The following is a 144,179-nucleotide window of genomic DNA, read 5'->3' as shown; positions in this document are numbered from 1 at the left end:
AATTTATTTGTAATTAATTAATAATTAGTTCCTAATTAATATAAATTACCTGACTGAAAATTATTTATGAAAATTGTGTGATTAATTTTAGGTGCGGGTTGTGGGATTTAAAGGGGTAAACGGTGGGAAGTAATTTATATTTAATTAATTAATGATTAGTTGTTAATTAATATTAACTAATTAACTGAAAAAAAATATGGATTTGTGTAATTAATATTAGGGGGCCAATTCTGAATCGGTAAAATCCAGTCTGAATCGCCGTATGGAGCTCTTTTTCCATACGATTCGTACGCAGAACTGTACCCGTACGTACGATGTAGTTCGATGTGCACTCAATGCAGTTCTCCGTACGAATTGTACAAAAGACCATACGATTCAAGAAATCGTACGGATCGCACTCTGAACACGCTGCACGCGATGTTCGTACAAATCGCAGCAGCCTTTTACGACCCAGCAAGCACGATTCGTGTAGACACCACTCCGTATGTCTCTTTTTTTACGGGAGCCGAAAACGTCCAGAAAAGCTGATTTCGCCTCGTAATGCATACAGAACGGACCCCCAGGGTACGGTGGGTACACCCCATGATTGCAGGGGTATGGTGCTTCGGTGTACGGTGCGTACACCCCTGGATTTCAGGGGTACGGTGCCTATATCCCCGTGCGTACAACCCATGAATGTCGGTGTACGGTGCCTAGGGGTACGGTCCGTACCCCCCAAGGACGTAGGTGTATGGTGCGTACACCCCGTGCGTACACCCCTTGTATTCAGGGGTACGGTGCGTATGTTATTGTGTGGCTCTCCGTACGAATTGGCTATACGCGACGTTTACCGTATGAATCCCGTACACATTCCCCGGTCCGGATCGTACTTGGCCGGTCGTACGGCATGTTTACGAATCATACGGTTCACTGTATGGGTGTATGTCATACGGATTTTCCCTTGTCTTTCGTACGGTTCGCAAGGATTCGGACGGAGTTTTGACCTACGGATCGTACTAAGCGATTCGAATGGATTACTACGATTCATAAGGAAACCGCTACGAATACGAATCTTCGTACGGATTCGTTTCCCGAATCGGAATCGGCCCCTAGGTGTGGGTTGTGGGGGTTTTTTGGGTAAAGGGTGGGAAGTAATTTATGTTTAATTAATTACAAATGAGTTGTTCATTATTATTAATTAATTCATTTATAGTTAATTAGGGTATTTGTTTATATTTTTTGTGTGGATTTTGCTGTTATACTGGTACACTGTGGGGAGTAAATTAATTATACTTATGTTATAAATAGTTCTTAAATACTATTAGTTTTTTAATTGAAAATAGGTTTTAATTGTGTAATTAATTTTTTATACAGTTTAATTTTAGCTGTGGGTTGTAGGGATTATAGGGGAAAAGAGTTGGAAGTAAATTAGTTTTTATGAGTTTTAATTTGTTTTTTAATTAGTAATATTTTTTAATTGTAATTCATCATGTTAAATAAATAATTTTTAAAAATGTAGATGTGTGTTGTGAATTGTGTGGTGTTTTAGGGTAAAGAATTACATTTCTGTAATAATATATTATTGTTTTTGATTTTAATTAAAAATATTTGTTTGGAAAATATATTTATTTAATATACTATTTGTAGGTATTTATTTAACATTATAATATGTTTAAAACATAATTTAATACAAAATATATTTGTATTTTAATATATTTTTGTTGTTAAAATTGTGTTTGTTTTTAATTTTGATGACTTTCAATGGCACTTGTTGCTTTTAGGTGCTATAATGACTTAAAACTTTAAAATTGAAAATATCTGATTCTACTCATTGGTGTTTTGTGGTTCTGGTATCATTTTATTAATTCAAATTTACCAGTTTTACTACATTACTTTGGGATTTGTCTTGTGATGTGTTTTCACTTTAATACTGTTAGTGTGCTGCATACATTCATTACACTTTGTCTCTAGGTTAAGCCTGACTGATTTTGTGTCAAGCTACTAGATGGTCAAGGACAGATTTATTTAGTGGCATTTGTGATTCACCCTGACCAAGAATATGATTGTAGCTTAAATTACATATACATTGGTAGTAGTGTTTCCCTAAAAAGGAAACAGAACTGCACAGCGAATAGCTCAAAAAGTGTCAAAATAGACGTAATACAGTGTAAATCAATATTGGTTATCCATTGTAATTTGTTCTGGGGTGCTTGCTTCGCTCCAATGCACCTACTACCAGAAGATGCTGTTCAGACAGAAGTAACCTAATGTGTGTAAAAACTATAGAAAATAGAGCACTGATGAGCAAACCCTTCAGCAATTAAAGTCACCCAAAGTACCATATCGGTAATATCTCTCCAGATAGCAAATACCAGAAATGTGCACTTGACCAATAATACTAATCAAAGAAATCAGCCAAATTTCTAATTCACATAAAATATACAGAGTCCACACTGATCAAATTCTTCAATTTGACGATATTTATTCTTCTTGTTGTTACATCCAGCACAACAAACTGCCACTATGCCATGAGTGATTTCTTTGATTAGTATTACTGGTCAAGTGACACATTTCTAGTATTTGCTATCTGGAGTAATTTTACCTATCTGGCACTATGTGTGACTTCAATTGCTGTATGGTGTGCTCATCAGTGCTCTAATTTCTATGATTGTAGCTTAAGTGGGACTCCCACCTCCCTCGATCAATAACCCAACTTATTTCATGTAGAGTGAGCATATGGATGCCCTTTGACTTCTGATCATAAGAGGCCTGCAACAGAATAGGATCCATGGCACAGGCCCCCTTCAGACTACAAATTCACAATGTCAATGCCATGGGCACAAGCTGAAGGCACAAAAAACAATTACCACACAAATAACGAAATATGTCTACCTTTAAGCACTCATTCTAAATTAATGTTTTTGTTACTTTCACTTTCTTTGCCAAATTTGAGGTATTTCACGTTATGTGAAATGTGTGAAATTCCGGGAATTGTTATTGCAAAATGTTTTACATTCGTTTGCCACAGGGACTGTTTCGAAAAGATTTCATCTCACAGGAGCCTAGTTTGAACACAAAAGGTAGGGCACGAGACATTTCCTTGTGGCAAGTCCCTTGCCCATATCTTGAGTATCTTCGGATACCACGGTTTGCCCTTAAGTTCGATTTTCACATAATAAACTCAAAAGTGTAATTTCATGAAATGTAGGCATAATTTCACATAATTTTCCTGAAATTTCACAAAATGTATTAGAAAAAATTACACAATTTAGCAAATATAATAACCAATAAGAAACTGAAGACCAATTTTACTCTTAAGATTATAACACCCATGTTGATAATGTAGGTTAGAGGTGGATAGCATATTTAATGACAGATTTCTTGCCTATGTAATTTCAGAGAACCCAGGCATTTGCTTCAATGGTGACAGCTGGAATCACCGAAGCCACTGCAGATGTTAAGTGAGTGATTACGTCACTTGCCAGTGTACTTCACACCTAGGCCACATATACCCAGCCTTCATTTATCTACCGGCTGTGAAGCACTAAGACAAAAGTAGGCAAACCTTGCTTGGCCCCTGCAACTCGATAGGCAGATGAACCATTCCTCCGTCTCTAATGGTAATTCTGCAATCTGTGCCAAATATCCCCTTGGAGGATTCAGCTCGTCACAGGCATTCTAAGGATAACTGATGATTGCACTCAGGATGTTGTTGCAATTACAGGTCCTTTCAGATCCGTTGAACCTGTGGTAGCGCTTAATAGGCTGCTCACCGGGACTCAGATTTTTCAAAGGAAATCTCTTTGGGCCAATCTTATATGTAATTTAAGCTACAACCTTCTAGGACTTCTTTACCTTCAGAAATTCAAAGGAGGATTTGTGATGTCTTATTCCACCCACTGAAGCTGCTCTTTTCTCCTCTTTTGCAGCAGCCTTGCTATAGGGTCCAGGACCTCTTCTCTTGTCCAGCAACGGAGGTCATCTTACTTGGCTTATTCCTCACAGCAGCACCTCAAAGTCCTCCACAACAGAAACTCTTCTTACCTAGTCCTACTCAGGTCTTCAGCCACTAGCAGGGTACCTGTGCCCAGCAAGATCTTGTAGTGCCCATTCCAAGGGGAGTCCCACAGGAGCAGTCCACAAAATTTCAAAGGTCACCTTCCTTCTAGGCCTCAGAAAGTGCTCTCTCTACTGGCCCTAAAAGGAGTCAGGGATCCAGTGTAACTAGCAGTGAAGAGAGTCCAGTTTCAATCTCATGGCATGTGTATCACCTCAATGTGCTTGTACAACTGTCTTCAGAGTTCTCATCTCAGCACTTTGGGGTTGCAAATGCATTTTGTCACAGAATTTCCTTTTTGCGTGACCACCCCCACTTTTCACCAGATTTAATTGCTAGTGTATAAATCTGAACACTGGTGCACTGCCGTCCAACTCCCAATGTACTGAACCCTAAGACGTGTATAATTGGCTAACACTTGATTCCCTAGTATATAGTACCTCATGTGCCCAAGGTCTTTAAGTTACATTTCCCTAGTGGACTGCAGCACTTATTGTGCCACCACTAAAGTGAAAATGTAAAACGTGACTCTAGGCCTGCCACAGCAGCATAGCATGTCAGATTTTAAACTGACATTTTGGCCTGATAAAATCACAATTTTTAAAACCTTCCTTTTTCATACTCATGTCCCCCCTGAGGTAGGCCCTAAATGCCCCAGGGCAGGGTGCTGGGTATTTAAAACATGGGACATATGTACTTAAATATACATGTGCTAACAGTGAAAAGTCCCTACAGTCAATTTTTACTGTGTCAAGGCTGACTCTTCCGTAGAAAAGCATTAGGTTACAATGTAACACCTTATACTGCATGAATTTAGTTTGGGAAGAGCTAGAGCTCCGGTTCAAGGACTCAAATTAATAGGAATTTAAAATCCAATTTGAAAGTCAAGTTGGATTTTGAAATAATCTTTTAACAATATCCCTTTTAGGAAGTTGACATTTTCCTGCTTAAAGTCTCTAGTAGCCTTTACAGAGTTAATCCCCAACTATCACTTGGCAGCTGCTGGGAGATGTGAATGGGTCCCAGTGAAGAGCACAAAAGGGTCTCAGATGGAAAGTGATGTGACCTCCTCCTGACAGAATGGTCTGGGGGATGTACCCATTAATTCCACAAAGTTCAAAGGGACATCTGTTGTCAGGCAGATGTAACTCAAACTAAGAACTGCCCCTGCATTTGTCTAAGTAGCCAGAGTGGAATCAATCCCAGTGTGGGAAAAACCTGTTTTGCATTGAAGTTTTTTTCCCTAGACACGCCTCAGGGGTGTGCTCAGAGCTCTGGCAAAGAGGGAAACGACTCTGCTATGTTGGATTTGTGCACTGTGGGATTTCTTAGAGCCAAAACCACAGGTAATGATGTCAAAGTGGGTAGGGATGCCCTTGGGCGCTTTCACTCTTTTTGTGAGGGAGTCAATCCCCACCCACAAGCTAGTGCCAGGCATAAAAGTGGCACCCCTGGATACCTTCTTCAGAACACCTCTGGACTTGTGGAGTACAGAAGAAGGACTGAACCTGCTGAACCCTGGACTCCAGAAAGAGGACTGCAACTACTGTAACCTGTGGAGAGAGACTCCAAGTCTGGATCTGCTCCTACTTGCACCCGGGTCTGAAAAGTTTACTCCAGGGCTAATCAGTTACCTTTCGGTTCATCTAAAGAGCACAAAAGCTGAAAGAAGCACATCTACCTGATGAGCACAGCTGACCAGTTCCAACTGGACTTGGTCTCTGCTGGTGGCTTCCCTCTAGTACATCCTGACCCCCAAAGCGGTGTATGTAGGGCATAGGGCTCTTGGATAAGTGTCAGAGTGACCTCCTGTCTAACATTCAAAGCTGATACTTAGAAACTTTTCCAGGGAAGTTTGCAAAAAGAACCAGAGGCTACCTGACGGCCAGAGAACCGCCTGTCAGATTCAAACATTTTGGTTTGCCCCTCTGAAAGAAGTTTGAATTTCAAAAATAGCTCTACGTCCGTAGCTAGAAATCTTCACTGGGAGAAGATGCCTAAAGTATCCAGCCAGCAAAGGACCGTCCCTGGGCACAAATTTTGAATTTCTCTCACTCAGAGCTTTTCTGTCAAAGGTCAATGACTTCATCGAGATATCTGGCCTCGTGGAATATACCTCTGCCACAGCCTGCTGCCTTGGCCCACTGAGGAACTTTGACTTCCAAAACAGTTTTTAGGTCAAGAGGTAAAGCTTTCTCCTGAACCAAACCTGGTCCCTGTATCTGACTCACCCTCTATCGCAATCAGAATTTTGCCTTTGAACTGCTCTAGTGCAACCAGAAACCAACAGTTGGTGTTTCGTGCTGTTTGGCACTAAAAACATGTAAACCTTTGAAAAATAAAATCATGTCTTCAACTCCCTACATCTGATTTTTTATCATTTTGGTGTCTATTTGCTAACTGAATTTTACTCTACTTCTATAAATTGTATTTGTGTTTTTACTGGGTTTTCTGCTTTTAAAAAAAAACTGTTTGGGTACTGATAAATGCTTTACACATTTTTCCTAAGTTAAGCATACCTACTCTGTGCTATAGCTACCAAGGGTGGAGATCTGGTTTAAATGATTGAGACCTAAATGAATTTTGCCAGGAATAGTACCATTATTACTTGAAAAGGACTACCATCCACTTTAAATAATAATCCACTTTCTCACATAACTAATAATTGAGGTGACATTTTTTTTATTACTGGGCCGCTCAACAATCTTAGGGTCCCACATCACCTGTCCATCCCATTATAACACTCAGAGGATCCAGCCCACTGCCTGTAATACCACTGTATTGCACTGGTTTTATGCCCCCTCCCCCTTTGAACTAAGCTCCACCCACCTAGGCCTGGGTTCTTACCTCTCAAACTTTGAAGAAATATCCCATAATGACTGGAACAAGAGGTATGATTGTTTTCTCTTTGTCCTCCATGGGAACTCCCTCCCAACCAATTTACAGGAAAGTGCTGCTGTCCCTGTGTGGAGAGTTCTATGCCACTCCCTGCCTCTAATAGGAGATGCCTATTGTGTTTAGGAGTCCTTCATCTGCTAGCTAGGGCAGCAGCAGAAATAGCTTTCCAAACAGAGCACCTCAAAACATGATTATCAGTACAATCAGATAGACAATTCCAGACAATGTCAGAAGTTCTATTTGGGAGAGTCTCCAGTTGTTCGTACTTGTAGTAATTAAATAGCAAATGTTGCGGATCAACAGATGTTCAACAATAAGATCGTGTTCAAATACCGATCACAGGGACATCTGAATGACTTCATCTACAGCCACAGGATTGACAGTAAATGCATCGGCGGATAGCAGTCATGCTAACTGCTCGATGTCTTTCAATTGACTCTACTAATTACTCTGATTATCGGACTTGAAATTCATTAAGTATGTTTGCCTTAAAAAAGCCCCAAACCTGTACACCAACTAGGGTACGAAGCGGATGTTGGGTAGTTCATTTGTAACATCGGTTAAGAAACAACTTATTCAAAGAAAAACATGTGTTCAAATAAATCTCATTACTACAAGTGCCAATAACTGGAAACTCACCATAATAGATCTTCTGACATTGTCTGAAACTGTCTATCTTATCTTACTACTCTAATATTTCCTACGTTGATAAAGGGGGTCTTGCCCATTCATTGGTTAAGACAGTTCCTATAAATAATGCCATTAAAGAGGGACGTAGCCCCTATTCTTTATCCCTCCCAGCAAATCTAAAAGCATGATTATCATTAAGGTTGGCTTGATGCCAGATTATTAGATATGTTAAAGAGCCCTACATGTTTGGGTTCCAAACTCACTAATTTGGGTATAAGGCAGTCATGTAACCTCTGTTCAACATGTTAATCAAGAGATAAAAGTAAAAGATAATATTCACATAGAAGTGCCTATTTAACATGCAAATCTACAGATAAGTAAATCCAAATGTGTAAATTTACTCTGGCACTTTGCACTTTATTACTTTTGATGATTTACCATTTTAGAGGGTAAAGTTAGTACAAAGTTGAGACTTATATGTTCATTTCCCCTGAAATGGGAGATGGAGCCTAACTGATGATTTTAAAGTTACTGCTAGTAACTTTTCACACATAGCAGGTCTCTACGACTAGGGTGGAGATTTAACTATGGTAATGTACAGGGAAAAGTTAAAAAAATAACTTTTAAACAAATAGTAATAATAATTGAATGATACATCTTTATGTAAATTAATTATACACATTTATATTAAATATGGAACAAAATTAAAAATTAAATGATACTATTAACTTGATATATATATATATTCACTTAAAAAACCATAGGTTTCAGCCACGTTATAGTTAGGAATTAGCATTTAAAAAGCCTTAGAAATTCACTGAAAAAACAATAGGTTTCAGGGGCCTTATAGTTAGTTGGACATTTCACTTGTACAAAACCATTGGAATTCCCCGGTTATAGTTAGTTCAGCTAAATGTAACTCGCGCGCCCGCAATCCACTGCTGATGACGTCACATATTACATCACTTATGACATTGTCAGTGATATAACTCATGACATCACTGATGACATCTCAAATGACATCACTGATGACATCACTGATGACATCATCCAGTGAATGTGTATCTTTTTGAAAAATAAATATTTTTTATATATGTATATCTATAGGTCGATGGAAGAATAAATGGGTAAATAAGTGTCTAAATTGATTTTTTTTGTAAAATTGATTGTATAACTGACTTATTAAGTGTATCTTAGTGAATACATGTATTAGCGAGTAATGTTTAAATATTTAGATATCTGTATCAGTGTCTCACTTTGTGTATAAGTGGCTGCATGGGTTGGTGAGTAGCTATATGAGTGTGTATATGGGTTATTAGTTGGTTTTTAGAATATCAGTATGAGTGTCTGTATGGTTCGGTGTGGGATATTACTTAGAATATAGATGCATGAATGAGTGACTCACTGTTTGTATGTTTCTTGAATACAGCATGTGTGCAGGACTGTAAAGGTAGATGAGTGTGTGTATGGGTGTGTTAGTGAGTGAATGACTGTCTCATTAGTGTCTTTATGAGTAAGTACATATGTTTTAAACTAGTATATGTGAATATTGATGTATATAAGTGAGTATATATGAGAGTGAGAGATTGTAAGACTTGCTGTATAAATAAGTATGTGTTTCTGTAAGTGATTGTTTAAGAGAGTAAGTATGTGTACGTTTCTGTAGAAGTAAGTGTAGTGGTGTGTGTATAGCGGTATATGCAAGTAAATGCATGTTTAAAAGTTAATTTGCATGTGTGAGTATGTGTGTAACTATATATGAGTGTAGGTGTGTAACAGGATGTATAGGTGTATGTGTACATATGATGAGTGAGTACATGTATGAGTGACTATATAGAACTGTTGGTGAATGAGTGGATGTGTATGTAGATTTTGGAATTACTGAATATTTTGTTCTAACTAGTATTGGTATCTCCATTGTTTTCAAAACTGTAGTTTCTTTTTTCAATGTGTGTATCAAAGGTTATATTAGGGTGAGAGGAGGTCTGCCACTCTCTCACACGGATGATATCATCAGTGATGTCATGAGTGATGTCATTTGAGATGTCATCAGTGATGTCATGAGTGATGTCACTGACCATGTCATGAGTGATGTAATATGTGACGTCATCAGCAGTGGATTCCGAGCGCGCGAGTTATAGTTAGCTAAACTAACTATAACAGGGGAATTTCAATGGTTTTGTACAAGTGAAATGTCCAACTAACTATAACGCCCCTGAAACCTATGTTTTTTTCAGTGAATTTCTAAGGTTTTTTTAATGCAAATTCCTAACTATAACGGGGCTGAAACCTATGGTTTTTTCAGTCAATTTATAAGGTTTTTTAAATGCTAATTCCTAACTATAACGTGTGTGAAACCTATGGTTTTTTCAGTGAATTTGCAAGGTTTTTTAAATGCTAATTCCTAACTTTAACGTGCCTGAAACCTATGTTTTTTTCAGTGAATTTCATAGGTTATATAAATGTCAAAGTTTATATCTATTAATTGTTATATTTATTTTGTTGATACTAATTGACTACATTTTTAATAATAATTATTTTTAGCTATTTTATGTTTTAAATTACATTACATATTTTTAATGTAAAATAATAAAAAAAAATATAAAAATGATTTTTTTGTTATTTTTTATTTTGTTTTAATATATTAAAATATATTTCTATAAATTTTTTGTGGTAAACTTAAGGTACACGTACTGTCCCCACATTATCCTTCACACCTGTAATTGTACTGTACGCCTACCAGCCCATACCTTGCAAATACGTTTTGATGTTACGCGTCACATCGGCGCTTTCGCGTGACGTTACGTGCGTTTCTACGGGATACGCTATGCATACCCCGCTATTTTTTTTAATGCTTAAAAAGATATATTCATGTATTTAATGTAAATTTTAAGGCAAGACATTATCTGAGGTTATCATAAAAATAGTATTCATTTAGTTTTAATGAGTGTATATTACTTTTAAAAGCAATTACGCAAAGCGCAGGGTACGTCGTGCGTACTCGCATCGTAAGCTCACCCTACGTGACTTCAAAACAAGATATTTGATTAGTTCATAATACTTCCTATTCTAACTGTTGAAGGACCCCACCCATTTTAATCATTCTTCTTTCACCTTCAATGAAGAACCATCTGTTTTGAGAAGTTCCTGTGTTTTCCAAAACATCTTAAATATGGCTGCACAGCAGAATGAAAGTTTATCTGAACACTCTTCAGAAGAATTTATGCAGGAAGACCCAGCCCCCAAGAGGAAGGAGGCATTAATCTGGAAATGTTTTTCCTTTCCAGAAGGAGAAAAGAAAGTGAATGCTGCCAAGGTCACCTGTAAGATGTGTGGGACCATTCTTTCTAGAGGTGATCCGAATAAAAAATATGAATTTCGAACCGCCAGCATGGTGAGACATGTGAAGACTGTTATGCGAGAGCTGCATGCAACAGGCTGTGGTAAAACCCTCCACCAGCTGTAGCCAGCTCTTCAACAGCACCATCGAGTCCATATCCGGACATCCGTCCCAATTTTGGAGACCTTATCATTCTTTGCAAATTTTGTAAAGAGACATTATGGTATGGCGAACAGTCCATTGATTTGATTTGCAGGCGCAAACAAGAGCACCGTTGCTCCCACCGTTAGTTTTTTTTGTTTATTTGTTCCAGTCACACACTGTTTTCTTAGCGCACTTCCATTGTTTTGATTTAAAAAAACAAAAAAAAAACTTCAAAAAATCTAAATGAATGGATAAGCACATACTGCTGAATGGGTCACTACAATAGTGCAACAGCAGTGACAGACTGTATGGTGAAAGTGTAAGGATACAGAGTGGAGAATTGAAGATGTGAAAGACAAGTGTGCACGTGGATAGAAGACTGTATGCACACAGCATACGGCTTTGAAGCAGTCCTTATCCTAAGGCCTACTTTACTACATCAGTACTTGGGTACTACTGTAAGGAGAGTATCTGAGTGAATCTGTAAGTGCTTGAGTTTTAGCGCACTGAATGATTAGTACATACCACTGAATGGGTCACTATAACAGTACAAGGGTAGTAACAGAGTGTTTTCCGGAAGTGTAAGGATACAGACTGGGGAATTGAAGGTATAAAAAACAAGGGTGCAGGTAGATGCAAGACTGCATGCATAAGGGTTTCAAGCAGTCTATACCCTAAGGCCTACTTCGCTGCATGAGTACTTGGGTACTGACTGAATGATTACAGTTCTGCAAGGAGAGTGCCTGACTGAATTTGTATTTACAACTGCTTCAGTTTTAGCACAGTGAATGGATTAGTACAAACTGCTTAAAGGTCACTACAACAGTGGAACAGCAGTGACAGAGTGCTTTGTAGAAGTGTAAGGATACAGACTGGGGAATTGAATGTATAAAAGACAAGTGTGCAGGAAGATACAAGACTGCATGCATACTGTATATGGGTTTGAAGCAGTCCATGTCTTAAGGTCTACTTCACTGCATAAGTACTGGCTACTGACTGAATCAATAGAATACTGTAAAGAGAGTGTCTGAGTGAATCTATAAGTGCTTGAGTTTTAGTACAGTGAATGGATTAGTACATAGTGCTCAATGCTTTATTATTATTAAACAATAAAATTATTCTTCAGACATCTCATATTTTAACACAGCTTCTAAAAGGAGTTCATCTGGTACTTCTTCGAGATCATACTGCTGGTTTGCCATTTCAAGTTTATAGCTTCCAGTAACTCTACGTGATCCAGTGCTTCCAAAAAATCTGACCTGGTCAGACCCGGTCGCTCCTCCCGCCGCGTGGCCCACCCCGAGTGTGCCCGGCCTCCTCCTGCTGCCGCCGCCGCTGCCTATAAGAATTCTGCCCCTGTTTGGTTTGGCCCCCTGATCTTGACTGTCCATTTGTGCCTGCTTCGTTTTACTGTATTTGTTATTGTATTGTCGTCGTTTTCTCGCTTTTTTACTTAGTTATTGTACCGTTGCCACTGCTGTTTGTTTCCCTGCCCCTCCGCCTCTGTGCCGCTGCCCCACCCCGCTCCCTGCCGCTGTTCCCCCGTGGCAAAACCCCCGCTCCCTACAGTATCTCCGCTCCGCTCCCCCCCACTCGCCACCCCGCTCCCGCCTCCGAGCTGCTCCTCCCTCGCTCCGCCCCCCCACTCTCCATTTATGGCAGAGTGCATGCGTACGCGCAGCATTGACGTGCAGCGGGTGCGCCAAAGGCAAGCCCGTCTGTGCCTGTCCGTGCCTGGACCGCGCCCAGCGCCAGAACCCCTGGCCCCCGCAGTTGCCAGCCCACCCGCCGGACTTACGACGCCACCACCCTCAACGCACTCAACACCGGCCGGATCCCCGGCTGCCACCGAGCCACCCCAGGACGCACCCATGGACCCTTCACCTGCCAATCCTGCAAGTTCTCCTGCATCCGGACCTGCACTGCACCCGCCAAGCCGAGCACCAGCAGCAACCACCTGAAGTGCATCCTGCTCAACACCCGCTCCGTCCACAGACACACCGTCGAACTCTGGAACCTCCTCGACTCCACATCTCCAGATGTCGCCTTCCTCACAGAAACATGGATGAACGCCTCCTCAGCGCCCGACATCGCCATCGCCATCCCGGACGGATACAAGATCACCCGGAGGGATCGCGTCAACCAGACAGGAGGAGGCATCGCCATCGTCCACAAGAACACCATCCGCATCACGACCAACTCCAACGACACCCTCACCACCGCCGAACACCTGCACTTCCAGATACACACCGACCCCAAGACCACCCTCAGAGGCACCCTCATCTACAGACCCCCGGGACCACGCACACGATTCAGCGAAGACATCGCTGACTTCATCAGCCCGCACGCCCTCCCCTCCGCTGACTACATCCTCCTAGGGGACCTCAACTTCCACCTAGAGAACAACAACGACAGCAATACCACCACCCTGCTGGACAACCTCGCCAACCTCGGACTCAAGCAACTGGTGACCACCCCCACCCACTACGCCAGCCACACTCTTGACCCTGTCTTCTCCTCCAGCAAGGACATCTCCTTCAGCCACGCCACCGGACTCCACTGGACAGACCACAGCTGCGTCCACTTCAGCTTCCATAGGACCACGATCCACCACCACTCGCAACAGATCCCCCGCAGAAGCTGGAACAAGATCACCACTGACCAGCTCTCCACATCCCTGAGCCAGAACCCTCCCGCCAGCTCAGCGAACCCCTACCAAGCCGCCAACAACCTCACAAGGTGTATCACCAACTGCGCAGATGACCTCGCTCCACTGAAGACCCCCCCATCAGACCCGGCAGCAAGAAAGCATCCTGGTTCACCGTCGAACTCAAAAGCTACAAGAAGAACTGTCGGGCCCTCGAGAAAGCTTGGAGCAGAGACCCGACTACAGACAACATGACCACCCTCAAGCACGCCACCCGAAAACACCACCAGCTGATCAACACCACCAAGAAAACCGCATTCAAGGAACGACTAGACAACAACGCCCACAACAGCAAGGAACTCTTCAACATCGTCAAAGAGCTCTCGAACCCTAGCGCCGGAAACAACGACATCACCCCCTCACAAGACCTCTGCAACTCGCTTGCCTCGTTCTTCCACAGCAAGATCGCAGATATACTCAACAGTTTCAGATCACAGACAATGCACCCTACCACCGTACCAACGCCCCCACCACCACCCTCCGCGCCTGGACCCCGGTCAACACCAAAGACACCATCCGCACGATAAACTCCATCCACTCCGGACCACCTACCGACCCCTGCCCTCAACACGTCTTCAACAAGGCCGACTCTGTCATCGCACCCCATCTCCGGGACATCATCAACACCTCCTTCGACACCGCCATCTTCCCAGAGAGCTGGAAGCACGCCGAACTCAGCGCCCTCCTGAAGAAACCTTCAGCGGACCCCACCGACCTCAAAAACTACCGCCCCATCTCGCTCCTTCCTTTTCCTGCCAAAGTCATCGAGAAGACCGTCAACAGACAGATGGCCGCCTTCCTTGAGACTAATGGATCCCTCGACCACTCGCAGTCCGGATTCCGGGCCAACCATAGCACCGAGACCGCCCTCATCGCAGCCACTGATGACGTCCGAGCCCTGCTCGACAACGGAGAAACAGCGGCCCTCATCCACCTGGACCTCTCCGCAGCGTTTGACACTGTCTGCCACCGCACCCTAGTGCAGCGCCTCAACAACATCGGAATCCAGGAGAAGGCACTGGAGGGGATCATCTCCTTCCTCGCCGGAAGAACACAAAGAGTCTGCCTCCCCCCGTTCAGATCCAAGGCCACCGAAGTCATCTGCGGCGTACCACAAGGATCATCGCTCAGCCCCACTCTCTTCAACATCTACATGAGCCCCCTCGCGGCCATCGCACGCCAACACAACCTCAACATCATCTCCTACGCCGACGACACCCAGCTGCTCCTCTCCCTCACCAACGACCCCGCCACCGCCAGAACCAACCTACACGAAGGGATGAAAGACGTAGCAGAGTGGATGATGAACAGCCGCCTCCTCGTCATGCTTCAAAATCCTATGCATGCTCCGTAAGATCTTCCGGTGGATCCCCACCGAAACCAGGAAGACGGTCACCCAGGCCCTCGTCACCAGCCATCTGGACTACGGTAACTCCCTCTACGCCGGAACCACAGCCAAACTTCAGAAAAGGCTCCAGCACATTCAGAACGCCTCAGCACGACTCATCCTGGACATCCCCCGACACAGCCACATCTCTGGACACCTGAGAGACCTGCACTGGCTCCCCGTCAGCAAGAGAATCAAGTTCCGACTCCTCAGCCACGCACACAAAGCTCTCCACAACCAAGGCCCCAGATACCTCAACGACCGCCTGACCTTCTACACTCTCACCCGCCAGCTACGATCGACCAGCCACGCCCTCGCCGCCATTCCCCGCATCCAAAGAGCCCCATGGGAGGAAGATCCTTCTCCTACCTGGCTGCCAAGACGTGGAACTCCCTCCCCATCCACCTCCACCTGACCCAAGACCACCTCTCCTTCAGGAAGCAACTCAAGACCTGGCTGTTCGAGCAGTAGCGGACCCCCCTCCCCCCAGCGCCTTGAGACCCTCCGGCTATACAAATGCTTTGATTGATTGATTGAAAATCAGCATCATTGCTTTCATTTTCAAAATCACAGGTGATATCTGCAGTACTGATGTCCTCCAATTCAGTCTCGCTGCCTGTTATAGGTAGATGTTGTACTTCAATTAAACTGTTGCTCATTTTCAATGTGTCTTTGGTAATGTTCTCCTCTTTATCCATAACAAATCTGTTATGTTCTAGGTCCTTGCACGAAAACATAAACACTTCACTTTAACAGTTTTCTTAGTACATAATACAAAAGTAGGTTTATCAACTATTTTGGCCCAAAAAATATGTAAATACCATTGTCTAATAACATTCCAACAGTAGAGTTTAAGTACTTCATAAAGTTATATAAAAATAATTGCTTATAAACATATCCTGCTCTTAAGTCTTCGTAAAATTCGAAACCAGTCACTTCTTATGACTATGAAAAATGACTCAGGCTCTTATACTAAATGCAGTACTAAAAAATGTAGAACATGTCTATTCACCTTACCCCTTCCAAACTAGTAAATGTGTTTTAGTAAAGTGCAAAAGATACTGTTGCTTGTCTAGAATAACACTGTGAATCTGTGTATTATTTAGGTAGCATTCTCACACTAGTTTTTGAATACTTCATGTGTTTTCACACACATCAATCCTCAAACACCTATCTAATACTTACCTTTTAACATAATTAGAAATTAGTCATTGCTTATATAAGTCGAAAATACTCACAGCAACAGCTATAGAACGCCCCTTCAACACAAAGTATTGTGTATAATGAGGACATATTTACATAGAGAAAAAAAGCTACACACAGTAACTTATCCTATCCTTCTAAATATGAATTAGGATTTCAAAACACACTCTGTGACGTATTTCATGTTGAGCAATTTGGTCTCTTTTAATCCTGAAAGTCCCAGGTCTCTACTAGCCAAGCATGTCTTTCTATTCAATACCATACAGGTGCGTTGCAGAGACCTGTTCTCAAGCCATGTCCCATGTTATACACTATGACATCTTAGCCTACCACTATCTCACTGTAAGTAATACCTTGCTTAATCTTCCCAACGCCCAAGGCGCCAGCACACCTTTCCGACGGTAGCTTTATGATTTACAAATGCTAGTATTTTTTTAATTAAGAAGCATAGTAATAACAAATATTAATCTGTTTTTTTTCTTCTATTGTAAACAATATTTTTTTATGTCTTCTATTTAGATGTTTTTAACCCCTTCGGGGCTGATGACGAGCTGGGCTAGTCATGGCGCACACCGGTCGTGCGCTGATGACAAGGCCAGCTCGTCATCAGCCCCACCCTCGGGGGAAGCGCTGACGCTCCCCCCGAGGGTCTCCGATCTTGCTCGTTTTGCTGGGGTTTGCAGCGGAAGAGTTTCCACTGCCACCCCCGCCCCCCCCCATGGGAATCCCTGATGACGTCAGCGCGCACAGCACGCGCTGACATCATCAGGGATTCCCAGCGCTCGGGAAGCCATTTGCTTCCTGCGCGCTTGGAAAGAAGGTGGGTTTCTCGTGTCTGGGGGGGGTTTGGGGCCGCAAAGATGCATCAGGGGAGAGGAAAGAGATTTTCCTCTCCCCTGATGTCTCTTTGCAGGGCATTTCTGCCTCACGATCGCGCACAGCGTCGCGATCGTGCGGCGGAAATGCCCCCACTAGCACCAGGGATTTAAATTTAGTTTATAGGAAGCGACCCCTTGGGCAAGGGTCGCTTCCAGGCGGGCTATGATTATGTTTTACGTTTTCTGCCCCCCCTGGGGGCAAATCGGCCCGTTTTTTTGGCTGTTTAGCCCCCAGGGGGGCAGAAATTTTCCACTAGCACCAGGGTTGTTTTTTGGTGACAATATGGCGGCCATGTTTATTGTTTATGTTTTTCTGTCCCCCCTGGGGGCAAATCGGCCCGTTTTTTTTTGCCGTTTTGCCCCCAAGGGGTGACAGAAAATGCCCACTAGCACCAGGGATTTTGTTTTTAGCTTTTAGGAAGCGACCCCTTGGGCAAGGGTCGCTTCCAGGTGGCCTCACAATTAACTTTTTGTTTTTCTGTCCCCCTGGGGGCAAATCGGCTTGTTTTTCGGCCGTTTTGCCCCCAGGGGGGGCAGAAATTTCCCACTAGCACCAGGGATTTTTGTTGGGGCAATGTGTTTGTTTTGGGAAGCGACCCCTTGGGTAAGGGTCGCTTCCAGGTGGCCATGATTGTGTTTTTGTTTTTCTGTCCACCCTGGGGGCAAATCGGCCCGTTTTTTTTGCCGTTTTGCCCCCAGGGGGTGGGGCAGAAAATGCCTACTAGCACCAGGGAATTTAAATTGAGTTTTTAGGAAGCGACCCCTTGGGCAAGGGTCGCTTCCTGGTGGCAAGTAATTATGTTTTTTAATTTCTTCCCGCCCCACTAGGCCCTAGGATTTGAGTTTTGTTCCAATGTTGGTTTTAATTTTGGTTGTTTTTTACTGTCCGCCTCTCTTGGTGCCGGTTGGTCTTTTTTTGTCCTTACTGCCTTGGCTGGCGGTGTGTGTGGAGTGGTGCTTGGCTGGCGGTGTGTGTGGAGTGGCGCTTGGCTGGTGGTGTGTGTGGAGTGGTACTTGGCTGTCTGTGCACGGAGTTGTGCTTGGCTGGCGGTGTGTGTGGAGTGGCGCTTGGCTTGCAGTGTGCGTGGTGTGCTGTATGGCTGGCGGTGTGTGTGGAGTGGCGCTTGGCTGGATGGTGTGCGTGCAGTGGTACTTGGCTGTCTGTGCACAGAGTGCTGCTTTGCTGGCGGTGTGTGTGGAGTGGTGCTTGCTGGATGGTGTGCGTGGAGTGGTACTTGGTTGTCTGTGCACGGAGTGGTGTTTGGCTGGTGGTGTGTGTGGAGTGGTGTTTGGCTGGCGGTGTGTGTGGAGTGGTACTTGGCTGGATGGTGTGCGTGGAGCGGTGCTTGGCTGGCGGTGAGTGGCGCTTGGCTTGCGGTGTGCGTGGAGTGGTGATTGGCTGGCGGTTTGTGTGAAGTGGTACTTGGCTGTCGGTGTGCGCTGAGTGGCGCTTGGCTTGCGGTGTGCGTGGAGTGGTGCTTGGCTGGCGGTGTGTGTGGAGTGGTACTTGGCTGTCGGTGTGCGCTGAGTGGTGTTTGGCTGGTGGTGTGCGTGGAGGGGTACTTGGCTATCTATGCACGGAGTGGTGCTTGGCTGGCGGTGTGTGTGGAGTGGCGCTTGGCTGGTGGTGTGTGTGGAGTGGTACTTGGCTGTCTGTGCACGGAGTGGTGCTTGGCTGGTGGTGTTTGTGGAGTGGCGCTTGGCTGGTGGTGTGCCTGGAGTGCTACTTTGCTGTCTGTGCACGGAGTGGTGCTTGGCTGGTGGTGTGTGTGGAGTGGCGCTTGGCTGGTGGTGTGCGTGGAGTGGTACTTTGCTGTCTGTGCACGGAGTGCTGCTTGGCTGGCGGTGTGTGTGGAGTGGCGCTTGGCTGGTGGTGTGCGTGGAGTGGTACTTTGCTGTCTGTGCACGGAGTGGTGCTTGGCTGGCAGTGAACGTGGAGTGGGTCTTGGCTGGTGGTGTGCGTGGAGTGGTACTTGGCTGTCTGTGCACGGAGTGGTGCTTGGCTGGCGGTGTGTGTGGAGTGGCGCTTGGCTGGATGGTGTGCGTGGAGTGGTACTTGGCTGTCGGTGTGCGCTGAGTGGTGTTTGGCTGGCGGTGTACATGGTCTGGTGCTTGGATGGTGGTGTGGGTGGACTTGCGCTCGGCTGGCGGTGTGTGAGTAGTTACTTTCTGTTGGTCACTACACACACTGCTTGTTGAGTGACACTCTACGCAGTCCATCATTTTCTGTAGTTGCTGTGTCAGATATGTGGGCATGTGAAAGTGATGGGCCCTTGAATGGCGCTGGCGGCTGGCGGTGTGAATGTTTTGTATGTGTCACACGTGCAAAACTGCCCCTGTGTGATGGGGGTACTGGTAGGAGCAACAGACTGACTGGCACCAAAGGGGTCAGGCAGTAAAAAAAATTCAAAAAATTAACCAGTGTCTTGATGTTAAACCTCATCTAATCCCAATTGGTCTAAGCCCTATTTGATGGCACATCTGGCCGAATTTAAATTTGGGGGGCAAATTTGTGTGTTGTTCTTTTAATTGTTATATTGTTTGTGAAATGTGGTAGTAATTTTTTTTTCTTCTCTATTTTTATCTTGTTCCAGGCTTTTGCTGTTTGGATTGTTGTAGGTTGCGGGTCTGTTTGCAGCTTGTGTAGTTGCTTGTACTTGGTAAGTGAATGTATTTTGTACTACTTTCCCTTGATGTTTGTCTTTTTGAAAAAGATTGTACTTATAGCAGTTTGTGTGGCTCTGTGTTTTTTTTTTTCAGCATTAGTGTTTGATGTGCACTTTGTTTTCTAATCTGTCATTTATTTTTTTCTTTCTAGTGGGATATCATTTCTTTTTGCTGTGTCTCAGCAGAGTAGGTGCTGGTGAGTGTAGCTATATTTGGTAAGAGTGAAATTGTTTTGAATCGTATTTATCTTTTTGTGAAAGCCTTACCATGTTTACTTCTTACTTTGCACAGTGTAGGTTGTTGTTCACTTGTGTGTGCAGTCTTCTTGCTTTGTAAGGATAATGGCTAGTTGCAGGATTACTGCTCAGCAGGTTCTTGGTTTGCTTTTTGAGTCTTCCTCTGACCATGGTTCAGAGACTGAGTCCGATTCGGACTCAGAGGTAGGGGCAGAAGATTCAGGCAGTCAGTTTTCTCTTCGCATCGAATCATCATCAACGGATGATGAATCTTCTTCTAGTGCTGATGAAGAGCCTATGGTAGAGGAGGACATTGAGGTGCCGGTAGTGGGCCAAGAGGCATCTGTGCTGCTGCCTAGGGCCGCAAGGTTTCCTTTCTTTTTACGTCGGCAAGAGGCATGTGGGCTGGAGCCTGCGCCCAAAAGGCTTCACATTGCTGTGGTGCGCCAAGAGGCATCTGGTGCTTTTCGTCTTCCTGCTGGTGTAGTGCAGCAAGAGGCAAGAGGAGCGCGTTGCGTTGCGTGTTGACCGCTTTTAAAACTGCATTTTGTGCATTTTGTGTTGTAAATTAGTGCTGCGCCTAGATTGTTGGGCTTTTTAAAATCTCCTCTTACCTGCACTGTAATCTGTGTCCCCCACTGCCGCTTGGCGGGCTTGGTTCCTGGGGTGGACGCCATAGTTGAGAGGGGCAGGGCAGCTTCACCACGCCAGCGCTTGACTGCGCATGTGTGAGCGAGGGGACGCCTACTAAATGCGAGTCCCTTCCGTAGCGGGATGGCGGAGCGGGCGCGTCTTCGCGTGGCCGGAGTCGTGCCAGAGTCCTGCCCGTCTGCGCCCGTCCGCGACAGGACGTGGCTGAACTCTGGCCCTCCTCCTGGCCGTACTCCTGGCCATCATGCGGTGTTACACCAGAGACAGTCTGGTCGCCATCAACCGGTCCTGGGCGACCTGTACTGCACCTCGGGTGGACCCCCTATGTGGGCCGTTCTCGTGTGGCTGCGGATGTTTTACCTTGTCTGCCCCCGTAAGTAGGAACTGCAAGGAGACCACCCGTGCGCCTGCCAGCCTACAACCGTATGTTAGCTTATGGAATCTTAATGTCAGGTCGCTCGTTAGGCACCATCTAGACATTCGCGATCTGCTAGATGAGGAGTTGCCTGACCTATTCTGTGTGACGGAGACCTGGCTGCAGGATGCCGATACGGCCGTTGTTAATCTGGCCTTCCCGCCGGAATACTCGGTATTCACTTTAAACCGAGCTTCTAGAGGCGGAGGAATAGCTCTCGCTGTTAAATCTCGCTATTCTTGTATGTGGCAGGGTAAAAAAATCCCGGGTTGAGAAAGTGCAATGTTCAAGGTAGCTATTACACCTAACTTCACCCTGTCGGGGCTATTGATTTATCGGCCACCGGGGAGTGAAGTAGCCTTTAGAGCGGCGCTACCTGACGCCATTAGTGAACTGGCTACGGGGTGCTCCAATTTCTCCATCATTGGAGATTTAAACTTGCACTTTGACAACTTAACTAGTCCCTCGGTGTCCAGTTTTGTGGCAGATCTTGAGGCGCTCCAGCTGACTCAGCTGGTGGCACAGCCCACCCACTCAGGGGGTCATACCCTTGATCCGTTTTTTACTAATCTTACGGAAGCCTGCATTACCAGCTACACACCTCTGGCATGGACTGATCATTACCTGATACAGATCCAGTGCCCTTCTCTGGCTATTCAACCTAAGCCAGTGGTGTGTTCGATTCCAAGACGACGCTGGAACAAACTTAAGCTGGATGACTTTTTCCACCTCCTATCGGCTGACCCATTTGTCATCACGGGGTCGCCTGATCAGGTTTATGACAGGTTCTGTAATTGGGTATCTAGGGCGTTGGACACTCTTATTCCCTTGGTCAGCTGCAAAGCTGGGACCGGTAAAGCCAGCCCCTGGTATGACGACTCACTGCGTGCTCTGAAGGTCTCCTGTAGGCGCGCAGAGCGGGCATGGCGTAAAGCCTACAACAGCACGAAGAAAGTTCTCTACCAGTCTACTGTCAAAGTGTATCATCGGGCGGTATGTAGAACTCGTGCCGCATTTTATGCTGCACAATTCAGGACTAGTTCGAACCCATCTAAGGCTATTTTTAAGGTACTACAAGACCTTACTGCCAAAAAGGTAACAACAACGCACCAGAGCTCTGTCGAGCACTGTGAAAAATTGGCAGAGTTCTTTTTGGAAAAGGTGAATGCTATCTATCGGGCCTTTCCTTTGGCCACTCCCTCGGCTAATCCATCTGTTAAGCCTTTACCATCTGAGGGACTGCATTCCTTTCCTATTTTAACATCTGATAGCCTAGACACATTGGCCCGTAAAGTGAAGTCTGGCTCCCCAGAGGATCCACTCTGCCCAGATGTGTTCAAGGACCTAGCGGTACATGATATCTCGCCGCTATGTTCTTAGATCAATTTGTCATTAACATCGGGCGAGGTCCCACCGAAGTGGAAGCGAGCCATGGTTCGGCCTATCCTTAAGAAACCCAGCCTGGACGGTAGCAAGCCGGAGAGCTACCGGCCGATTTCACTCCTGCCGTGGCCGGCTAAGGTCATGGAGGCACACGTAAACGCTGTCCTCTCGGCACATCTCCGCCATGCAGATATCCTCGACGCGACGCAGAATGGGTTTAGGGCTGGTCATAGCACGGAGACGGCTCTGCTTTATATGGTGGAGCACCTTCGCTCCGTGCTTGACGCGGGACAAACGGCAGCGCTTGTGCTATTAGATCTGAGCGCTGCCTTTGACACCGTCTCGCACCCGATCCTTCTGCTGCGCCTAGAGGAGGCTGGTGTGACCGGCATCGCTCTCCAGTGGTTCCGGTCGTTTTTAGCCAACCGGGCCTTTAGCGTGACCGTCCCACCTTACCAGTCCAAACTCCATCCGTTGAACCTGGGGGTTCCCCAAGGCTCCTCGCTGAGTCCTACGTTGTTCAATCTATACGTAAGGCCGCTAGCTGAGGTTGTCAGGCAATGGGGTATGACGATGGTGTCATATGCCGATGACACCCAGCTAGCGGTTACGATCAGCGGGGATGCCGAAGTCGATGCCCCCAGGTTTCAACAAGGACTGCGGGCGGTCGCCAGCTGGATGACGTCCAACTGTCTCCAGCTGAACGCTAGCAAGACCGAGGTCATGGTTTTTGGCAGGCAGCCGGAGCTTTGGGGAGAGAGATGGTGGCCGGGGGATTTGGGTCCTGCTCCTATCCCAGTCGCCGAGCTTAAGAACCTCGGGGTCTGGCTGGACCCTTCCCTTACGTTTGTGTGTCATACCAAACGCACGGCGGCCTGCTGCTTTGGCATCCTGCGCGGGCTCCGTCCAGTGCTGAAATTCTTCGATGCCCCTACCAGGCAACTCATGATCCAAGCCACAGTTATCTCGAGGCTGGATTACGCGAGTTCCTTACTGGTTGGTCTGAACCAGGCGGAGATTGGGCGCTTACAACGGATTCAGAATGCCGCTGCAAGAGCGGGGGTAGGCCTCCCAAGATTCTGTCCTACCTCCAATACCCTGCGGTCACTGCATTGGCTACCGGTGGCCCAGCGGATCCAGTTTAAGGTCCTCTGTGTCGCCTACAAAATTCTGAAGGGGTCCCCAGCAACGATCCTTATGGCCCTTCTCGCCCATTACATCCCAGCTCGACTCTTAAGATCTGCAGACTTAGAACTAGCTGTCGTTCCGCGCTTTAAGCGGAGTCGAGCTGGAGGACGCTCGTTTCGAGTGCGTGCGGCGGTTCTGTGGAACTCCCTGCCCCCGGCGATTCGCGCTATGAGGGATTTGCTTTCCTTTCGCCGCGCGGTGAAAACCTTTTTATTCCCTTAGTTTGTCTACACTGTTTTGCTTATTGTTTAGTTGTGTTGTGCAGCTGCCTTGTCGGGCGCCAGGACGCTCCTTCGCTGGAGCATCTGTGCGCCAAATAAAAACGCATAACATAACATCTGGGGCTGTTAGGCTTCCTATTGGTGTAGAGCGGCAAGAGGCATCTGGGCCTGCTTGGTTTCCCGGTGGTGTAGTGCAGCAAGAAGCATCTCAGGCTGCTGGGCTTCCCGTTGGTGTAGTGCAGGATGAGCCCTCTGGGGATGCTATGTCTTCTGTTGGTGTTGTGCAGCCAGAAGTATTTTTGGCTGTTAGGCTTCCCGTTGGTGAACAGCAGCAAGAGGCTTCTGGGCTGCAGGCTGGGGTGGCTGCTCCCCCCGTTGAAAGGGATGGCCTATGGGTTCCCCCTGGCATGGTGCAGCCAGCATTGCCAGAGTTCACTGGTGTTCCTGGGTGTAGAGTGAATACTGAGAATTTTCTGCCAATACATTTTTTTCAGTTGTTTTTTGATGATGTGTTTTTGCAAGAGATTGTTGATCAAAGTAATTTGTATGCAGAACAATTTTTGAGGGCCAACAGTGCCAGCCTTAAGCCCTATTCTAGAGCAATCCGGTGGACTCCCACAAATGTTGAAGAGATGAAGAAGTTTTTGGGATTAACTTTTTTGATGGGCTTGCTAAGGAAGCCATCAATGTCTTCATATTGGTCCTCTAGTCCCTTGATGGCAACAGCTATATTTCCAGCAGTCGTGATCGGTATATGCTTCTTCTTCGGATGATGCATTTTGTTGATAATGGTTTAGCGTTGTCACGCGATCACCCTGATCGTGACCGTTTGTTTAAAATTCAGCCTGTCCTTGATCACTTTGTTGATCGTTTTTCTGAGATCTTTGCCCCTGGTAAAGAAATTGCAGTGGATGAGTCTTTGCTGTTGTTCAAGGGCCGCTTGGTTTTTAGGCAATACATTCCTAGTAAGAGGGCACGCTATGGAATCAAACTGTATATGCTGTGTGACAGTGAGACTGGATATGTCTACAATTTCAGGGTGTACACTGGTAAGGAGTCCAGCATTAACCCTCCTGGTTGTCCTTCTACTTTTGGAGTGACTGAGAAAATTGTGTGGGAACTAGGTAGAGGATTATTTAACAAAGGCCATCATTTATATGTAGATAACTTCTACACTGGTGTGCAGTTGTTCAAGGAGTTGGCTAAAGTGGGCACTGTTGCTTGTGGCACAATGCGCAGTAACCGTAAAGGTTTCCCAAAGGAACTTGTTTGCAAAAGGCTTGTGCGGGGACAGTCTAGTGCATTGCGATGTGGGGAGCTTCTAGCTGTGAAGTTTTCAGACAAGAGAGATGTGTACATGCTGACTACTATCCACGATGAAAGTACAGAACCTGTGCCTGTTTGGGGTCAGGGTGCTGAAGTGCGCAAACCTGTGTGCATTTTAGCTTACAATAAGTTCATGGGTGGTGTTGACAGAGTAGTTCAGAGGTTGGAACCTTATGCTGCTCTTCAAAAGGCTTACGTTTGGTACAAGAAGTTGGCTATCCATCTGTTCCACTTGGCATCCTTTAATGCTTTTGTTGTGTACCAGAAGTCTTGTCCTGAGACGAAGATGCCTTTTGTTAAGTTTCAGGAGTCTATAATAGGCAGCCTTGTACTTGTGGAGCAGGCAAGTGTTCCTAGATTTAGAGTGGTGGAGGAAGTGGCTAGATTGAAAGATCGCCACTTTCCTGAATCTATTCCTTCCACTACCGCAAGAGACTTTCCGACTAGAAGATGCAGAGTCTGTTGGCGAAGAGGCATGTGGAAGGAGTCTCGTATATACTGTCCTGACTGTCCTTCTAAGCATGGATTGTGCCTGTCAGCTTGTTTTAAATCGTACCACACGCAAAAGAAGTTTTGGGAGTTTTAATGAGCTGTAAAGTGAATTGTCTGGTCTGCATTCTGTAAAAATGTTTAGTTTGTTTCAAGGATTGGCATTAGTGCAAAGTGTTTAGTTTAAGAATGTGTGTTAGCTGATTTGTAGGTATTTCCATTTGTTTAGTGTTATTTTGAAAAAAAGAATTCTAAATGTGTTTGTGGTGTGTGCCGGCTGGTGCTTGGCTGGCGGTGTGTGTGGAGTTGCGCTTGGCTGGTCGTGTGCGTGGTAGGGTACTTGGCTGTCTATGCACGGAGTGGTGCTTGGCTGGCAGTGTGTGTGGAGTGGTGCTTGGCTTGTGGTGTGTGTGGAGTGGTACTTGGCTGTCTGTGCATGGAGTGGTGCTTGGCTGGCGGTGTGTGTGGAGTGGCGCTTGGCTGGTGGTGTTTGTGGAGTGGTACTTGGCTGTCTGTGCACGGAGTGGTGCTTGGCTGGTGGTGTGTGTGGAGTGGCGCTTGGCTGGTGGTGTTCGTGGTGTGGTACTTGGCTGTCTGTGCATGGAGTGGTGTTTGGCTGGTGGTGTGTGTGGAGTGGTGTTTGGCTGGCGGTGTGTGTGGAGTGGTACTTGGCTGGATGGTGTGCGTGGAGCGGTGCTTGGCTGTATGTGCACGGAGTGGTGCTTGGCTGGCGGTGTGTGTGGAGTGGCGCTTGGCTGGTGGTGTGTGTGGAGTGGTACTTGGCTGTCTGCACGGAGTTGTGCTTGGCTGGTGGTGTGTGTGGAGTGGTACTTGGCTGTCTGTGCACGGAGTTGTGTTTGGCTGTCGGTGTGCGCTGAGTGGTGTTTGGCTGGCGGTGTGCAAGGTCTGGTGCTTGGATGGTGGTGTGGGTGGACTGGCGCTCGGCTGGCGGTGTGTGAGTAGTTACTTTCTGTTGGTCACTACACACACTGCTAGTTGAGTGACACTCCACGCAGTCCATCATTTGTGTAGTTGCAGTGTCAGAAATGTGGGCGTGTGAAAGTGATGGGCCCTTGAATGGCGCTGTTTGCTGGTGTGAGTTTTGAAATGTGATGGGTCCGCGGCTGGCCGTGTGAATGTTTTGAATGTGTCACACGTACGAAAGGTGTATGAATGGCCTGTAAAGAGGTTGGTGCCTTGACGTTTCTTTACAGCTCACGAGCTGTGAGTCAGTGGTTCAGTTAATCATACTTTCAATTATACGCAGTGTATTTCATTTTTTGTGAAATTACTTGCGAATACAATTGTATGTACTGAATCATCACTCACCCTCGTGCCAAATCCAACCAGTATGTGTGTGTGCTTGCGGATTAGATGGCTGTGCAGTAATATTTGTTTTTTTTCTCTTTCTGCAGTAGGGTGTACCTTGTCCCTTATTGTGATTGTTGTAATGTGTTGCTTTTCCTTCCAGATGGTGTCAGTGGTCTGGTTTGTATCTGGTATGAAAGGTGCGTGAATGGCCTGTAAAACGGTTGGTGCCTTGTCGTGGCTTTACGGCTCACGAGTTGCGAGTCACTGGTTCGGTTTTTATGCATTTATTTATTAACAGAGCATTTCATTTTTTTGAAATATCCTGTTAATAAAATTTTATGTACTGAACCATCACTCGCCCTCATGCCAAATCCAACCTGTATGTGTGTGTCTTTGAGGAATAGATAGCCGTGCTTGATTCTTTGTCTTTTGAGTAACTCAGTTATAGTGTATATTATAGCTACAAATAACTTTCTAAATTTAGATATTATTGTTAATTCATGGTAGTATATGGTCATGTCTTTCTGGTGAATTCTATTGTTGTTTTTTGTCCACAATCTCTTGCAAACTTGAAATTGTCTGTCACAATTTTCATGCGATATTGTCCCCTGAATCACACGTTCTCCAACTGAAAACTTAATTCATTCAAAACAATTTGGTTTTGCAAGGGGGTTCCCATGAGTTTTTGGCCCGGGGCTTGGCAGGCATCTTTGGAAACTACCAAACCCAAACAGTTCTGAAAACTAGACACCCGGGGGAGTCCAGGGAGGTATGGCATGCGTGGGTCCCCCAATGTTTTCCTACCCAGAAACCCCAGCAAAACTTAAATTTAGGTTAAAAAACCCACTTTTCCATACATTTTTGGGTGGGATCTCCCTGCCGGCACAAATGTCCTACCACCCAGCGTTCCCCTTGTTCTCCCGAGTAAAATGATACCTCACTTGTGTGGGTGGGCCAAAGGCCTGTGACTAAGGTAGGGGGGCTTAATTTGTCAAACTTAAATAGGACTTTTTAAAAAATTCATTTTTAGCCTGTTCTGCTTTGGGGCACCCACACAAGTGAGGTATCATTTTACCCGGGTGAACAAGGGGAACGCTGGGTGGTAGGACATTTTTGCCGGCACGGAGATCCCACGCAAAAAAGTTTGGAAAATCATATTTTTACCTAATTTTAAGGTTTGCAAGGAATTCTGGGTAGGAAAACATTGGGGGACCCACGCATGCCATACCTCCCTGGACTCCCCCAGGTGTCTAGTTTTCAGAACTGTTCGGGTTTGGTAGTTTCCAAAGATACCCACCGAGCCCTGGGCCAAAAACTCAGGTGCCCCCCCAAAAAAAATCAGGGTTATGTAGCTATAGGGTATTTTAAATTCACCACCGTACGATTTGGACCTTTTCCTGTTGCAGCCACTATGCCTACCCACGCAAGTGAGGTACCATTTTTATCGGGAGACCTGGGGGAATGCTGGGTGGGAGGAAATTTGTGTGAGCCCAGTGATGCCACGCTTTCCCACACAAAAATGTGTGAAAAATCTGATTTTTTTGAGCTATAATCGAGATTTGCAAGGGATTCTTGGTAAAGGAACGTTGGAGGATCCACGCAAGCCATACCTCCTTGGAAGCCCCCGGGTGTCTACTTTTCAGAAATGTGTGGGTTTGGTAGGTTTCCCTAGATGGCCGTCTAGCACGAGGCCAAAAACCCAGGTAACCCCTCTTGCAAAAGCTGGTGAATTTGACAATGGTGACAATGTCACAATGTGGTAAACTTCTAACCTCTGTGCTCAGTAAACTGTTCCATGAACTCTTACTATGGTAACAGGCAGAAAGCCGTTTGGTGGTAGAGTTGAAAGTTTCTAGCTGTACAAAAAACGTTATATTTACCCTGGATCCTCTACAAGACAGAAAGGAAAGCAAAGTAAAACAAAACACTGTGTTCCAGATTTACAACCCCCTTGCGCCACTTTCACGTCCAAGGCCCCCCTTACTAAATGCTTTAATAATAGAGTTTAAATAAAGCACATTAGAAATCATACCAAAGTTAAAAAGTATAGAAAGAGGCACGTTTACATACACACATGATGCACTATAACAGTGCAAATGAGAACACCTGTCAACTGAAAAACGTGACTTAAAAGTGGGAGGAGTAAGGGACTGTTTGTCGTAGCACTTCTATTCTACTTTATCTGAAAGCAAAAAAAGCCCAAACATTAAAAAAATGATGGGGCAACACTTATATAATGTAAATTTAAGAAATGACTGCTTATGATAAAATAAAAGAAATGTGATCCAATGCGTGATAAAAATGAATGAAAAATAAAAATTTGCATTTCACCCATATGATGAATATAAAAGAATCAATAAAAATATTTTGAAAACTTGTGCATATTTTTAAATACCTTTACAGTCAAGAAACTCGTAAGCAGACTACACACTTTAAGTTAAAAACACCCTACCAGAACTAGTTTTTGAAACGCATTGTAAAATAAAGTGCATCTGAAAATGGGCTACATACATTGTGAGTGTATCGTAACGTCACATAGAAAAAAAAAGCCAATCAAAATTACCATGAGGAAGGTACACGTAACCACAAATGTTTTTCAAAATCTGCGCAAGGAAAGGGATTGGTCGCTAATACATCTTCTTACAATGCTTCACAACCAATCAAAAAGAGGCGTTGAAAGTATCTTTTTTTTAACATACAGGCAAATCAGATAACCTTGCAAGTACACACAGCGAGAGGCAATTATTAAAGATGACTTGCTTTCGCAAGACCCCGAAAGACTTCTTCCAGAATAACTACGCACTTCACTGCCAGACCCCATTTAATGATTATCCAGGCTCTCAAGCCTAAACGCGTCACAAATCATCTCTCATCATTTTCTCTTCTTTTTTAGTGTATTGTGTGAGGCAGACTGCGTGTCCCTATGCCTAGAGCCCTTGAAGGTCCTGGAGACTGCCACGCCCCAGGGCCAGCTCCTGCAAAGTCCCGGAGCCGTGCGGCCCCCCCTCCCAACATTTAAAACCCCGGGGGGTGGCGGTAAATTAATCGAGGCTGAATATATTAGTACAGCCCACTCCGCTTATGCTACCAGGAAAATACAACAACACTACATGGCCCAGATTTCCATTGTAGTGATTTCTTAGTTCCAGGTCTAGTTGTCAGATCGGCACACACACTCCAACATGGCTGGAATACACCCACACCACACCTATCCAGCACATACATCACTACACACGTGACCCTACCTTTAAAAAAGACGGGCGCATGTGCTGTACGCCATTTTAGAGTTGCTCCCATCGTAAGCGCTGTGATGGACAGTCCTGGCGGTTCACACGCTTCATGTAGGCCCAAACTACCGAACAAAGGGTCCCACTACCACATGCATGGCCTCTCTGGCCACTGAGTTAGTGGTACCCGAAGCACTGAGCGAGTGAAGAACCTGCGATGATGATGACGGGAGCACGAGTATGTCGTTAGCCAAAGAGATATCAAGACTCTGCACCATATGTGAGACTTCTTAGTGGCAGAGCGGAACTGCATGATGTAGAAGGTGTCCTATCCACAAAAAGGTGAGCATTGAGGCCTGGGTACGCATCAGAGGGAGTCGAAGGGCTTTAGCAGACTGGATACAAAAAAGCGACGCAGCGTTTAAAAAAACGCAGTCCTATATAGTATATCAAATTATATGTATATATATTTTTTTCAATAGCAGGAACGTTTTTATATTCGCTCAAACGTCCGGAATATACACTATACAAATAGTTCTTATAAATGTGAGAAGGAACGTGTGTGAAAGGGCGATGTTATCCATCTCCACATTAAGATAGTAACAATTACCAATCATAACATCTTTCTTTTACTATCTTTTAGATGTAGAGCTTCAGGGTGCATTATGTCCCAGCACGTGGTGAAAAACACACTGGGGACAGAAAGTTGAGCTGCGAATATTCTTTGCAGTCACTCTGTCACTTCCTCTCTCCTTTGATAAAAAAAATTACACGCAATGTTAACTTCCTTTTTATCTTACAGGTTGTGTTTCACAAATTGGCGTCCCCCCAACACTTCTACAACTCAATGTTCAAGGATTCTGCGATGATGCGTGGCCATCATAACAACTTCTGAGAAAGCTGCTTCGACACGTAGTGCACCCTCTTTGAATCACGCAATGGCACAAGGTGAGCAAAGATGCTTGTTTCTGAAACAACGACAAATCATCAGTCAAAGGAGAAAGTGGGACTATACTATTACAAACTCTTTATACTATCTTTCAGATCACTAAATTGGAGGGTGCACTATGTACTACCACGTGCTTGCACACAACGGAGGCAAAAGGTGAGCTACGAGTATTTTCTCCAGTATTAACTGTTCCATCTATAACTTTCTCTCTCCCACGTTTTAATGTCATTTTTTCTCTCTTTCTCTTTCTCACTTTCTCTCACATTGTTCCTCTTTCTCTTTTAAAGTTATGGTCACTGCTGTCCACTCTCCCGTGCACAACCTTACCTAAGTACAATTAGTGAACTCTGTTGGCCACAGTGAAGCCTGCTTCAACACGTAGTGCACCCTCATTGAATCACGCCAATGGCACTAGGTGAGCAAAGAAGCTTGTTTCTGAAACAATAACAAGTTATCTGTGAAACGAGAGAGTGGGTAGTGTCCAGCACATTCACTACGTAGAAATATACAATTACCTCCGAGCAGTGAGAATAGATAGGTTACAACAGTCTGACGAACAGATCTACAAGCTTCTTCCCCCACTTTTGTGTCACTTTTAAGATGGGAAAAGTAGCGCAAGGAGCTTGTAAATCTGCCTCTGACTTCCCAGGAAAAACACTCACCTCAAGACTCTGCGAGTCAATGAGATGCAACAGTCTAGGTACGCAGGGGCAGGTCTACAAGAAAGTGCCGCAGCGTGGCACCGTAAGCTCTTTGGCTGCACCACGCTACGGCACTTTCAGAGCATAGGAATGCAACATATTTACAAGAATATGTCGCATTCCTGTGCTCTCCCCTCCGCTGGTGCACAAACAGTTGCCATGCGCCGGCGCAGGCACCCTTGCACCATGGTGCAAGGATGCCTGCACCAAGGGGAAATTGTTTTTGTGCAGGAAGAGGCACCTTCCTGCACAAAAACAATCACTAAAGGTTTTTGTCCTCTTTCAATGCGTGCGTAGAATGCAGAATGCATAAAAAGAGGAAAAAAAATGAGGACAAATGAAAACATTTGTTATCGTTGCGCCTTGCTACGCCACCTCTAGGGTGACATAGCATTCAGACGAATCTCCAGATTTACGATTTCTCATAAATCTGGACAATGTGTCTTGTTCAAAGGGTGTTGCGTGGGAACACCCACAGCAACAACCATGAAACGCCCCTTCACCGCAAAGTGCTGCGTGTGAAGACGCCATATTTACAAGGAGAGGAAAAGTCACACAGGGAGGCTTTTCCTCTCGTAAATATAGAGGAGTCTCCTGCGCCACCAGTACGTCCCAAAAAAGTGACGTACTGGTGGCGCAGGGAGCTTGTAAATCTGCCCTACAATATCAAGAACTCACCGCAATGCAGTGGCAGTGTATGTAATATACTACTTTGGAAGAAAAACAGCGCACACACACACCTCCTTAAAGTGCAAGTTAAAAAAATACATTATCCTGAGTATACAAATAAATAAAGCGAAAATATACGTGTGCAGTTGCATGTACTATGCTATTACAAAGTCTATATTCTATCTTTCAGAACACTAAACTGAAGGGTGCACTATGAACCAGCACGTGCTTAGACACACAACAGAGGCAAAAGGTGAGTATTTTCTCCAGTATTAAAAGCTCCATTTAAAACTTTCTCTCTCCCTTGTTTTAATGTCGTTTTTTCTCTCTTTCTATTTCTCTCTCACATCATTTCTCTTCCTCTTTAAAGTTATGGATGCTGCTGTCTACTGTGACGTGTAGAACCAAGCTAAGTTGAAGTTGTGAATTCTGCTGGCCACAGTGTTTACACAAGGTAAGCAGAGCGGCCTCGATATACAATACCTCCGATCAAATGCATTACAAATAAAAGAGCTTATTTACAAGCCCCTTGTGCCACTTTTGTGTCACTTTCAACATGAAAAATGTAACACAAAAGTGGCGCAAGACTCTTGTAAATAAGCCCTAAAGAATATTGTCCTGCATAATGACTTGATCTCTCACCTCTTTCTGTCTCATCTCTGAATCATTTCAAAGACCTGTAATTTAAATCTGACGCAATAGGCACTTCCATATAGACACTGCATCAACGCGGGCCTATAACACAAGTGAAATGTACCAGGCACACTGCACACGTAAAATCCTAGTGTTACCATGACTTGAAATGTTTGACCTCATTTAGTCACATCGATCTAATTTTACACCCTAATTTTCTTTTTTGTTTTGCAGATTACCTACCATACGTCTATTGGAGTCCACATCGCATTTTGTTTATTATATTGTTTTATTAAAGTTATGTTTCTAGTTCTTTATTGTATTGTTATCTTTAAGTTACTTTTCCAGTTATTTATTGTTGTTTTAATAAAAGTTAATTAAAAAAATATATACGTCTTTTTTTGGGGGTTTAGCGGTCCCCAATAGAAATGATATTTAGAATTTGAAGTATAATTCTGAGACTAACTCTTTACCAGATCTGCACCAGAGTCTATAGCTACAACTAACGGTTCCAATCCAAAACTTTAAAAGTACAACACCATTAACAACATAGTGTGGTGAACTTCTAACCTCTGTGCTCACATAAGTGTTCCATGAACTGTTACTATGGCAACAAGCAGAAAGCCGTTTGTGGGTAGTGTTGAAAGGTACTGGCTGTGCAAAAACCATTATATTTACCGTGGACCCCCTACAAGACAGAAAGGAAAGCAAAGTAAAACAATACACTATACAAAATTTACAACCCCCTTGCGCCACTTTTGCATCCAAGGCCCCCACCCCCTACACAATTAAAAGTGTGTGGGCCTCAATGACGCCCCTCAAGCCCAGGGAACAACCACCCCCCAGAGATTTCTGTATTGTGTGAGGGGGCTGTGTGGCCCTCTGCCTGGTGCCCTTGAGAGCCCTGGAGACCGCCAATCCCAGAGCCGGTTCCTACAGTATCCCAGGGTGCCTACCCCTGGTACACTGCTGTTTGCTTTGAGCGGGCGGAGGTCTCTTGGCTCCCGCCCTCCATAACAAACTTAGTTTGAATTTTGAAAGACAGAGCAGTGAAATCTGTTCTCACTTTCAAAATCCAAACAAGATTGCATTTCGACATGCAAGTTAGCATCTACCCATGTGTAAAAACAATGCCGTCTCACAAAGAACGTGGAAAGCCGGCCGGACCGTGGGGGCATAGTGGCTCCCCTCAGGGTCCCCAACATTTCTTTGTAAGACCCGGGGGATACGATCCTCAGGAATATTAGAAAGTCCTGAAAGGAGCTATTTTTTACCAGAAAAAGTAAAAGTTGAGCACCCAGCTCTGTGCGCCCCCCCTGTTGTGCACGACCTGGGTGCACAACTCATAATCTGTATAGTGCGCAACTCCAGCACCTTTGGTGCACAACTTCTACGCATTTGGGAGCCGGCATTACTTTTACACAGCAGGAACTACTAACATGCACCTCCCCATGTAGAAAAGCAATCTGATTTAGATTTTGAAAGAGAAAACATATTTCCTTGCCATGGGAGGGCGAGATGGGCACCCCGGAACACTGCAAAATCCGGCCCTCCCACAATACATAAAGCCCCGGGCAGTGGTGGTTCCTGGGGCTTTGAAGAGCGTACCATTTTACTGCTCCGTTCCACTCCTTCTCTGAAAGTTTGGGGGTGATTCGTGAAGCGGGGGCCGAGAAAAAAGGGGGGTCCCAAAACATGTTTTCCCCATAGGACATTTAGCCAGGGGTACAGCCCGAACGGCTGAACGGAATTACACCAAATTTGGCAAAAAGGTAGAGTTCGGTTCCCAGATCACGCTTTTTGTTAAATAGTGTAAATCCGTTCAGTAGTTCCTGAGAAAATCATAAGTAAAATCATAAATATATCTATAGGAGCTTACGGTAAGCTTACTGTAAGCTTACTGTACCCTGTACCTTCCCGAGCATGAGCTGAATGCTAATCGGCTGTCAACAATCCAAACCAGGAAGTGTTGGCAGCCATCTTGTGCCTCGGTAGAACCGAGGCACAAGAAAGCAGAGAAACAAACGTGGAAAACGCAAAAAGGGGGCAGGGTAGAAACACCCTGACCCTCTAGGCCTGCTCAGGGGGTCCCACAAGGATCCCCAAGGCCCCCCCAAAAATGATTTTATTTCTTTTAAATCGTGGGTTTCGCGTATGGTACGCGAACTCCGCGGAAAAAAAACAACAACCCGGGTCTGCTTTTTTATAAATTAGCCCCCGGGGGGACCAAATCCCAGGGGCAAAATGAATTAAAAAGTGTGGGGGGGTCCCAATCCCACCCACAATGCCCCGGGAGCTGCCACCCCCGGGGCAAAGTAATTGTGATTGTGGGGGTCATAGAGTCCCCCCGCAGCCCCGGGGACCGCCACCCCCGGGGCTTTGTTATTAGTGAGGGGAACCTCTAAGGCCCCCAGAGCCCCGGGGATCACCACCCCCCGGGGCTTTTTTCTAAGTTTGCGGGGGGCTTATGGCCCCCCTGCAGCCCGGGGGACTGCCACCCCCGGGGCTTTAATATCGAGCCCCGGGGGCCGCCAACCCATGGGGCTTTCTTCCTAGAAATGCGGGGGGGGGCTCATGGCCCCCCACAGCCCTGGGGACCGCCACCCCCCGGGGCTTCATTTTTTTAAAAAACAAACCTGTGTCGGGGGCTCAGGCCCCCCACACGCCCCAGGGACCGCCACCTCCCCGGGGCACTAATATGCAAAGCCCCGGGGACCACCACCCCCCGGGGCTTCATAGATGTTGGGAGGGGGGCCGCGAGGCCCCCCTCCTGGAGCCCTTGATGGCCCTGGGGACCGCCACCCCCCAGGGCCGGCTCCTGCAGTGTCCCGGGGTGCCCACCCCCGGGACACTGCTGTTTGCTGTGGTAGAATTTGATAACACAAATTACCCAAACCACAATTACTACAAAAATATTTTAGGAGGGAAGAAATCAATTTATTATAACCACCCTCGACATCTTACTCAATGTCAATTTTTTTTTAAATCTTATTCAAAATATCACAAACTTTATGACAGAAAACGAACAATACATTAAATATTTACACACCTATATATACTTTGTACCCACATCAACAATAACAAATATTTACACAATGAATAGAATTTCTGCATCAAACATTACAAAAAAGAAAATGAATACATCACAAAAAACATTTTAACAAAATTACAAACAAAAAGTGAGAAAAGGGGGAATTATAAGCAAATAAATGGCTCATGAATAATTCATTACTGGACCAGCCGGTCCTAGTATCATAGAGATGACAATATATTCCACCCTAGAAAGTGCGACGCGTTTCGAAACCAGGTACACTATCACTGGTCTCTCATCAGGGCTGTTTTATTCTTTGTATCTGTAAGATGCAAAGAAAGTATTTTACTCATCAATATTCAAAAAAGGAAAACTCCTTATTGGTCAGTGGGCTGAGAGGATGAATAACTACATACCAAACTTGTTTGTGGGGAGGACGGGGCTTTAAAATGTCATAGATTTCATGCAAGCTGTTCCTTGACGTGGCCAGGCAGGAAATTCTAAAAAGATTTTTTACAAAACAATTTTAAGTGGATTGGTCAAACAAACGGGCTAATGATCTAATTATTGCAGTGTCGCCTACTGATAAATAAGTCATACCTTACTAATGTCCGGCTGCCGCCAAACGGCGTATTCCTGTATGTTGCACCACCATGTGGGTGCACCCCTGGAACAATAATGACAATCATTTTAGACAATGAGCGTGCACTTACAAATTTACGTGTACTTCCGAAAGCCAAGAAAGGGAGGGGGCAAAAAGCGTTGCGCCTACCTTTCCGTTGTTGTTTGTACTCTCTTAATTGGAAATTATGTTTGGAAGTCGCAGTCCTGTTGAAAAAGACAATGAGTGTAAGCCCTCATCGCTACGATAAAAGCATTCGAATATTTCATAGACAAAAAGTCATTGAATTTACCTGTTCCCCAGGGACAGCACGCCGCTATCACTATCGGTGTTTTCTCAACTACGGTGGCCGCGCGTAGACTTTCTGTATTTAGGGACCGCCAACAACCGGGGCATGATGGGACTTGTAGTGCCCCATTATAAATCAATTTTTTATGTAAACGCATAAAACATCAAAGTGTGTATGTTTCCAGATGCTACTGTGCTTACAAAACGAAAACATTGTTTTAGGGCGTGCTGCGTTTGAAAATCAAAACTTTTCAAACTTTAATGGCAAATCGTCTGTTGACACTGTTGCCTTACTTGGACCGTGTTATTAAAATATTGAGTGCCAGTTCGATTTGTATTTCTTCTATGGTCACTTAATCAACTACCATCGTGTTGTAAATGTGGGTTGTGAAAGTCGAACCTTTATTAGCGATACATGTGTGGGCTCTATTGATGACCAACACTTATTCTTTAGAATTATATGTTTATACCTGCCAGATATGTGCCACGTATATTCTATGTCGCTATTATATTAGTGAAAAAAGGATGTAAGGACACCGTTGCAGCCAGGGATGTCTAACAGATGCCAGTTGCTTTACTGTCTAGCATAAACAGTTATATATTAGCTATTTCAGACATACTGTTCAAGGCAGTTTGAGTGCTATTGTACTTCAAAATAAGGTAAGCCTCCTTTTGCAATAAGGCTCGCTCAGTGTCATATCTCTTTGTCGTTGGCTTTACAGTGTGTAACACAAACCATTTAAAGTCGTGTTCATTGTGACCTTTATCGCAAAAATGCTCAACCATAGGAGCAGTCATTATTTTCTTCTTGATCCTTGATCGATGCTGACTGATCCTTTGGTTGACCTGTTGGCTGGTCTTGCCAATGTACATCAACGGGAACGGACAGAGTATGGCATAAACAACATTTTTTGTTTTGCAATTGGAAAACTCTGTGTGTCTCCACTTGATTTGATGGTAGACAAACTCATTGCCTTCTATTGTGGATGGACAAGCAACACAATTGCTGCACTTGTGATGGCCTTCAACAGGCTTTAGGTTCCATTGTGCCAAAATGTCAGTGCCAGTTTTCTAGATCTAGACCCCCTTTTTTAGGCAGAGGGAGGTTCAGACCATGGGGAGGGGGGTGGAGATGGAGGGGATACAACCAACAAGGGGGACAGTACCCTCAACAAGGAATATACCAACCAACAGAACAGTATCCAAACCCAGAGACAGACACCTTCAGTACACGGAAGAAGACATACAGACGATAGATCAAGGAGGAAGTGAGCTGATCCCAATCTACAATTTGTCCAATTATACCCCTACGAGCGATGAACTGGCTATTTTGGATAAGGGACTCACGTTTGTACCATCTAAATTACAAAATCCTCTAGATACCAAGACAGAGGTATTAGGTTTTCTCAGAAAATTTAGACTTAAAGCCTACTTTTTAGAACGAGAAACTTTTGAACAAAAAAAATTAGTGGATTAAAGAACAAATCCAAATTCTTACCAGATAGTGTGTTACTTCCACCAGAAATCTTAATCTTTGAAAAACAGGTGTTGCATGAACTGGATGATTTGCAGAACAAAAAAGCTTACTACAATAACAACTGTAGTAAACTTGAGCTGGCAGCATTAAAAAATCTTTCCTCTATTTCAGAAGTAACTGTAAGACCGGCTGACAAAGGCGGAGGTATTGTGTTATGGGAAACTTCTAAGTACGATCAAGAAGTTTTAAATCAGTTATCCAACCAACTACACTATAGACCTTTGGAGACTAATCCATCTCTTAGACTTAGACAACAGATCTTAGAAATCACCCAAGAAGCGATGGAAGGGGGTTGGCTATGCAAAAATGAATTCGAGTTTCTTAACGACGAATCCAATGATAAAACCCCTCATATTTACATATTGCCTAAAGTGCATAAATCATTGACTAACCCTCCCGGAAGACCTATTGTGGCAGCATGCGGGTCTTTGTTGGAGCCATTAGCCAAGTATGTGGATGTATTTCTTCTTCCTTTAGTTAGGAACATTCCTGCTTATGTAAGAGACACTATGGATCTGATATCGAAGGTGGAGGGCTTGAGTTTCAATCCCAATGAACAACTTATGGCCACCTTCGATATCGAATCACTTTATACAAATATCCCACAGGATGAAGCCCTGGAGGTGATGAGGTTGGTGTTGGATTTGAGAGAACGCCCGTACCAAGTGCCGACAGAATTCATAACTAGGCTGGCCAGATTATGTTTGAAAAACAATTTCTTCAGCTTTAAAGAAAATCTATATTTGCAAATCTCAGGAGTGGCTATGGGATGTTGTTTCTCGCCTGAAATAGCCAACCTAGTCATGGCCCAATTTGAGGAGAGGTGGATATATAGCGACACCAACCCATTTAAACATCATGTGGAGTTTTGGTGTCGCTATATAGACGATATCTTTCTTATTTGGAAAGGGGACCAAATCGAACTATCTGAATTTAAAAACTGGTTAAATTCACGAACTCTGGAATTCAACTTTACCGTGTCCTATAACAAAGAAAAAATTAACTTTCTTGATGTGTATGTCCAACACGATGAGGGTCAGTTGGCTGTGAGTCTGTATACCAAACCTACAGATAAAAATACCTTATTACATTTTACCAGTAGCCATCCGCGGTCCTTGAAAGAAAACCTTCCCTATGGACAGTTCCTCCGTGTGAGGAGGAACTGTAGCTCTAAAGAGGATTATTTCCTCGATGCTGAAAAATTGAAAAATAAATTGATATGGAGAGGTTATCCTAAAAGATTAGGGAAGATAGCTTTAAAAAGGGCTTGGTACACTCCACGAGAAACACTGCTGGTACCGAAAACACATGAGGATGAAAAAAAGACACTGCTCACGTGTGTACTAACATATGACCCAAGAGCTAATAAGGTGAAAAAACTGATCATGAACAACTGGAAATTAATTGAAAACTTGGGTATTCCCAAACCGTTATTTGCTTTTAAAAAAGGTAAAAATATTCGGAATCAATTGGCGAAATCGACCCCTCGTACAACAATACCCTTGAGAGATACCCGTAATCTGCTAAAGCTGCCACCAGTTGTTGGACATTTCCGTTGTCACAATTGTTTGGCATGCGACTCTACGAGGGATTCTAAGGTGATAATGATTAATGGAAAAACCCATCACCAAAGATCCTTCTCCAGTTGCAATACTAAAGATACTGTATATTGCATTAAATGTCCGTGTGACAAATTTTACATAGGGCAAACAATACAAGCAGTTAAGAAAAGAATACTACAACATAAATCCAGAGTGAGATGCAACACCACTGGGGCTCCGTTGGTGTTGCATTATCAGAAAAACAATCACACTGAAGCAGACATGGAATGGTCAGTATTATGTACAGTAATCAACACAAACAGAAGGGAGACAGAAAAGAAACGTAACCGTTTAGAAGCCAGACTTATTGAAAAATACCAGACAGCAAGAACAGGTCTAAATGATAGGGATGAAGTTTGGTCATTACTACAATAACTTGGATGTGGGTTAATGATATCTATAGGCTTGGCTGATATTCTTGGAATGTGTACATTGATATATGTATATTATGATTGAATGAAAAGTGGTTCTTGCATATAATTAACTTGTTGTAATCATGTTGCTTTTGTATGAATTAGATTGTGAGAAGTGATGGCATCACATGGGATATAAGGTACTTTATGTGTGTAAATATTGGGCTTTCAACTTTTAGATGTATTTTAAAGGACTGTAGTTGATGCAGTTATTAATCCCCTGAATTTGATCTCCGATTATCACTGACTCGTGAAAGTGCTGCCTCTTTCGTTATGTTGACTGGTGGAACTCTCGTGAGACTGGGACTTAGAACTACTGGAGAGTCCATTATCGCGGAATCATACGTAATCACGCGAGGCTAGCTCTATGTAGGACGCTAGACGGGGCGGTTTAAAGGAATAGTCCGTCATTACTGTTTACACGCAGGAAACGCGATCGGCGTCCTGAACGTAGTGACAGAGCTCAGTTTACCAACTAACTGGATTGGGATTCGTTACCGTCGTGGATTATTATAAAAACCAAAAGAAGACTCCATGAGGTATGGATACATAGTTCCCGCGGCCGGGCTGTTCATTATTTTAACGGTAGATATTTGTAAAGTTACTCGAAAACAGACCTTTGACGCAGTGGTATTTGTATTGTAGGCTCACTTTTCCGTGGGGGTGTTAGCCCACTGTGAAGGACTTCAAGTTAAAAGGTAAGCCAGGACGCTTAATAGAACGGAGATGGTTGACTTAGATTGACTTTGATACTTAGAATTGGTATACATGTTTTTGCTTCGTAGCCCTGACAATTGAAAGTGCTTATGTAAGAAGGTGGATTCTGTATCTTTGGCTACAGTAAATTCGGACCTGGTATGTAATGTTTATATCATCATTAGCTTAGGTTACTTAGGTCCTGAATATTCGTTGTTTTAGTAATTGGTTGTATATAGAGGTTTTGTATGTTTCACACGTGGCCTTGGTGAAGGGTCTACTGTCTTGCTTTGATTCTTATCTATCAGTACACACGAAATAGGGTGTTCTTTAAATCTATTCATTGCCATACACTTCAGGAAGGGACATCCGATAGCGTAAATAGAGTCACATTGTAAATAGAGTCACAAGGGGTTATGTGCATGGGGGGTGATATGTTATCCCAGTGAACTTTTTATGAATACAAATTGAGTTTGTTTGTTTTAGAGTTCTAGTATGTTTGCCCTCGTAGTCCTGATGAGGCCTGGAGTAAACAGAGGCTGAAACGCGTCGACACACACAATTGGAAGACTCCAAAACAAGAAATCTGTTTGAACATTGTTAATGAAATAATTATTTAAGAGAGTGCCATTCCAAGAGAGGTCAAAAGTGGTATAACCTCATACACTCCTTTTTGTCATTGCTTTTGTGTTTGTTTTGGTGATCTAAAGTGAAGGAATGTTATGTGAAAGAATTATACATTGACATCCTTGTTCAAATAAGTGGGGCATTAGAACCGTGAGTTTGGTTCCTAAAAAAGTGTATATATATGTAAGTCAAAAGTATATGTGTTTTGTGTGTATATATAAATTGTGTACAGTTTTTGTTCAAAGTGAGAGACCAATAATTAAGGTCGAGTGTGGTTTAATTAAAAGAAAAAGTTGAACTATACATTGGATTTTTATTGCTCTGTGCGTTTGGCTATCCTTTTGGAGATTCTCTATAGTTAAATTATTTCAATTAAATTGTGTTGAGAAGGACTATCCCAAGACTGGACAATTGATGGTATCCAGTCTTTCAATCAGAAAGACAAAATATTGTTCCGTAGGCTTTACTTTGTTGTTTTTTCTTGTTATATACCCAAAAGCCTATGGGTTATATGGGTGACCCCTGCATTTTGTTCATGTTCAAAATGTCACTTTTAGGCTTGGGGATGGTAATATCAGCTCTAATCAATTGTTCGCCAATACTTCGATTTTTTCTATAGGCGAAGATAGGCTTAGGAAATGGACAATTTAAACCCTCCAATAGATGCCAGTTCTTTAAAACAGCTTGGCGTAGCTTGTGGGTGTCAGGACAGAATGTTTAAACGCACACCAATTTATTCAACGGTGGGCGCTTCTTAACTTGTAACAAACATTCTCTAGGCGTGTATCTAGCACGCTTGAATGAGTGCTTGAGGTGCTTCTTTGGATAGCCCCTCTCTTGCATATCCTGACAAAAAGATCTCGCATGTCTCTCATAGTCTGACACATCCGAGCAATTGCGCCTAATTCTGAGCAATTGCCCATAGGGCAAATTGGCCTTCAAATTGCGCCGATGTGCACTCCTGTGATGCAGGATGGTGTTCCTATCAGTTTCTTTTTTGTGAAGTGATGTTACCAAGCGTCCCTCCTCACATCTCAGTTCTACATCCAAAAAAGTCATGCGACTAGTGCTGTTTTCTATTGAAAATTGGATATAACTGTGCCTTGCATTAAGCCATCCGTGAAACTACATTAACTCCGCCTGGCTCCCCTGCCACAGGAGCCAGACGTCGTCAATGTAGCGATACAACTGTATGATTCGATCTCTGAACGGATTATTAGCTTCTATGAACTTCTCTTCATATTGTGCCATGAAGAGAACCGCCATTTCTGGGGCATAAGGACACCCCATGGCGGTCCCCTTCACTTGCATGTAGTACTCACCATTGAAGGTGAAACAGTTCCTCCTTAATGCTATTTCAGCCAATTCTAAAATAAAGGCAGTGGGTACCCGATGTGGTCTTTCCCTTTGGTCAAGATATATCTCCATCACTTGTAAGGCCTCCTCCTGAGGGATTTGGGTGTATAGTGATGTGACATCCATACTCACCATGATTTGAGACTGTGTATCAAAGGTAGTTCCTTCAACCTTTAGGAGAATATCGGTCGTGTCGCCTAAATACGATTTAACCTGGCTCAAGAATGGTTTTAAGAAAAAATCCACATATTGTGCAATCGGCTCTAAACATGAGTCGCAGCCCGAAACTATCGGGCGGCCAGGGGGCTCTTGTAGGCTCTTATGGATCTTCGGAAGAAGATACAGGACCGGAGTCCAGGGGACATTACCCAAGAACCCATTTTCCTTGCCGTAGTCTAAAACTTTGGCAATTTGTCCTTGAATGTCTCTAGTGGGATCTTCCGATAACGCGCGGTACCGCGCGTTATCGGAAGATCCCACTAAAGACATTCAAGGACAAATTGCCAAAGTTTTAGACTATGGCAAGGAACATGGGTTCTTGGGTAATAAGGAGCATGATTACCTTCTTAAAAAATGTCCCTGGACTCCGGTCCTGTATCTTCTTCCGTTCAGCGTGCGGCCGTAGGGCGTCGTCAACGCGAGGCTGTCAGCTGCTGGCTTTGTGTGGACGGAAGACGCGTTCCCTTTCCCCGGCATTGCTGAGGGGGACCAGCTCTATTACAAGCATGCAGGGTGAGTCAAGATTACAAACTGGCAGGCGTGCGGCCCTAGCGGGGGGTGTTTCCATTATGGCAACGGGAGTTCTTGGTTGTGGAGTGGACAGAGGAGCCAGTACATGCTCCGGGCGTTTGCATAGGCCCAGTCCAGTGGCGGTTTTCTCTGTGCCACAGCCATCTGGAAGTTCACAATTGCAGGGGACCGAGGAACAGGAGTCTTCTGTTTTACCTTCAGGTGTGCAGGAGTTGCTGCAAGAGTGCTAGTGGATTATTCCAGTGGCAGCGAGGAGGAACTGGCTGCCCAGAACCAACAGGCTGCATTTGTTAGGGGGCAACAGAATACTTTGCCGGCAATTTTTCTTAACAGAAAGGCAAAAGCCACTTGGAGCACGGCTGGCTTGGGGCAATTTTCTATTGTACACAATACAAAGGAGGCTATTCTATACAGGCAACCGCGCGTTATCGGAAGATCCCACTAAAGACATTCAAGGACAAATTGCCAAAGTTTTAGACTATGGCAAGGAACATGGGTTCTTGGGTAATAAGGAGCATGATTACCTTCTTAAAAAATGTCCCTGGACTCCGGTCCTGTATCTTCTTCCGTTCAGCGTGCGGCCGTAGGGCGTCGTCAACGCGAGGCTGTCAGCTGCTGGCTTTGTGTGGTCGGAAGACGCGTTCCCTTTCCCCGGCATTGCTGAGGGGGACCAGCTCTATTACAAGCATGCAGGGTGAGTCAAGATTACAAACTGGCAGGCGTGCGGCCCTAGCGGGGGGTGTTTCCATTATGGCAACGGGAGTTCTTGGTTGTGGAGTGGACAGAGGAGCCAGTACATGCTCCGGGCATTTGCATAGGCCCAGTCCAGTGGCGGTTTTCTCTGTGCCACAGCCATCTGGAAGTTCACAATTGCAGGGGACCGAGGAACAGGAGTCTTCTGTTTTACCTTCAGGTGTGCAGGAGTTGCTGCCAGAGTGCTAGTGGATTATTCCAGTGGCAGCGAGGAGGAACTGGCTGCCCAGAACCAACAGGCTGCATTTGTTAGGGGGCAACAGAATACTTTGCCGGCAATTTTTCTTAACAGAAAGGCAAAAGCCACTTGGAGCACGGCTGGCTTGGGGCAATTTTCTATTGTACACAATACAAAGGGGCAATTTTCTATTGTACACAATACAAAGGAGGCTATTCTATACAGGCAACCATGTGACCAGGACATGTGGGGCACTCAGGACATGGGACACGCAGAGCGGGTTAGGAAGGGTTTTCAACAAGGCAGGAATCAAGAGGATTATATGGATTTTATGTATGACAATGCTTTGGAGCATGCACGTTTTAACAGGGAATACATTTTTCCTGTGGCACGTAAGGCGCCTATGGGTTTTGGACCGGAGGAGACTGTCTTTGGGGAAAGTTTAGAAGGTCAATGGGTATGGGTGGAACATGCCCCAGCGGCAGTCAAGAATCGACCCAAAGGGAACACTGGGGCCACTGGTAGTGGTGTGTCTCTGGTGGGGAGGCAAGAGGGGTCGTCTTGGGACAGTCACCTTAGGAACAAGGAGAAGGATGGCATGAATGGAGTGTCTTGCAGAGCAGCTGTGCAACCAGAGGCGGACGCTGAGCAAAGTGGTTTCACTGTTGAATTTTCAGCAGATTCTTCACAGGCGGGCAGGCCTTTAGAGCGAGGGTCTGCTTTCAATTGGAAGACATACAATGGGGGCGTGGGGGATGAAGCACGACCAGGAAGAAGTCAACAGGTTATTTATCCACAGAATACGTGGACGAGGGAGGATGGGGTTGAGTTGGACTTGATGGAAGGGGAACATGAAGAGGATGTTTGGGAGAATATGGAGGTTGTGACACATAAGACAAGGGATAAGGGGAGGGGGAGTGGGACAACAAACTCTGCTCAATCATTTCAGGTTTAACAGGAAGATGCGGCACCATTGGTGCAACAGGAGAATCTCGAGCGGATATCTCAAGCGGATTTGCGAAGGAGAGAAGAACAACTACCAAAGGGTAAGCCGCACTGGTGGGGGGCGTGGGATGTGGGTATGCAGGGGGGGAAAGGAAAGAACAAGGGGACACTGAGCAGGCCCGACCGGCGCAGAAGCAGGTGGCTCGTCGACCAACAGGTGAGCTGGTTCAAGGGGTTGATCAAAATAAAACACAAGAAGTTACTCAAGAAGGGGCAAGTTTTCCAAAGAGATTACCATATATGGGATTAGCAATGCCTTTAGGCTCACATTTGTCCATTAAAACTAAACAGAAGATATGGCAACATGAATATGTCGATGTTTTTCGCTTTCTGCACCGTGATTTGCAAGAGAAAGAAGGTTCGAAAGAAGAAGACTGGAGCTAGCGAGACGCCCCAGAGTGCCTCGCAGTATAGATAATTGGACATCCGCCTTTTTGATCTTTGCTTGCATTTACTGCGAGAAATACCCAGAGAGGGCGGTATCCATATTTAAATATATGGATATGGTGAGGAAAGCTCACATGCATTTTGGAGGTTTTTCATGGTTAAACTACGATGAAGAGTTTAGGGCAAGGATGGGTATCTCTGGGGATAGACCATGGGGGACATAGAGGCTGAACTATGGCTTCAGTGGATATCATCTTCTCACCCTCTTGCAACTACACATACAGCTAGTGGGCTGCCAGTAACGTACCGGCCCTTTCTGGAGCGGGCCACCCAGGGAGGGGCGGGAACGATGACAAGAGGGCAAGCAAGTGGATCTGGCTCATGCTGGAATTACAATCGGGGTTACTGCAACAGACCATACTGCCGCTTTAAACATGAATGTTCACAGTGTGGAGGTAGGCACATGCTCTCCCAGTGTTTTCCAGCAGTGCCAGGTGCACTGGGACAGATGTTTCAAGAGCCACGACAATCAGCTCGGAGGAGGGGGGCGTCACTCCATCCTTTACCAAAAAGCTTTTACCCCAATTAAATGGGAATTGTTTATCCCTTGGCTTAATAGTTACCCAGACAGGTCGGCAGCGGCTAAACTTTATTGGGGTTTCAAAGATGGTTTCAGAATAAGCTACCAAGGCCCTAGAGTCAAAAGGTGGGCAGACAATCTGCGGTCTGCAAAAGAGTTACCGGAAGAGGTAAGGGAAAAACTGGAGGAAGAGGTAAGGTTAGGCAGGGTGGCTGGCCCCTTTAGTCAGATGCCTTTTGCTAATTTGATAGTTTAACCGTTAGGAGTCATTCCCAAGAAAAGACCAGGGGAATATCGAACGATACAGCACCTCTCCTGGCCGGCAGGCGTGTCCATTAATGATTTCATTGCGGAGGAAGATACTGCAGTTTCATATACCACAGTCGACAAGGCACTGAAAATGATCAGAGGGTTGGGAGAGAAGGCAGAGCTTTCAAAATGTGACATTCAATCTGCATTCAGATTGATTCTGATACATCCAGTAGACTTTGAGTTAATGGGAATGCAATTTGAGGGATATTTCTATTTTGACAAGGTGCTCCCAATGGGCTGTGCAGTCTCCTGTGCTCTTTTTGAATTGTTTAGCTCATTTTTGCAGTGGGTTTTCCAACAGTTCTGTAGTACAGGCCAGATTTGTCATTACTTGGATGATTTTTTATTCATGGGGAAAGCAAGGACAGGGCATTGTGAGTTGGCATTGGAAACTTTCCGGAGCATGACCAAAGATTTTGGGGTGCCTTTGACACCAGACAAAACAGAAGGACCTGATACACAGATTACGTTCTTGGGCATTGAAATTGATACAGTAGTGATGATGGCTAGGCTTCCGCAGAACAAGTTGGTAGAGATTAGAGCATGCATCCAAGCTGCATTACAGGTGGACAAGTTACAGTTAAGACAAGTGCAGAGGTTACTTAAACTTTACGTGCAGAGTAGTCAGAGCAGGCAGGACTTTCTGCAGACAACTAGGTATGGCCATGTCAGGTGCCACATTGCCCCACCACAGGATTAGACTGACTAAAAGCATGAAGGAGGATTTGAAAATATGGCTGCTGTTCCTAGAGGATTTTAATGGGGTTTCCTTGTATTTCATCGAGGAAGGGATGAAGTGGCAGGTTCAGCTTTATTCCGACGCATCCGGTGCACATGGATTTGGAATTTTCTGGGACGGACGTTGGTGCGCGGAGGAGTGGCCAGAATTATGGAAGACGCAAGGACGTAGTATTGCGTTCCTTGAGCTGTTTCCCCTTTTAGTAGCGCTGCATGTATGGGGAACTGAACTTAGTAATAGGACGATATTGTTCCATGTAGATAATATGGCGGTGGTCAACCCCTTTTCTCCTTTAAGAAAGGCCGTAGTCTGAAGGATGCCCTGGTACACACACGGTCAAAACAAAAAACCACAGTGACCCCAAGGTCAGTCACTGACATCTGGGGCCTACCAAAAGTGGTTGGCCATTACCCATGCTCTAATTGCAGCGTCTGCCACCTCACAGTACACTCAAAAACGTTAGAACTCGAGCCTGGCAAAACCTGGACACAAAAAGATCATACCAATTGTAACACCGAAAACGTAATCTATCTTATCACATGTCCCTGCAAGCTGCGTTATGTTGGCATGACGAGCAGAAGGGTAAAACAGAGAATCTGTGAACATCGATCAAACCTCAGATGTAAAAAAGCCACAACTAAAATGAGCAGACACTTCCTCGAACTCAACCATACCACAAATGACATGCAATGGACAATCATTGAACATTTGAGTGGTGGCTATAACATCAATAACCGCCTTTTTGAAAAAGAACAGCGATGGGTGTATAGACTTGGGACCCATCTGCTTGGACTAAATGACGATATTCCATGGAATTCTGTGACAAAATGAATACAAATGAACTTGTGTCAGACAGTCAGACAAATGCTGAACAATATAGCATACTTAGCCCCCATCGCTCTGTCCTTCTAATTTGCTATATGAGACCCATTATTACGAGGTGCCATTTACTATCAGCACTTAAATAAGCACACTATCCTGCCCCGAAAGACGACTAGTCCAACACCAGTTCCAGGCACACCACGATACTCTTTTGCTGCCAATATTATCAGCTTCCATATAGTATTGCATTTCCTATGACCGCATCGATGCCAAAGCCGAGGGTCACCATAACAACTGACAACGTTCACGAATCGGCATCAGCCGAGGGTCACCATAACAACTGACACCATTCACTCATCGACATACTTCCTGATCATGTGACCAATACGTCAGATGACGATGGTTCTCTCTGATTGGCCCACACGGGGGCAGCGATAGACTGCGGCCACGCCCACCCGGAAGCCGGTCTTTCTGAGACTTTCCATTTTAATGCTCTCCCGGCCCCACGCCCACATCTTCGGGGTCCGTTCGAGGGTAGATGCAGGTACAAAGCGGGTGCCGAGCGTCGAGGGCGGGAGTAGAGACCACAATCCTGTTCACGATTTATTTACCGAGCTAAGTATTTCTCTAACGCTATACGATTGACTGTACTGTTATTTCCTCTGTTTCAAAAAACCGCAGGGTGTGCCAATTACATTCCCACCCCCCTCCTGAGACCCATGGTGTGAATTCCTAACACCAGAAAAGTGAGATATGTGTATATATATTTTTACCCTGTCAGCACGATCGTGCCTGTATTTTAATTTGATAGTTGCAAGGTTGAATACCTTCCTTTTAATCAACCATACCTTTATATAGCACGAATAGTACACAGCACTACCCATTGTGTATTATCTTTAAGCCCAGGGACTACGGTGGTGATAACTATACCGGTATTCTCATCACTATTGTCTCTCGAGCCACGCTTTGGAGCACTAGCGATGTACAGTGTTCAGCATCATCACTGAATTTATGTTTTGTCCTTTCTGTATGTCTTTGTCATTTTCATTTACAGGTGCAGAAACCCTTAAGTCGGAAGCATCCTAAACCAGGAGTAATTAGGAAGACAGTCCTCTCTTCCTAATTTTTGCGCACTTTTTTCACTTTTTTGTTAATTTTCACTTTCACGCCCCTAGGTAAGGGTGGGCCTTAGCGCGTCCATTCCACCAGGGTTTAGTTCACATAAGTCCTGATGAATGCCAGGTAAAATTACACCGTTTCGTGGCTGAAACATGTCGACTGATACTTAGGAAACTCCCACTCAAATAATTGTGGACATAATTTCCAAACACATAATTTTAAACCCTTCCTTAGTGATCATCCTAATAAAGTTATTTTGATACACTACGGACTGCTTTTAACCACTCACCACTCACTAGTTACTTTTCCTTTGCACAACACTGCCTGAACTCACCAACCCTCTCCGCAGTAGATCTGGCGTTGTAGCACACCAAAGAGACATTCGGTCTCTTTGGTGGGGCCCGATGATGAAGCATGTCATCACTAGGTGGTGAGTGAGGGCTTTCTAATAATTTCTAAAAATGTCTTAATTGAAGCCGTTTCCTTGCTCCTTTTTGTGGTCTTGCTTAATCCAAAGCATTGGACACTCTTCTATTGTTTATTTGCTATTACCGGGGAATAAGAGTGTCACTCTACGCTCCCTACCTCTCCTTTTGTTTAGCTATACTTAGCAGCGCAGAGCTGTGAGAGCTGTTTTTACCCAGGCTTGCCCTGACTGGCCCTTTGTATATAAAAGTTTTTGTACCCACTGTCTCACTACCGTGGGCTCACCATGTCGAACTTAGGACTAACTTACTCTGAGTCCGAGATAGCAGATCTCCTGTCTGACACGAATCTATTTGCTGATCCTGTAGTCTCTCAAGCCATAGCTCATACTTCCGAGTGGGAGGAATTGACGGAAATCAAATGAGAGAGAATACGCACCATCCTTCATGGAACCATACTAAAACAGTACCTCATCAAAAACACAGCACCTAAAGGGCTATTAGTCGCCAATGCCCCTAGGAGTTTCCTGAATGATGCCATCTTCAGGAAGGAATGGGCCATGATCGCGTGGCATTGTACCCGTGACTGGCTCGTCCTCATAATAAAAACAGCCCTAAGACTTTCAGAGACCCTTTTGGTCGAAATCCAAGAGACAGAGGCTCGCTTCAAAGCCACGATAACCGGTTTTAAAAAAAAGCTGGATGAAATCAACAAAGACCTTAATGAATACAAAGAAAATTTAACCCAAGCTAAAGTCACCAAGTTCCAAAAAGACCTAACCAAATCTGAGTTTGAGAAAGTCTACCCTTATTCAGCGGCCTCCTACACACCGCCTACACGGAACCCAAGCAGCAATGATCAATCTAATGATGATTCATCCAACAGCAGTGGTTCCAGTACCGGATCCTATAAAAAAGGAAGAAGACGAGGCAATAGAGGTAACTGCAATAACAGAGGGCGATCTGCCCATAACAACCAATCACAGGGGTGGCCGGTTCCACCTCAATCGATGGGAATGGGACAACAATTCCCCTTCCCTCAACCACCTTATCCATTTATGGGATGGAACCTGGGCTTTATGCCACAACCAAATTTCAACCCCCAATATCGCCAGCCTTTTTTAGACTTGGGCAGGAGAGGAAGAGGGAGGAGAAGAGGGCCAAACCAAGTGTCTTGGGAAGACAACGACGCGGTGAGCAACCACACCCGCAACAAGGATCAACAACCGGGAACGAGCAACATGTGAGCTTGATAACCAACCTCTCTGACAAAGTTCTATCTCCGGTCGAAACAAAGATTCTAGAAAGGGGACTAGGCTTTGTCCCGACGTCTCGCCCGGACAAGTTTATGCTCCACTGCGAGCTCGCTGCTTTCTTTAGGAAGCTTAAACTCAAAGCTTTCTTTGAGGGCAAAGAAGACCCTAATGAAGCCTCTCGTAATGGGGACACAAGCCTTAGATTGAACTCTACGTTTAACCCTCCTCCGCACACAGTGCCGGCTGCTATCATTGCCTTTGAACAGGCAGTATCTCTGGACCTCGAGACCTGCTAAATTCCAACAACTTATCACAATTTCAGTACTGCAGAATACCATGCATTACAAGCTCTGCAAAACAATCAGAGCATCACGATCAAGCCAGCTGACAAAGGTGGCGGCCTTGTCATACAAAATACTGTTGACTATGACAAGGCCTGTCAAATACTCTTGGATGACAAGAAGAATTACCAACCTCTGACACTAGATCCCACAGAGAACCTGAGAACACGAATTTCGAATCTGGTTATGAAAGCAGAAGAAGACAGGCAAATTTCAAAAAATGAAGCGGCTTTCTTCAGTACTAATGAATGTATAACACCATACTTTTACACACTGCCTAAGACCCACAAAAATCGGATGCCCCCCCCTGGACGTCCGATCGTGTCCGGGATTGGCTCCTTACTGGAGCCTTTATCGCGCTTCTGTGATTTTTACTTAAAGCCGATAGTCCAGAACACTCCAACCTATCTCAAGGATACCAAAAGCCTCCCTCAGTTACTTCAGGACCTCAGCTTCCCTGAAAACACAGTAACACTGGTCACACTAGACATCGAGAGCCTTTATATGAGCATCCCCCAGGATGACACCATCAAGGTCCTGGGGTCGGCTCTAGACTCTATAGATTGGAATTACCAGGCTTCGAAAAAATTCATTTTGGACTGCGCAACATTAGCTCTCAAAGAGAATTTTTTCTCTTATAAAGGTAACCTTTTCCTCCAATGTACTGGGACCTCAATGGGCAGTACATTTGCCCCAAGTGTGGCAGGCCTTTACGTAGCAGATTTTGAGGAGAAACACATCCTACAACCAGATAGCCCTTTCTCGACATCCATTCAAGTTTGGAAACGCTATATTGACGACGACCTGATCATTTGGACCGGCGGCGATGAACAGCTACAGGCCTTCTTTACCTGGGTCAATACCCTAGACCACAACTTAAGATTTACCCATGCCAGCAGCAAAACTGAGGCAACCTTTTTGGATGTAACAATCCAAGTCAGAGGCACAAGGCTCCTCACCAAGACATATCATAAACCTACGGCTAAAAACAACCTCCTAGAGGACATCAGTTTTCACCCTCGCCCTCTAAAAGAAAACCTTCCTTATGGCCAGTACTTACGGCTAAGACGGAACTGCTCTGAATTACAGGATTTTAAAACCCAATCTGCAGATCTAACATCAAAGCTAAAGACGAGAGGTTATCCACAAGCAATCCTGGATAAAGGTTATAAAAGAGCCCGGAATCAGCCGAGGGAAGTGCTCCTTGAGGACAGGATCAGTATCACAAGAGACATTCCACTGACATGTGTAACCACACATAGTACTCTTTCCAACATAGTGAAAAAATCAATCAACAAGAACTGGAGAATTTTGTCCAGTATAAATAAAACTTGGGAGAAACCCCTTTTCTCCTTTAAGAAAGGACGTAGTCTGAAGGATGCCCTGGTACACACACGGCCAAAACAAAAAACCACAGTGACCCCAAGGTCAGACACTGACATCTGGGGCCTACCAAAAGTGGTTGGCCATTACCCATGCTCTAATTGCAGCGTCTGTCACCTCACAGTACACTCAAAAATGTTAGAACTCGAGCCTGGCAAAACCTGGACACAAAAAGATCATACCAATTGTAACACCGAAAACGTGATCTATCTTATCACATGTCCCTGCAAGCTGCGGTATGTTGGCATGACGAGCAGAAGGGTAAAACAGAGAATCTGTGAACATCGATCAAACATCAGATGTAAAAAATCCACAACTAAAATGAGCAGACACTTCCTCGAACTCAACCATACCACAAACGACATGCAATGGACAATTATTGAACATTTGAGTGGTGGCTATAACATCAATAACCGCCTTTTTGAAAAAGAACAGCGATGGGTGTATAGACTTGGGACCCATCTGCTTGGACTAAATGACGATATTCCATGGAATTCTGTGACAAAATGAATACAAATGAACTTGTGTCAGACAGTCAGACAAATGCTGAACAATATAGCATACTTAGCCCCCATAGCTCTGTCCTTCTAATTTGCTATATGAGACCCATTATTACGAGGTCCCATTTACTATCAGCACTTAAATAAGCACACTATCCTGCCCCGAAAGACGACTAGTCCAACACCAGTTCCAGGCACACCACGATACTCTTTTGCTGCCAATATTATCGGCTTCCATATAGTATTGCATTTCCTATGACCGCATCGATGCCATAGCCGAGGGTCACCATAACAACTGACAACGTTCACGAATCGGCATCAGCCGAGGGTTACCATAACAACTGACACCATTCACTCATCGACATACTTCCTGATCATGTGACCAATACGTCAGATGACGATGGTTCTCTCTGATTGGACCACACGGGGGCAGCGATAGACTGCGGCCACGCCCACCCGGAAGCCGGTCTTTCCGAAACTTTCCATTTTAATGCTCTCCCGGCCCCGCGCCCACATCTTCGGGGTCCGGTCGAGGGTAGATGCAGGTACAAAGCGGGTGTCGAGCGTCGAGGGCGTGAGTAGAGACCACAATCTTGTTCACGATTTATTTACCGAGCTAAGTATTTCTCTAACGCTATACGATTGACTGTACTGTTATTTCCTCTGTTTCGAAAAACCGCAGGGTGTGCCAATTATGTTCCCACCCCCTCCTGAGACCCATGGTGCGAATTCATAACACCAGAAAAGTGAGATATGTGTATATATATTTTTACCCTGTCAGCACGATCGTGCCTGCATTTTAATTTGATAGTTGCAAGGTTGAATACCTTCCTTTTAATCAACCATACCTTTATATAGCACGAATAGTACACAGCACTACCCATTGTGTATTATCTTTAAGCCCAGGGACTACGGTGGTGATAACTATACCGGTATTCTCATCACTATTGTCTCTCGAGCCACGCTATGGAGCACTAGCGATGTACAGTGTTCAGCATCATCACTGAATGTATGTTTTGTCCTTTCTGTATGTCTTTGTCATTTTCATTTACAGGTGCAGAAACCCTTAAGTCGGAAGCCTCCTAAACCAGGAGTAATTAGGAAGACAGTCCTCTCTTCCTAATTTTTGCGCACTTTTTTGTTAATTTTCACTTTCACGCCCCTAGGTAAGGGTGGGCCTTAGCGCGTCCATTCCACCAGGGTTTAGTTCACATAAGTCCTGATGAATGCCAGGTAAAATTACACCGTTTCGTGGCTGAAACATGTCGACTGATACTTAGGAAACTCCCACTCAAATAATTGTGGACATAATTTCCAAACACATAATTTTAAACCCTTCCTTAGTGATCATCCTAATAAAGTTATTTTGATACACTACGGACTGCTTTTAACCACTCACCACTCACTAGTTACTTTTCCTTTGCACAACACTGCCTGAACTCACCAACCCTCTCCGCAGTAGATCTGGCGTTGTAGCACACCAAAGAGACATTCGGTCTCTTTGGTGGGGCCCGATGATGAAGCATGTCATCACTAGGTGGTGAGTGAGGGCTTTCTAATAATTTCTAAAAATGTCTTAATTGAAGCCGTTTCCTTGCTCCTTTTTGTGGTCTTGCTTAATCCAAAGCATTGGACACTCTTCTATTGTTTATTTGCTATTACCGGGGAATAAGAGTGTCACTCTACGCTCCCTACCTCTCCTTTTGTTTAGCTATACTTAGCAGCGCAGAGCTGTGAGAGCTGTTTTTACCCAGGCTTGCCCTGACTGGCCCTTTGTATATAAAAGTTTTTGTACCCACTGTCTCACTACCGTGGGCTCACCATGTCGAACTTAGGACTAACGTACTCTGAGTCCGAGATAGCAGATCTCCTGTCTGACACAAATCTATTTGCTGATCCTGTAGTCTCTCAAGCCATAGCTCATACTTCCGAGTGGGAGAAATTGACGGAAATCAAATGAGAGAGAATACGCACATCCTTCATGGAACCATACTAAAACAGTACCTCATCAAAAACACAGCACCTAAAGGGCTATTAGTCGCCAATGCCCCTAGGATTTTCCTGAATGATGCCATCTTCAGGAAGGAATGGGCCATGATCGCGTGGCATTGTACCCGTGACTGGCTCGTCCTCATAATAAAAACAGCCCTAAGACTTTCAGAGACCCTTTTGGTCAAAATCCAAGCGACAGAGGCTCGCTTCAAAACCACGATAACCGGTTTTAAAAAAAAGCTGGATGAAATCAACAAAGACCTTAATGAATACAAAGAAAATTTAACCCAAGCTAAAGTCGCCAAGTTCCAAAAAGACCTAACCAAATTTGAGTTTGAGAAAGTCTACCCTTATTCAGCGGCCTCTTACACACCGCCTACACGGAACCCAAGCAGCAATGATCAATCTAATGATGATTCATCCAACAGCAGTGGTTCCAGTACCGGATCCTATAAAAAAGGAAGAAGACGAGGCAATAGAGGTAACTGCAATAACAGAGGGCGATCTGCCCATAACAACCAATCACAGGGGTGGCCGGTTCCACCTCAAATGATGGGAATGGGACAACAATTCCCCTTCCCTCAACCACCTTATCCATTTATGGGATGGAACCTGGGCTTTATGCCACAACCAAATTTCAACCCCCAATATCGCCAGCCTTTTTTAGACTTGGGCAGGAGAGGAAGAGGGAGGAGAAGAGGGCCAAACAAAGTGTCTTGGGAAGACAACGACGCGGTGAGCAAACACACCCGCAACAAGGATCAACAACCGGGAACGAGCAACATGTGAGCTTGATAACCAACCTCTCTGACAAAGTTCTATCTCCGGTCGAAACAAAGATTCTAGAAAGGGGACTAGGCTTTGTCCCGACGTCTCGCCCGGACAAGTTTATGCTCCACTGCGAGCTCGCTGCTTTCTTTAGGAAGCTTAAACTCAAAGCTTTCTTTGAGGGCAAAGAAGACCCTAATGAAGCCTCTCGTAATGGGGACACAAGCCTTAGATTGAACTCTACGTTTAACCCCCCTCCGCACACAGTGCCGGCTGCTATCATTGCCTTTGAACAGGCAGTATCTCTGGACCTCGAGACCTGCTAAATTCCAACAACTTAGAACAATTTCAGTACTGCAGAATACCATCCATTACAAGCTCTGCAAAACAATCAGAGCATCACGATCAAGCCAGCTGACAAAGGTGGCGGCCTTGTCATACAAAATACTGTTGACTATGACAAGGCCTGTCAAATACTCTTGGATGACAAGAAGAATTACCAACCTCTGACACTAGATCCCACAGAGAACCTGAGAACACGAATTTCGAATCTGGTTATGAAAGCAGAAGAAGACAGGCAAATTTCAAAAAATGAAGCGGCTTTCTTCAGCACTAATGAATGTATAACACCATACTTTTACACACTGCCTAAGACCCACAAAAATCGGATGCCCCCCCCTGGACGTCCGATCGTGTCCGGGATTGGCTCCTTACTGGAGCCTTTATCGCGCTTCTGTGATTTTTACTTAAAGCCGATAGTCCAGAACACTCCAACCTATCTCAAGGATACCAAAAGCCTCCTTCAGTTACTTCAGGACCTCAGCTTCCCTGAAAACACAGTAACACTGGTCACACTAGACATCGAGAGCCTTTATATGAGCATCCCCCAGGATGACACCATCAAGGTCCTGGGGTCGGCTCTAGACTCTATAGATTGGAATTACCAGGCTTCGAAAAAATTCATTTTGGACTGCGCAACATTAGCTCTCAAAGAGAATTTTTTCTCTTATAAAGGTAACCTTTTCCTCCAATGTACTGGGACCTCAATGGGCAGTACATTTGCCCCAAGTGTGGCAGGCCTTTACGTAGCAGATTTTGAGGAGAAACACATCCTACAACCAGATAGCCCTTTCTCGACATCCATTCAAGTTTGGAAACGCTATATTGACGACGACCTGATCATTTGGACCGGCGGCGATGAACAGCTACAGGCCTTCTTTACCTGGGTCAATACCCTAGACCACAACTTAAGATTTACCCATGCCAGCAGCAAAACTGAGGCAACCTTTCTGGATGTAACAATCCAAGTCAGAGGCACAAGGCTCCTCACCAAGACATATCATAAACCTACGGCTAAAAACACCCTCCTAGAGGACATCAGTTTTCACCCTCGCCCTCTAAAAGAAAACCTTCTTTATGGCCAGTACTTACGGCTAAGACGGAACTGCTCTGAATTACAGGATTTTAAAACCCAATCTGCAGATCTAACATCAAAGCTAAAGACGAGAGGTTATCCACAAGCAATCCTGGATAAAGGTTATAAAAGAGCCCGGAATCAGCCAAGGGAAGTGCTCCTTGAGGACAGGATCAGTATCACAAGAGACATTCCACTGACATGTGTAACCACACATAGTACTCTTTCCAACATAGTGAAAAAATCAATCAACAAGAACTGGAGAATTTTGTCCAGTATAAATAAAACTTGGGAGAAACCCCTTTTCTCCTTTAAGAAAGGACGTAGTCTGAAGGATGCCCTGGTACACACACGGCCAAAACAAAAAACCACAGTGACCCCAAGGTCAGACACTGACATCTGGGGCCTACCAAAAGTGGTTGGCCATTACCCATGCTCTAATTGCAGCGTCTGTCACCTCACAGTACACTCAAAAACGTTAGAACTCGAGCCTGGCAAAACCTGGACACAAAAAGATCATACCAATTGTAACACCGAAAACGTGATCTATCTTATCACATGTCCCTGCAAGCTGCGGTATGTTGGCATGACGAGCAGAAGGGTAAAACAGAGAATCTGTGAACATCGATCAAACATCAGATGTAAAAAATCCACAACTAAAATGAGCAGACACTTCCTCGAACTCAACCATACCACAAATGACATGCAATGGACAATTATTGAACATTTCAGTGGTGGCTATAACATCAATAACCGCCTTTTTGAAAAAGAACAGCGATGGGTGTATAGACTTGGGACCCATCTGCTTGGACTAAATGACGATATTCCATGGAATTCTGTGACAAAATGAATACAAATGAACTTGTGTCAGACAGTCAGACAAATGCTGAACAATATAGCATACTTAGCCCCCATCGCTCTGTCCTTCTAATTTGCTATATGAGACCCATTATTACGAGGTCCCATTTACTATCAGCACTTAAATAAGCACACTATCCTGCCCCGAAAGACGACTAGTCCAACACCAGTTCCAGGCACACCACGATACTCTTTTGCTGCCAATATTATCGGCTTCCATATAGTACTGCATTTCCTATGACCGCATCGATGCCATAGCCGAGGGTCACCATAACAACTGACAACGTTCACGAATCGGCATCAGCCGAGGGTCACCATAACAACTGACACCATTCACTCATCGACATACTTACTGATCATGTGACCAATACGTCAGATGACGATGGTTCTCTCTGATTGGCCCACACGGGGGCAGCGATAGACTGCGGCCACGCCCACCGGGAAGCCGGTCTTTCCGAAACTTTCCATTTTAACGCTCTCCCGGCCCCGCGCCCACATCTTCGGGGTCCGGTCGAGGGTAGATGCAGGTACAAAGCGGGTGTCGAGCGTCGAGGGCGTGAGTAGAGACCACAATCCTGTTCACGATTTATTTACCGAGCTAAGTATTTCTCTAACGCTATACGATTGACTGTACTGTTATTTCCTCTGTTTCGAAAAACAGCAGGGTGTGCCAATTACGTTCCCACCCCCTCCTGAGACCCATGGTGCGAATTCATAACACCAGAAAAGTGAGATATGTGTATATATATTTTTACCCTGTCAGCACGATCGTGCCTGCATTTTAATTTGATAGTTGCAAGGTTGAATACCTTCCTTTTAATCAACCATACCTTTATATAGCACGAATAGTACACAGCACTACCCATTGTGTATTATCTTTAAGCCCAGGGACTACGGTGGTGATAACTATACCGGTATTCTCATCACTATTGTCTCTCGAACCACGCTTTGGAGCACTAGCGATGTACAGTGTTCAGCATCATCACTGAATGTATGTTTTGTCCTTTCTGTATGTCTTTGTCATTTTCATTTACAGGTGCAGAAACCCTTAAGTCGGAAGCCTCCTAAACCAGGAGTAATTAGGAAGACAGTCCTTTCTTCCTAATTTTTGCGCACTTTTTCACTTTTTTGTTAGTTTTCACTTTCACGCCCCTAGGTAAGGGTGGGCCTTAGCGTGTCCATTCCACCAGGGTTTAGTTCACATAAGTCCTAATGAATGCCAGGTAAAATTACACCGTTTCATGGCTGAAACATGACGACTGATACTTAGGAAACTCCCACTCAAATAATTGTGGACATAATTTCCAAACACATAATTTTAAACCCTTCCTTAGTGATCATCCTAATAAAGTTATTTTGATACACTACGGACTGCTTTTAACCACTCACCACTCACTAGTTACTTTTCCTTTGCACAACACTGCCTGAACACACCAACCCGCTCCGCAGTATATCTGGCGTTGTAGCACACCAAAGAGACATTCGGTCTCTTTGGTGGGACCCGATGATGAAGCATGTCATCACTAGGTGGTGAGTGAGGGCTTTCTAATAATTTCTAAAAACATCTTAATTTAAGCCGTTTCCTTGCTCCTTTTAGTGGTCTTGCTTAATCCAAAGCATTGGACACTCTTCTACTGTTTATTTGCTATTACCGGGGAATAAGAGTGTCACTCTACGCTCCTACCTCTCCTTTTGTTTAGCTACCCAACCTAGTGAATAGGCAGAAAGCAAAAGACCTGAGAGTGCTGAGTTTATTGAGAGCTTTTATGCTATTGACTCTCAGGTTGAATATAATTTTCAAGGCAAAGCACATCCCAGGCGTAAATAACACAATCGCTGATGCGCTTTCTCGTTCCCAGTGGGAAAGATTTCGGTTCCTGGCCCCTGGAGCAGCAGCCATCAAACCACCTATTCCTCACAGCGTCTGGGCCCTAGGGGATTGAGGATCGTGCAGCTTGTGGAACATTCTATAGCGCCGACCACTCAGCGGAGCTACATGCTGGCATGGCATGAGTTTATAAGTTATGCCAAAACTTTCAGCAATGTAAATAGCGATGAGTTGTGCATTACGTTAATTTTAGATTTTGTCCTTACCTTGATCAACAAAGGGCTTTCTCATACGACGATTGCGGGAAAGTTAGCGGGGGTTATTTTTATGGGCAGTTGTACTGGGGTTTTGATCCAATAAACAATGTCCTAGTAAGAAAAATTTTAAAAGGTTTGCAGAGGGAGACTTCCAAGGTGCCTCACACAAGGGCTCCCATAACTTTTGATTTGCTGCAGCAACTGCTGTTGAAATTCCTGGCTCCTGTTATAATTTTCATGAAGTTCGACTTTTCAGGCTGTGCATGATATGGCTTTTTTTCAGAGCGTTTAGGGTTTCTGAATTATTAGGTTAAGGACTGACAAGGGTTTAGATAGCACAGAGGTATTGGAGGGATTTTAAGTCTGCAAAAGAATTTTTAGATGGGCCGATTTTTGTTCATAAGTCAGGGGATAAGCTATCGAGCTATCAGCTCTTGGCGGTCCTGAGGAGAGCCTTGTTATTATTGGGAAAGGATCCAACCAAATTTGCAACTCATTCCTTTAGGATCGGGGCAGCGTCAGAGGCAGCACGTTTGGGGCTGGGTTGGGGAGCGATCAAAAGGATAGGTAGGTGGCCTTCAGATTGCTGTGTGCGATATGTAAGGAAATAAAAAAAATATATATATAAGATATTATTGTTATCGTTTGGGTCTTAATTACGTTTTTTTTCTTTCATTTAGGTGATATTCGGGATATATGTCCTACCAAAAAACAAATATGGATCATAGGTCACTCTTTTGTCAAGTGGGCTGCGGTTTTTGCCGATCATCAGATATATGGATGAAATTTGGGCATTCCCAGCGCTGGACACAAACTTTACTGGTGCGGTAAAGGGGGATGAGATGGGACTATTTATTTCCATTGCTAACAAAAAATTAGGTATGACAGAGGTGGCCCTGATATATTAATACTCCATTTAGGAGAAAATGATTTAGTAGCGTTATCAGGTTTAGCTTTAATAAAGAAATTGCAGTTAGATTTAGCAGTGCTCACCAACAACTGGTTAGGGACCAGGTTGGTATGGACAGAATTTGTTTTCAGGAATCAATGGCGGAATGCAAGGAATCACGCTGCAATGGAAAGGGCACCGTTCTCCCATCTTGGAAAGGGAGTATATTAGTCCCCCTTTTCAAGAGGGGAGACCGCGATGCTCCACATAACTACCGACAAATTGCACTTTTAGATGCCGTAGGTAAAGTCTTCGCCAAATGCCTCTTGAAGCAGATTAATGATTGGGTGGACTTGGGTGAAATTTTACCCTTTGAACAGACTGGGTTTAGGTGAAGGCATGGAACCATGGATAATCTAATGGCATTGCAAGTTATAACTGAAAAATATGTTACGGTCCGAGGAGGGAAAGTGTATGCAGCCTTCATAGACTTCTCCACAGCATTTGATAAAGTAGATCGTCCTTTGCTGTGGAGGAAACTATTGGACCTTGGCATGCCGGCCACCCTTCTGGAGTTAGTTCGAGCTCTCCATACTGACACTTGGTGTAGAGTCTTGATGGGAGGGGAAAGAGGTCTATCCCAAGTTATTACTATGACAAATGGCTTAAAACAAGGTTGTTTATTGGCCCTTTTATTATTTTCCTTATATATATCTGACCTCCCCTAAGCCCTGTCTTTAATTGAAAGGTATCGCCCCATTATTGGGGGGAAAATTGATTGTCTGTTTGCTATATGCCGACTATATATTAATACTGGATTTAACACCGAGGGGATTAAATAATCATCTGCAGGTATTACATGAATATGCAGAGGCCCATCACTTAAATATAAATGTGCCTAAAAGTAAAGTAATGTGCATGTTGGGAAGGAAAAAGTTGAAGTATGGGAGTTATGCCTGGTCTGTTGTTGAACAAAGCGATAGGTGGACAAAAATTGGAAGTGTTAAAATCATATGTCTTCCTAGGAAAAACAATATGTGGAAATTCAAGTGACAAGGCTCATATAGGAAACAATATTCGGAAAGCAATGGCACAAGGTAAAAGCTTAATCTCCCTTTATAGATCCACAGGCAGAAGACACTTTGCATTCTTACTAGAGGTTTTCCGTGCTAAAATCCTAGCTTCCTTATTGTACAGTATCGAACTACTCGACTTAGGAAAATGTTTTTTTTAAAATATAACAGAAGGTAAAATGTTGCTGTATCTAACCTCAGTTAACTCTGCCTGTTCTATGGCCGCTCTTAGGTTGAAATTTGGTCTGCGCAGTAGTTGGGTTCAGGGCTTTGCAGGGATAGTGCGATGGTTTACAAGCCTTGTAAAGGGTGAACCTGGTACATTAAGATCTCTTATTCAGAAAGAATTATTAGGAACCCTAAATGAGCAATCATTAATTGTAAAAAAAATTTGAACTGCGGTTGACCTGCTTCAATTGGACGAATCTGTACTTTTTACTTTATCTTCATATCAGCTAAAGGCCATTTTGAAACAGGCCACCTGGAAATTAAGTTTCACTATGGACAGGGAAGCCCGTATTTCAAAGAAAGGCATTTATCCGGCTATTGACTCCTGTCTGATAAGTAAAGTACAATGTTATATTACTTGGAACCTCCCCCATGGAGTACGCCGTTTTAGGCTTTTATTGAGGCTGGGTCTTCTTCCACTGAATACTGTATTGTCCAAATGGTATGGTTCCTCCCCAGTCTGTAATTTATGTAATAATTCAATCCAGGATGTTACTCATGTGCTCTTTGTTTGTCCTGCTCTTTTTTACATCAGCGTAAGTGGATGAGACTAATCTGCCTACAACTATGCATTTTGTCTGCCACCGCATTTATAGACGCCATTTATAATCCACCAAATGAAATGTTTTGCCACCGAATTTTTAACTTTTTTTTAAAGCTTTTTAGATATATATTAAAATTTCACATGGATGTTACGATTTTTATCAGTGATTTTACCTGATGTTTTACAAGACGTTGTGTATTTGTATCCCATACCCTATTGTACGAAAATGTATGTTTTTATCTTTTGTCCTTCTTTTTATGTGGATCTCATTTGAGTTCCAAAACCATAAATACATTGAACTTGAACTTGAAAGGGCACGGAAAAAGCTGAACAGAGCAATGAAGATTTTTTGTGTAGGTATGGGTATTCAGACCATAGCACATGACCACATCACTGGCAGGGAAGGCATATTGTTTAGAGAAGATGGAGTACATCTCACTCAATTGGGAATGGCTTATTATATTCTAGAGATAAGAGACATGTTGTCTAAAGAGTTGAATGTGGACTTGTGGGTTTCTTCCAGGGTTGGTGAGTGCAAATAAAAAATTTAAAAAAACAAAGAAAGAGACCAAGGCGTGATAATCTCTGGGTGGGGTCAGGAAAAATGTGGACTTTTTCCTGAGTGGCGGAATAGGGGGAGGTCAATGTCTAGAGCGGACTTGATCATCCTTCATGAGAGAGGGTGGGGGAGGATCAGGATGGGGAAAACGAAAAGAAAAAGAAGGATAATGGAAATATGGTGAAAAATGGGGTGATTTCATGAAATGAAGCTTATGGATGGTTTTTGGTCAATACAGTTACAACGAAATAAAGTTTGAAAGGAAATATAAGGTTTTGGTATAAAGTTCTAAATTTTACGGTTTTGAAGAAAATATAAAACATGTGATAGTATGTTATGATATTAGAAAATTGCCTGATCTTATTAATAAAGTGGCCTTTTACGCTGTCAGTGATGTTGTTTGTTGTGGTCTGATTTATTTCGGGCGATGGGGTCCTCGGGGGGAGCGGAGCGATAAGCGGTCTCCCCCGGGGATTTTTGTCCGAATGGATCGGGCCACGGGTGTGATTGGGTAGCATGCAGGGAACAGCGCGAGCTAGGTAGGTGCGCAGTTAGAATAGGTGGGAGCACCATATTAGCTAGTAGCTTTAGGAGGGTGGGTGCGTTTGCCAGGCCCACCCACCCACCCTAAAACTTTTTTGGGGAAAACAATAATAAAAAAAAAAAAGAGAGACGAGATTTTACGTCCACGTCAGTATGCCACTATAGGACAGGCAATTTCCCCTAATATATAGTTCTTCAGGCGGAATAGGGGGAGGTCAATGTCTAGAGCGGACTTGATCGTCCTTCATGAGAGAGGGTGGGGGAGGATCAGGATGGGGAAAACGAAAAGAAAAGAAGGGAAATGGAAATATGATGAAATATGGGGTGATTTCATGAAATGAAGCTTATGGATGGTTTTTGGTCAATACAGTTACAACAAAATATAGTTTGAAAGGAAATATAAGGATATGGTATAAAGTTCTAAATGTTACGGTTTTGAAGAAAATATAAAACATGTGATAGTATGTTATGATATTAGAAAATTACCTGATCTTATTAATAAAGTGGCCTTTTACGCTGTCAGTGATGTTGTTTGTTGTGGTCTGATTTATTTTGGGCGATGAAAATTGTAAGCATAAAGTCAATTTGAAATAAATTAAAACGGATGTAACAGAAGCTGGGGTTTTGCATTTTACCAACTGAAAAGGAAGAAGGGACGTTCACATCAACAGAACACACAGCATCACCCACAACCATAGAATCTCAGATTTAAAAGTAAGTCAATTTGAGCCCATGCAGTCCTGGTAAATGCCATATATATATTTATAAAGAAGCAACAGCAAAAGTTCGGTTCAGCTTCAATTTCCAGGATGACTTAAGCGACATCGGAATTACGGAGGGTGAAACTGGGTATTTTATCCACACGTAGCAATATGCCTATTATGTGAATTACACTTGGGCATTCATCTATGTGAAAACAATATGTGAGGTGTGCCTCTGCGTGAAAGCTCAAGTGAGACACCTGTTTAAAGAAGTATGCGGCCATCTATGTGAGAAAAGTACCTGGGTTATACCCTTAGGCACAAAATATATTGGGCAGTTGTCTGCCTGAAGTCGGTCCTCAGGGCCTGCCATGGGCTATAGTTACCCCACGACATACCTGCACACTGTAATCAGTGGCGTAACGTAAAATTATGGCCCCTCCTCTGCAGAATGTGAAGATGAGACTCTTATAAATCACAGATATTCATTGGCCTTGTTTGGAATGGCCCCTCTGAAGGCTCTGGAGGCCCCTGAAGAATTTGGGTCCCTTTGCATAGCAGGGACTGCAGGGGCCTGTGTTATGCCCTTGGCTGTAATGAGTACTTATCTCTGTGACGTTCTCCACACAAACCACTCGCCCAGGTGCAAACATTTCACCAAAAAACGACAAGAAAGATAATGCAAAAAAGTGAAATAAATGAAATTCAATAAATGCGATTTACGCAAGTTGATGCTGATATAAAATGCCTTCATCCCATTCCTATTGTGCATGCATGCAGAAAGAATATAGACGTCAATTTAATAGAAGTTTGCAATAGCAGAGTTGACACCGTGCACCCTAAGACCTACAATTACATCACAGGGTTGACTCATTTTCCCATTCTTCTTTCTGTAGCAACCTCTTTTATTTGCCATGTGTAGTGGAAGGGTCAAGAGTGGAAATGACAGAAAGTTAGCAAGGCTCCTGATACCAAGGATAGGTGGGGCAATGATAAGGGTAGGAAAGGTTAAGTCAGTGATGTCATCTGCCCCTTGTAGCCCCTTGTAGCTCCTCAAGCTGACCTCCATGACGGACAAGAGAATTTTAGGGACAGGAGTAGCTGAGAAAGTGTTTAGCTGTAGAGGTGGGACGTGGCTGATAAAGATGGTAAATGTTCAGTCATTTCGCAGCTCAGAGGGATGTAGTAGGCGGGAATGATTGTGAAAAAAACACTGCCTGACACCCACTTAATAGGAAAGACTGGCACATGGTATGTATTTCTTCATACACGTGTGAATGATTAAAAACCAAAGTTCACATACTGAACAAGGCATCACTTTTTTTTTTTAACGGCAGTTGAAATGGAGTCACTGTTTGAATATCATGAGTGCATGCACGTGCTCCGGCCTCAGCCCTCAAGAGGGCAGGTGCAGCATACCCCGCGCGACAACACTGAAAGCATTGCCTTCGTCCATGGACTATTCAGAATGGCTTCCTGGCTGCTCAACTTAGGCCTTGTTTTGTGTCAATGAGGATATAAAGAAACAAGAGGCCTCCATGTAATGTGGGTTTTCCAGGGTCTCCTGTTTCGAACTAATGTACTGTTGTGAAACGCAGCCAGTAAAACTATCTGGCTGGTCCATTTAATGAGCGTCCCTGCTATCTTATGTCAGCAACAGAATCAGGCCTCCACAGCTTGTTCAAGGATGATAACAGGGCGATGTACAGGGGTAAGTAACAAATGGGATCGCTTAAAGCGTCCGAGAGTGGCACCTGTCTAAGTGTAGGGTTGCACTAAATGACTCCCACATCGTTGTTTCATGGGCAGCTCCCCCTCTGCAGCCCCTCGACTAATGCAGCCCAACAATGGGCGAGTTGTTTCTTAATGGTCACGAACCAAGAAAGAAGACCTTATCCGGCTGCCCAGGTATGTGATTATCATCGCTTAAGGCAACAACAGGCCCCATTTTACAACTCTGTTTGCACAAATGATCCCCGTGTGTTCGGGGTTTCTTGAAAATTGGATCCCGGATTATCCAATTTGTTCCATGTTCGAGTTGTCAGATGCGATTTTTAAGATGTATTTGCAGACGAGAAAACATGGCCTTTCTGTACAATTTCGACGAGTTAGTGTGTGAAAGCGACGAGGTAACGTACTAATTTGGAAAGTGCTTTCATTTTCATAAGCGCGCAGGCAGCGGTAAATGGACGATAAACAGTCGCTAATTCGATAAAAAACGTTTGCTGGTTATTCACCTAATTGATACTTCTTGTGGCGCAGGTCCAGCGGTCATTTTTGAATCAAGCTACTTACATTGTTCGCACGAAATTGTTGCTGAGAAAAAGAAAATCGTATTTTCTTAGTCATTTGTCATGTATCCCTATTTCTAGAACAGACAGGGCTGTGTAAAATGGAATGCTAGGCTTCTTTGTTTAATTTTTCATAGCAGTACAGCACATTTTCAACCTTACATTGCTGTACAACGACATTATATGTGGGACATACCCAGTGCTTTCAGTGGAAAATTAAAAGTGCCGGTACTCACTAATTTAGAGTGACTGAACGTCCCGGATTTGCCAGGACAGTCCCGATTTTTCGGGAAATGTCACGGTGTCCGACACTTATTGCAAAAATGATCAAATATCCCGGTTTTGAGAGAGAGTCGGGTGAGCACGAACATTTACACTTTGCGGTGAAGGCTCACCTTCACACCGGCACTCTCGAGATCCCAGGGACAGAGAACAGTTTGCAAGTTTCTCTTACTGTGCTGCCTGACTTAATTCAGGCAACACAGCAGGGTTTAATGAAGGGTGAATTAACCCCCTGCAAAGCACATTACCAGAGGCCAGAACCACAACGCTCCCCTTGCAACACACCCCAGTTTGGCACTTTCATCACTGCACAACATATTGACAGAGCAGGGTCTGTCTAGAGACACTGCCCGGTTAATCACTGTGTAACGAGTGCCCACTAAAACCCCTGCAGTTTGGGAACAATGAAATAGGTGCTTCTAATCTTCAGCAGCAACTCTGCGAAAGGGCGGCTACTTCACGGCTCATTTACTTGCAAGCTGCTCGGAAGCCCTGCCCTGCCCTGGAGGAGATGCCTAGCCTGAGCCTGCCGTCGATGAGGGTACCGGTACTCTCCCTGTGCTACAGAGAAGTGCCGGTACTGAGGACCCAAAATTTCGGAAGTGCCGGTACTCCGTACCGGTGAGTACCGGCCCATTTAAAGCACTGGACATACCGCTTTAAAAAGTGGCATCTGGAAAATTCTATGTGAAGTCCTTTGATGGGGTACTCTGAGCACCTCCTGTGTTAGAAGCACTACCCTGCTCTGACAATGTTCAAAGGAGACCAGATTGTAGCGTCTGTAGCGTCCTCCCCAGCCCAGGAGCATGCATGAACAGCCGCACACAGAGTTCGTAACTGACGTCTTTATTCACCAACATACAACATTCAACTGACCTTCCCATTATCTCTTAACCCTTAATAACCACTCCTTAACAACCAAACAAAATGGTTACTTAGTTCTTTCATTAAGTCCACCCAGAACCACAGGGTCCTGTCGTTCATAGTCTTAAGACACCACGTCTCCCTCTTGTTTTTGATGGTAAGTGATGATTTCATTTCTCTTCTTCATCACCGCTTTCAGCTTTCTGCATCCTACCTGGTTGTCGCTGCCTTTAGTGTTTTTGCTTTATATCAATGATGGCTCTGTGTTAGGCTGTGGTGCAATATTTCTTCTTTCAGCTTTACTTGTTGGTTTCTAACGGGTTTTTGACGATACTCCTCTGCAGGGCCTTTGACTTCTTCGAGGACCGTAGATGATTTGGAGTAGGCACCGATTCCACACACGCGAACCTCTTAACTGCTTCTCATCTAAGAGGCGCACATGGCACACCTGAGCAGTTTGCTATAGCGTTGCAAACTCTCAGGGAAAGCAATATTGTTTGTTTCAGGACAGAGATCCTGCATTCATCACCGGTTGTAGTGTCCTCCACAACCCGGAGCATGCAAAATGAACAAACCACACATAAAGCTCATAATTGAAATTTTTATTTACCAGTGTACAACATACAACTGACCTTCACATAACCTCCTAACCATTAATACACACACCTTAACACCTTCCCAGAATTGTTACGTAATTCTTAGTCCACCCAGAACTGTAATGTCCAGGCGCTCATAGTCTTACGACACCACACAGATCATGCCAGCAGTGAGACAGAGAGACAGCTGTCTCCACTAATCATCACTAAAGGGTCATTTTTGGGCAAGTGGAGATTCCAGGCTGATCAGTGGTTCATGGAGTTTGCCGAGCTGTTAATGAAAGTGTGCTCATGGGTACCCATAAAAGGGCAGGGGGCATCCACATTGAAAGGTTCAGGCCAAGTGCCCCAAAAGGGCAGGGGGCATCCACATTGGAAGGTTCAGGCCAAGTGAGGCTGCAAAGTAGGTCAAAAGGTAAAAGTAAAGACTTATCAGTCTTGACAGACGAATCAAAGAGGTTGGAATGAAGACATGACAGGGAAGATGCATAGGCCTAACAACATGTACATATTGTTCTGTAGAGCTCCCAGAAGGGCAAGAATACATAAAAAGTATTGTGTTTGGTTCTGGGTGCCACCTGAAGTCACAATCAGCACTCACTCAAAGTAGGTCAGATTTTCTCATTGTGAACACCACAACAATGCTAGCAGGTCTTACCCCACAGTACTACATTACTGTGAGAAAGTCATCCTTTTTGCCCTAATCACCGCCATTTGGTGACTGATACTGGTGGTTACTGACTCTGATTGTGCCCTTGGCTCTGCTAACCAGGGCTATTGCTCTGTTTAAACGGTATATGGTAATCAAATGTAATTATAATTGGTTATGACAACCTACCTGTAAGTCTCTTGTATATGGTAGGGCGTGTAGCTTTAGAGGCCCCGTCGATTTAATGCACCTAAATGTACACTGCTGTCATTTTATTGCCAGCCCTGCTTTGTACACTGCTGTTAAATTAAAACTGAGTTGAAATTCAACATTGGAATTAAAAGAACTTCCAAAGGTTAAAACTACCTTTGTATTCAATGTCTGTCACCCTAAGGTCTGCCCTATGTGCCTCAAGGGTAAGGTGACCTGAAATTAAAAACAGGGACACTATAAAATATGGTTTATTTGCCCTGGCGAGGGAAAAAACAGCAATCTCGTGTTTCCCCATCATAGTATGTTTAGGCTAACATGGGAAGGCTTTATTAAACTGAAATAAAGTCTAACATTGGACACGAGTGAGCTAGAATACTAATTCAAAGTATCAAAATTATAGTTAGAAGAAATCCAACAACTTGCCAAGGTTAGATTTATTATAATTATTGCCGGAAAGCAGTTTTAGAATTTACTCTCCTGGAGTTATCAAAACAGCTCTGTAGCAGCTGATTCTGATTGTCCAGCCTTTGAGAGGCTGAGCCAAGCTGCTCCTGATTAGGTGAAGCGCCCTAGGCTGAAACAAAGGAACAGTCTGGCGGTAGGAGATCTGCTGCTGCAAATGCAAGGACAGGAAGGGGTAAGGGTGGCCAAACTGGTCTTCAAAGGGAGAAAGATAGATAACACAAGACCCGGATCCACCTAACTTCCTGCACCCTCAGCCAGAGTGGAACCTCTATTATTGAATTAGGAGAGTGGCTGAAAAGGGAGTGTGGGGAAAAGTTAGCCACATCTCTAAAAAGTGCATTCTGGGACAAAAATATGCCACACTTCTAAGAAAGTGGTCGTCACAGAGGGTGGGAACATGTATGCCATTGGTTGGGGGTGCCCCCTTCTTAGTAACGCAGATACTACAATACATATGGGAGAGCTGCACAACACCTCAGATCCCTGCTTGAAGACATCAGAAGAAGAAAGATTGCCCTTCTGAACCCTGGTCTGCAAAAAGAAAGGAATGGCATCCACAAGGAGTGCACCTGCTGCACACACTAGGCTTCACAAAAAAGGGCTTTGTATTCCTTTCAAGATTAAGGAGTGGACTCTCTGATCAGCAAGAGAGTCAATAGAGCTGAAAGGAGTCACTTGCATCAGATCCATCAAGGACAAGCCCAGCTGACCAGCTCAGGTGGACTGTACAGGATTTGGTCAGGTACATTGTGGGAATTGCGGCCGAATGTACGATTAGTATTAGCATGCGCAAACGGGTTTGCTACCCATTTGCACATGCTAATTCTGATAGGGCCATGTTCAAACACTATTTTGCGACTTGCAAATAATTGTCGACTCACAAAATAGTGTTTTGCGACTCGCTATTAGGAAGGGGCGTTTCCTTCCTAATAGCGAGTCACAAGCCATGTACCAATGTTTTGCAATGGCGGTTGCAAAACACTCGCAAACTACCACCCTCTTCAAGAGAGTGGTAATGCATGTCGCAAATGGGAAGGGGTCTCCAGGGGACGCCTTCCCCTTTGTGACTGGCTCTGAAATATTTGGTTCAGATATGCTGGTCCTGCATCATGGAGGCCTTTGTAGGTGTGTGTGAGGAGCTTGAACGTGACTCTTTTGTTGACTGGAAGCCAGTGGAGATTTTGCAGGTGTTCGGTGATGTAGCTGTGTCGGGGGATGTAGAGGACTAGTCTGGTTGTGGCGTTTTGAATGTTCAGTAGTTTCCTGAGGAGTTTGTGGGTGAAAGTGGTGTACAGTGTGTTGCGATAGTCGATTCTGCTGCTGATGAGTGTGTGGGTGACCGCCTTTCTGGATTTGGTAGGGATCCATCTGAAGGTCTTTCAAAAGCAGGCAGGGAGTGTGGAAGCTCGATGAGAAGACAGAGTTGATCTGGTGGCTCATTGTGAGCAAGGAGCCCAGTATGATGCTGAGGTTTATGCATGGCACCCTGGTTTGGGGGGGCTGTTGCTAGTGTGGCAGGCCACCTGGAGTTATCCCAAGTGGAGAGGGTGGGTCCCAGGACAAGTACTGTGGTCTTGTCTAAGTTATGTTTAAGGCAGATGTCTTGCATCCAGGTGGCAAAAGCCTTCAGACCATCATGGAAGTTGTCTCTGGCAGCTGTGGGTTCATTTGTGAGGGAGAGGATCAGCTGGGTTTCGTCACTGTAGGAGATGATGTTGAGTCCAATGGTTCCCTGATGATGGCTGTGAGTGCGGCCATGTAGATGTTGAAGAGGGTGGGGTTCAGAAATAAGCCATGGGGCACTCCACATTTGATCTCTGAGTTCTGAAATGAACGGTGGTAGTCTGACTCACTGTGTTCATCCAATGAGGAAGGAACGGTCCAGTCTAGGGCATTGTCATGGACGCCAGCGTCGTGGGTCCTCATGCTTAGGGTGTGGTGAGAGATGGTGTTGAAGGTGGCCGAGAGGTCCAGGAGTATGAGGGCTGCTATTTCACCCCGGTTGAGGAGGGAGTGACTGTCTTCAGTGGCGAGGAGGAGGACAGTCTCAGTGCTCGGGTTGCTTCGGAATCCAGACTGGGAGATGTCCAGGACGTTGTTGTGAACGTATCTAGGACCCTATTTAAATATTCCCGATTTATGCCCTTATGTGGTTATAACAAATCATATCCTTATAATGGCATAAGAATCATATCCCTATTTAGTCATAGCCAATGCAGTCCAAATACAGCAAGGCTACTCCCATAGACTCCTGGAAAGTACAACACGTTCTTTAAACAAACCAAGCCTCCAGCAGCCCGGTAATTCCCCCTGCTTTTGTTTTGATTTGTCCAAGAACTCCTGGAGTCCTGAAAGAACTGTAAGTTCTTAGTGACGTCTTATGTCCAACCTTACGTCAAACTCGGCACCTTCCAGGTATAAATATACCAGCAGCTGCCCTAACAAACACACGGTGGTTTGGAGCAGATCCGCTATCTACTTACCCGAAGCCCAGCTGTAACGAGAGCCGAAGGAAGCCGACCCTTCCATTGACGCACTGAGAGAGACGCTGTCTTTTCTCCTGCCGTTAAATCCAGCTCCAGTGTTTCCAGTCACCCTTGCGGGTTTCTGGGAGATCGAGTCCTGAGAACGAGATACAAGACCTCCTTCATTCTATAACCAAGGTATGGAGCTGATTAGATCCTTAGAGAATTCTTGATTCAGATTCTTGGCAAAAACTAACTTAACTTAAAACTGCAGCTCACTTACTCCTTCCCACGTACTAGACTTAGGTTAGGTACACCGGGGTAGGCGTATCTTAGAAGCACCAGTTGAGTACGTTTAGTCAATGATTTTATGTATGTATATATTTTATCTATTTTAAACACGGTATGGCTTAGAAACTGTACCATGCTTTTACAGTATTATTTCATAATACTCCTTTTACTGTACGCACTTTACTTTATGACAAGTATTGCAATTGTGGCAACTCACTTCTCTTGCATGAGAAAGAAGACTGTTCAATAAATAACCACTTTTATTGAAAACGCCCGTCTCTCTATTTCTCTGCGCTTCTGGTGAAACTAAGCATGTACGATTGACTGAGTAAAATAGTTATCTATTGTTTCCGCGACTTTGCAGATATACTCCTTATTCTGGAGGGAGCAAAGTTGTCATGTTTATGCGGTTGTCAGAAACTAATCCCTTCTTGTCTATTCAGGAAAGTTAACACCTTCTTGTTTACTCGAGAACGTTTCTAGTGACTTCTGAGCTAGCTGGCATTCATAATTAAGTCTAACATATTCAATAGAGACCTAGTCGATCTCAGTCCTACGTCTAAACTATCGTTTATGTTATTCCAATGCGCAGAGCCTATTGGGAGTATAGGAACTACACTACAACGTGGTTGGATTCAATGAATTTGGAGAGTTGGGCGTTGATGGCCTACCCAAAGACCTTGGCTGGGAAGGGTAGGAGGGAGATGGGTCCGAAGTTCTTGAGGTCTGTCGGGCATCTTCAGCAGGGGGTTGATCTTGGTGTGTTTCCAGTCACCGGGGAAGTTGGCAGTCTCGATGGAGCAATTGATGGTGCGGCATAGCTCGGGCGATGGAGGTCGCGGCTCTGCAGAAGATGTTGTGCAGGGAGGAATCTGAGGGGGCTCCAGAGTGAATGCTCTTCATGGTTTTGAGAATGTCGTCCATGGTGAGCGGGGCCCAGTTGAGCCAAATCTGGTGGAGGGTGGAGTCATCGGGTGTCGAGGTGGTGGGTGTGGTGGGAGTCAAAACTGTCATAGATCTGTTTGATCTTGTGAGAGAGGCTTTATCCCTTGACCTTCATTCCACTGTGGAGCTATGAATATGTGTGTGCAATTTTGACAATTGTCCTTTGTGGTGGTTTGGTCCACGCATTTACTAGCCAGGGGAGTTACATTATCATGTGATCATGTACACTTATACTCTTCATCTTTCATTCGAATATTTGCCTGCCTCACGATCAAGGTAGACTTAGTAGTGGCAAACAGCATGTGATGAGAGTTTTATTATGTCAACTTAACTTTATTGACAGACAGCCTAGAATTCGACTCACGCATTTTGCGTGAGTCCCCAGAAGTCTATCATGAATGAGAGGGTGGCGTGTGCTTGACAATGCACCTGAAGCACGCTACATGGGGGGATGTCTGAGCTTAATTCTCTCACGTTCAGTAACCTAATGATATTTATATTTACCAAGCATTAAGGAACCTTTGACATAATTGTGGTAACTTTTTTGGGCAGCCAAGCACGAGTCAAATTTAATAAGTTTATAGCTTGGCTCGAGGCGTCCGATTATTTCACAGTTAACGTGCAATGTACTATATTTATTTCTGTGTGACAATGTATTACATGTCTTATTTTCTTTATTTTATCACCAATGTGCAACGTTCAAACATGTCCGCCACCATTTGATGAGAGTCCTATTTTGATTGCTTCTATTGTTTTGAACACTATTTATGCTGTGCAATACTGGCTTTTCTTTTCACATGAGCAAGCCTTGAATGAAGTGAAACGCGTTGTGGATTAAACAACTGACACTCTGATGGTTTTGTGTCTGTTTCTTTCCTGAGAGCACGCTTACTTTGGGATTGCAGTAACAATTGATTTGCCGGGTGCTCTACCGGCATGCGCGTCACCTTCCACGGGTCTCGTGGAGTGCAGTAGGAGCTTTTGTTGGATTGATTGAATTGAGGACTCCGTTATAGAGACTGGCATGATCATAGTGCAACGCGAGGGAGCGATACGGCTGGGGACCAACGACAGCACGTATGAGTAGGTAAGTGGGGACCCGATCTCTTCCGTCCCCGGGGTGTAGGGGTGGGGGCGCTTGGCGGCGGTTGGGCGCTGACACTCCCATACCCAGGGGCAGCAGGGTGGTTGGAGGCACCGCATCCTATTTCATGTGCCCTAGAGGTCACAGCCAGGTTATGGACATGGGGAAGCTGGCGTGTACATGAACGTTTGTGCAATCTTTTACACACAGCATTAAAATTCCCCACACGCGTGCATGAAGTGTAAGGCAGAAGGAACCTAGTATTACTAGGGGGAGAAAACAGACACAATCAGAAGTACTTGTCCAGTTGTGGGACACCCATGGATGAAGATGAGGAATGCAGGGCGGCAGCAAAAATGATCTTTGCAAGGAAAAGGATTGCTTCCAACAGTAACAATGAGAATCAAGTATTAACAAGGTCTGAGGATGATGAGCTTAAGAGATATGAAAAGCTCAAAAAATCTGAAATTTACCAACAGTATCTTGTGCACACATATATAGTAATACATGAAATATGTACAATATTTTAGATTTCACAAATGAAAGAAAGAATATTTGAAGCGTTGTTGATCTTGTAGCTTTAATACTCGAAACTAGACAGCGCCAGCAGACAGGTCGTCTGAGTATACATAAACTCGGACTCTTCAGGGCTGGAGAAGAGAAATTAATAAACAAAACTGACAGTTTAAGCCAGTAGTCTATACATACATCATCCCTAGGGATGTAAAACCATATAATACATCATTTACCAATGCTTAATGCTGTATAGTATGTGAGGTGAACGGAAATTTCCTTGAAGGCTTGAGGATGTGAAGTGATCATGCAAGACTTCTAAGAGCATGCATTCATGAAACGTTTATTTGTATCTATACATCATATTCATTACCGGATTGTGTCCATTGTAATATCCACCATATACAAAACATATCCAATAGTTGGACTTAAGGTATATCATCAATTGTCGAAAGGTTCTAACAATCCGGTAGTCCCATTGTATGGACGCCTCATAACATCAGCATTGTCACATTAAGTAGTGATTCAACGTGAAAAAGTGCCACCACAGTGCTCATGAAGACATGAAAAGAATGAAAGAACAGCTAAAACATCATAATAGGAAACACCACAACGTGGATAATTCCTATGTGAATGTGACTTTTATCTAAAGTATGGAGTTCTCTACAGAGTTATTGCATGCTATCACATACCTTCTACTTGTATGTAGCAAGAGGATCAATCCCTATTAAAAATAAGAATGGGGAGATGCTATAATTCGGTGTTACAACCTATAGAGTGCCATTGGTGAACCGAAAAACTCAGTAACGATATATCTGTTCACTTACCCCTTAACCGGTGATAATTCCAACCAGGTCAGGGTGTCGATAGATTGTTGCTCGCAGGTGTCAATCACAATGACCGTCCGCTCTATTCCATCCAATACGCCACCGCCAAGATAGAATGTGATGGTGAATATAAGATATGAAAAAATATAACTCCAATTAGATGTAACCAAATGGATCTCCCATTTTGAGAGAGTAATGCACTTATAATCTATTGCCATGAGTGCTTAAAATCGCCAACACATTCCTGTTTTGCCAGCCAGCCGTCCGCTATAAATATAATGCTCCACTAGTAATCCTGAATACAGTACTACGAATCCTATCTCTCAAATTTATCTATACCAGAGCCCCCGTATACTGTTATCTCGCGCCGGCCCAAGCGCCGCACATGACTATGAGTTACCACCTGATACAAGTGGCTACTGTGTAAAGGGCCTGAGTATTGTTAATGCGCTCACCTGTTGCCGTGTGCTCATCGATAATAACGCCGTATTAGTCAAACAGGACAGACTAAAGAATTATTTCAAGTCACTAAATAAATGAAAAGATATGTGTTACAAACGGATATCGAGCCTCATACGTGGTTTCCCTTGTAAAACTAGTATCACTGATACCCCATACCCAGCACTTACAATCTAGTGTCCAAAATTTGGTCTTGCGTATGGAAATCCCAGAAATGGGGCTGTATCAAGTCGGCCTGTAAAACCAATCACAAACAATATTCAATATGGGCATCTATCTACCAAATTTAGTCCATTAAAAAAAAAACAACTCCAATGAGTACCTGTCCGGCTGCCTGTTTTGGTCCGCGGCGTGCTCTGCAATGGCGAAGATGTCTATTGCGACGAATATCCAAATGCGCATGCGTTAAGTAGAAACACGGCGCACGCGTTTCTGTAAATACTAGAACACACACAAGACTTCCTGCATGGCTATACGGAAGTGAGTATATTACGTCCCCAGACAGTATGTGAGCGATAGGTTGGAAACAATCGATATGGCACTCAATACATTTACCGATTATCTATTGAGATCAGTAGATCAAGAAATTCAAAGTAAAACAAGGGCAGAAAGCATAGGGAAACATTATATGAAAGAATTTTTTTTTAAATATATATGTGAGAGAACGGCAATGTAGAGTGGGGAAAGGAGACGCGGTAGATTCAACCAACCACAATTTGCTGTCCGGATCGTTCTCTCCCTATATCTTTTTCTTGCAAAATGAAACAAATTGTCTGCCAAAGAAGAGCTGAGGGAATAGTATCCCAAGGGTAAAGTACTTGGTATTACGATCTCCTATTATCAAATGAGAAGTGGTGCTACCATCGTGTTTAGGTACTTCCCTTATTCTGTATACCACGATTGTGGTCCACCGTGAATTGTGACTTATACCACTTTTTTTAAACAAAAAGGTTAACACATACTGTTTTGTAAACACATGCGACACATTTTGGCATTAGCTCTGGTATAGATAAATTTGAGAGATAGGATTCGTAGTACTGTATTCAGGAGTACAAGTGGAGCATTATATTTATAGCGGACGGCTGGCTGGCCAACAGGAATGTGTGAGCGATTTTAAGCACTCATGGCGATAGATTATAAGTGCATTACTCTCTCAAAATGGGAGATCCATTTGGTTATATTTAATTAGAGTTATATTTTTTCATATCTTATATTCACCATCGCGTTCTATCCTGGCGGTGGCGTATTGGATGGAATAGAGCGGACGTTCATTGTGATTGACACATGCGAGCAACAATCTATCGACACCCTGACCGGGTTGGAATTATCACCGCTTAAGGGGTAAGTGAACAGATATATTGTTACCGAGTTTTTCGGTTCACCAATGGCACTCTATAGGTTGTAACACCGAATTATAGCATCTCCCCGTTCTTATTTTTAATGGGGATTGATCCTCTTGCTACATACAAGTAGAAGGTAAGTGATAGCATGCAATAACTCTGTAGAGAACTCCATACTTTAGATAAAAGTCTCATTCACATAGGAATTGTCCACTTTGTGGTGTTTCCTATTATGAGGTTTTAGCTGTTCTTTCATTCTTTTTGTGTCTTCATGAGCACTGTGGTGGCACTTTTTCACGTTGAATCACTACTTAATGTGACAATGCTGATGTTATGAGGCGTCCATACAATGGGACTACCGGATTGTTAGAACCTTTCGACAATTGATGATATACCTTAAGTCCAACTATTGGATATGTTTTGTATATGGTGGATATTACAATGGACACAATCCGGTAATGAATATGATGTATAGATACAAATAAACGTTTCATGAATGCATGCTCTTAGAAGTCTTGCATGATAACTTCACATCCTCAAGCCTTCGAGGAAATTTCCGTTCACCTCACATACTATACAGCATTAAGCTTTGGATAAATGAAGTATTATATTGTTTTACATCCCTAGGGATGATGTATGCATAGACTACTGGCTTAAACAGTCAGTTTTGTTTATTAATTTCTCTTCTCCAGCCCTGAAGAGTCCGAGTTTATGTATACGAAACACGTGTCGGCTGACCCTGTCTAGTTTCGAGTATTAAAGCTACAAGATCAACGACGCTTCAAATATTCTTTCTTTCATTTGTGAAATCTAAAATATTGTACATATTTCATGTATTACTATATATGTGTGCACAAGATACTGTTGGTAAATGACACAGTTGTTGTTTCACACAACAACTCCCGAGGGATTTTTAGGGTCATCCCTCCTCTTGTAGCACCATTTCATCACGCCACCTTTTCTGATAATTTAACAGGAATAGAGCTGTGCGCAATATCTCCCTCACACGTCGAACCCTGTTCCTTTGGTAGCATCAAAAAATCTGAAATAACCAAGTGGTGGGAGGCAACCTCCCTGCAACATTACAAAGACCAAAATATGGTACCAAGAGGACTTTGAATATTTACTACACCGAAAAACGAAAAACCAAATCCAAAGATGTTGGAAGAATGGTCCAATAATTCTGCGGTGAGCTCTAGAAGAATGCTTGAAATTCTTGTGAAGTTTGCCTGGCTAGACAGGGATGAAATCATGAAGGAGATCAAAGAAATTTATGGATAATGATAATTTGGAGAAGGCACTTGGAACCATTAAAGATAGACTCATTAAACATGAAGAGGACTTCAAAGCCCGTAAGGAGAGAAAGCTCAATCGAGATTATGGTGACTGCGATAGTTGGTGGATTTTGACCTTCAGTCATAAATATGATCACCTATACAAACAGGATAATTTTGGACCAGAAACAACAAGCACGATGAACGAAAGATCAACTATGGAGGCATCAAGCACTGAAGACAGTGAATCGGATGTATCCGTACAAAATCAGACACCAGCAGGAACCAGCAAAAAGCAACTTACTTTTTTACATGAATATCGGACTCTAAGGAGGGGACGACTAACTACGAGGGAAACACCAATACCGAAGACAAGAGGACAAAGGGGACAAGGACGGGGCCAAGGAAGAGGTTACGGAGAAACCGAAGAACAAGGCTCAGACAACGGTGGCAAAAGAGGCAGGGGACGTGGCACCATGGGAACCAACAGGTGCACGCGCCAAAAGAACATACTGATGCTTGACCTAATGGTGAATAGAAAAATCATTAATTTATCACAAAGGAACCTGACCATGACAGAAAAAAGAACTCTCTGCCTAGGCTTATCGTTTTGTCTGTCCTATCCCTCAGAATATGCTGGTGTACACATTGATGTATTTAAATATGTACGGAAATTGAAACTCCAAAAATTGCACAAACTTAAGGGTATGTGTGAAATAAGGGGAGTGAGAGAGATCAGTGGTACTGGGACCTATGATTTTGACATAGGAGATACCGAGTGACTCAGTGATATAGTTGAACTAGAGCAATGTGGAGAGGAGGAGGGTATCATCTCTTCCACGCAGCTACTTACTGAGTTAGATATTACCACTGACCCGCCAGCGGACACCGATTTTAGACCTAAATCTGTGTTCATACCCAATCTCCCCCATGATAGTATAGACACCTTTCATGAGGTAGTGAACAAATCCCTCAATAAATCCAGACATAACCGCAAAAAGTATAAAAACAAGGGGGGTTAGAATCTTTCATACAAACAGAATCAGGCCCTCAATCGCTGATGGAAGAAGACAGGATTGTCATCCGCCCAGCAGACAAAGGAGAAAACTTTGTTGTTTTAGATCAGGAACAATACCTGACAGAAGCTGAGAGACAACTTAAGGATGAAATGTTCTATGAACCTGTGAGGTTTGATAGGTACATTACCAGTATCACCACCATTTGGGATTCCTTATGTGAATGGAAGGACAAAGGTATTCTCACCTGGGGGGAATATGGATATCTGAAACGGGATTATCCAGTTCTCCCAGTGCTTTATCTGCTCCCCAAAGTACACAAAAACCCCACTAGACTACCAGGTAGACCAATCGTGTCATCACAAGGGAGTGTGGCTGAGCACGTTCAAAATATATTGACCACTTTCTGAGAGGGTTTGTTCAAAATTTGGACAGCTATGTCAAGGATTCCAAAGATTGTCTCATGAAAATCGAGAACATGGCATGGGATGCAATCTGTCTGTTCATCACTTTGAATGTTCAGAGTCTGTATAAAATTATTAATCACCGACATGGCTTAGCAGCATGCAAACGCTATCTCAATACCAGGTATATGAGGTTTCGTCAACATACCCACATGCTACTTGATATGACGGAATACTGCCTTACAAATAACATCTTTCTGTTTAATGGTGCTTTATTCCACCAGGTCAATGGGATGGCCATGGGATCGTGCTTTGCTCCCAGCTTCGCGAACCTTTTCATGGGAAGCTGAGAGGAGAGGATTAGATCAGATCCTGTACTTCAATCCAATTTTGAACATGTGTCGATGTGGCTTCGCTACATCGATGACCTGTTCATTATTTGGAAAGGTTTCTGAGAGTGATGCAATGAATTTCATTGCAAAGCTTAATAACAATCAACTGAACATTGTGCTTAGTGGGAACATGAGCAGGACTGAGATTGAGTATCTTGACGTCAAATTTCCGGTCAAGGGCAACAAGGTTCTCACCACCTTACACCGCAAATCCACTGATGGAAACAGTGTACTTCATGCTCTCAGCAGCCATCCGGAGAGTCTCAAGTGGGGTATTCCATTTGGAGAGCTGCTGAGGGCAAAAAGGAACTGTAACACAGAAGAGGCTTATAAACTCGAAAGTGAGTTCATTGTAGAGAGATTCAGGGAGAGGGGTTACCCTAATTGGGTGCTCAGAAATGCCCTCAAAAGAGCAGGAGAAATAGATAGGGCATAGACTATCTCAGACAAACCTCTGTCAGGCGATGAGCAGGATGACAAGACCAGGATGATTTTCACTTTTTTTTCCGATGCACAAGCCATTAAAAGAATTATCACCAAGAACTGGGAAATTCTCAAGAATGACACAGTTATTGGTGATAGGATTCCTGAGATACCCAGCATCACATACCACAGGGGGAGAAACATAAGGGACATGCTGGTATGGAGTGATATTACCACCTATCCTCCTACCAGCATGGAGGGCCTGAAGGGTTTTTACCCTTGTGGTCACTGTAAGGCCTGTGCACAAAGTAAATGTCATAAACAAGTGAAACATAACGGAGTCACCAAGAATATCATCCAATTTTTGACCTGCAGTTCTGTATTTGTTGTGTATGCCATAGTTTGCCCTTGCAAACTGTGGCATATAGGTAGAACCACATGCATCGCCAAGAAGAGGATTTTGGAGCACAGTCGTGCGATTTCCAATTTTTATCCAAAATACCCGTGGCCCGGCACTTTAGGGAGAACCATTTCTCCAACACTAAGTAGCTCAGCTACATCATTTTAGAACAGGTACAAAAAAATCCCAGAGGGGGAAATAGGGTCCTGAAATTACGCCAGAGAAAGTCCAGGCTCATTATTGACTTTCAGACCAAGACACCCAAAGGTCTGAATCAGGAAGAAGAATTATCTGTACACCGTAAGGAATAATATTAAACATTGTTACTTCTGTATCTGCCCTGTTGTTGTAGTTCTTTCTCTGTAATCCATGCAATGTTTTGTGCCCATGATGTTAGAAATGTATCATGTCGATATGGCATTATATAGGGTCGAGTGATCCTGTGTTTTGAATCTTTATTTTTTTTTCTTTATTTTACAGGAGGAAAGGAAGGGGCCCAAGTCACCGGCACTCGCCCCACACGGGGTTCCTACCCTTTTTCTCTTTCCGTTTTTTTCAAGAGCACTGCGACAAAATTTGTATGACAGCACGGCTAGTTTTAGTGTTGACACAGTAACTTTTTCTATAAAGGACTATATAGCAGGACTTTATTTTTGTTCCTCAGTGGGTTGCGTGATAGTGCACTCTTGATACCTGTTCACAATTGGTTTGCTTTGCAAGTCTCTCCCCCCTTTATCCTCCCTCTCTCCTCTTTCACTTGTGTCGCCAATTATTGTTCATGGTACAACATATGTTCTTTCTGGCACAGGGGCTGCAGGGCTCCGGGGGCTGCAGGGCTCCAGGGCTGCAGGGCTCCCGGGCTGCAGGGCTCCGGGGCTCCAGGGCTCCAGGGGCTGCAGGGCTCAGGGGCTGCAGGGCTCCGGGGCTCCAGGGCTCCGGGGGCTGCAGGGCTCCGGGGGCTGCAGGGCTCCGGGGGCTGCAGGGCTCTGGGGCTGCAGGGCTCAGGGGGCTCTGAAACCCCACGCTGGGCATCAAGCACGGGGAGGACCACCTGAGCTCTCGGGCCCGGGCCCCCGGGGGAGGACTGCTCAGGACCCATGGAGCCCGCCCCGGGTACTTTGCCACGCCGCGGGCTGGATGAGGGAGCCCCGGACGCCTGGGAGGTGTTGCCCGGGCATCGTCCATCTGGTCCCCGGCAGGGAACCACCAGCCCCGGAAGGGTGTCCGGGCATACCCTTGCCCCTAGTAATCCGGAGGAAGGCTACCCCCCTTTCTGGGAACCCGTTCATGCCGAGTGACAGAGGGGACTCAGGGTGCCAACGTGCCTGACCTCCTGGAGCCCTGTCTGGGATCCGGGAGGCGAATGGCACCTCATCGGGACTTCCAGGGAAGACTGGCCATCTGGTTGCCCCATTGGAAAGCATTGCGTGCGACCAGATGCCTGAGGGTAAAGGTGCGACCAGATGGCCAGGACCGAAAGAACTCCCAGCTGCCCATCCGAGCCTTCACAGGAGGGCTCCCTCCCCGCCTGCCCTTGTAGGGCTCCGGGGCTGCAGGGCTCCGGGGCCGCAGGGCTCGGGGGCTGCAGGGCTGCAGGGCTTCAGGGCTCCGGGGCTGCAGGGCTCAGGGGCTGCAGGGCTCCAGGGCTGCAGGGCTCCGGGGCTGCAGGGTTCTGGGGCTGCAGGGCTCCGGGGCTGCAGGGCTCTGGGGCTCCAGGGTTTGAGGGCTGCAGGCCTCCGGGGCTGCAGGGCTCGGGCGCTGCAGGGCTCCGGGCTGCAGGGCTATGGGGCTGCAGGGCTCAGGGGGGCTCCGAAACCCCACGCTGTGCCTCAGGCATGAGGAGGCCCGCAAGCGCTCCTGGGGCCCAGCTGCCCAGTGGAGGACTGCCTAGGAGCCTTGCAGGCCTCCGGGACTCTGCACCAGGGACCCTTGTCCTGGGCAGATAGACTCTTGGCAGCCCGTAGGACGGGGGCTCCCAAACCCAGGCCCAAGGGGTTGGTCACTGCTTTTCAATCCAACCAGGCCGGGGAGATCAGGGAGTCTGCCCAGGCAAAGGGACCCCTGTCCCGGGCACACAGACCCTCAGGATGCCCCCCCGTTTCCCCCAATTTTTTCCAAAATGCTGCGTAGTGTGCGTAGTGGCGCTACGCAAACTACACCCAGCCCTAATTTTAAAGCCCTGGGGTGGCGGTTCCCAGGGCTGGGGGGGCCTCGGAGCCCCCTCAATTAATATTTTAAAGACCCGAAGAGTGGCGCTCCCCGGGGCTGAAGGGACCTCAGAGTCCCCCTCAATTAATATATTAAAGCCCCGGGTAGTGGAGGTCCCCGGGGCTGGGGAGACCTAAGAGCCCCCCCACACATATACATTTACATTTACTGCTGGGGGGCCACGAGCCCCGCCGCACATATATTTTTTAAAAAAGCCCCGGGGGTAGCAGTCCCCGGGACTGAGGGGCCCCTCTGGGCCCCCATTATAATAAACTACATTGCCCCCGGGACTTGCCCCCCGGGGGATAATTAGCACTAAAACGGGCTTCAGGTTTCCTTTTTTTTCACGCTGTACGTGTATCCAACGCGCATCCCGCGATTTTTTAAAAAAAATTAAAAAATGTTTTAGGCCTTGGGGGTCCTTGTGGGACCCCCTGAGCAGGCCTAGGGGGTCAGGGTGTTACTACCCTGCCCCCTTTGCATCTTTTGCACACTTGTTTTTCAGTTTTCTTGTGCCTTGGTTCTACCGAGACACAAGATGGCTGCCAATACTTCCTGGTTTGGAGTGTTGACAGACAGTTGACAGACAATTAGTATGCAGCTCGTGCTCATTAGAGTACGCGTATAATCCTCGGAAAGAACTTCGCCCATAGACATATCTATGATTTTACTTTTGATTTTCTCAGGAACTACTGCACGGATTTACACCAAAAAGCGTCATCTGCGAACCAAACTCTACCTTTTTGCCAAATTTGGTGTCATTGTGTTCAGCAGTTCGGGCTGTAGCCCATCTTAAAGGTCCCTATGGAAAATTGGATGGGGAAAACAAGTTTTGGAAACCCCCTTTTTTCTCGGCTCCCGCTTCACCAATCACCCCCGGAGTAAAGCAGGCCATCTTCTTGGAGAATTTCGCGAAGATTCGTCCACCGGCGCCAAAGTTATTCCAAATAGAATGTTGCAGATTTCCTATGGAAACTAGGTCCTAACTATAACTACCTACTTGCGATGGCCAGTAGGTAATATATATATTTATGTTTATATATATATATATATATATATATATATATATATATATTCACTGAAAAAACCATAGCTTTCAGCCATGTTATAGTTAGGAATTAGCATTTAAAAAACCTTAGAAATTCTCTGAAAAAAACATAGGTTTCACACATGCTATAGTTAGTTGGACATTTCACTCATGAGGAAAAAGGCCTCTCTCAGTGAGGATTGCAGCAAGGTTTGCATTCGGCTCTCCATCTCTTAATGTCAGCCTTCACGCGTTTCGGATTTCCCATCTTTGATTACAAGCCACACATTGAGCAACAACAGCCAACATTGTGTAGAGTACCTGCATTTTATTGAGTAAGTCCTGCCCCAGTGGGCGTGTAGTCCCACCCTTGTGGGCGTAGGCTGCAAGGCATTCTGGTATTCGCAGTCTCTACATAACAATAAAATTCCCTGTGGGTATTACTGTGTTCCCGGTATCTTTGTGAAATTAAAAAGTCCCCAGTGGGTTGCTGAAAGCTGGAAATGGTGCTTTTGCTGCCAATATTAAGTCATTCATTTTCAAGCATTTCCGTTCCTGAATTAGCGGCAAGTCTCATGGCACCGAGGATCCACAGTTCAGCGGCAGTTCGTCCTCGCAGCTGGGTATAGCCGCTCAAATCCAACAACAAAAGCTTACCCTCTGTGAGGACACCCACTCGGAAAAGACCTCTTCCAGTGAGGACTGCAGCAAGGTTTGCATTCTGCTCTCCATCTCTTAATGTCAGGCTTTACACATTTCAGATTTCCCATCCTTGATCACAAGCCACACAGAGCAACAACAGCCATCATTGTGTAGAACACCTGCATTTTATTGAGTAAGTCCTGCCCCAGTGGGCGTGTTGTCCCGCCCTTGTGGGCGTAGGCTGCAAGGCATTCTGGTATTCGCAATCTCTACATAACGATAAAATCCCTAGTGGGTTTTACTGTGTTCCCCGTATCTTTGTGAAGTTAAAAAGTAAAAAGTCCCCAGTGGATTGATGAAAGCTGGAAATGCTGCTTTTGCTGCTAATATTAAGTCACTCATTTTTTAGCATTTCCGTTCCTGAATCAGCATCAAGTCTCATGACACCGAGGATCCGCAGTTCAGCGGCGGTTCGTCCTCGCGGCTGTGTATAGCCATTCAAATCCAACAACAAAATGTTACTCTCTGTGAGGACGCCCACTCGGACAACACCTCTTCCAGTGAGGACTGGAGCAAGGTTTGCATTCTGCTCTCCATCTCTTAATGACAGGCTCTACGCAGTTCAGATTTCCCATCCTTGATCACAAGCCACACATTGAGCAACAACAGCCACCATTGTGTAGAGCACCTGCATTTTATTGAGTAAATCCTGCCCCAGTGCGCGTGTAGTCCCGCCTTGTGGGCGTAGGCTGCAAGGCATTCTGGTATTCGCAGTCTCTACATAACAATAAAATCCCCAGTGGGTATTACTGTGTTCCCCCTATCCTTGTGAAATTAAAAAGTCCCCAGTGGGTTGATGAAAGTTGGAAATGCTGCTTTTGCTGCCAATATTACGTCACTCATTTTTGAGCATTTCCGTTCCTGAATCAGCGCCAAGTCTCAAGGCACCGAGGATCCGCAGTTTAGTGGCGGTACATCCGAGCGGCTGGGTATAGCCACTCAAATCCAACAACAAAAGCTTACCCTCTGTGAGGACACCCACTCGGAAAAGACCTCTTCCAGAGAGGACTGGTGCCTTTTGCTTAAATGGTGTAAATCCGTTCAGTATTTCCTGAGAAAATGACTTTTAAAAGCACATATATATCTATGGCAGCGCAGGATCCGCGCATCCTGAGTGCACCCTAAACGCACTGTCCAGATCGCGCGCTGAATGCTAATTGGCCGTCAAGTGCTTGTCAACATTCGAAACCAGGAAGTGTTGGCAGCCATTTTGTGCCTCGGTAGATGCGAGGCTGAAGAAGTTAGTGGAATAAGTGTGCAAAATGTATAAAGGAGGCAGGGTAGAAATACCCTGACCCTCTAGACCTGCTTAGGGGGTTCCACAAAGGCCCCCCAATTTTTTATTTAAAAAAAAATGACTAAGTACGCGCAGGGTGCGCGGATCCTGCCGTAAAAAATGAATAAATAAAATGTAGCTTCTTTGAAAATTAGCCCCTGTGGGACCATATCCCGGGGGAAATTATTAAAATGTATGGGGGGCCCAGAGGGGCCCCCCAGCCCCGGGTACCTCCACCCCTGGGGCTACAAAATAAATGTTTGGGGGGGGGCCGAAAGGTCCCCCCAGCAAAATACGTGGTTGGAGGGGCTCAAGGGCCCCCCAAGCCTCGGGGACAACCACCCCCCGGGGTTTTGTATATTGTTGGAGGGGACTGTGTGGCCCACCTCCTGGAGCATTGTTGTGGCCCTGGGAACCACCACCCCCAAGGGCCGGCTCCTGCAGTGTCCCGGGGTGTCCACCCCCGGGACACTGGTGTTTTCTATGGTAGGGTGGGAGTCAAGACTTCCGCCCTCCAATAGCAAACTTGGGGGCCGATTAGGATGGCGGACGGACTTGCGTCCGTCCGCCACCCCTGAGTAGGAGGGAACGTCCGCATGGGCAGCGGCGGTCCCTCCATGGCAATTAGGATGTGACCGCCACCCTGGCGGTCACATCCTGTATGTTTTACATTGCGGCGGGTGCTGCTTGAAGCAGCACCCGCCGCAATGTAAAAAACGAAAGCTGTAAATTTGCATGCACAAAGCGGCAGGCACCGCGCGGTGCCTGCCGCTTCGTGCACGCAAAGGCAGGGGGGTACCATAGGTACCCCCCATGTGCACCCCCCACGCAACCTTCACCCAGGGGGCCCGCAACGGGCCCCCAAAGTGATTGTCCGTATGCTTTTCCACGGCGGAAAAGCCGCCGCGGAAAAGCATTACTTTCCCTACATCCTAATATGGCTGGCGGTGTCTGATAGACATCGCCAGCCATGTTAGTGCTTTTCCGCCGTGGTCGCCTTCCGACCGCGGCGGAAAAGCGGCGGACACATTGTGAGACCCACCAGCCATCCTGATTTGGCGGTGGGTCTTTCAGGCCTCCTCGGCGGATTTCCCGCATACTCCGGGCCGGCGGTGGCTTCCGCCGGCCCGGAGTATGCGGGAAATCCGCCATCATAATGACCCCCTTGGTTTGGATTTTGATAGAGAGAGCAGGGAAACCTGCTCTTTCTTTCAAAATCCAAACCAAATTGCTTTTCCACACGGGGAGCTGCATGTTAGCAGCTCCCCATGTGGAAAAGCAATGCCGACTTCCTAAGGATGCGGGGAGCCGGCTGGGACCGTGGGGGCATTGGGGCTCCCACCACGGTCCCCGACATTTTATATAAGTCCCGGGGGATGGGGTTCCAAGGGATAATAGAAATTAGTGAGAGGGGCTATTTTTTTATGGTAAAATTAGGAGTTGCTCAGCGCGGCCCCCTGGTGTGGATGCACGACTCCTAACCTGTAGGGTGCGCGACTCCAGCGCGTTTGGTGCACAACTTCTACACGTTGAGTGCGCGACTTCAGGCAAAAGAAAATAATATTTTTTCAGATATACATCAAGCTTAAGTGTTTAGATCTTGGGTAGCTCTAAAAAGAGCACTTGTATTTATTGAGAGATTGTGGTACCTACTAGTAAGTACCTATGCAGAGTCTAAAGTTCAAGAGGAAGACTCTGTTACCCACATCTGTAAAATGTATACCATCTCTCCTATAGATGCCGTCTATTTTGAATCCCAGTTTGTTGTGATAAATGGACCCCATCTTATAATCTCGGAGCAAAGCAGAAACAGATTTATTGACATTTTTCCTAGCTTTCTCAATCTGTGGACAAAATGTATTGGACCAGTCCCATTTCTGCCTTTGGCATATGTTAGAATAGACAAAGGCAGTTTGGGGGAAAAGTGACATCAATTCGGTAAGGGTGTCATTTATAAGCATTTCCAGACCTACCCCAGTCAAAGTGCCTAGGTCATTGCCACCACAGTGCACAATTATGAGGTCAGGGTGTTGGAGATGCAAAAAGGATTCAACCAATGGCATCAATTGGTGCCACTTTAACCCTCTCTTTCTAATCCATTTAATGTCTACATTTGGCAAAGCTAGGTCTTTGTCCATGCCTCTGTTTTCTGCATACCTTTGGCTCTAGAAAATATAGCTGTGTCCCACAATCCACATTCTAAGCATCTTGAAGGGATTTCTGGATACACTCAGGTGGTGTCTGTATGTGACATGGCAGTTTGAGAAGTGAGATATTTCTAAAATGGTGGATAAGATGCAGTTTTGAAAAAAGAAAACAAATGATTGGGTGTTTGAGATCATTCTAGTCTGAAATGTAGGTTGCATGTTTCCGTTTTTTAAAAGCATGTTTCTTATTAGTTAAGAAAAACTATTTGAAAAGAACATTACATAGGATAAGATGATATTTTGAAAAGTCAAGCACACTTGCTGTTTGGATTAGCAAAATTGTGTGCTGAACTTGTGACCTGTGAGTTCAGTTGAGTGTTCCATGAACTGTTACTATGGTAATAGGCAGTGAGAAGATTGGGGGTAGGGTTCAAAATTATGTCATTTGGAAAGGGCTGAAATGTGTAACCAATAGAAATGTGTGTTAGCTTTTGAATTAATGTGGGAAGCAATGTGATTTGATATTTACATGTATATGTGTGCAGAATGATTGGGAAAGCTTGCCATTTTTTGGTTTTGCTAAGAGCTGCACAGTACAGAGATTCTGTATAGGAAAATCTGGTGTGTGACTGACATACTTCTTAATCTACAAATCAATTTGAAAGGTAACTTATTCTTTTGTGAGCGGTTGTATGTGGTGTGCTTGTTTTTAATAAGATTAACGTGTTTCTCTTGGTAAAGTCCAGGGAGTAGTCTTGCTTGTCTAGAATCACTTTGTGAGACTGTGTTCTAAAATATGTGGAATGTGTGCAGTCATCTCACCTGTTCCAGACTCTTAAATATTTTTACTATAGTGCAAGGGACACTGTTATTTGTCTAGAATCACACTGTGAATCAGTGTTCATTTGGGAAAATTGTGAGAGAAGCATTTGGTTTCTTGATGTGTTTGCAGACACATAAGTGCTTAAAACCTTTCTTGTTTTTAAGTTTTGGTAGAATTAGAAAATAGTGATTGCTTATGTATTTGCAAAATGAGTTAGGCTTTAACACTAAAATGCAGTAATGAAATATGTGGAATGTGTGCAGTCACCTTAGTTTTTGTAGATCAGTCAATGTGTTTGGATAAAGTCCAAGGCATAGTCTTGGTTGTCTAGAATCACACTGTGAGTCTGTGTACATTTGGGAACTGTTGTGAGAGAAGCCTGTGGGTATTTCATGTGCTTGCAGATATATAACTGGTTAAAAACGTATACTGTTGCCAAGTTTTGGTAGAATTTGTAAACAGTCATTGCTTATTTATTTACAAAATGAGTAAAGTTTCCACAGTACAGTGCAGTTCTAAAATATGTGGAATGTGTGCAGTCATGTCACCTGTTCCAGACTAGTAAATGTTTTTGCTAAAGTGCAAGGAATACTGTTATTTGTCTAGAATCACACTGTGAGTCAGTGTGCATTTGAGAAAATTGTAAGAGAAGCATATGGTTGCTTAATGTGTTTGCAGAAACATAAGTGCTTAAAAACCTTTCTTGTTGTTAAATTTTGGTAGAATTAGAAAATAGCCATTGCTTATGTATTTGCAAAATGAGTTAAGCTTTAACACTGAAATGCAGTAATGAAATATGTGGAATGTTTGCTGTCACCTTAGTTTTTGTAGATCAGTCAATGCGTTTTGATAAAGTCCAAGGGATAGTCTTGGTTGTCTATAATCACACTCTGAGTCTCTGTACATTTGGGAACTGTAGTGAGAGAAGCCTGTGGGTACTTCATATGCTTGAAGATATATAACTGGTTGAAAACTTATCATGTTGCCAAGTTTAAGTAGAATTTTAAATCAATCATTTCTTATGTATTTTAAAATGTGTCAGGCTTGTACCCTCAAATGTAGTAATGAAATATGTTAAATATGTGCAGTCATCTTAACTCTTCTAGACTAGTGAATAGTGTTGCTACTCTAGAATCACACTGTGAGTGTGTGTTCATTTGTAAAGCATTGTGAGAGAAGCATTTGGTAACTGTATGCATGGTTGTACTACTGTAATCATTCACTCATTATCCAACTACTTATGTAGCGATTCAGAGCCTTAGTACATGTACTGCTTCAAACTCATATGCACTATGCATGTAGTGATCTAACCACCTTCACACTTGTGGTTCAGGCCTACAATTCCCCAGTTAGTATCCATACACTGCAGCAAACACCCTGTGACTGCTCTTGCAATCCCATAGTGACTCTTTCAGTACCATGTACTAATCCATTCACTAAAGTGAAACTCAACCAATTATGAATTCACCCAGTGTCTCTTCTTATAGTACTGTAATTATTCAGTCAGTATGCATGTACTCATGCAGTGAGCGAGGTTTTAGGCCACGGAGTCCTTCAAACTCCTTTGTACTATGCATGTAGTAGTCTAACCACCTTCACACTTGTGTTTCAGGCCTACAAATCCCCAGTTAGTATCCATAAACTCCAGCAAACACCCTGTGACTGCTCTTGCAATCCCATAGTGACTGAGGGTTTGTCCTAACTCCTGCCATTGCTATCTGGTATTGTGGGGGAACTGCTCCTACCTGCCAGCCCTGTTGTGGATCACTGAAGCGGCTCTGTACCTGCTCCCGTGCAGCGAGTGAAGGCTTCCTTGCAGCACCTCCCGGGGACTACATTACCCGGCATTCTTCAGTGGCGCGCACTGCACACGTCACCCTACGGCGCCCGGAGATGCTTAAAACATCTGGGCGCCTCCCGCTGCCCGGGATTGTCTTAACTCCTGCCATCGCTATCTGGTATTGCGGGGGAACTGCTCCTACCTGCCAGCCTTGTTGTGGATCACTGAAGCGGCTCTGTACCTGATCCCGCGCCGCGAGTGAAGGCTTCCTTGCAGCACCTCACGGGGACTACATTACCCGGCATTCTTCAGTGGCGCGCACTGCACACGTCACACAACAGCGCCCGGAGGCGCTTAAAACATCGGGCCGCCTCCCGCTGCGCGGGATTGTCCTAACACCTGCCATCGCTATCTGGTATTGCGGGGGAACTGCCCCTACCTGCCAGCCCTGTTGTAGATCACTGAAGCGGCTCTGTACCTGCTCCCGCGCCGTGAGTGAAGGCTTCCTTGCAGCACCTCCCGGGGACTACATTACCCAGCATTCTTCAGTCACGTCACCCTACAGCGCCCGGAGACGCTTAAAATATCGGGGCGCCTCCCGCTGCGCGGGATTGTCCTAACTACTGCCATCGCTATCTGGTATTGCGGGGGAACTGCTCCTACCTGCCAGCCCTGTTGTGGATCACTGAAGCGGCTCTGTACCTGCTCCCGCGCCGCGAGTGAAGTCTTCCTTGCAGCACCTCCCGGGGACTACATTACCCGGCATTCTTCAGTGGCGCGCACTGCACACGTCATCCTACAGCGCCCGGAGGCGCTTAAAACATCGGGGCGCCTCCCGCTGCACGGGACGCACCCGGGCAAAGCCCCGGCCAAGGGCGGGCCCGTACTGTGCCCGTCATCGTTTGGAAGAGGCTGGGCTGGTCCCCCCCTCCAACACCTATCCCGGGATTTTGAGTAAGCAATTACTAAAATGTGTCTGGACTGAAGGAGTGTGCGCTAAATTGTCCAACTTACTTAAGAACACTAATATTTGGCATAATCAGCCCTCAAAATTGTATTGTTACAATCTCTCGATTGGGAATGAGCAAGAACACATGCAAAGAGGGGGCGGGAGTGGCTGGGACCCTAGACGCCTTTCTTAGCCGAGCGGAATCTGTGCTTATGCATGAAATTAAGATAACGGAGAGGCGGCTTTCATTGGATACCCTGAATCCACTGACAGGACTAACTGTTCCTAAAGATCGTAATACTGGCTGAACGATACGTCCAGATTCACCACAAATAAACGTAGATAGTTCTCAGTTAGGCACGTCAGATGTGGCTAACGAAGCCAGCAAATCTTCCAACTCTGTTGTTAATACTACTAATGTTTGTACTAGACCGAAAAAACTAGCAGTAGCTCCTGGAAATAATGGTCAGACAAAGAAAAGGAAAGCGCGGGGTGCCCCAAAAGCCAGTCTACATGCCGCAAAAGTAGCTGAGAATAAGAGTGTGGCCATAGAGAGGGGAGGGTTTTCAGTCCCACCAGCTGAGAAGGAACAAGATGGGGTGGGTTTAGAAGCAACTGACAGAGATCAGACTGGTTTGCGAAATTTGGAGGTCAACGATGTATTTCTTAACCAGATGGAAGCAAAATTCATGGCTTTAATTGACCCCCTTGTGTCTAGACTAATGGTAATAGATCAGAGACTAGCCAAAATAGAGGACCTTTTGGTGAAGGACCCAGCAACCTGCACCGGGAGTTGCCCTCAAAACCAATGGAGCCCAGTAGGGCAGGAAACACCTCTAGGCCACAACACCAGGCAGAAGTACATGCACATCCTCCATCCCTTACTTTAGTGTGTCCTCCGATCCAGCCAGCGCCATTAATATCAGTACCCAGTGCCTTCCACACATGCATGCAAGCACCAAATGGCCCGGCGAGTAGAAGGGAAAGGGATAGATTGAAAGGGGTCTTTCTTGATCTCCCACCAGATGCAACACCGTATACCCGGGGTTCCCAAACTGTGCGCCGCGGCACCCCGGTGCGCCGTAATGAGGTGCCAGGGACGCCGCACACAGTCTAGGGTGACCAAACGTCTGTAAATTTCACAGACCGTGTGCCTTTTGTCTGTAAATTTGGCCATCACAGGGAGCAGCGTTGCTCCCTGTGAGAGGCCTCACACCCCCTGATGGAGCCGCTCGCAATCCTCCAGGAGCACAAGAGCAGCCCCTCCCGCCCATTGAAATTCTGTATGGGGCTGATTGCCACATACAGAATGACAATGGGGCAGTCTGGAGTGTGGCAGCATGTAGAGGCCTCCTCCTTGCTCAGGATACAGCAGGGCATTCTGTTAGAAAAAAAAGTAAAACGCCCAAGCTGCAACGTTAGAGAACACTTCATTTAAAGAAGCCAGTTAATAAAAAGAACAGGCTATCGTTCTTTCTCTGTCTCGTCATTTTAGAACCGAAGTATTTTCAATATTAGATTCAACAAAGCCATGGTTGCTGCTTTTTTATTTTACGGAACTAGCAACCATTGACAAAGCCAATAGTCCTGGCTTGTTGTTGGTGTAATGATACTTGCTGTATTATATATCTGGATGCAATGACAGAAACAACATAATACAAGTCAGGCACAACACTATGCTCAGGTGTTTTAAACTACGCTCTTAATTACATCCAACACCCCCTTTGAAGAGACCCCCAGTTTTTTGACACCACTTAAAGCCCTGGAAACACCACCATGTTACAGTCACCTCACATCCTGGCACTGTGCTTCATGTGTGACTCATGACCTCTACATTTTCAGTCTGCCTACGTGCAGGAGTATAGTGAACCCTCCCCCCCAGCCCCCCCCACGCCTTGCTGTAGTTTGTTCTTGATAGGCCTCTTCTGTTTGCAACTCTGCAGACAAAGGCTCAGCTCATGTGAAAAGGTGGGTGAGTAAATAAGTGAAGGAATGTCTGAATGGCTGGATGGATTACTAAAAGGATGAATGGATGAATGAAAGGGGGGAATGGATAGATAATGAAAGAAAGGATGGATGAGTGAATGAGTGGAAGTATGGAGGAGAGAAAAGGTACATAGATGGATGTATGGGTGAAAGGGTGGATGGATGGGTAAAAGGGTGGATAGGTGTGCGACAGGATGGATGGATGAGTGAAAGGGCAGCTGATGAGCGAGTAAATTGGTGGATGGGTGTGTGAAAGGATGGATGGATGGATGAATAAAAGGGTAGATGATGGGCAAGTAAATGGGTGGATGGATGAATTGATTAGTGAAATGGTGAATGGATGGATGAGTGAAAGAGTGGATGTATACGATTGATGAGTGAGTGAAAGGGGGTTTTATGGACAAAAGGATGGATAGATGAGTGAAGTGAAAGATGAGATTAATAATTCAAGCATTCCAACCATTATAATACCTTAATTGCGTCCCAATTACTTTAAGGAAGACAACAGGAAGTACATACCCCCCACCCACCCACCGGTAAAAAAATGGTGGGGAGCCACGGCCAACTGCCGGTTAGGTCAAGGGAGCCACAGGTCAAAAAAGTTTGGGAACCACTGCCGTATACTATAATACTGGCCAACGTCCCGAGATTGAAACCACAAGAGGAGGAACTTTGGACGTCACTAAAGAATAAGGCCCTCCATCACCTAAATTTAAAAACTGGGCTTGGAAATCACTTATTTAATGATTTCATGATGGCCAGAAGAGTTGCCTGGGTGGGAAACTCCGAAAAAGGTTTGGCTGGGGATAATGTGGGGATAATGTGGTCCTAAGTTTTAGGTCACCACACTTGGTTAGATGTATATTGGAAAGGGCCGCTCCTCTTACAATACGGAATGATGCTATTAATGTCCTCCCCCTGGGCTACTTTTATCAAGTCAAAGTATTACCTAAAGGGGAAACACGAAGGAACCCGGGAAGGCCACTGGGCCCTAATATCGGTGAAGTGTCAACTCGCAACAGATATGAGGCTCTGAGCACATTAGAGCAGAATGATTGACTGGGTCTATTACCCAGAACTCTTACCCCTGTACATTTAGCCATAAGAGAGCCAGTTTTACACCATATTAGCCATAACTCGGGGGTCCTCACTCTCCCAAAAACTATCACACAAGGTGATCTAAATGTTAGATCTATTGCTATTGAGCAAAGCGCAAGCCTCACTAAGATACCCGTAGAAGCACATAGCCCTCTGTCTGTTGAATCATATTCTGGTCATTTCTGCCACTTACCGGCTCCAGGAGGGGTCGTTCTTCACCACCAGCACTGCTCAGCGTCACTGGGTCCCTGACGTTGTGGCCGCCCCAGCCGCTGTGCAGCGCCATCGCACGGCCGCGGAGCGGAGCGGACCACAACTCCCAGCGTGCCTTGCTAAACCCACCGCCCACTTCCTGCACAAGCGCCAGGAGGCGCAACAAAAGGCGGCAGCACCCGGAGAGGAGCGGGGGTCATTTCTGCCACTTACCGGCTCCAGGAGGGGTCGTTCTTCACCACCAGCACTGCTCAGCGCCACAGGGTCCCTGACGTTGTGGCCGCCCCAGCCGCTGTGCAGCGCCATCGCACGGCCGCGGAGCGGAGCGGACCACAACTCCCAGCGTGCCTTGCTAAACCCACCGCCCACTTCCTGCACAAGCGCCAGGAGGCGCAACAAAAGGCGACAGCCCCCTCCGCCTCGCGGACGCGCGCGGGCAGAGCCCGGGCAGAGGGCGGGCCGTCTGTGGCCGTCAGGGGACTACAGGGGACGGGACGGGCACCCCCCTTTCGATCTGTACGCCGGATAATGGGTAAGCGCAAACTTCAAACATCTGTCAATGGGGGCACATCTAAGGCTAAAATTGCGCGAAATACTCCAGCTTCATCTAACATAATGACTTTCCTGACCTCAGCTGTCGGCAAGCTAAACCAGGAAATTGCCGATAAAGAACGTGAACTAGGCTTGGACCAAATATTGGCGGATAGTCAAACTTTGCCCACAGTGACCAGACAACCAATCCCTTTGGACCCGGTAATTTTGATTGAAAAAGCACCCATTACTAGGCAACCAGATACAGATAATGCACTGGTACAAGAGGGCCAAGAGGGACAAGTGAACAATAACCAAGTTCTACAACACTCTTCTCATGATTGCACCCAGGAGCCTGAGCCTGAACCCCAGATTAACAAGTGCACTAACAAACAAAAGATACATGGTGCACCGCGTTGTAAGCAACAAAATATCTCATTGAGTGCCCTGGAAATCTCTATCAAGGACATGGTGGAGAAGGTCCTTGTTGACAAGCTTGAAGGGGTACTCATACAAATCTCCACAGACATTATAGACACTCTAAGGGAATGTGTTTCTGATATTCTAAAGAAATGTGATAGGATAAATACATTTATAACATCCTTCGAGAAGGATCCTCGGTGCCCACTACCCAAAATCACCCCACAGTCTCTTTCTAACGCTCAGGGACAACCCCAATCCCCTATGGAGCAGGGGAATACTGTACTAACTTACCTCCAGATTCCACCTGCACCACCACAAGTGTCAAATGGTCGTGGTTCTGGGCAAGGGGACAGCACACTTATCACTAAGCTACCTTTGGCACCTAAATCTTGTCGACCGCTGGCGGTGCCCAAGGCACCTATGGTACCCGCCCAAGATGGGCTTAATCCAGCAGGGCCCAGAAGACATCGCCCGAGACCGCCAGTTCACCTTCCACCAGAAGCCACACCTTTTGTTGCGATTTTGGTGAATATACCAGTATTAAAACCGGGGGAAACTGAGTCTAATGACTCACAGTTGGCCAATATAAAAACATGGTGTGATGCTAACTGTACTGGCCCTAATAATATCTCTGAATATATCCACACAGGTAGACGTGTGGATTGGGTGGGGTATTCTAAGAAGAAATTCTCTGGGGATTGTCTGATTGTTAACTTTAATAGACCCCATGAGGCCTCCCGTCTATTCTGGGACGCAACAGAGGTCAGAGAGGATGGGATAAGAGCAGTCCCCTTAGGTTTCTTCTACCCCCCACCAGCACCTCCGAAAAAGCTCCCTGAAAGGGCTATTCGCAATGTTTTACCAACTAAAACACACTCTATTAGCCCTTGGGCAACCCAAACAATTGGTATGTTACCTAAAACCCATGTAATACAGGGAGGCGAAATAAGAAATGGTCTGGAGCTAACAAACAGGTTCTCGGCACTTTCTAATTTAGAGGAAATTGATTGACTAGCTACTTGTGATAGCATCAGTGACCCATTGCTCACAACTAACATTAGAAACGAAAGAGGTATTACTGTTAACCTAATGAGCTGGAATATCGCAGGACTCCGCTCGAAAAGGGATGATACAAAATGGTTGAATCTATTGAAAAAGTATGATGTAATAGCCCTGCAGGAGACATGGGATATGGCTTGTGATTTTTGGCTAGATGGGTATACATCCTATTTCTTAGCAGCACAACCTTCAAACTCTGGTCGTAACAAAGGAGGGTTGCAGTTCTTATTATCAGTCAAAATGAATGGATCTGCGAAGGTATTAAATACACTATCCCAAAACTTTCTTGTTTTGGAAGTCACATTGATTAATAAATCTAAATGTGTTTATATTAATTTTTATAATGCCACCCAAAGTACTGGTGATATTGAAAATCTCAATTCCCTGAATGAGTTTATGTATAATCTTAAAGAGAGTCAAACCACGCCGATATATTTTATACTGTTGGGAGATTTTAATGTACATTTATGTCAACAAAACTGTCAGTTAAAAGATACTCTGAATTTAGATATGTTTCAACCCCCACATTTTGAACATTCTGGTAAAGGGACAGCTTTAGAAGATCTTCTCCTTCAGAACGATCTTTATGAACCAGAGTTCTTTGATAGCAATGAAAGGGTCCCAACCTACAGAGCTAGGGATTGCAACACTATCATTGATTACATATTTATCTCACCGGTTATGTTGCAGAATGTTATTTTTTATAATGCTATACACACCACACACAGTGATCACAACCCAGTTGTGTTGAACATGGAGGATAATATTTTATTGTTATTTAATAAAAACTCTGAAGTAGACATCGCCGTAGATATAACCTTAAAGGATCAAGGGAGACGTGTGAAATGGAGTAAAATTATTCCTGAGGATTTCCTTTACTCCCTTAATGAGAAAGTGGGTAGTGACATTAATGTCTGCAGGGAGCCACTGAAGTTCAAAGGGAATATTATTGGGTCCTTTGAAGCCATCTGTTGTCAGGTGGCAGATGACCTAAAATGTAAATCTACAAAGAGAGAGAAAAAGGTAGAGGGGTGGTTTAACAACGCATGCTCCAAATCACATCGAGAATTACATAAAGCACTGAAAAAGGTACCCCGTGATAGATTGGAGGTGGCTAGGCTTAGGAAACAGTATAATTTGGATATTCTAATGAGGAAAAGGGAAATTAAGAAACAGGCCTGGGAGGATCTGTATGAGAAAGCAACCCTGAGGGATAGCGCAAAATTCTGGACCATTGTTAATACCCCTCTGTTCAATGGGAAAGAAAACGCACCACTGGAGGTAAATATCCCTGAGAAGGAATGGCTGGACCATTTTCAAAAAATCTATGGCAGCAACCTCGATTTAGGACAATCAGTCCTAACATCGATTGACACACAAGACCCCCTCCCAAGTTTTACCATTAAAGAAGTACAGAGTGCAATTGAGGATATGTCATCACAGAAGGCTCCCGGTCCAGATGGCGTACCCGCTGATATGTTTAAAACAAACTCAGAAATGTGGTCAGTTGTACTTACTAACGTTTTCAATGTAGTTGGTATAGACAAGATAAGACCTCCAACTACTTGGTCACAGTCAGTCATCATCCCCATATTTAAGAAGGGTCAAAGGGGGGACCCTAGATGCTACAGACCCATATCTCTGCTAGATTCCTCATTTAAAATCCTTGGTAAAATAATACTAGAAAGAATCTCAGCTTGGGCTACTAATAAAAACATCTTGTGTGAAGCTCAGTATGGCTTCAGATCTGCCAGAGGTACAGAAGATCAATGCCTTAATTTACATCTTATACTGAGCAAATATACTGTAGCATCAAGGGGGATGATGTATTTGGCTTTCATGGACCTGTCCACAGCTTTTGACCTAGTCAATAGGTCAAAGCTGTGGACAATACTCCTTGAAAAGGGACTGGACCGCGCACTTGTGGATTTTTTGGCGCGTCTCCACAGTGATTTAAGGGCAACTATCCGCATGTCTCAAGAAGGGAACTGCACCGCTTTTTTTAAATCGGGAAGGGGAGTGCGCCAAGGGTGCATTTTGGCACCTATGCTCTTCTCACTTTATATTACTCACTGGGTGAGTCCCTAAAAATTGCCTCTACAGATGTGCCTCGCATGGGTGGTTCCGTGATGCCGGTACTTTTATATGCCGACGACACGGTACTGATGTCAAGGACCCCTAGGGGTCTTCAACATCTATTAAATACATTTGGGGCTTTCATGCAAGATCTGGAATTAATGATTAATGCAGGGAAATCACATGTTATGGCTGTGGGTAATTGCAAGAGTAATTCCAGAACCCTGTCCTGTAATGGCTCCGCACTTACCAAAGTTAAAGCCTTTACATATCTAGGAGTGGTGTTCGACGAGAAAGGGACATGGGCACCACAAATCCAGAACAAGATCGCTGCAGTAAAACGATCATCTGCTGCTATACTGGGGTTCGCAAAACGCCTTGGCGGCAAACCTCCAGAGGCTATATTATCCATATATAAAGCTAAAACCTTGGCAATAGCCAGATATGGAGCCTCTATTTGGGGTTATAAGAATACAACCCACATTCAAAGAGCAGAGAATATATTCCTGCGATCCGTTCTGGGCTTATCAAAATCCACACCTGCTTTTTCAATCCATATGGAACTAGGGATGGGTTATATTGAAGATATGTTGTCCCTGGCACCATTAAGGGCATGGATTAAAACTTGGCTTAATCCCAACTTAACACTTAATCACAAGATTATCAAAGACTGCATGGGGCGGGATCGTGTGGCAGAGATTGAGTGGCTTTCATACATCAAAAAAATAGCAGGATATCTGGGCCGCCCTGATCTATATACTAACCCTGAAGGCCTAAAAAAAGATGACATTAGTTGGGTAAAATTGGAATATACAAAGAAAAGAGAAGCTGAAAGAGAATCACGCGAAATTACGAAGCCAACCGTGAGATTACATTTCTTGACAATTACATCTTTAGCTATCGAGCCATATTTGGCGATAGTAAATAAACCTTTCCACCGGTGGCTTCTCACTAAATTTCGCTTTAATCAGGCTCACCTTTTGCTGGGTGAATATAGTAAATGGTGTAAGCCCCATGAGAACGCCCCCTGCAAGTGTGACGACTTCTCAGACCAGGATTCTGTGCATTTTTTCTTTTTTTGTCCATTATTCAGAAATGCTAGAGAGAAATATATTAAGCCTATACTAAAAGATCAAATGTTTACCCAAGTCAAACCGGCTTTTCTGTTCTTACAGCTAATGGAAACACCTTTAGTTATGTATGGGGTAGCAAATTTTCTTACAACGTCTATTAGGTCCAGACGAAAAAGACTTCAATCACCGACTACCTGATTTAGTTTTTGTAAAAAACCGTACGCCCTGTCAGGGTAGCACTATAAAATGATTGTATTATAGGCTTGTAAATATTACTATAAATAGATCATCCAGCAAACCCCTTAGTACAACCTGTGTAAATGAAGTGAAATCTTGTAGGAAACTATAGACAGTGTAAATATGATGTAAATTCTTTGTAAATTCCTTGTAAATATATCTTGGTACTATTGGAAATTTGCACATAATGTCTCTTGTTTTAACGTCGTTTATATAAAAAAAAATTGTATATCCCAGTGATCAACTTTGAATGTATAGCATACTTTTATGATTTTAATTTAATCGATTAAAGTGTTTTTGACTCTGACTCTGACTCTGAATCATATTTGCGCCATATATGGAGGCAGTAGGGCGCCGACTAATGGTAATCATAATTGTATCACAAGTACTAATATGAGAAATGGCAATATTAAAACAAATGCTAGAAAGGTTGTTTATATAGATACTTGTGAAAGAGAGATAGAGGAAGTACCTGAGCATGATTATAGTGAAAAAGAGATAGAGGAAGCACCAGAGCATGACTATAGCGCCCGAATTGTTAACCCCACGATAGCAGATCCTGAACCACGATTGAGTAACACCTTAAAAATAACAACTTAGAACATAGCTGGCATCAAAAATAATATTAATGATGCCAACTGGCAAAACACTCTGGAGGTACTGGGGGTTGTCTTATTACAAGAAACCTGGTGCACTGAAACACTTTGTATAAATGGGTACCAAAGTATTTCCACTAGTGCAATACCATCCAGAAAGGGAAGAGCAAAGGGAGGCTTGGCAACTTTAATTCCAGTTGCCTCCCCCCCTGACTGTAGGGAAAACTTTTATTGAATCACAATATTGCCAGTTATTAAAATGAACTTCCAATGAAAATAATATTTTTGTTATTATACATTTTTATAATAACGTTTTTGACAATTCAAGGAGCACTGTAATCGATTCACTAGAAAGGGATTTAGAATGTTTTTTGAAGGGAATTGTAGGGCTTTATGTTTTAATTTGGGCTGGGGATTTTAACTGTGTTATATGTGATATCGAAGCTGGTGAGGTATGTGGGTATTGTGACCATTCTGGTGAAAAGATCGCACATTTTAAACATGATAGATACGGGGAAAACAATAATAATGTAATACATAAATATGATTTATCTATCTTAGAGCCAATTAACTAAGAGGGTGAAGAAAACATGCATACCTTCATGAGAACGAGGTCATCCTCAAACATAGACCACATTTTATTATCATCTAATGGCAAAGAATTGCCCAAGGAAGTTCTGATAAATATTAGTTTGTTCAGTGACCATCATTCCCTAAGTCTGATTTTAGAGATAAATTTGTCAACTAAACAAAGGGGTAAGGATGGAGACGCTGATATTGACACCCAAGGTAATAATGGTGTTTCTATAAAATGGACACATTTACGGAAACCCTTAAATAAGCATGGGCGGATTTTGCGGATTCGCAATCCGCAAATTTGCGGATTTGCGAATTTGCGGATTGCGAAAATCCGCAAAATCCGCGAATTCTCGCGGATTGTGCGGATTTTTTTTGGGGTGTGTGTTCGCACGGGTTTCTGCAAGTTCGCGAGGGTTTTGTACAATTTCGCAAATTGCGAACTTACTTGTCGGGTCGCTAGTTTTGCAAACTTGTTGTTTCTACGTGCCCAGCCTGTTTGCAAGGCTTTCTTCATCACTGCCACCCTCTGTCACCACTGGCACTCTCTTTGTTGACCCATGCCACCCTCTGGCTCACCCATGTCACCCTCTGTGTCATCACAGCACCCTATGGTTCACCAGTGTACATTATTGGGGCAAAGCAAAGCACTGCCATCCTCTGTCAACACTGGCACTCTGGTTCACCCATGCCACCCTCTGGCTGGCACACCCATGCCACCCTCGGTGTCATCACAGCACCCTCTGGTTGACCAGTGAGTGTACATTATTGTGGCAAAGCAAAACACACCTGCTAAGTGCTTTAAGTTTTGCAAACAACAACACCTGCCCTGCCCCAACTGACATTAATGAAGGCTGGCACCTGCTTGTCTGCTCCCTTTCCTTTTTGTTGCAATGTAATTTTTTTTTAACAGGATGCAATGGCATACTTCTAACTATTCTGTGACTGTCAGAGCAGGGTCACACAATAGTTGCAAGTAGGCAACCGGATTCTGGAGGGCCCCTTCAGGAAGCACTACAGGGAAATGGTTACAAATGATGAGCTCAAACTTTTGCACCTGCTCGTTGGTTTTGCTTTTGCAAAACTCGTTTTTCGGTAATTTCACGCTATTCGCGAGGCGCGGCGTCGTGCGAAATCGACCGTGGAAGCCGCGAACTAGTGCGAGTTACCCCAAGGTTGAGTATGGGCGCCTCCATTTTGTTTGCGTGATGTATTTCCGTTTCCGCCCGCTATGTGTAATCTCGCGGAATAAGCGCATTGCGAATGCAAGTTCGCACGAGTTCGCGAGAGAAATCGCGTGCGAACTTACTTACGCGCACGTGATCGGGCCGCCATCTTGTTTTTCATTCATTCCTATGTGTCTGGGCATGGTGTTTCTAATCCTTTCTATATCTCTGCCATCCTTTGCTTGTTATAATATTTTTTTAATCTATTTAAATTATTATCTATCCCTCTAGTTTACTAGCTTTATATTTTTGTGTTTTAGGCTACTTTTGTTTACTTTTCAACTACTTTTTTAAACTTTTATTTTCTTCTTCCCTAGTCTTATTCTTTTTCATTTTTTCTCCTTGTTCCTACCACCTGCCCAGACCATGGTGAAGCCAGCTGTGAAGCTGCCCAAGACGGGCCCCGCAGCCCGTGCCCGGCTCCCGTGTGGCCGTTTGAGGGCGGAAATGGTGGTGCCCAGGGACATCTTCAGCCCTGAGGAGGTGGGCGCACTCGTTTTCTATGTACAGCGCCGCCTCCCCAGGACCATCGCGGCAGGCGGCAGGATCGCTGGTGGCTACACCAACCGCCAGGAGCGACGGAAGTGGTGGGAGCAGGTGTGCCGGGCCCTGTTTGACATCTCGGGGGTCCAGCGCACCTACAACCAGGTGACCCACCGCTGGACCGATATCCTGGACCGGGAGCGCGACCTGCTCGACCTGCTGGGAGTGGAGGTCCCCGGGCTTGGTGAGTAGTAGTAGCAATTTTTTCATCACTCACTACTCTGTTTTTTCTCCTGCTCTGTGTGTTATATTGCAAATGTTTGTTTTAACTTTTTTACAAAGAGCAATAATGCTGCCGATTACATTGATAGGAGAGGTAAATTAATATTTTAAAATCTTCTGTGCATTTCAGGTGCACTGCTCTCCTTCTCTGTGGCGGTGCCACTGCTTATTTGTTTTAATTGGGCTGAGTAATGTATGAGTGTACTTTACAGAACTGCGTAATTCTAGACACAAAGGGGCAGATTTACAAGCCCCTTGCGCCACGTTTACGCTGCCTTACCTGACGCACAGCGACGTAAACGTGGCGCATCCCTGCGAGTCATGTACAACGTGATGCATCTAGGGAGATGCGCCACGTTAAGGCCTGGGCCTGCGCCACAATGGGTGCGTTCCCACGCAGGGGGGGGGGGTGGGGGGTGGCGGTCACGCAGCGGTGCGCCTCGCAAAAGTGCCTGCGTGAAATCTACAAGATTTAACGCAGGCACTTCCGCGACGCTGCTACGTCAATTCTTTATGCCTGCTTGCTTGAAGCAGGCGTAAGGACTGATGCGGTATGTTGAGTATTGGGCAGCCCTGAGCATTGCTAGAGTTGCATCGCGCCTGCGACGCGACTCTAGAGATGCGCCCCTCTTTCGTCACGAGATGCGTCACGCATCTGCCTACCCTTGCGCCAGGGTTTGCCGCATTGTAATTGCGGCGCATCTGCCGTGACGCAAGGTTAGTTTTGCGTTACGCATTTGTTCTGGTGCACCTCTGGAGGTGTGCAGCCCAGAACTCGTAAGTATGCCCCTAAGTGTCAGATTAGCAATTACCTGCGCATCCCTGCAAAGTGTGCGGCACGCCAGCACCACCCATGGTGCGCCGTATTTACAATGCGGCACACCATGGTCCCAAAACGTCACCGAAGCGTTATGCATCGGTGCCGTAAAGGTGGCTCATTGATGGAGTTGCGTTGCAACGATGGCGCAGCTCCAGCAATGCTGCGTCAAGCCGTACGTCTGCTTCATGCAGGCGCAGGGTTTCAGTGACGCATCATTGTCCTAAATGACTGATTGAAATTTTATATATTCCCCATAGCCACTTTTAGCATGCGTTCCTGCACAGGAACGCCCTCCCTTGCGCTGGAACGCTCCCTTATGGCGCAGGGCTTTAGAATGGGATGCATCTCCCATATGCGTCACGTTGTTAATATACGCCACACCATGGCGCCTCTCTTGTTGTGGCGCTGCATCACAAAAGTGACGCAAGAACGGAGCAAAAGAGCTGCAAGGGGCTTGTAAATCTGCCCCTAGAGTAGAGGCTCAGGTGCAGTCCTTCCTTTGTAGCCCTCTTTTTGGCTGAAATAGTTGGTTCTTGTTCTTTCTAAATGTTTGATTTGGTTGACAAGGACATCGACAAGCAGCAATCATCAATGTTTTCTGTTCTTTCTTTCATGTTGTACGTCAGGTCCGCCCAGGGGCTGTGATGTATTCCTATAGGTTCTGTATCGATCCCCCTATTCCTGACCCTATTCTGGTTAACAAACTAACAAGTTAACTAGCAGCCATCTCATGAGGCAGAAAACCCCCATGATGCAGGAACCGTTATCTGATAATGCCACACTACGGCACAGGAGCGTGTTATCTGATTAGGTCATAACGCTTGCAATCTAATTAGACAAGCGATATTCCTCCAGCCCCTGATAAGGCATACCGAGTTCTCATAACAAATCAAACCTATGACAACCTGGGAAAAACCCTGCGGCCATTGTTTTGATTTCACCGAGAACTTCAGCAAAAGAATGTGCTAACGACCTGGTCGTATGACATCTTTATTGACGTATCTATGTCCATCCTTACGTCAATCTCGGCACCTTAAAGGTATAAATATTACCGATATTGCCCTATGCAAACACACGCGGTGGTGACGAGGACGGAGCAGCCAGACTTGCCGAAGCCCAGAGCAGAGCAGACCCCGCTGGCGCAGCCCCGCCTTCCTGACACGCTGAGAACGAGACGCTGCTTTCTCCTGCCGAGAAATCCAGCTCCGGCGCTTCCGGGTAGCCCTCGCAGGCAGCCTGGAATATCGAGACCAGAGATGAGAGATACCATCCCTCATCCATCCTAGATTCCAGGTACAGAACTGAATAACCCCTCGCAGAGAATTCCTTAGTCAGTCACTTGGCAAAACAAACTTAACTTAAACTGTAACTTTCTATTCCCGCCCACGCATTAGACTTAGGTCAGGTACACGGGGTAGGCGTAGTTAGAAACACCAGTTGAGTACGATTAGTCAAATGTATATGTGTATGTAATATATTTTATCCATTTTAAACCATTGTATGGCTTAGAAACCATATCAATGTTTTTACAGTATTATTTTATACTTCTGCTTTTATTGTATGCACTTTACTTAATCATAAGTATTGCAATAATATCGATCCATTTCTCTTGTACGAGAAAAGAGACTGATCAATAAATAACATCTTTTATTGAACACGCCCGTCTCTTCCTTTTCTCTACAATCTGATGAGACTAAGAATGCACGTACTGACTGAGTAAAATAAATTGCCTTTTGTTTTCACACGACTCTAGAGATACACTCTTGATTAGGGGAGAGCAAAGTTGTCATGTTCTATGGTTGTCAGAAACGAAATCCCTTCTTGTCTATCCAGGGAGGTTCAACTCCTCCTTGCCTATTCGAGAAAGTTTCTAGTGAACTCTGAGCTAGCTGGCAAACCCAAAACTTTAAGTCTAATATCGACAGTAGTAGACCTAGTTAACGTCTGGTCTAGGCCTATACTATTGAAGGTATTATTCCAATGCGCAGAGCCTATTGGGATAATAGGAACTACACTACATGGCGCCCAACGCGTTTGGAAGGGCGATAAAATTAACGTAAGACATTTAGAGTAACTCAGTCGTGCTTTCTCACTCAGACCCCTTTTCCCATAATACTCCAAAGACGTCTGGAGTGGGTGAAAGGTAATATCCGCCAAACCTCGCAGGAGGAAACTCCTATGTATGGTACTTGGTCTAGTCAACGTTGAAGGATAAACAGTTCCAAAATATTGTGCATCTAATCTTTGTTTCCATAAGAAACCTGATCTGCAAACAAACTAAATAACCATCCTGTCAGTAAAATGGTAGACAGCGATGAAGAAAGAGAGGCAGTTAGATTAGCAACTGATCTCGCAGCAGCTGATACTGCACTGCTAGACGCAGACCAGGATATAATACTCATCCCGGTCATTAAGAGGAAATCTATAACTTTAAAACTTATAGAAAATGGACTGACACCTAGAGGTGGTACAGTCATATTCGTAATTGAGGCACACGAATATCGGCAGACAGAGGTATATTATTCATGGATACATTTTCCAACAGCAAATGCTGTAACAAAGTACTTCCACTATTACAAAACAGAGGAACCTCCTAATGAGTACACTCCTTTCGAGGAGGTGGAAGTACCACTTAAATTTCAAGAGCACCTGCTCTTATTTAATGGCGCCCTAAAACATAATAATCACATCACCAGGCTCGGTCCTTTAGGTAGACCAGGAGCAACGTGGCCGGTCCTAGCCGGATACACACCACATCCAGACATCAATGGGATGTCTGCAGCAGAGCTGTTAACACAGCTAAAACAATTAATAAAATTACATAGACAATTGGTCCAATATGTGATGCGGACTTCAACAATTCAACCAGCAATTAAAATTCTACAGCTGACCCCTCACCAAGGGAACACAAATAAAATTACACCACAGAACATACAATCCTGCCTAGGTAAAGTACCAGCTAAACGGGAACAAATACCATTCTGGTTAGCACAAAAAATCACCCAAATAGAGGCGGTGTTTCCAGACACCACCCCGTTAGAAAAACACAGGATTCTGACTATCTGTCTTCCAATGGGAATCGCACCACATATTGAGGACTGTGACACTTGGGGTACAGTCTTTGCTTCCATCTACACAAAAATGCACGGTGTTCCATCCATTTCGGTAATACCAGATGTGCTAAAACAAATTCAAGACGAATACGGTCCAGAACCCGCTTTAACTCTTGGTATGAAATTACTAAAAGACTTCAAGCAGGTCTCAGCTATATTATTAGCCGACATAAAGGGAGAAGCAGCAAACGTGGCGATCCGCCAGAGGTTAAAAGAGACAGATATAGCAGACCAACCAGCTGAAATTGCCAGAATTATAGAAAAATAGAAAAAAACTGATTGAAAGTCCTGAAAAATTATTTTTTAATAATAAATCATCATCACAAAAAAAGAGCTGGGATGGAAACAAACAATCCAATCCTAAAGAAAAGAAATTCCAGTCCAGAGGAAGGTCTCCTCGGCGGAGAGAAAAATCTCCGAACCAGAGACACAGGTCACCCCAAAGTGACCCCTCTGGGAAAAGATATAACCTTAGAAATAGGGATAATATAAAGAAGCCTGATAGATATCAAGACATTGATACACGTCCCTCTCAATCTTTTCAGACTTCCTCGCAGAAATCGGAAAGAAGAGGACGATCAGAACAAAGAGAAGAGCACGCCAAGTCCAAAGACAAGGAACCTGCTCAGCTAAAAAAGAAATTACAATTTCCAAAAAAGAAGGTAGCTAGTATCAAGGTAGTTAACAATGCCGAGAATACTGAGGACACAACTGAAAAACGGAGAATGGGCTCAGACAATGCTAGACAGCGCAGCAGAAGTGAGCATAGCTCGCAAAGTCCTTATGAATCATCTGGAGACAGTGGACACGAATGAATATCTTCAAGTGGAAACTGCAGACACCAGAGTTAGCAAACCTCACAAAATATATGAAATAACATTACGTATAGAGGGGGATAAGACTAGAAAAATAAGGGGACTATTTTGGGATAATCTCTCCAAGGGCTATGACATCCTTCTAGCTGAAAAAGACTGGCCACCAGAGTTTGTCAGGGAGTGCCCTCATGGCGAAGAAATAATTATGCCTGCCTTCTCAAATCATATCCCAATTCATAAAAAATACACACTTGCTAAAAAGTGGGCAGTAGCCCTAGCTCCTGCTTTATATAAAAATCACGTAGGATGGGATGAGGACTCTCCTCCTCACAAAATCCAGTTAAAATCACAACCTACTGCACAGAGGCAGTACCCAATTAAGCAAGAAGCTAAACAACAGGTAAAAGAAATCCTACATCAGCTAGAATACCAGGGGGTGATTGAAACTTGCACCTCACAAATGAACAACCCTTTGTTTCCGGTCTCCAAACCAGACAATTCATATCGTCTAGTTTTGGATTACTGACACCTTAACTCATGTTGCAAAACTTTTGCAGTACAAAACTCGCATAGTGCTGCACTAATGAATAACATAGTGCGCAAAAAATACAAAACAACATTAGACATCTCTAATGGATTCTTTTGTCAAAACATAGCCCCAGAGAGCAGATATTTATCTGCATTCTCAATAAATGGCACTCAAAAACAATTCTGTCGGTTAGCCCAGGGGTACAAGAATAGCCCTGGGGTATTCTCAGCGAGAGTAACAGAATTACTACAAACATATGACGACGAAGCATTATCGTATGTCGACGACATATACTTAACAGATAATGACTTGGAGACTCACTTGAAGAGAGTGAACACCATAATACTTGGGTTCGCAGCAGAGGGTTACAAATTTAACTTTAAAAAATCCAGAATTGCCCATCTAACAGTCCTGTTCTTAGGATACGAATTATCAAGTGAAGGCAAAAGCCTGGCTGACAATTTCCTAGAGAAATGTGCCGTACTCCAAGCACCTAGAACACTAAAAAACCTACAGTCAATTCTAGGCTTCCTAAATTTCGGAAGAACATACATTGCAAATTACGCAGAAAAGGTCAAACCCCTTTATGATCTAATAAAACCAGATTTTAAAAGAACCAATTGGACTCAAATACACACAGAAATTCTGAGATCCTTACAAACAGACATGTTAATTAAAACAAAATTAGAAACACGTGATAACACACGCAATCTTGTGATTCGAGTCATCCCAGGAAGATGCGGATTCACATACCTGACCTCTAATGAGGGAGAAAAGGTACCAATTGCATTCAAATCACACTTATACACAGAGGCTGAACAGAAATTCAGCATTAAAGAAAAAATTGTTCATGCAGTTCAAACCGCGATAGCTAGAGAAAGAGATCAAGCGGACGGTAGACATATCACAGTCAGAACAGCAGAATCAGCCCTTGAGGCATTAACAACACCGTGTAATTTACCAACAACAACATTGAATCCAGAATGGATACAATGGGTGAATTCCATTACAACGGACAAAGTATACTACTATTTTGATCCAGAACTAAAGGAATTGGAAAATCTAAAATATGAAAGAACATTCCCTCTGCCTATCGACATTCTGCCCTTACGACAATACGCTTGTGTAATCTATACAGACGGACATGCTCAACCCTCCGTTTGGGGAGAACAAGCATACAACCCCACATGTGAGATTACAAAAGAAGTGTGGCGCGGAGGTAAACTAAGACCTCTATTAACAAAAACACACTCAGTAGAAACTAATTCAGAACAACAGACTGAAATAATAGCATTGAAAATGGCGCTAGATAATGCGGATCGCGAATTCCCGACACTTATAGTGTCCGATTCATATTACTGCGTCAAATCATATAACAAGGATTTGCAGACATGGATTCAAAACGGTTACAAAGATGACACAGATGCAACAATAAAGCAGAAACTGCTCTGGGAACAAATAGCTCTTTTACAAAAAGAACTACCAAAGACTCACGTGATACACTCACTGAGTCATCAGCGTGATGGCGTTCACGTTGCAGGGAATTCATTGGCTGAAACAGCCACAGCGGTAGCAACTAAATTGGCTTCCGTAGTTCGAAAAAAGTGTACAGTGAAGTATATTGACGGTGAAACAGTGCTGGCAGTGAAAACGTCATCGAAAGGTGACTGCTCAGCACTACCGATCAACTATCCACTCAATTATACATACATAATCGATGCAAACTCCGTCCCTTTTGCTCGAATCCCTGGAGTGGGGGATAGAGTAATTCCAAACATGGACAGGAGAAACTTGTTAATCGCAGACGCACATATGGGCGAGGGTCTTAGACACCTCAAACTAAAAGATTCTCTGGAAGAATTACAATCAAGGTACTGGTGGCCAGGCATGAGCCTGCATCATACCATTTTTGTAAAAAACTGCCCAAACTGCAACAGAAATCGCAGTGGTGAGAGAAACGGTGTAATACCGTGTCGTTTCACTCCAGAAAAAATCAACAGTAAAAAGCAAAGCGCCCGATTAACATATACAGGCTAGTTTCCACTTATAATGTAGATCACCAGCACTCGGCTGACGTCTGGACTGTTATACAAAGATTTGCGAGTCTAAATGGCATATACGCTAGAAGCATGCTACGTTTGACCATTATTTTCACTCGAGCCATCCAGCATGAGGGGAAACATGGCCAAATGAGCATAGCACAGCGGGAATCTTCTCACTTCCTTCCTGAGGGATACGGGATGGTGTAAAGAAAAAACCAAGGCATAAAGCAATCTATAACGGAAAGGATATTAGGTTCGGGAGCTGGGTGGGTCAAACATCTAATAAGTGTCCAACGTAGTCTAAATAACCTGCCAAGAAATTCTCTGAAGGGATTCAGTCCGTACGAATTATTATTTGGAACTAGGATGTTAATCTCTGACCTTGACAGTCAGACTTCAGTGGTAAAGGAAAAAAGCTTTGATATCAAAGATCGTTTGGCTATTTTACAGGACTTAAACGAAACAAGAAAAGACCTGAGCAACATAAAGTTGAAACAACAGCCAACGACCACTGAAGAACCACCACCTGTCCCAGCAAGACCTGTCTGGATTCCAAAAGTCGGGGATCTAGTCAGAGAAAAGATCGCGGTAAAGAAGGAATTTGGGCCTTCTTACAGAAAAGCAGTTCCTGTCTTGTCTGTCAACGGGACAAGATCAGTAGTACTACCGCCGCTTGCTGGTAAAAAGGAGAACCGAGTTGTATCCATCGACCTGGTAAAACCACAATCATGTGGCCGATAACAAACAGTAGGCCAAGTGGACTCCCTATGAGTAGCAGAGCACCAAGGTTTGCTACCAATACAGAGGTCCTAACAAAGAGGCTAATCACATTCGAAACGCCTACAGAACTAGAACAAGGACTATGCAACAATGCAATGAAACTTAGACCTCTAAAAACCCAAATAAAAACATTTAGCGGAGACACACCAACCTATAATGAAGTAACAAACGACTATGCAAGAAACAGTAATCCTGAAACAATTGGAACAATTGACAGAACTGCATCCGGCTACTTCATAAACTTCGATGATTCCTCTGAAGGCTTCACTGAATCAAAAACACAGCCATCAACAAAAACCTTTAAAGATAAAGCTAAAGAACTTTTGAAACACCTGAAAGAAACATATCTGATTTCTCCATGGATTGAATTTTGGGTGGGTTTTGGTGCATTTATCCTCATACTTTGGCTCATCATGATACTAACATTGGGACGCTTCATTGAGGGAAAATATGCTAAAATGGACACAGCAAGTCAGAAAATCAACTTGATCCTCAAACCACACACATCTTCACACGTCGAGAAAAGAGAACTTTCTTCAGTCAACTTCACAGCCAATCCTATACCGGGTGGGGTAGCATGGGACAACACTGACTACGAAATCTATGGTCCGGTTGAAATCCTGAAATATCCACACCAAATTAAAATCTCATTAAGTGACTTCGTAAAACCAAGCACATTTGCTGATGATTGGGACTTTGAAAGTATAAACAATGTGATGTCTGACTTAGTGATGTCTGCTAAATTTACCAAACATGATTATTTGCAGGGTTCGACAAATTATGATAGTATGTACTGTTATAACCACTATGGTAACCATTTTCTACATAGATCTGCACAACCTAGAAATGTTTTAAATTATAATCAATGGGAACATTGTGCAACCCCTCCAAAAGGAAGCTCAAGAACCATTTACGACAAATATTCATACTTTTCAGGTTTTAACATAAGTAATGCTGAAACATTTTATTTCAAATTGTCGAATAGGACAGGGACAAAGACCATGATAACCAACACGAAATTGATATATTCAGACTCGTTCTTTGAACAAATGAATACTTTTGGTTTTGATTATTGGGACAAAAATGTTGAATTGAAAAGTGTTTGGGGCACAAAAGAATGGCAAGTACAGGGTATAGAATCTTTGTTTAGAGCCTGCATGATCCCAGAACAAATTATATTTTTAAATGACACTGTTCAACAAACTACCTGTCTTGGCTTAGCCAAAATCAAAGATTTAAACAAACCGTCTATTCCAAAACCAACATTGAACAGCAATAGCTCCACAGACGAAGAGATAGACGTAAATTATGTATTAAACCAAAACAGAACACATCCTGATTGGAAACAGTGGTTGATCTGGCCCACAGATACTAATAACTGTCAAAACAGATTCCTGAATAATACACAGGGGTTCAAAATGACCAGGCCAGACCCTAGATATTCCCAAAGACAACACCCAGGAATAATAACCACCTACAGTGTGGGCAAATTATGCCTTCAATGGCTGCAAACTTCCACACTGGCAGAAATTAAGCAACACCTAACTTTACTTACTGATGGTGCTGACTTGCGTGATTTCATTATGGGACCGCGCAAACAGCGTCAGAAACGTTTCATAGCAGCCTCTGTATATGCAGCATACAACGAGGCCTGGAAGGTTACTCAAATTGAGACAGCAGAAAGAATACGGGAAATTGACCGTATTAATTTGGAAAAATCACTTTCTGTAGTGGACAATGGGTTAATGACTCTGTCCTCCAGAATTTTTTCTTTGGACAGCATTGTGTCTTCAGCAATCGACATAATATCGCAAGACTTACTGTTGTTACAACACGGTCAGTCTCAATTGCGTTCTATTGTACAGCTTGGCTGGACGTTACAAAATCTGCGTTCAGGCTATGTGCCTTGGCGTTTAATCAACACAACGTCACTTTTCAATATCTTTAACCTTACTGATAAACAAATCAGTATGGCCCAGAAGGGTGCTGATTATACAATCCTGAGCATTGAGAAACTCGAAAGATTACCAGTGACAATGTCAGAACGACCTGTCAGTGAATGGATAATACATGGGATAATTAATATTCCAATATCTACCTTCAGGTTTCAATACTGCCAAAAATATATACAGGCTGGCATGTACGAAAAATTGGGAAAAGGGTACATTAAAACAACATGGAACCTGCCCTATTCACATGCATGTGTCAGTAATAAAGGACAGAAAGTGTTTCTTAGTGGCAATAATTGTGCGATGTCACTAAGCGGTACATTTCTGTGTAACGGAATTAGTTTGCATGGAGCCTGTGAAGGGAACTCAAATAACCTTTCATGTCACCAGCTAGGCACACCTGCTACAGAGATAGAACCATTCTTTCAAAGACTCTACAATGGGAGTTACATTCTAATTGTAGACCGCAGATGCTGTAGTCTTATGCCCGGGACTCCTTATCTCGTAACTACGACTGCGAAGGTCAAGTGCTGTGGACGCTTATTGTTCCCCAGCTCCTTTCCAGACAGGGAGGCAAGGGCATGGCCCAACTTGAAAATTACTTCTATTCGAATAGATACTTTAAGCAGAATGAAAACAGTGCTTCTTCAGACGCCGACAAGGCTCACGTCATCAAAAGAAACGTATGATCTCCTAGTCGCAAGGACGACTGCAGAGATACATTCATTGTTATCGACTAATTCCCCCATACATTTCGCAGAAATCCTGAATGAAATCTTAAATATTTCTGATACCAGTGGAGTCTCAAAAGTATTTAAGACAGTATTTTCGATGGCATTAACACCATTCAAAGCCATACTGGGTATTTTTCCAGATTTCGTCCACTCGATTTTTGGCGGACTTCCTCTCATTTTGGGACTAATTGCAGGAATCCTATTCTTAGTCCTTATATTTCGTTATGGCAAACCATGTCACAGACAAAACACCTGCGACAAGGGAAGAAACAATCCTAGCCATTGGATACCGGGACCGGATATCAAAAATCCTGGGACTAGCCCGGCTTAGAGACCTGAACATGACTTGGTTTCTATCATTTCGACCAATGTGGCATCAATGTGTTTTACCTGTATTAAGGTGCCTGCTATGCGGAGAAGAATGCGTGTTAGACACCTGTCTGACGCTACAATCGGATGCGCCAATGGATGCAGAAACATTGTTGAGTCCAACAAAGGCTCATGCTTTGTGCTGCCCTCAACGGCTACCAATCCTGATGACGGCATTCGTGGAAGCTTCACCACTATGATTGGGTAGTGAGGTTCAAAATGAAAGCAGCATCGATCAGGTACGACCTTCTGTCAGCAATCCAAATCAAAATGTCAATGGAGACAATCATGCGCACGAATGCATGGTTACACCTATTTCCGAGTTAGTGGAACTCTCCCAGGAAGCTGTTGACAACTTTTTCGAGAGTCTAAATGATATGATGTTCTCACCAGAGCAGAAATAGAGACTTTTGAGCAAGCTCGTACACGGCGTTCCCTGAATTTGACCTTCAACTAAGAAAAGCAAAAATACCATGAACAATTTTCCCTCCAGTTCACGGACAGCAATTTTTTCAGCAGCCCCAAAATATTTTTTCATATTTTTCGGGACACTATCTTCTGCTTAAAGTATGAACTATTCTTAGAGAACTAAGATTTCTACTTTTTAGATAGCTTATAGACATTAGCTGCCCACTGGTATGTTCATAGTTATTTTACTCTGTGATGGAATGGTCTCAAAACTTTTTTCTGTATTAAGAGCCATTTCATGTGTAAATTCTCATATACCATTTAGCAATAATGTATACAAATGCGTGATTACTTTAGCATTATTTCTCAGCTTGAGTGCATACAATACATGTACATGCTTTTTTTCCCCGTATATTTGATGATTTCAAAATGCATTTATGTATTTTGGGGTGGTAAGGTATACACGATACTCTACAGTATGTTTTACTATGCATAGATTAGTAAATATGTCCATAGTTAGCGTGGAGTGGGTGTGATGTATTCCTATAGGTTCTGTATCGATCCCCCTATTCCTGACCCTATTCTGGTTAACAAACTAACAAGTTAACTAGCAGCCATCTCATGAGGCAGAAAACCCCCATGATGCAGGAACCGTTATCTGATAATGCCACACTACGGCACAGGAGCGTGTTATCTGATTAGGTCATAACGCTTGCAATCTAATTAGACAAGCGATATTCCTCCAGCCCCTGATAAGGCATATGGAGTTCTCATAACAAATCAAACCTATGACAACCTGGGAAAAACCCTGCGGCCATTGTTTTGATTTCACCGAGAACTTCAGCAAAAGAATGTGCTAACGACCTGGTCGTATGACATCTTTATTGACTTATCTATGTCCATCCTTACGTCAATCTCGGCACCTTAAAGGTATAAATATTTCTGATATTGCCCTATGCAAACACACGCGGTGGTGACGAGGACGGAGCAGCCAGACTTGCCGAAGCCCAGAGCAGAGCAGACCCCGCTGGCGCAGCCCCGCCTTCCTGACGCGCTGAGAACGAGACGCTGCTTTCTCCTGCCGAGAAATCCAGCTCCGGCGCTTCCGGGTAGCCCTCGCAGGCAGCCTGGAATATCGAGACCAGAGACGAGAGATACCATCCCTCATCCATCCTAGATTCCAGGTACAGAACTGAATAACCCCTCGCAGAGAATTCCTTAGTCAGTCACTTGGCAAAACAAACTTAACTTAAACTGTAACTTTCTATTCCCGCCCACGCATTAGACTTAGGTCAGGTACACGGGGTAGGCGTAGTTAGAAACACCAGTTGAGTACGATTAGTCAAATGTATATGTGTATGTAATATATTTTATCCATTTTAAACCATCGTATGGCTTAGAAACCATATCAATGTTTTTACAGTATTATTTTATACTTCTGCTTTTATTGTATGTACTTTACCTAATCATAAGTATTGCAATAATATCGATCCATTTCTCTTGTACGAGAAAAGAGACTGATCAATAAATAACATCTTTTATTGAACACGCCCGTCTCTTCCTTTTCTCTACAATCTGATGAGACTAAGAATGCACGTACTGACTGAGTAAAATAAATTGCCTTTTGTTTTCACACGACTCTAGAGATACACTCTTGATTAGGGGAGAGCAAAGTTGTCATGTTCTATGGTTGTCAGAAACTAAATCCCTTCTTGTCTATCCAGGGAGGTTCAACTCCTCCTTGCCTATTCGAGAAAGTTTCTAGTGAACTCTGAGCTAGCTGGCAAACCCAAAACTTTAAGTCTAATATCGACAGTAGTAGACCTAGTTAACGTCTGGTCTAGGCCTATACTATTGAAGGTATTATTCCAATGCGCAGAGCCTATTGGGATAATAGGAACTACACTACAGGGCAAGCGGACGGAAAAGGAGGATGCTGTGGCTCCAAAGGAGGAGGATGCAGGCCAGGGCGGCGAGTGCTCCTTTTCTGGCCCCAGTAAGTTTTCATTTAAATATAGATGACCTATTGTTGTCCAAGCGTTCCTAATTAAATTTTTTCGAAATAGTGTTTAGATAGGAGCAAAATCCATAATACTACTGTTGCAGGGACAATTCTCCACAAACCGAACTATGGACACCAAAGACCAGAGTAATAATATTTCAGAGTGGCGTGTTTGGAACACTGTATAAACCTGGTAGTGTCAGCGGCACGGACTCCTCCTTGCAAAAATTGCAAAACCTTTCGCTCAGTCACTCTAGTCTGGAGGACCAAAAACCACAGAGTCTATTCAAGTTTAAAAGCTTTATTAAAAGTAAAAGTAAACACATATATTAAAATAAAGTTAGCTTGAAATGGAAAAGTGCTTGGTGCTGAGTTGATGAGTAATGGAACACATTTCTTGTTGTCGAGCCGAGCTTTCACCTGGTTTGAAGTTGATGTTGCTCTTGTCCTTAGAAGTCCAGATTCTGTCTGTTCAGAGAAAAATGGTGTGTGTTAAAATTAAGCAAGCATTCATCAATTGTGACAAAAAAGTGCAGCAAGACAACAGCCTTCCCTGGAAGGAGGGACATTTTTACTTTAGACTGGAGTAGACAGTCAATTACTTTTTCTGTTGTTTTCACATTTCTTCATTCCTAGACCAAATACTAGTGAGTGGTGTAATCTAACATTCTTAAATCTACTTTGTAGGTGGAACATCTGGTGGCGGGGCCAGCACGGATGTGGTGGTGGTGATCGACTCCGAGGACACCTCTGGGGAGGAGGCGACGCAAGTGGCCCAAGAACAGACTGTGAGGAAGCAGACAGTGGTGGTGGCGGGTAGAGGTAAGCTGGATCATGGTACTATCTGACTCTTAGATAGCATATGATGTGTATCTACAGAGAGTAGACGGTCACTGGATGAACTACGAAAATACTATGAAATGTTTCCAGGTGGGGGGTGCAACATCATCACCATCTCCTGAGTCCTACTCCTGACATGATTGAGCACAAGTATTAAATACATTTTTTTTAAATCTAACACGACATAGAGCTTAAATAAACAAAGAACCCCATAGGGGGAAGAGAAAAATCTTGTGCGGCACCACAGCAGACGACCTGGCAACTACATTAAAACAGAGGGAAAAACAAAAAATGCCAGAAAAAAACAATTCAATCTAAATCAGGAGGATGTGGTTATAGAGCATGGGTCCTCACAAACTTTCTCTCAGGGCCAAATTGACAGTGTGGTTTGTGGCCAAGGGCCGCACCGAAGGGGGCAGGGTCAGTGGGGGAGGGGGGTGGATCTAGAGCAACAAAAAAAACTATGACCATGAGGTTGAACTCATGCCCCTGCAGCGGATGTCTTCGTCCACTGAGCCACCAGACCTGGCATACATATTACACACATTTTTCTTTCTCTCTCTCTCTCTCTGTCTCTCTCCCTCCCTCTCTCTCTGTCTCCCTCCCTCTCTCTCTGTCTCCCTCCCTCTCTCTGTTTCCCTCTCTCTCTCTCTCTCTCTCCCTCTTTCTGTCTCCCTGTGTCTCCCTCTACCTCGCTGTCTCTCTCTCTCTGTCTCCCTCCCTCACCCTCCCTCTGTCACCCTCTGGCTCCCTCCCTCTCTCTCTCTCCTTCTGTCTTCCTCTCTCTCTGTCCCTGTCTCTGCCTCTATCTGTCTGTCGGTCCCAGCCTGCTGTAATTACCATATTGTAATTTGTCACTGGGCCAGCACTGGATGGACCTGCGATCCAGGGGGGGGCAAGCGCCCCCCCTTGCCCCTCCCTGCGGACGCCCATGATACTGGCCTGAATAGTTTTGTACTGCGCTGGCTAGTTGCTAGTTGTACTGTGACACAACTTCCTGCTGAATCATTTTGTGTTAATCATATTCTTAAAGAGCATTGGTTACAGATTATGTCTTTCTTTCTTCATATAGTTGGTCATACTAAAACATCAAAACCAACAAGGAGTATGCAGGCTCTACTGGCCCGGCAACGGAGGCTGGATGCTACTGTTGCCCAATATCGGCGGCTGGTGGAACTGGAGGGGGAGGAGACGCAGTCCAGTACATCGAATGGGACATCTGCATCCTCCTCCGTGATCCCACGTTCTGCCGGTCAGCGCAGTGCTCCGGCAAAACGGAGCCGTGCTGGCAGACGCCACCGCCGAGCAGCAAAGGCTGCCCCTCACAGTACTCTAAAGGCTCGCTTGCGCCGTGCAATCCACAGAGTGTCCAACCTGGAGGCGGAGGTCCGGAAATTGAAAGAATATCAAAATTTGTTTGAGGGCCTCCGCTTAGATCACGCCACCCTCCGGGAGCAGTACGATGCCCTGGCCCTAAGGCATGATGCCCTGGAGGCCAAAGTCAACACCATGCATCCCTAGAGTGTCCCTTGCCCCTTTTTTAGAGACTTTTGGGGGGTGGGAATTGGGAGGTGGGGTTTTTGGGGACTTTTGAAGGACTATTTATTTGTTGGGGTTAGGGAGGGTCTTGCGGGAGTTTATTTTGTTAGGGATATAAAAATGTACATTTTCAAACTTTATCTGAGCATATCTGTTTTTTACTACTTGAGCCCGGTGGGTGGTGGTTTTGCAGTAAGTTCGTTTTACTGAACACTGTCATCGTGTTGGTTCACGTGTAATTGGCCAAATGTTTTCCAAAGTAAATGCCTGTCACAGAGTTTGTTAATTCAAGAGTCCTAGGACTTTACTACTAGTACCACTGTCACTCTCTCGCCTCTCCTAATACTCCATTATACTACCTCCCATCCAAACGCTTATCTTACCTGTAATTTGTGTTTGAGGGCTGGCTCCACCTGGAATTCACAGTGTCCTAAAGTGTACTGCAGCAGGGCACCAACTGGAGTTTCCCGGCGTGGATTTTCTGCAAAACAAAAGCAATCAACATTAGAAATGTGGCAGCGGTGCTCACAGACCCCAAAAACCTAGAAGCCCCACAGACAGCACCCCTAAGACAGGCAAGCGAGCAATAATAACGCCTAAACGTTCACGTGTAATTGGCCAAATGTTTTCCAAAGTAAATGCCTAACCAATTTCATCCCTTAATAGACCTTGCCAGCAATGGCCCAGCCAAGACCCGTAAACCCAAGCGCAAACAAGTTTGACACCCCCCAAACAGCCAAAAAGCAAATCGGGGAAAAAAAGTCACACTTAGCAAAATGTATTTAAATGAGGACTCACTACTTCCAGTCCCTCTTTAGGGGACTCGTCAAAGTTTCTTCATTGTGCAGAATCCAGGCATCAGCATTACGGGAAATGGATAGGGTGAGTCTGGAGGAGGAGGATAGACAACCAGGACTGAGTTCTTGTCAACTAACTGTTGTGAACCTGGGGAATGCTGCGGCATCAAAATCAAGACAGTTCTGCTGATGGGCTTGTTGTTTGATTGGGTGATTACAGTTTTGTTGTGAATGTGATGAAGCACTTGCTAAACAAAGAAAGACAGACACACAGGAATAAAAGTGAATAAGGACGAAAAATAATGTTAATGATTCATTGACTCATTTTCAGAACTCGCTGTCAGGGAAGCAGAACTCGTCCTCATACTCTGCAAATTCAGTCGGTAGTACTTCTGGTAACTGAGGAGAACTTTCCTCAGGTAGGTCGGTGTCCTCTTCTTCCTGCGTGCATTCTCGTACTTTGTAATCTGGTGGTATGAAGTGCTGGTTCATCTTTATCATGGTGAGCCGCTCCACATTTGCGGGCAAGAGGCGGGACCTTTTGCAAGTCACAATGCCACCAGCAGAACTAAAAACACGTTCTGAAGACACGCTTGCGAGTGGGCAAGACAAGTAATTGATAGCCAGGTTGGTGAGCTCTCGCCATATGTTTCTTTTCCCATGCCAATACGCCAATGGGTACTCAGTAATATTGACCGCTGTGGAGTCATCCAGATAGGCCTGCACCATTGAAACAATGTTCTCCCGGATTCCTGTACTTTGCACTTCTGTGTCCTTTCTGGGACAAGGAAAACCTAGCTCATTTAGCCAATCCGCTTCAGACATATCGCCTGGGCCTGGTGCAGATGATACGGTTGCTGGTGTGGTTAACGGCTCAGAGGAAAAGTCACTCACTTCTGCCACAGGCACAGATGCAGAAGTGTTTTTTTGGGACGCCTGATGGCCTGCTGATTCACTAGTAGTACTGTCTTCTCCTACAGTTTCCTTCCGCTCTCTTTCAAAATGAATGGCTGACTGAGCTAGCCAACCTTTGTACTCTGTAACGTCTGATGTTTCAAAAGGAATTATTACTTTGCCAAACAATGGCTTTTTGTAACGTGGATCCAGAATAGTAGCACAAATGTAGTGCTGTTGTTTCTTGATATTTACAAGCCGTTTATTGCTAACTAGGCGTTGTAATAATCTCTGCGCCAACTCATATGCTTCATTCTTTCCAGCATCTTTTAATTCTGAAGACACCACCTTGACTTGGTGCTCGAGCTTCAGCAACAATGGGATAGCTTTGCTCAAAGAACAGTCCTCCCTGCTGACTTCACGCGTGAAGACCTCAAAAGGACGAAGCATGTCTGTCAGGCTTTTAACTAGCTGCCATTGCTCCACCGCTAGCATCATTTCTGTCGTATCACCACCCAGGTTGTAGAAATACTCATTGACTACTGGAAACAGCTCATGCAGACGCTCAAGCATGTAGAAGGTTGAGTTCCAACGTGTTGCCACCTCCTGGATAAGTGCTTTCACTGGCATTCTACGTACATTTTGCTGGCGCCTCAGCTCCTTCCGGGCCTTAAAAGAATGGTTGAAATGTGTGCATATTCTTCTGCAGATGGTCAGTATTTTGTCGACTGCAAGTTCTTTTTTCAAGAACTTTTGCACGACAAGGTTCATACAGTGCGCCAAACACGGCACTCTGAAATAGTAACCGTTCTCCATGGCCTGAACTACATTGCTGCCATTATCAGTAGAAACATAACCAACCTTGCAATTTCTTGGGGGCAGCCATTGCGAGAACTTTTTGTTAAAGTCATCCAAAATGTTGGCTGCAGTATGAGTTTTCTCCATGCCAAACATGGCTAATGTTCCATGTTTACGAGCACCCTTAAAAATCTCGACCAAGTCACCACCTGCATTTATCTGTTTTGCAACCCCTAAAAAAGAGACCCAGTGTGCAGTGATGCACATGTAATCAAGGGCTTGGCAACTGGTCCACATGTCTGTTGTCAGGTGTATAGTGTGAACAGCACTCTTCTGCAAAGCTGCCCCAACCAACTCAAGCACCTCTTTATGTAGTGCTGGAACAGCAACCCTGGCAAAATAGAACCGGCTAGGAACCTTCCATTTAGGGGCCAGTGTTGCCACGAGTTCAAGAAAACCCACACCTTCGACAAACGAAAAAGGGAGAAGGTCCACCGCTAGCATTTTAGCCAGCTTAGTGTTATACAGGTGTACAATTGGGTGGTTGCGTTGAAATTGCGCATCTGATGAGAACATGTTTGTAATGGTGCGCTGGACAAATTTACTGGATGATGCTGATGCCTTCTTCGACCCACTTCTGCTCAGTGTTGACATTTTCCGCATTGGTGTGTCTCCCAGACTCTCAGTGTGCCTCCTATGTGTTCTGGAGGGTGTGGTGCTGCCAGGGGTACTGGGTGCAACCGGACAAATGTCTGACACTTCTTCTACCTCCCCGTCATCTTCAGATGAAACACCTAGTATGGGTATATTTTGGCCACTTGCCCTTTGGGATTGCTTTCCCTTGATGTTTGCTAGGTGCGCAAACCATTCGACAGCGTGCCTTCTTTGAAGATGACCTATCTGGCCTCCGGTTCCATAGTTGGTACCAGTCTTACCACGGCTAACTCTAGTCTTACAAATGCAACAAACGGCTATGTTATCATACTTTGCATGGACACTAAAAAAGTTCCAAACTGGGGACTGGAAACTTCTGGTTTTGCCGCACGAGATGATACTGCCAATGCCAGATGAAGCAGTGGTGGATGAGCCTTGCAGACATCTACTGGGTTGTGCAATTATTGCAGCAACCCTACTTGAGGGAGTCGAGCTGGATGGAGTCCCCCTCTGGGGAGAATATATGGGAGCTGTAGGTTTTGTTAAACTTGTTGTACTACTTGACTGCGTTGGTTGTGCTACCAGTGCCACGTCGCCAGGGTCACGCTCAGCATGACGTCGGGATAGGGTATAAATGTCTGTCTGCTGCATGGCCGGTGTGGCTGGAATGACGTGTGTGATGACTAGGTCATTGCTGTCATCCTGTTCAAAAACATCAGAATGCACCACTTCATCAAGTCCGACGTTCGGATCCATAAGTATGAGCTTTCCGGGGCCCTTCCTTTTAACATTTGATACCTTTCGCAGCTCATGGTGTGCCTCCCTCTCAGACGTCGGAGATGGTTGCCAATCTAGATCCAGATCATCTGATGGAGCGGGGCTTGAAGAGGAACTTCTACACACACTCCTTGATCTTTTCCTTGCTGGGGAGCTGGGAGAAAATGAATCATCAGGAGGAGTGCCTTCGTCTTCCTGACATGATACCCCGGCTCCAAAGTCAATTTCCTCCTGTGCCCCTACTTCTGGAAGAACAACCATTGTGGGCACTTGCACCGCTCCATGTGCCACTACATGGGCCTCTTCACTGACCTCTACTTGCAACTCTCCATGGACCTCTCCTTCTCGGCCTTCTCCTTCTCGGCCTTCTCCTTCTCGGCCAGCTCCTTCTCGGCCAGCTCCTTCTCGGACAGCTCCTTCTCGGACAGCTCCTTCTCGGACAGCTCCTTCTCGGCCAGCTCCTTGCGCATGTACTTGTGCTTGTACTAGTAGCCCATGCAGTTGTTGTTGCGGCTTTGGTTGTTGAATAGTACTTGTGAGATGAGTTACAACCTGTGTTGATGGTGTGCTGCTACTTTCTTGCGATGAGCCAACATCACTGGTCGTTGGTGATTGAACCACTAAACAGGCTACCTGTGCAGCACTCATGGTGGGCCTTTGTTTTTTCCACAAAAATTTAGTGGTCGAGCCACCAGTCTCCTTGGTAAGTGGTGCCACTTGCTTCTTCTTCTCCTTAGTAGAGACATCTTTCTTGCAAGAGGAGCTACGGGCACCTCTTTTTGGAGCCATCTTCTTCAGATGTCGGAACAGCAGGCCGCAGCAGGACTTCTTCCTGGCACTGATGCTCAACGATGATGCGGAGTTATTGACTTTGTGCACCTAAAAGCAAACGAAGACAGAGGAACATCAGTAAATATATGTTGCATATGTAGCGCTTCAATAAATAGTTTGCAAGTAGGCATTTATGAATACACACGTGCACACCACACAATATGGAAATTTCAAAATTAAGAATTGCTAAATTTTTGGGAAACAGGAATTTAACATTGATCCAAGAGAGCACACACAGAGAGGGTTATAGTTTCATGTACCACTGACTCCCCCTGGGCACAATAGGTGAAAGCAAGGCAAAATGGGTGCAGGCCTATGGCACAAAGCTCACTGCCTGCCTTCAAAATGGCCGCTTGACCCCCATCCACATGGCCAGGACCATGCCTCAAAATGGCCCCCACCAACATAGCCAGCCCCCAACCCCTACTCCAAAAAGTCAAAAAACACAACACCAATCAAATCACCACAATCCAATGCCAGCCATCAAGTTTCAGAAGGTTTATGCTGCCTGCTGGTGGTTTTCTGGTGCAGAATTGCAATTTTTGCAATTTCGCGAGTGCGAGATTGTTGCTTCACGACGCGAACGTGGCGAAAAACCAGCAAAATCCGCGAACAGACCGATTCTGGGCCCCCTGGGCATGATAAAATCACAGCACACTGGGTGCAGGCCTATGGCACAAAGCACACAAACTGGCTTAAAAATGGCCCCTAGACACCCACCCACACGGGACCAGGCAATAAAATGGCCCCCACCCACATAGCAAGCCCCCAATACCACCCCAAAAAGTCGTAAAACACACAAAAATCACCACAATCCAATGCCATCCATGCCCTGGCCAGAATCATGTTAAAATTCAACAAAACAGTTGTATCATGCATGCACCCATAACTAAGCCTGGTAGTTTTCAATTCATGTGCAGAATTGTAATTTTTACAATTTCGCGAGTGCGAGATTGTTGCTGCGCGGGACGCGAGCAGTGCGAACACAGGCAATTTTTTTTTTTAAAAATCCGATTTTCGGGTAATCCGCGGGAGTTCTAGGCCCCCTGGGCATAATGAAAGAAATCAGAGCAGACTGGGTGGGCCTAGGGCACAAAGCACACTGTCTGACTTCAAAATGGCCGCTTGACCCCATCCACATGGCCAGGACCTGCAGGACCATGCCTCAAAATGGCCTCCCACCAACATAGCCAGCCCCCAACCCCACCCCAAAAAGTCAAAAAACACACACAAAAATCATCACAAACAAACAACATCAACTTATCAACTTACTTGTGAAATCAAATTTTGAATCCAAAAGTAATCCAAAAGGCCTCAAAGCCAAATCTCCAGCAGCATCCACAAAAAGTAATCCTTCCCAGTCAAGATCGAATTCAAAGTGGCCAGGAAATGGACTAAGCAATGGGAGGAGCTTGCTGGACAGGAACAGGAAGTTGGAGACTGGGGCACTTCCTTCACCCCACCCCTATGGGAGGAGCTTGCTGGACAGTAACAGGAAGTTGGAGACTGGGCCACTTCCTTCACCCCTCCCCAATTGTAATTTTTGTAATTTCGCGAGTGCGAGATTGTTGCTGCCCGCGCCGCGGACCGCGAGCAGTGCGAACACAAGCAAAAAATCCGCAGCGCGCGGATTTGCGTATTTTCGCTACATCCGCGAGAGTTTGCGGATTGAGGATTTACCGAAAATCCGAAAAATCCGCGAGCGGAACGGATTTTGCGCCCATGCTTACCCTTAAAGGGAAAATACCAAAAGAAGTAGAAATCTGTTTGGATGGTGCATCTTTACACAATGCGGTTATTAATGCCTTCTCTAACATCACGGAAGTAATTGCAGGTGATTTAAAGTAAAAAAGAATGAAAAAACCATGTAGCCCAATACAAAGATGGTTTGACCATAAGTGCACACAAACAAATGGGGAACTGAAACTTGCGCTCTAACAAAAACCTAGAGATCCACATAGAATAGGTGCAGCCAGGAGAGATTATAAAAAGACACTGGAAATAATAAAAATGGAGATCCGTTATGAGGCCTGGGAAAGCCTAAACCAGGCAGCAGAGCTGAAAGACCCACCTCTCTTCTGGAAGATAGTTAACCACCCATACTTTAAAGATAATAACGCAGTAAGAATTGATACAGTGGTAAGAGTATTTTTAATCCAGATGATATAAATATTATAGACTGGAAAATAATAAATGCATTAAGGTAAATTCAGTTAACACACCGTCAATTACCCCAGAGAAGGTGAAACTTGCACTCCAGAAAAGTGCAAGCGGGTAAGCAGCAGGTCCAGACGGTGTGCCGATTGATGTTTTTAAGTATGATCTGGAATTCTGGACTCCGATGCTAGTGACAGTTTTTAATGCCGCTTTGGGAGGAGCCCTGCCAATTACATGGGTTAAAAGAATAATTGTACCTATATTTAAAAAAGGTGACAGGGAAAAGGCAAATTGCTACCGCCCAATATCTCTTCTCGATTCCTCTTCTAAAATCATGGGCAGAATTATGGTAGAAAGGCTAGAAGACTGGGCTAGTGAAAATGACATTTTAACAGTGGCACAGTATGGTTTCAGAAGGGGCATCGGGACTGTGGAGCAATGTCTAAATTTAGACTTGCTAATCGGGAAGTACACGTTAGCCAAGGAAGGTACTCTCCACTTGTGCTTCGTAGACCTAACCAGTGCCTTCGATTTAGTCAATCATCAAAAATGATGGCAACTTTTAAGAGGGCTTGGTGCTCCCCTAGAAATAATCCTTTTTTTATCACAAATTCACACCCACCTAACTACAAGGGTACGGTACGGAAAATCTGGGGAATACACGCTTGACTTTGCAGTAAAGCGTGGCATTAGACAGGGATGTGTATTGGCCCCCCTTTTATTTTCTTTATACATAAATAATGTGGATCCGTTTTTACAAGAATTGGCTGTAGACGCCCCAAAGGTTGGAACACACCCCACTCCGTTGTTATTATATGCAGATGATGATGTACTAATGTCCAGAACTGCAAATGGCCTACAATGCCTAATAGAACATTTCTCCCAATACATGACTAAGATAGACTTACAGTTGAACTTAAAAAAAACATTTGTAATGTCATGTGGGGGAAAGAGACAAAAGTGTAGACAGGACCACGTTCGTGTGGTTCTTATAAGTAGAGTTCCGACTTTTTCATACTTGGTGTTGTTATTTTGCATTAAGGGCACATGGAAATCGCACAATGAATTATGCAAAATGAAATTTTTAAAGACTACTGAGGGAATTCTTAGGTTTGCAGCGAAACTTGGGAATAAACCCCTACGAGAAATGTTAAACTTGTATAGAAGTAAGTGTGTTACAGCAGTTAATTATGGAGCCGCCATATGGGGGAGAGCAAATACGATAATCCTTCAAACTAATGAAAATACATTTTTAAAAAGACTGTTGGCAGTCCCTAGTGCGTCCGCAAACATGATCGTTCACAAAGAATTGTCTGTCCCATATCTAAGTGATACTCTCAATTCAGCTGCCCTTACACTATGGTATGGTGTCATATAGTTACTGCTTATCTATATATTGTGTTAAGTTAGCGTGAGCTTATTAAATGTTTAAACGCCATTTTTCCTTTTTGCTGCTTCTGCACACGACACTTACTTGTTGATTTAGCTTTCAACCTACAAGAGCGTTGTGATTTACATGAGAATAATATGTTATTGCTCTGATATCAGCTTTGCTTAGTAAACTATGTCTGTACAGAGAGTGCTGAAGCCTAGAAGATAACTCGACACAATTGTTGTGAAGTCTGATCTCCGCACCCTCATAGACATAACATAAGTGCAGCTCCTGCCAAATCCTGGCTTTAGGCGGGTTTTATATTGCTTTGCTTGGAGCACACATATACACTTGATGCTGTTCGCATGCAGAGAGAGCTGGTGTATGCTGATGTGATCTCTTCATTCTAGGATCTTGAGGTATGGGCCCGCCCTGCTAAAACCCAAAGAGACCTTCTTAGCTATTAATATAATATGTGAGTTAGGGAGGGTGAGAAATAGGTGTTGTTAACCCTTATTCATTACAGCATGTTAACATGCTGTCACCGTTTGCTTTCTATGGACTAGTAACTATGCTGATAACTTTGCTTCTGATAATATGTTTCCTTGTATTATCTAAGATACTGCGTTTGAGAAAACGGCATTAGTAAATAAATATTTCAAATGTGCACGTGTCCTCATTTACTCCACGTTCTGGTTTGAAATGATTGTATAACGAAAGAGTGTTCATGTATTGTAAGTTCATGTTCTGGTTTGTCTAAACATTGGGAGTTTGTTATGACCAATGAGACACTGTAGCTAGCCTGGTAAGGGGTTTTGGGTACTGAGGTGAGTTTTGGGTCACCCTAATTTACTGAGGTTCCAAATCTCTATGCACAGTTCCGTGGGAGAACGGAAACCCTGCTACAATGGCTTATGGACAAAGGAAGAAACAAAATTCTCTAAGGACTTAATCATAGAATGTCTTGTACTAGATCATAACATGAAAATACCATGGTTATGCCACATTTCTAAACTTTTGACAATATGTGAAATACGCATAGACGATCCCATGAACATACAAGAATATAGTAAAAGTAATTTGAAATTGAGATATCTTACTGCTACAGAACATGAAAGGGATAGGAGGATAAATAAAAAATTAGACAGTAGCAGCTTATTGTGAACGCCCATGTATGAGTGGTATTCAGTTATATCTTATCCTGGTTCAGAATGTCCGGCATCATTTTTATTTGACTAGGCTAAGGTTGAGCACTTTACACTATCTAATTCCCTTCCCAAGAACTGAGAAATGGCACAGAACCTTTCCACCTTGCCCATGTGATGGTAAAACCTCTGTCTACTTTGCACTTTATTCTCTTTTGCCCTTTTTATATGGATATCCGAAAAACTGTATGGAAACCACTATTTTTAAAAAATATGCTTTTTAACTATAAGGATGCGTTTAATTTTTTATGTAGCTTGGACACTATGAAAATTATAAATTCTGTAATCCGTTACTTACAAAAATCAACTAGGAAAAGAAAATAATATGCATTTTTGGATGCTTTGTTGTATGAAAAAGATGATGAGTAATACCACCATCTAATCGCATTCCTTTTGCACTGAACGCACTTGTACTTTATTGTATGAATTAGTGGTAGATTGTATTTTAAGGATCTTTGTTAAATGGTCTTGTTATTTTATTGTGTTATTTTTCGCATGTATTCTAAATTTGCACATATCTTATTATAATCGATCTCTAGAATGTATTTTCTCCTTGATATATGTGTGTTAGTATGCTTTTATGGTGTCTGCCTTGTTGTCACCGAATAAAGCTGTTTTGACTTGACTGACTGCTCTTGCAATCCCATTGTGACTCTTTCAGTACCATGTACTAATCCATTCACTTAAGTAAAACTTAACCAATTATGAATCCACCCAGTGTCTCTTCTTAAAGTACTGTAATCATTCAGTCAATATGCATGTACTCATGTAGTGAGCCAGACTTTAGGACACGGAGTGCTTCAAACTCCTATGCACTATGCATGTAGTAGTCTAACTACCTTCACTCTTGTGTTTAAGGCCTACAAATCCCCAGTTGGTAACCATACACTCCATGAAACATCCTGTGACTGCCCTGGCAATCCTATAGTGATTCTTTCAGTAACATGTACTAATCCATTCACTCAAGTAAAACTCAACCAATTATGAATTCACCCAGTATCTCTTCTCATAGTAGTGTAATTATTCAGTCAGTATGCATGTACTCATGCAGTGAGCCAGGCTTTAGGGCAAGGAGTGCTTCAAACTCCTATAGACTATGCATGTAGTATTCAAACCACCTTCAAACTTGTGTTTCAGGCCTACAATTCCCAGTTAGTATCCATACACTCCAGCAAACACCCTCTGAGTGCTCTTGCAATCCCACAGTGACTCTTTCAGTACCTTGTACTAATCCATTCACTAAAGTAAAACTCAATCAATTATGAATTCACCCAGTGTCTCTTTTTATAGTACTTTAATCATTCAGTCAGTATGCATGTACTCATGCAGTGAGCCAGGCTTTAGGGCAAGGAGTGCTTCAAACTCCTATGCACTATGCATGTAGTGATCTAACCACCTTTAACACTCGTGTATCACGCCTACAATTCCCCAGTTAATATCCATACACTGCAGCAAACACCCTGTTACTGCTCTTGCAATCCCATAGTGACTCTTTCAGTATCATGTACCAATCTATTCCAATTATGAATTCACCCAGTGTCTCCGTAATCATTCAGTCAGTATGCATGTACTCATGCAGTGAGCCAGGTTTTAGGGCATGGAGTACTTTAAACTCCTATGCACTGTGCATGTTGTAGTCTAACCACCTTCACACTTGTGGTTCAGGCCTACAATTCCCCAGTTAGTATCCATACTCTCCAGCAAACACCCTTTGACTGCTCTTGAAATCCCATAATGACTCTTTCAGTACCATGTACTAATCCATTCACTAAAGTAAAACTAACCAATTATGAATTCACCCAGTGTCTCTTCTTATGGTACTGTAATCATTCAGTCGGTAAGCATGTGTTCATGCAGTGAGCCGGGCTTTAGGGCACGAAGTGCTTCAAACTCCTATGGACTATGCATGTAGTAGACACAACACCTTCACACTTGTGTTTCAGGCCTACAATTCCCCAGTTAGTATCCATACACTGCATCAAACACCCTGTGACTGCTCTTGCAATTTCATAGTGACTCTTTCAGTACCATGTATTAATCCATTCACCAAAGTAAAACTCAACCAATTATGAATTCACCTGTGCCTCTTCTTATAGTACTGTAATCATTCAGTCAGTATGCATGTACTCATGCAGTGAGCCAGGCTTTAGGGCACGGAGTGCTTCAGACTTCTATGCACTATGCATGTAGTAGTCTAACCACCGTTACACTTGTGTTTCAGGCCTACAATTCCCCAGTTAGTATCCATAGACTCCAACAAACACCCTGTGACTGCTTTTGCAATCCTACAGTGACTTTCAGTACCATGTACTAATCCTTTCATTAAAGTAAAACAACCAATTATGAATTCACCTAGTGTCTCTTCCTATAGTACTATAATCATTCAGTCAGTATGCATGCACTCATGCACCAAGCCAGGTTTTAGGGCACAGAGTGCTTCAAACTTCTATGCACTATGCATGTAGTAGTCTAACCACCTTTACACTTGTGTTTCAGGCCTACAATTCCTCAGTTAGTATCGATACACACCCGCAAACACCCTGTGAGTGCTCTTGCAATCGCACAGTGACTCTATCAGTACCATGTACTAATCCATTCACTAAAGTAAAACTTAACCAATTATGAATTCACCCAGTGTCTCGTCTTATAGTACTGTAAAAATTCAGTCAGTATGCATGTACTCTTGCAGTGAGCCAGACATTAGGGCACGACGTGCTTCAAATTCCTATGGACTATGCATGTAGTAATCTTATAACCTTCACACTTGTGTTTCAGGCCTACAATTCCCCAGTTAGTATCCATACACTGCAGCAAACACCCTGTGACTCTGCTCTTGCAATAACATAGTGACTCTTTCAGTACCATGTACTAATCCATTCACTAAAGTAATACTCAACCAATTATGAATTTACCCATGCCTCTTCCTATAGTACTGTATTCATTCAGTCAGTATGCATGTACTCATGCAGTGAACCAGGCTTTAGGGTACGGAGTGCTTCACACTCCTTTGCACTATGCATTTAGTAGTCTAACCACCTTCACACTTGTGGTTCAGGCCTACAATTCCCCAGTTAGAATCCATACGCTGCAGCAAACACCCTGTGAGTGCTCTTGCAATCCCACAGTGACTCTATCAGTACCATGTACTAATCCATTCACTAAAGTAAAACTTAACCAATTATGAATTCACTCAGTGTCTCTTCTTATAGTACTGTAATCATTCAGTCAGTATGTATATACTCTTGCAGTGAACCAGACTTAAGGGCACGAAGTGCTTCAAACTCCTATGGACTATGCATGTAGTAGTCTAACCACCTTCACACTTGTGGCCTTCAATTCCCCAGTTAGTAGCCATACACTCCAGCAAACACCCTGTGAGTGCTCTTACAATCCCATAGTGACTCTTTCAGTACCTTGTACTAATCCATTCACTGAAGTAAAACTCAATCAATTATGAATTCACCAAGTGTCTCTTCTTATGGTACTGTAATCATTCAGTCAGTATGCATGTGCTCATGCAGTGAGCCGGGCTTTAGGGCACGGTGTGTTTCAAACTCCTATGCACTATGCATGTAGTGATCTAACCACCTAGTGTATCAGGTCTATTAGGGGAGGGAGGGCTTCAAACTCCTATGTAGTGATCTAACCACCTTCACTCTTGTCTTAACAGGCCTACAATTCCCCAGTTAATATCCATACACTGCAGCAAACACCCCGTGACTATTCTTGATATTGGGGCTACCGCGCTCCCTGCGCTAGATTTACCCGCTAAAATAATAATTTGACCACCTGAAGTGTGTTGTCTCCCATCGCAGCCGATTAGGTGCTGCTCGGGGTATATTACTCAGGCGCCATCTTGGGTGAGGCGAGGAGCAGGCGAGTGGTCTAGTGCTCGGCCCCTCCCGCCCTCACAGCCATAAAATGGTCCCCCCACTCAGGAAGCGCAGCGGACGAGCGCAGCGGGCGTGTCAGACGAGCGCCGAAGGCTCGCCAAAGGCGAGCCCGTCTGCGCCCGTCCGCGACCAAACGGGACCCGGGGCCAGGCATGCTGCCCATTTGAGCCCGTACTCCCGTCATGATCTTTTGTCTTACAACAAGGGCCATGGTTACATATCAAAGGACACACATAATAGAGCTAAGAAATTAGGGATCTTGGTGGACTGCACGACCTCTGGTGAAATCCCTTTTACACCATGCACTGCCCGTTTCAGTCCGGTTAAGCCTGCTTTCCACCCTTGCCCCCTGACTTTCTTTTATTTAAATACTCGTTCTCTTGTTAAACATCAGCAGGATATTTTCCTATTTTTGATCACCGAGCATCCTGACGTCCTTCTACTAACTGAGACCTGGCTGACCCCAGACTCCGCACCCGATATAATAGCTGCACTTCCTCCGAACTATTATATCATACATGCGGATCGTGCCCCAGGCAAGTCTGGCGGGGGTGTGGCAGCAATTATTCACTCCTCCTTAAAAGTTACCACTCTTACCTGTATCAACTTGCCAGACATTGATAACTTAGTCCTAAAACTCGAAACCCCTAACACTACTATTTTGTGTGTTCTCTTCTACAGACCCCCTAACTCTATGCCATCCTTTCCTTTTATGTTCAGTGAGCAAATTGCCAACCTAGCCGTGGAACATACTAAGATTCTTTTGGTAGATGATTTTAATTATTGGTTCAACGACCCTTCGGAAGGCCCCCAATCTAGTGAGCTCACCAAGTTCCTTACAAATCTGAATCTTTCTCAACAAGTCCTCTCCCCTACCCATTGTAAATGACACATTCTGGACCAGATATGGTCCAACTTTCCTCTAACCACAGGCCCGGTAACTATCCCATGTCTTTGGTCAGACCACCTTCTCCTCAAGTTTAAACTTACCTGCTTTTCTACTAAGTCAACTACCACTCTGGTTAGCAGTAGAGCAAGGAAATGGAATTCACTCGACAAATCAGAATTTATAAAAACATTAAATAATACAGTACCACCTCCCCACCCTGATATTAACTCAGCCGAATCCAATCTGGCCGGTTGGCTTCAAGCCGCAAGCGACATCCATGCACCTTATAAAGAAATTAAACTGGCCCGGCGAGCTGTTGCTCAACGTTGGTTCTCCCAAGATCTAAAAGCTAAGAAACTGTCCTTGCGCCAACTGGAGCGACAGTGGCGTCGCTGCTATTCCCCCGACTTAAAATCTGATTTTATCACGGCCAGGAAAGAGTACATGAAGGCTATTCTTGCCACAAAAACTGCTTATTTCTCTTCCCGCATTCTTAATTCATCAGACACACCCAAGGATATTTTCTCAATTCTAAATGAGCTGACTGACTTAGACAGTGTCCGCCCTAGGGTGACTCCAACCCAGACCTTTTGTGATGCACTCAATACCTATTTCATCGACAAAATTGTGGACATCAAAGAGAGTATTCCAATAACCTCTATCGATACTCCCTCTGCTACTCATACCACTACCAACAAGGTCACATTAAATAGGTTTCCCACTATTACCTCAGAGCAATTCTTGGAGCTACTGGCAAGAGTTAAATCAGGAGCCCCTTCGGACAAATGCCCCCTTACATCCTAAAAGAGTGTCTGGCCGCTGTTCCGACTCTGGCTTATACTCTGCTGAATGACTCTCTTACATCTGGCTTAGTACCCCCTGCATTTAAGGAAGCAACAGTCATTCCACTCTTGAAGAAACCCAGGGCGGACCCCACCTGCATTGCAAACTACCGGCCAATTTCCTTGCTCCCTTTCTTGGCCAAAGTTATGGAAGCTCATGTCGCGAAACACCTGTCCAATTTTTTGGAGGGTTCAAACTGTCTTGATCCCCACCAGGCAGGTTTTTGCCGTGCCCATTCAACAGAGGCAGTGGTAGTTGCGGTCCTAGACTCGCTCCGAGACTGTGCTGACAGACGTTCTCCCCAGGCCCTGGTGCTGCTGGATTTGTCGGCCGCGTTTGACACGGTCGACCATGGCATATTGATCGACCGTGTCAACCAGGCCGGCATCAGGGGCTTAGCTGCCTGTTGGCTAAGGTCCTTCTTAGAGAACCGATCCCAGTCGGTCCGTCTTGGCACCCTGGCCTGCTCTAAACAGTCCATCACCTGTGGAGTCCCTCAGGGCTCCTCGTTGTCACCCCACCTGTTTAACATTTACATTCATCCTCTAATCCAGGCCTTAAGAGACAAGCAGGTAACGGTGTTCAACTATGCGGATGATCTGCAACTGCTTTTCACTGTTGACAACTCCACCTCCTCCATTTCCCATTTCCAGTCTACCATGATGTTCATCCAAACCTAGATGAACCAAAACCACCTAAAATTAAACCCTGGAAAAACTGAGCTGGTGCTCACAGGAGACAGTGCTAAATACTGGGGCACCCACTACTGGCCATCAGATATGGGTCAAGCCCCTACCCCCACCTCCTCTGCAAAAACACTTGGAGTTACCCTGAACAGTGATCTCTCTTTAAAAACACAAGTGGGTCAAGTGGTCTCCAAGTGTTTTTTCCAGCTCAGGAAAATCCGGAAGGTGCAACGCTTCTTCACTTCAGAGGCCATTATCCAGGTGGTGATCACCACGGTGCTCTCTCACCTGGATTATGAAAACTCCATATACCTAGGCCTACCCTTATATCTGCTGAAGCGCCTCCAGATGGTCCAGAACTACGCGGCCAGACTTATCACTGCACAACCTAGATGGCATTCAGCATCCCCACTGCTTAGGAATCTTCACTGGCTCCCTTTGGCCCAACGCTGTTCCTTTCAAACCGGTTGCATGATTTTTAAATCTCTCCACTGCAAAAGTCCCAAATTTATAGATAATCTCATCTTCAGGCATATTCCCTCCCGAAATCTGTGCTCTGCCCACTTAGCCCTCCTCCAAACACCCGCTTTCAAACGCAAGCGCTCTGGAGGTTGCAGATTTGCTGTTCTTGCATCTCGTCTGTGGAATACCTTCCCCTTCGAGATCAGGCCCTGCTCGGACCTCATGTAATTCAGGAAGGCTTTAAAAACATGGCTCTTCAGACAAGCATATCACTAATCCCAACATATCCACGATCTCAGGTTCCGTTTTCTGTCTATTTTAGCGCCAGGAAACCAATCGGTGGCAGTGCGCTCAACAAATATTTTTTAACATAACATAACATAACATAACATAACATAACATATCCTATAGTGACTCTTTCAGTACCATTTGCTAATCCATTCACTAAAGTAAAACTTAACCAATTATGAATTCACCCAGTGTCTCTTCTTGTCATGTATTCCTATAGGTTCTGAATCGATCCCCCTATTCCTGACCCTATTCTGGTTAAACTAACTATCAAGTTAACTAACAGTCAGCCCATGAGGCAAGAAAAGCCCCCATGATGCAGATACCGTTATCTGACGCAGTCACACTACGGCACAGGAACGTGTTATCTGATTAGGTCATAACGCTTGAGATCTAATTAGACAAGCGACATTCCTCCAGCCCCTGATAAGGCATACGACGTTCTCATAACAAATCAAACCTATGACAACCTGGAAAATCCGTGCGGCCATTGTTTTGATTTCACAGAGAACTTCAGTAAAAGAATGTGCTAACGAGCAAGTCGTATGACATCTTTATTGACGTATCTATGTCCATCCTTACGTCAATCTCGGCACCTTTAAGGTATAAATATTGCCGATCTTGCCCTATGCAAACACACGCGTGGTGACGAGACGGAGCAGCCATACTTGCCGAAGCCCAGAAGCAGAGCAGACCCCGCTGGCAGCAGCCCCGCCTTCCTGACGCGCTGAGAGACGCGCTGCTATCTCCTGCCGAGAGACCCAGCACCGGCGCTTTCGGGCAGCCCTCGCAGGCAGCCTGGAATATCGAGAGCAGAGAAAGAGATACCATTCCTCATTCATCCTAACTTCCAGGTACAGAACTGAATAACCCCTCACAGAGAATTCTTTAGCTATTCACTTGGCAAAAACAAACTTAACTTAAACTGTAACTTTCTATTCCCGCCCACGCATTAGACTTAGGTCAGGTACACGGGGTAGGCGTATTTAGAAACACCAGTTGAGTACGTTTAGTCAAATGTATATGTGTATGTAAATATATTTTAATCATTTTAAACATCATATGGCTCAGAAACCATATCAATGTTTTTACAGTATTATTTTATACTATTGCTTTTAATGTATGCACTTTACTTAACTATAAGTATTGCAATAATATCGATCCATTTCTCTTGTACGAGAAAAGAGACTGATCAATAAATAACACCTTTTTATTGAACACGCCCGTCTCTTCCTTTTCTCTACAATCTGATGAGACTAAGAATGCACGTACTGACTGAGTAAAATAATTGCCTTGTGCTCACACGACTCTGGAGATACACTCTTGATTAGGGGAGAGCAAAGTTGTCATGTTCTATGGTTGTCAGAAACTAAATCCCTTCTTGTCTAATCAGGGGAGTTAATTCTTTCCTGAACATTCGAGAAAGTTTCTAGCGAACTCTGAGCTACGCTGGCAAACCCAAAACTTAAGTCTAGTATCGACAGTAGTAGACCTAGTTAACGTCTGGCCTAGGCCTTTACTGCTGTAGGTATTATTCCAATGCGCAGAGCCTATTGGGAAGATAGGAACTACACTACATGGCGCCCAACGCGTTTGGAAGGGCGATAAAACTAACGTAAGACATTTAGAGTAACTCAGTCGTGCTTTCTCACTCAGACCCCTTTTCCCAAATACTCCAAAGACGTCTGGAGTGGGTGAAAGGTAATATCCTCCAAAACCTCGCAGGAGGGAACTCCTATGTATGGTTCTTGGTATAATCAACGTTGAAGGATAAACTGTTCCGAAATATTGTGCATCTAATCTTTGTTCCAAAAGAAACCTGATCTGCAAACAAACAAAATAACCATCCTGTCAGTAAAATGGTAGACAGTGATGATGAAAGAGAGACAGTTAGATTAGCAACTGAACTCGCAGTAGCTGATGCTACCATGCAAGACGCAGACCCGGATATAATACTAATCCCGGTCATCAAAAGGAAATCTATAACCATAAAACTTATAGAAAATGGACTGACACCTAGAGGTGGCACAGTCATATTCGTAATTGAGGCACACGAATATCGGCAGACAGAGGTATACTATTCATGGATAAATTTTCCAGCAGCAAATGCTGTAACAAAGTACTTCCACTATTACAAAATAGAGGAACTTCCTAATGAGTACACTCCTTTCGAGGAGGTGGAAGTACCACTCAAATTTCAAGAGCATTTGCTCTTATTTGATGGCGCCCTAAAACATAATAATCACATCACCAGGCTCGGTCCTTTAGGTAGACCAGGAGCAACGTGGCCGGTCTTAGCCGGATACACACCACACCCAGACATCGAAGGGATGTCTACAGGAGAGCTGTTAATACAGCTAAAACAATTACTAAAAATTCATAGACAATTAGTCCAGTATGTAATGCGGACTACAACAATTCAGCCAGCGATTAAACTTCCACAGCTGACCCCTCACCAGGGGAACACAAATAAAATCACACCACAGAACATCCAATCCTGCCTAGGTAAAGTTCCGGCTAAACGGGAACAGATACCATTCTGGTTGGCACAGAAAATCACCCAAATAGAGGCGGTGTTTCCTGACACCACCCCGCTAGAAAAACACAGGATTCTGACTATATGTCTCCCAATGGGAATCGCACCACACATAGAGGACTGTGACACTTGGGGTACAGTCTTTGCTTCAATCTACACAAAAACGCACGGTGTTCCATCCATTTCGGTAATACCAGATGTGCTAAAACAAATTCAAGACGAATACGGTCCAGAACCAGCTTTAACTCTTGGTATGAAATTACTGAAAGACTTCAAGCAGGTCTCCGCTATATTATTAGCCAATATAAAAGGTGAAGCAGCAAACGTGGCGATCCGCCAGAGGTTAAAAGAGACAGATATAGCAGACCAACCAGCTGAAATTGCCAGAATCATAGAAAAATCCTATGAAGAACTAGGTAGAGATAGTTTAGGTGGAATACCAGTAAAACCGCAACTGACTGAAAGTCCAGAAAAAATATTTTTTAATAATAATTCACCAAAAAAGAACTGGGATGGAAACAAACAATCCAATCCAAAAGAAAAGAAATTCCAGTCCCGAGGAAGGTCTCCTAGGCGAAGGGAGAAATCTCTGAACCAGAGACACAGGTCACCCCAGAGTGACCCCTCTGGGAAAAGATATAACCTTAGAAATAGGGATAATATTAAAAAACCTGATAGATATCAAGACATTGATACACGTCCCTCTCAATCTTTTCAGACTTCCTCGCAGAAATCGGAAAGAAGAGGATGATCAGAACAAAGAGAAGAGCACGCCAAGTCCAAAGACAAGGAACCTGCTCAACAAAAAAAAGAAATTACAATTTCCAAAAAAGAAGGTAGCCAGTATCAAGGTAGTTAACAATGCCGAGAATACTGAGGACACAACTGAAAAACGGAGAGTGGGCTCAGACAATGCTAGACAGCGCAGCAGAAGTGAGCATAGCTCGCAAAGTCCTTATGAATCATCTGGAGACAGTGGACACGAATGAATACCTTCAAGTGGAAACTGCAGACACCAGAGTTAGCAAACCCCACAAGATATACGAGATAACATTACGTATAGAGGGAGATAAGACTAGGAAAATAAGGGGACTATTTTGGGATAACCTCTCCAAGGGTTATGACATCCTTCTAGCTGAAAAAGACTGGCCACCAGAGTTTGTCAGGGAGTGCCCTCATGGCGAAGAAGTAATTATGCCTGCCTTCTCGAATCAAATCCCGATTCATAAAAAATACACACTTGCTAGAAAGTGGGCAGTGGCCTTAGCACCTGCTTTATATAAAAATCATGTAGGATGGGATGAGGATTCTCCTCCTCACAAAATTCAATTAAAATCACAACCTACTGCACAAAGGCAGTACCCAATTAAGCAAGAAGCTAAAAAACAGGTAAATGAAATACTAGATCAGCTAGAATACCAGGGGGTGATTGAAACTTGCACCTCACAAATGAACAATCCTTTGTTTCCGGTCTCCAAACCAGACAATTCATATCGTCTAGTTTTGGATTACCGACACCTTAACACATGTTGCAAAACCTTTGCAGTGCAAAACTCACACAGTGCTGCACTAATGAATAATATAGTGCGCAAAAAATACAAAACAACCTTGGACATTTCCAATGGATTCTTTTGTCAAAACATAGCACCAGAGAGCAGATATTTAACTGCATTCTCAGTAAATGGCACGCAAAAGCAATTCTGTCGGTTAGCCCAGGGGTACAAGAACAGCCCGGGGGTATTCTCAGCGAGAGTAACAGAATTACTACAACTATATGATGATGAAGCATTATCTTATGTCGATGACATTTACTTAACAGATGATGACTTGGAGACTCACTTGAAAAGAGTGAACACCATAATACTTGGGTTCGCAGCAGAGGGTTACAAATTCAACTTTAAAAAATCCAGAATTGCCCATCTGACAGTCCTATTCTTAGGATATGAGTTATCAAGTGAAGGTAAAAGCCTGGCAGACAATTTCCTAGAGAAATGTGCCGTAATCCAAGCTCCTAAAACACTAAAAAACCTACAGTCAATTTTAGGCTTCCTAAATTTCGGAAGAACATACATTGCAAATTACGCAGAAAGGGTCAAACCCCTTTATGATCTAATTAAACCAGACTTTAAAAGATCCAATTGGACTCAAACACACACAGAAATTTTGAGATCCTTACAAACAGACATGCTAATTAAAACAAAATTAGAAACACGTGATAACACACGCAATCTTGTGATTCGAGTCATCCCAGGGAGATGCGGATTCACATACCTGACCTCTAATGAGGGAGAAAAGGTACCAATTGCATTCAAATCACACTTGTACACTAAGGCTGAAATGAAATTTAGCCCAACGGAAAAAATTCTTACAGCAACACAGACAGCTATAGCAAAAGAACGAGCCCTGGCACAAGGTAAACGAATAGTAACCGTGACACCAATACCAGCCTTAGAGGCGGTAACAAAGGCAAGCATTCCAAATGCTAAAGCACTCCATCCAAGATGGATACAATGGGCTAACTCTCTTGCTGCAACAGACGTGGTGTACGAATTTGATCCTTACTTAAAAACACAAGAATTTCTCCAATATGAATTTGAATGTCCTCCGCCAACCGAAATTCTGCCTCTAGATCACTACGGCTGTATAATATATACAGACGGATCAGCACAACCCGCAGTAGGGGGTAAACAAGCTTACAGTGCTGCGTGCGCGATTGTTAAAGGTCGTTGGCACGAAGGGAAATTTAAACCAACCCTCACTAAAACACAATCCCTAGGAGATTGTACAGCTCAGCGAGCTGAACTACTAGCATTCAAGATGGCGCTTGAAAATACCGATCGAGAATTCCCCACACTCATAGTGTGCGATTCGTATTATTGCGTTCAGTCTTATAATGAATACTTGCAGATCTGGCTTCAGAACGGTTTCAAGGATGCGAAAGGTGGCACAATCAAGCATAAAATGCTCTGGGAACAAGTAGCTCTTTTACAAAAAGAACTACCAAAGACTCACGTGATACATACACTGAGTCATCAGCGTGATGGCGTTCACGTTGCAGGGAATTCATTGGCTGATGAGGCCGCGAAGGCAGCTGTGCAAACGGCTTCCGTAGCTGCCATCACCCGGTCAAAAACAAAAATAGACAGCGAAATATTACAGGCTGTCAGCGCTACGGAAAAGTATTCGATAGAACCACTCCCTAAAGGCTTTCCAGTAAAATACTCATACATAACTGATGCAAACAATGTTCCTTTTGCTCGAATCCCTGGAGTGGGGGATAGGGCAATTCCAAACATGGAACATAGGTTAGGACTAATAATAGCGGCACACGAAGGGCTTGCTTCTATTCATGCTGGCGTCTCAGCCACAGTATCATTATTAAAACAGAGATACTGGTGGCCACAAATGAGAAGACAAACGAGGAACTATGTTCTAGCATGTGAAATATGTCAAAAAATGAAAGTATCAACGGTGAGACGTCCAGCGCAGACGCCCCTTCTAATCTCGGATAAACCATTAGCCTGTGTTT

The sequence above is a fragment of the Lissotriton helveticus genome, chromosome 8 (genome assembly GCF_964261635.1).
Source record: "Lissotriton helveticus chromosome 8, aLisHel1.1, whole genome shotgun sequence".
Taxonomy (NCBI): domain Eukaryota; kingdom Metazoa; phylum Chordata; class Amphibia; order Caudata; family Salamandridae; genus Lissotriton; species Lissotriton helveticus.
Note: the sequence above shows the minus strand (reverse complement) of the source record.